General features: G+C 35.4%; 3 protein-coding genes, 1 long non-coding RNA gene and 1 pseudogene across 8 annotated transcripts; 1 reads left to right on the top strand and 4 right to left on the bottom strand.

The window, feature by feature from the left end:
• The first annotated feature begins 11,410 nt into the window (after positions 1–11,410).
• Positions 11,411–42,250, top strand: LOC126725233 (ras-related protein RABA4b-like). Of its 2 annotated transcripts, none has more exons than XM_050429809.1 (2): positions 11,411–12,088; positions 41,626–42,250. In XM_050429809.1, the coding sequence occupies exons 1-2, from the start codon at positions 11,856–11,858 to the stop codon at positions 42,101–42,103; spliced, it is 711 nt and encodes a 236-aa protein (XP_050285766.1). In that variant the 5' UTR covers positions 11,411–11,855; the 3' UTR covers positions 42,104–42,250. The 2 variants fall into 2 exon arrangements, with proteins under 2 accessions (XP_050285766.1, XP_050285763.1); XM_050429806.1 differs by lacking the exon at positions 41,626–42,250 and adding an exon at positions 13,274–14,209 and having other exon boundaries at positions 11,657–12,088.
• On the bottom strand, positions 11,663–13,013 carry LOC126725246 (uncharacterized). The gene is made up of 2 exons (XR_007655376.1): positions 12,632–13,013; positions 11,663–12,550 (listed from the first exon to the last, which is right to left on the bottom strand). It is a non-coding gene; the product is annotated as an uncharacterized LOC126725246 (long non-coding RNA).
• Positions 15,798–55,360, bottom strand: LOC126725205 ((+)-neomenthol dehydrogenase-like; annotated as a pseudogene).
• An 11,841-nt stretch (positions 55,361–67,201) lies between these two features.
• Positions 67,202–85,150, bottom strand: LOC126725192 ((+)-neomenthol dehydrogenase-like). 4 transcript variants are annotated; one of them, XM_050429757.1, is made up of 7 exons: positions 85,047–85,150; positions 75,841–76,003; positions 69,973–70,069; positions 69,636–69,879; positions 68,862–68,939; positions 68,589–68,780; positions 67,202–67,759 (listed from the first exon to the last, which is right to left on the bottom strand). In XM_050429757.1, the coding sequence occupies exons 2-7, from the start codon at positions 75,977–75,979 to the stop codon at positions 67,382–67,384; spliced, it is 1,128 nt and encodes a 375-aa protein (XP_050285714.1). In that variant the 5' UTR covers positions 75,980–76,003; positions 85,047–85,150; the 3' UTR covers positions 67,202–67,381. The 4 variants fall into 4 exon arrangements, with proteins under 4 accessions (XP_050285714.1, XP_050285720.1, XP_050285704.1 ...); XM_050429763.1 differs by lacking the exon at positions 85,047–85,150 and adding an exon at positions 75,602–75,658 and having other exon boundaries at positions 75,841–75,989; XM_050429747.1 differs by lacking the exon at positions 85,047–85,150 and having other exon boundaries at positions 75,841–76,121.
• On the bottom strand, positions 76,667–85,049 carry LOC126725185 (short-chain dehydrogenase/reductase 2b-like). The gene is made up of 6 exons (XM_050429735.1): positions 84,887–85,049; positions 79,361–79,457; positions 79,024–79,267; positions 78,256–78,333; positions 77,984–78,175; positions 76,667–77,231 (listed from the first exon to the last, which is right to left on the bottom strand). The coding sequence occupies exons 1-6, from the start codon at positions 85,023–85,025 to the stop codon at positions 76,854–76,856; spliced, it is 1,128 nt and encodes a 375-aa protein (XP_050285692.1). The 5' UTR covers positions 85,026–85,049; the 3' UTR covers positions 76,667–76,853.
• Positions 85,151–110,417: the final 25,267 nt, after the last annotated feature.

The raw sequence follows: 110,417 nt of genomic DNA, 5'->3' as shown, positions 1-110,417 counted from the left end.
TCTCTTAAGAAAAAAACTTCCACTTCCACACCTCCCTCGAAACATCCGTCCCATCTTTTATCCCCTAGTAGAAGAAAGTTTCTCAAAGCCAAAACTAGAGCCAAGTTTGTTTCTCGTGCTCTTAATTAGAAAAATGGCAAAGGTAGGGTCTCCAAGTCTCATGTTTCTTTTTCTTCTTGTGTTCTTTTGATGGCTGAGGAGGTGGGCCTTATCATGCCCCCCATCTCGCCATAAGGGCTCTAGCTTGGAACTGTCGGAGTGCTGGTAGATCCTCGACAGTTAGGGCCCTAAAGGAGCTAATTCGTGAGTCAAATCCGGATTTAGTTTTCCTTTTAGAAACTAAAATAAAATCTCCAAGAATAGCTAATATTAGTAATAGATTAAATTTTTCCCAGTTTCAATGTGTAGAGGCTGGTGGTAAGTCTAGGGGTCTTGCACTTTTCAAGAGAAAAGGTGTGGATTTAGAAGTTGTTTATTCTGATAAAAATATGTTTGCAGCTCTAGTTTATTCGGATCTCCCTGAGTCTCCATGGATTTTGTTTGCCATATATGGGCCTTATAGGAGGGCGAAAGGAAAGTTTTTTGGGAAATGCTTGAAAATATGGTGAAATCATTCTCAGGGCCTTGGGCTGTGATTGGGGACCTAAATTGTATTAAACGCTTTGAAGAGAAACGTGGGGGTCATGCAGTCTTTGAATGCTTTGTGAATTGTCTTAAGGATTTTATGTCTAATACAAGGGCAATCGATTTGGGCTTCAATGGCCCTTCCTTTACTTGGTCCAATAGAAGAGAAGGTTTAGCAAATATTAAGGAGATGCTGGATCAGTGCTTATGTGATCCGGAATGGAAATCTCTCTTCCTTAAGGCCGGAGTCAGGCATCTATGTAATTCAAACTCTGACCACAACCCAATTTTGTTGGACACTTACTTGGAGCTAGAAAATCCTCTCCGTCCCTTTTGTTTTGAAGCAATGTTGACTAAGGTAGAAGAAAGTAGATTGGTTGTTAAGCATGCTTGGCAAGTTCAGGTGGAGGGTTCTCACGGTTTCAAGCTAGTTAAAAAATTAGCAGTAACCTGCCACGACTTGAAGTACAGGAATAAGAATTCTTTTGGGAATACGAGGGAAAAAATCAATTGCCTCCAAGAAAAATTTCTGAGGTTCAACAATCTGCCCCCACTAGGGAAATTTTGGAGCTAGAGGCTTTTCTTAGCCTAGAGTTAGATGGCTTGTTGGCCAAGGAAGATATGAAATGGAACCAAAAGTCCAAAGAGTTATGGGTCAAGGAAGGAGATAGGAATACCAGGTATTTTCATCTCTCCACAATCATCAGAAGGCATAGGAATTTTATTTCTGAGATTAAGTTGGATGATGGTTCTCGGATTAACTCTAGGGAGGAGATCCAAAATTATTTCATTGATAACTTTAAGGCTTTGTATCAAACTAGCTTTCCTCCCATTCCTGATGACCTTAGTAATCTAATAGAGCCTTGTGTCTCTGATCAGGAAAATGAGAGCTTATGTAGAATCTCATTAGGGAGGAAATAAAAAAGGTTGTGTTTAATATGAAGTCTCTTAACTCCTGGCCCTGACGGTTTTCCAGCCCTATTTTATAAGCACTATTGGGATACAGTTGGTGATCAGGTTGTGTTAGCAACCCAAAGTTTTTTTCGAAATGGTTGGCTCTTAAAGGATTTCAACAAGACCTTCATCTCTCTCATCCCAAAGAAGAATGGAGCCTACAATTTCAACCAATTCCGTCCTATTGGGCTTTGCAATGTTTGTTACAAGGTGATCTCAAAAATAATTGTTGGCAGGTTAAGGCCATTACTAAATAGGATGGTGGATCCGGCTCAAGTTGCTTTTGTTCCTAATAGGTGGATTAATGAAAATGTGGTTTTTGCCCATGAGATTATTCATAGTTTTAAACATACTGGGAAGAAAAAAATGCTTCACAGGAATTAAGCTGGATTTCCAAAAAGCTTATAACAGAATGGAATGGAAGTATTTGATCATAGTCCTTAAAGCTTTTGGATTTAGCAAAAATTTCACTAATCTTATTTACCAATGCCTATCATCAGTGCAATTCACTTTGTTGTTGAATGGGGGTCAATGCCCAAGCTTTAACCCTTTGCGTGGCCTTCGTCTGGGAGATCCTCTATCTCCCTACCTGTTTATCCGGCAGTGAAGTTTTGATGAGAATTATCAACAAAGATGTGGCTGATGGCAATATCTCAGGAGTGAAAGTCTCAAGTACGACCCCTCCTATTTCCAAACTTTGCTTTGTAGATGATGTTATCTTATTCTGTGCATCTGAGCTAGTTTCTCTTAAAGGTTGCGTGGAAAAGTATTGCTCCCGGTCTGGACAGAAAATTAGTGTAGAGAAATTTGGTTTTTTCCCTTCCAAGGGTGACAATCATTAATTCCTTAATCAAGTAAGGTGTACTTGGGGGCTTTGTTCTCTCCCTCAACACACTACCTATCTTGGGGTTCCCCTATTTTTGTCTAGAAGCAGAGGTCAAGATTTCAAATTGGTGAAAGAGAGGTTAGAGAACAAGCTCAGTAGTTGGAAGGGCAAAAATTTATCTTGGTCCGGGAGGGCGACCCTTATTAAATCGGTGGCTCAAGCCATTCCCATTTACACCATGATAGCCTTTCAATTCCCAAAAAATCTTTGTGAGCAGCTTGAGGCTACTGTTCATAGATTCTGGTGAAACCCCAAATCAAAGTCCAGTTCTTATTGGACTCCAATTTCTTGGTCGTCATTATACAAACCCCAAAAGGAGGGAGGTTTGGGCTTTAGGAAATTCTGGGATTTCAACCAATCTCTCCTTTCCAAACTTGCTTGGTGGGTGTTATCTGGGAAAGATTGTCTTTGCATTGAGGTACTGAGAGCTAAGTACAAAGTTCACCACAATTGGCTTAATCAAGCTCCCCATAGTAATGCTTCCCCTATTTGGAAAAGTCTTATTGGCATTAAACACCTATTATCTGAAGCGGCTTGTTTGTTGGTGGGTAATGGTGAGTCCATTAGAACTTGGTCAGACCCGTGGGTCCCAAATTTGCCAGGTTTCATCCCATCTCCCAAGGTTGGTGCAAATCCTGATCTTGCTTTGATTGTTTCTCAACTCTTGAATCAAGATGCAAGTGGTTCGGATATTGCTAAACTTTGGCATTTCTTTGAGGATTCGGTGGTGGACATTATTATGCAGGTACCATTGCCCTCTTTCGCTAGTGTTGATTGTTGGTCTTGGACCCTCACAAATTCAGGGAAATTCACAATCAAATCTGCTTACTGGTTGGGCAGAATTTCTTCTCCTCCTTTGATGATGGACCTCTCCTAGGGCCAAGTGTGGAAGTCTAGGTTGCATGAAAAGCTGAAAATGCACTTATGGAGAATTGCTGCAAATGTTTTACCTACCAAAGATGTCATTAGTCAATTTGCCAATGTTGAGATGGGGTGTCCTCTTTGTAACTTGTCTGATGAAATGCCTCTCCACATATTTGCTCTTTGTCCCATTGCTAAGTCACTTTGGTTTCACAGTCAGTGGGGTGTGAGAACTGACTCACTTGGCCTTGCCTTCATTCCTGACCTTATTAATTTTCTCTTCTCTCCTCCATTTGCCGAGGAGCTTATTGTGTGCCAAAGGGAAGACTTCTTACTTTTTGGAGCTATTTTGTGTGATGTTTTCTGGAAGCAGAGAAATCTTTCTCTTTTTGAAGATGTTGCTATAAAGGTTGAAGAGCTATCCTCTAGAATCTCTAAATTATTTCTTGAACACAAGTCTACTAGGCCCTTTGTCTCAAGCCAAGCCACCTTGGCTCCTTCACATCAGTGGACTCCTCCCTCCATTTCTTCAAACAAGATTAATGCTGATGCTGCTATGGGCCCTCATTATTTTTCCATTGCATTTGTCGCCAGAGACTGGAGAGGGGAGTTGGTTTTTGCTTGTTCTAAGAGAGTAAATACCATCTTCCCTCTTTAGGTAGAAGTTGAAGCTATCAAATGGGCTCTAACCTTGGTAGCTAACTTGGAGTTTGAGGCGATTATCATAGAATCAGACTCCCAAGTTTGTTCCAATCTTCTTTCTGATTTGGAAGCTGCCCCTCTTGGAGAATCAAGTCCACTTGTGATGACTCTCGATTTCTCTTGGCATCTTCTACTAAGGTTTCTGTTTGTTGGGTGCCCAGGTTGTGCAATATGGCTCCTCATTCTCTAGCAAAGTGGTCTTTAGCTTGTAATTTTTTTGGTTCTTTTGATGTTGGTAACAACCCCCCTTCTTTTATTTCCGTTATTCAGGGTGAGGCTTGTTTGTTTGTGTAGTTTGTTTTTTCTCTTAATAAAATTTGTGGTTCATCAAAAAAAATATGGATGAAGTTCGAGATATTTTTTTTTGGTACATAAAAAATGGGTAAAGGGGGTGACTATCCGGTTAGAACTCGAGTTTCTCTCGAGTTTTAAAAACTCAAATTTTGGTGTTTGTCATACCCTTACATGGACAAATTTTCCATGTGGACCAAATTTAGCCACGTAGAAATCGAGTGTATAAGACTTGAAATCTGCCCACTATTTCATACACCTCACTCAAATCTGCCCAGTATACACTCAGTCTCTCAAACACTCTCTCAAAGTTCAAACACTCTCACTCAAACACCCAAATCACGCAAACACTCTCAGTCTCTCAAACACTCTCACTCAAACAATGAAATCACTCACCCTCAACCCTCAAATGCTCTCCTCTTTCCTCACAATTAGCTTCAAACAATCCCCTCACCCATACTTTCAAAATCCCTTTTGTCCCTACCAACGGAAGTTCATATTTTTTCAATTTTGAAGGTATGTTTTCTCATTTGTATGTTCATTTATAGAGAGATGAGGAATAATTTGTGATGTGGTAAAGGTACTTTTTCTTATAAAATTTTGAGCTTTTTAAATAATTATTCCATCTGGGTTTCTTTTTTTTCCCTACAAAATTTGGCCTTTTTTGGTTTATTTTGTGAGATTATAGCTTTTGATATGAGGAATCTGCACTGGAATTAATGACTGTTTCCTACATTTTTAGCTGGGTAGTTTCATTTTTTTTTTTTTTTCATTTTTGAAAATCTTTCCTTTTTCTTTTATTTAATTTGTTCTTTTTGTAATAAATTTTGTAAATTTTAGTTGAAATATTGTTGTCATGTATTTAAATTTTCATATATAATTAAAAGAACAAGTATCTTTGTAGCTACAGTGGTGAATTTGTGTAAAGACCTTATTTGTTCCTTAAAGATGACAACATTTCACATAATTTGCAAATTTGGGTTTGCAAGCATTCATATGCAGGTTTAAATAAGAATCCATTAAGGAATGTGGTGATTTTAATACGTAAAGTTTGCATTTTTTTTTTTGGGTGTTATTTTATTGATATTGTAGCCTACATATTTACAAACATTATGTGCTAAATTACTTTCCATCTGGGTCTGTATAATTAGGTATTAGAAGAAGAAATTGGACAAAAGGGACAAATCTTTAGCTTCATTGTGAAGGAGATTCGGGTTTCAGTTGTTTGGCATGTGTCACTTATTATTGTCTTGAGTTGAAATTAATGGAAGATAGTAGAAGAATGTTTCATCTCAACTTTTTGAGGATATAGTTGTATAGACAATAATTTGGATTTGGATTTTTATTATTTAAAGTTATTTATATCTCCCACTTTCCAAGATTTGCTTGGCAGTGGGATCTTGTTAGGACCAAAAATTGTGGAGAAGGGAATTTGCAACTCAAATAAATTTAATAAAGAAATTTTTGTGAGTCATGGTGCTCACAGATGGTGCATGCCAAACCTCTAGTTAGTTAATAGACTAACAATTTCCTAACTAGGTTATTCATAGAAATTAATTTCTAAGATTATGCTAGGAGGAGTAGTTGGCCTTGTTTTTGCATGTCTCTCCTCTATTGACTTTGCTTGAAGTGTAAACTTGATTCCTTTAACACATATCATATTAGGTTCCTTGTTGATATATATATATATATATATATATATATATATATTGTAGTTCTTGGTCTATGAAGATACGTTGTTAGGTGCTCCGTTTTATTTTCCCATTGAGGCCAAACCTAAACTAGTGCTTGAGAGATAGTTGTCCATATATTGATAAAGGATGTATGGCATCTTGAGAAGAGAGGAGCCATGGTGGTCCCCCCCAGACTGCCTGGATCCCACGATCGAATAAAAGTTGGATCTACATTAGGTCTCACATGTGTTGGTAGCTTTAAATGTTTCATGCTTTCATTTATATTTGGGTTTGTTGCAATGGAAGCTTGCTTATGATTCTCAATTAGTGTCTATTATTATTCCTATTTCCTACAATGACTTATATACTGTCCTTATTTTTTTTTCCTTGTATGTAATGAATTTGGCTTGTCTTGGTCCCTAAATTTCCTCTATTTTGGCATTTATTGTTGTTGTTGTTGTTATTATTATTTTCCTCTTGCTAGAACTTAGAAGTTTGCATTTGGTAGGTACTCCTGTATGTATACAGTATTATGTGTACATATAAAGCCAAGTTTTTTTTCCAGAAAACATAGAGCCAAGTTTTTTTTTTTAATTATTTTTATATTTTATATTTTATTTTTTAGTCTATGACTAGTGTTACATAATGACAACAAGTTATTTGCCCCCACACTATTAATGATCTCACGAGAGCACTCTTTGCACTATGGAGCTTTTGATCGATGAGGAGCTAGAGATCGTGCACCCTGGTCCAGAAAATACTTCATTGCTGACGTAACAAACAAATCATCGATCAACCGACATTTGGAATGGCAAGGTGAAATTTCTAGTTCTAACAACCGCTTTAATTTTTACAAAGTGAGTTTGACTTTTAGCAAGTTCTTTCAAAGTCAAAGACACCATATCCATTGATCAATCCATACCAAATCTTTGACTATGTCTATTCTTAATTTCCAAAAGCAATGAATTTTGAAATACAACATTTTTTTTTACAGCATCAATATGTAGTTTATTATGATTAGTGCATGATAAAGAGGTTAAATAAGTCACAACATGTCATGTCTAACTGTTATGGGGAAAAAAATTCTCAAACATATCTATTTTCATTGGGTTTTAACCCCACTTATTACAGTATTCAATTTACAAATTTCTATTTCATTGTTTGAAGAGTTTATGCCATTTCAATCTTTGGGCCTACATATTAATTATAGAAACAAACTTTGTGAGCGTTTGGATTTGCGTTTTCTCCTCACATTCAGCGTTTGTGTTTTATTAACGTTGGGACCCATGCTACAGTAAAACGAAATAAACGTTTTTTCCTTTTTTTTTTTTTTTTTTGATGCACATGTTTTAGCTTTTAGGAGACAGTGCATTGTTCACGCATTGTTCATGCACTGTTCACGGGACCTACTTTATTCAAAAAAAATATTAAAAATGGGTCCCATGACACTATTCACACATTTGAAAATTATATTGTTACAGTATTTTTAGTTTTCAATAAAATAAGTTGTATCCAAACGGACCCCTTATGTGTTCTTTTGCAGTGTTTGTATTGAAGATATCATGTCAGCCATCATTTTCTTTAGTTTCTCCAATCTCCACCACCATGAAATTTTTTCCCTGCAATTATATTTCATTGTTCAAGGTCAAATTGGCAAATAGTAGTACCTTTGATTTAAAATTTTTATCCTCTTTAATATCAAGATAATTACCTTGCTATTCGAGTTTAGACTTTTCTGATAAACTGTATTGGAAAATCAAGATGCTTAATGAGTAATTTTGGGTTCTCTCCTTGAAAATTGATCTTCTTGTTATATGATATTAAAATCATCATGAAGGTTTTAGAAGTTGATCTTATTCTTATTATTCTTAGGGCCACACTCACAGATAATAAACAATAAATTGTACCAATCATTTCCCAGGTTTACAAGAAAATGGAATAGGAAGATTGAAATTTTGAAGAACGAATGAAATGCTTTACCGTGTGCAAGAAGCAAACAAAACACAAGTCATAGTTTGTTTGGCTTGAAAGCAACATTTAGGCCAAATGAATTTAATAACATTTAGCTGAAATTAAAGAATGACACACACGCACGTAAGTTCTCATCCCCAAGTAAAAATTTGGAAAAAAACACAAACGTGTGGGGTTCAAACTCCTTCACTTTCAACGTTGAAAGCAACTTTATGTAGAAAAAAAAAAAAAGTTTAAAGTCTGTGCTGTGTATTCAAGAGTTAGATCATTTTGGATATACAGAGGCCAATTCTAAGATTTAATATATATACAAATATGTCACCCAATGGGTTTAATAGCGTATAACCTCAATGAAAAATGGTGGGCAATATCATTAACTTATTATATATGTATATGTACATATCTGAAAGAAAACGTAAGCCATAATCATAAATTAGAACTTGTAATTCCATGACTAAATTCAAGAATATACGTAGCTGGCATTGGGTAATCTAACGTAAAAGTGCAAGTTATATTCTAGGAAAATCCATTTTAAACAATCTACACGTCCCTAACGTTTTCCATGATAAAATTCTAAACCTTCAATTCTTTGTTTCTAACAATGAGAAATCATATCTTGAACAATTTGGTTGCCTCTTCAATTGTATGGGAGTAGACAATTTTGTGGTGCTACAAAATAGGTGAGAAAATTAATGTTTTAGTGCATACAATTTAGTGCGGCAGTTAAAATAATAAATAAATAAATAAAAGAGGAAGATGTTTTATAGGCTTCTTGGAGTCTAAAGAGATAAGCTCAAGAGGGTTTTAAACTCCAGCCCACTACCCCATCAAGCCCACATCTTTGATGCGTTAAAATATAGGGTAGAGAAAAAGATAAATTAGGGTTTTCATAAGAAGGGTTTCACCACTAAGGAGGCTAGCAGGTGTATTTTTCACTTGGAGTTTAGAGCACATACGATTGAAGAGGCAACCAAATTGTTCAAGGTATGATTTCTCACTGTTAGAAACAAAGAATTGAAAGTTTAGAATTTTATCATGGAAAACGTTAGGGATGTGTAGATTGTTTAAAAGAGATTTTCCTAGAATATGACTTGCACTTTTACGTTAGATTACCCACTGCCTACTACGTATATTCTTGAATTGAGCCATGGAATTACAAGTTCTAATCTATGATTATGGCGTACACTTTCTTTCGGATATGTGTACACACACACCTCAATGAAAAACAGTGGGCAATATCATTGACTTATTATATATATATATATATATATATATATATATATATATATATATAATAAGTCAATGATATTGCCCACTGTTTTTCATTGAGGTTATATGCTGTTAAACCTAGACATGGCATTTTTTGACCTGACTCGATCCGACCCGAAAAATACATGACTCGAACCTGATTTTTTTGACTTGAAGAAAAAATAGGTTGTCCCGTAACCCGGCCTGATTTTTTACGGGTCAACCTGACCCGAACCGAATAACCCGTGACCTGACCCGTTAAAAAAAAATCGCTAAAAATATATTTAAATTACATCCTGATACTAGGTTCATAAAGCACAAAGTACCAAAACTTATATTCAATATATTATATATTATAAAAAATGACTGTTTAATTCATCAAAAGTCAAAAGCTAGCTAGCCTAGCTTTAGTGCACTGCTTTCCATTAAAAAAAAAAGCCTAGCTTTAGCCTTCACACGTTACACCATTAGACCACACACGTTATACAAGGCAAGGGCCCTTCAGTGATTGCCAATTGCCATGAGACAAGACCATTAGACCACACACGTTACACAAGGCAAGGGCCCTTCAATGAATGCCAATTGCCATGAGACAAGACCATTAGACCACACACGTTACACAAGGCAAGGGCCAAGGCTGTCAAGAGTTAGACAACCATTAATTAAAAAAAAAAAAAAAAAAAAACGCATTCAGCTAAGCCACAATTTGCAAGTATGAATATTTGCAATGCTGAATTTGTTACCAACGTTGAGTAAATTGAGATTGAGATGTGATTCTTATAAAATATTTACTTATTCTTTTTTACTTATTCTTCTTTACTTAATATGTTATGTTTATTTTTAAATCTTTTTTTTGTTTAGTTTATCTTTTTAAGTAATCTAAGTTTACTATTATTTTAAATGCAACAAGAACATGTGCATTTAAGAAGACTGATAACTTGCTTCTTTGCTGACTTACTTATTTTGTTTGTTTTAAAATCTATCTCTTTTTGAAGATGTAAACTTGTAATTATATGCATTTTGACAGTGAACTATTAATATTGAAGACTTTTTCCATCATGAATTTATGACTATAAATAATTTTTGTCATGCTCAAAACTATCAGAATTGGAAGGATATTAACAAGTGGCATTAAGTGCAATTAATTTCTTAATTGATTTTATTCATTCTCTCTAAACAGGTGGTCATTGATTTGTTTTTGTAATTGTAAAAAAAAACTTGTTTGAAAAATACTGGTAAACCCGACCCGCAACCCGATTGACTCATTTAAAAATGACCAGTTTTGACCCGTGACCCGTTTTGACTAGCAAACCCGATTGACCCGACCCGAACCACCCGTTTTGCCACGTCTAGTTAAACCCATTGGGAGACATATTTGAGTGTGTGTGTGTGTGTGTGTATATATATATATTAAATCTTAGAATTGGCCTTTGTGTGTATGGCTTTCACGTTGTCCACTGTGGGTCCTTAGAACAAGTGAATATCGCCATCACGTTTTCTTTCGGATTTGTATATATTAAGTCCTATTAGTTTTGCCACGTCTTCTTTGGTTATATATGTTAGGATGGTTTAACGTTTTCTTTGGGGTTTTACATTAGACCCTAGGGTCCCTACAACTTGTATTCTATAACAAAAGTCAAGATTATAAAGTTTAAATAACGTATAAGGGTTTACTTTCTGTTAGGGCATATATCAAATCCTGAGTTTACAACATATTGGTTACTGCCTCTAGAGTTTAATAAATTCAAGGAAACATTTGTGGGTAGAGATTCCTTGCATTTGTGTTATTAATTAGTTCAACAAAGTATAATCTTTGTGAGTCGATTTGTATAATTTGATAAGATTTATATTTTGTGGAGGATATTAAGTAATTTCCATGATTAATTATAGGTCCTATTTAAGAGTGTTTTGAGACTTTTTGGGGGGTGTTTCGGTTGGACTTTCAGAGTGATTTAAGTGCTATAAGTAAAAGAGGCCAATTCTAAGATTTAATATATATACAAATATGTCTCCCAATGGGTTTAACAACATATAACCTCAATGAAAAACAGTGGGCAATATCATTGACTTGTGGTGTGCCTTTGTGTTAGAACTTCTTTCCCTCTCCCTTGTGTGTGTGTGTTTGTTTCTAAAAAAAAAAAAAAAAAAAAAAAAAAAAAAACCCATTTGGAGACATATTTGTATATATATTAAATCTTAGGATTGGCCTCCTTGTGTATGGCTTTCACGTTGTCCATTGTGGGTCCCTAGAACAAGTGAATATTGTCATCATGTTTTCTTTCGGATTTGTATATATTAAGTCCTATTAGTTTTGCCATGTTTTTCATAAGTCAATGATATTGCCCACCGTTTTTCATTGAGGTTATACGCTGTTAAACGTTTCTTTGCACATTAATAGAAAACAAAGAAGAAAAAGTCAAAAAAAAGAAAAAAAAAAGAAGAAGAATAAGAAGAAGTGAATAACGTTGTAGGGAAATTTTTTTCCAAATAATTGGATCGATCACACTTTGCACAGTTCACACAAATGCATATATATAGCCCTTCCTTTCCGATTCTTGAACTTCCATAAAGTATAGCTTAGACACTCATTACTCTCTCTCTCTCTCTCTCTCTCTCTCAAATTGCTTTTTTATAATAGAAAGAAAATGGCAAGCCAAGGTAAAGAAGGATATGGAGTTTCGGAACAGATGATTGACTATGAATTCAAGGTGGTGCTGATAGGAGATTTTGAGGTTGGGAAGTGTCAGATACTGGAACGTTGCGAACGCAAAGAGTCCAAGACTGATACTGCCGTTACTGTCAAGTACGAGACCCAAACCCTTCACATCGAGAAAAAGAGTGTTAAGGCCCACATTTGGGGCATCATTCGCCAAGAACGGTATGTCTAGCTCTACAAATTTCTCACTTTAATTCACAGTTTTAGTATTTTTTTAGGGTTTGTGTAAAACAATTTGTGTATAAGAAACACTACTCTTTGCATAATTCCTAAGGATTTGGTTTTAAGTTCAATGAGAACAGGGGCTTACAATGATTTTTTGTTGGAGGAATTAAATTGTGACACCAATATAGTAGCGTTTCAAAACGCCGCTATAGCCAACAACCACCAGCCACCCCACCCCACCATTGTCTCTCTCTCTCTCTCTACCCAACAAACCTAGCACATTCAGCCACCCAAACACCAATCACAACCCAAACCCAGCATATCCAGACACCCAAACATGATAAACAGCCCAAACAACATTGTCAGAAACAAAATACCCAAAATTTCAAAATATCTAAAAATTTAAAGAGCAATTTCTTGATCAAAGCCATGGGTTGTCGCTTCAGACCCCTCTGAAACCTACAAAATTTCAAACACAAAATTAATAAAACAAATAAGTAAAAAATGAAAGATGAAATATATGAAGAAAAAAACAAGTACCTTCTACGAGCTCTGGCAGTGAAGAGCTTGACAAGGTCGTCGGTGGACATGTCGAGAAGGGCATCCAAATCAACGCCTTTGAAGCGATCAAAACACCGATTCGGCCACCCAACACCAAACCCAAGACCGTTCCGGCCACCCAACATTGATCTGGGGAAGGGGAAATGCATCGGCGGCCGAGACTTTGCGGATCGGCAGCGAGGATCGGCGTTGGGGTTGGGTCGGTGCCATGGGTCAGCGACATGGATCTGCTGATGGTGGATCGGCAGCAAGCGTGAGAGTGGAGAGTTGTTCGGGTTTCTGCCAAAAAAAGAGAGTTATTCGGGTAGAAAGAGTGAAGTGTTTTTATTTCAAAAACTTTGGCTATTTCAAATTTTTTTTTTTTTTTTTTGGCTGGACTTGTGGTGGTGCTTTCCAAACGCCGCATTACTATATTTGATGAGGTCAGCTTCGATTAACTCACTTTGGTTTTTTTAAAGTTTTAAGAATTCAAGGCCGGAAAGTATGATAGATTTTCTTAACCCTTTTGAATGGGCATCAAGAGGTTGATGTTAATTTTAATAATTGGCTTTAGTATAATTGAATCAATTCTGTAAGTATAATTTATACTCATCTAATCATGTTTTTGGGTGGATTGAGCAGAAACAATGTAGATTCAAATGCAGATTACAAGGATGCTGATGGGGTAATACTGGTTTACGACGTAACTAACCGCAAGAGTTTTGATTGCATGACTCTTTGCCTGGAAGAGTTGCATCGCCATGCAAAGAAGAGACAAGCTATCATTCTGATAGGGAACAAAAGTGATTCTGAGAATGATCGTGAAGTTCTAAGAAAGGAAGCTTGTGGATTTGCTGAGAAGAACGGTTTGATTTTCTGGGAGATCTCGGCATTGGAAGGAGCTGATTTTGATAATGCCTTAAAGGATTTGTTGACAAACATTGTGAACATTAATAGCAATAACACTACCAATAATACCACCAATACCACCAACAGCAATAATACCACCACCAGTACCACCACATATACCACCACCAGCGATAATATCACTGCCACTAGTACCACCACTAGCACCACCGGCAATAATACCACCAATACCACCACCAACAGCTACAATAATAACAACACCAATCAGGCAGCAACAATTGGAATTTGGGCAACATCAATGTTGATAGTTTTTACAGAAGCAATATAAAACAAAATTTATATTTTTATTTAAAGATTGTTGTACCACACAACCATAGGTTCTTAATAAAACAAAACTATGTACCTCTCAAGACGAAATTCATGTATAAAAAAAAATTAAAAAAAAAAAAACGGTGTATGATTGTCTTATTTTCTTACCCAATTCAATGTACTCGGCTGATACCATATGCTTCTACTGCTAGATTCAGTAGTGGTTCTACTAAGACAACATGCTGTGCTTCTAAAAGATTGAGGCCATTGGCTCCATGCTGGATTAGGATCGATAACATCTGAAAATTTTTTGATGGTGGTTACTGGGCATTCACTTTTATATTTTCCATTGAATTGTTCTGTCCTCTAAATTTATGAACATCATGTTTTAGTTATTATCTACTATTGCTCTTAAATTTGGTATATGTTTATATAATGTGAAAAAGTATACTTAGCAAAACATAGAAAATATAAATAAAAATATTTTTAATAATTTTTTAATCGCCGCATTTTGCCGTACTTGCATCTTACTTTTTCAAAAATTGCCGAGTCCCGCACCCACACCCACACCTGCACCCGAATTACAAGAAGTCAGAAATAGCTAAGGAAAGTGGGGAAAATGGAACCACCACGCAGCGCATACCTCTGCTGAAACCGTCAACCAGTCAACCTTTTTTATTTATTTATTTATTTTTGTTTTTAACTTGTATGTTTAGGTCGATACCAGGCCTGCCTTGATTACTGAGTGTGCACGCTTATCAATACATATGGCTGACATATTGTTTTTAGTGGAGCCGAGCACTCCTGATGCTGTTGGACCCTCCAATTTTATTTATTTATTTATTATAATAGTTTTTAGAGCCCGGTTCATGGGTGCTTTTAGAGCACACATTAATAATTAATTTTTAAAAATATTTTATAAAAAATTAAAAAAGTTATAAAAAAAGTTGACAATTTTTTCGTTTTTTTATAAGAAATTTCCTAAAATTAATGTATGTCCTAAGAGTACACATTAGTAAAATCCTAATTTTTAAATCAAATTGGTTACTGTAACTAAAAATCAACCAGGAAAAAAAATCCCACAACAAGATTTTCAATTTTGCACCACGTCCCATTTAATTTTTAATTTTATGCCAAGTGAATTATTGAGTATAAAAATTGAAGAGTCCGAATTCAATTAGATTTAGAGTCCAATTTTCTGCTATATATCCATCTAATTTTTTAATTTTTGTGACAAATGAATTATTTGGTACAAAAATCAAAAAGTCTAAAATCAATTAAATTTTAAATTATATATAATTAAAATGAGAAACCATTACATACTTTAAAAATGTATGGTTTAAAAAAAGTGTAAACTAATACCACGTATAATTTGAATATCTTCTAAAAAATGTACTAATTTAAATCGTATAATTGTAATTATTTTTAATTGTATTCGTGCATATGCACAGGATTAGACACTAGTTTATACAAATAATTGTTCTTCAAATACATTTATTTTAAATCATCTCTCCAAATGTTATAATGGTTTCAGCAAAATTGTCATATTTCCCATTTTTTCATTTCGTTAGTTTCTTTCTTTTCCTTTCTCTATCCTTGTTCATTAATGCTGACAATGGCAGAGTAAGAAAAATCAGCTTGATTCCCAATTGAATAATTCAATAAATTGATTATTCATAGCTTTTAGTCTTCAGTTCAGAGTGTGCATAAAAGAATGAAACACAGTAGGTTGTATAGTTCACTTCAAAATGGGTGAGAATAGCCGGAAGTTCATCAACGCCACCATATCAAAAAAGAAAAAGAAAAAGTATGTCTTGTTTTCCAAAGCTAAAACCAATGCAATCTAATTCTTATCAAATATAAAGATAAAAATCATCTTTATCTTCTGAAGTTTATTAATAACGAAAGAAACATAGTTCTTATCCAAAACTTACAGAATCCAAGCTGCAGAAGTTAAATTTTGACATGCTGCAATGGAAATACAGCTGAATCAAAACTCAGCCACTTCAGTACAAACAAAATAGCAGCCAGTAGGGCTTCCATCAGGTAAAAGAGATGCATAACTAGGCCTCTAGCTCCCTCTTCTACACTCATTGTCCCTGTGTTCCAGTTTATATCTGTCTTGACATAGCCAGGATGAACACAGTTGATACACATTCTAGGGAACTTAATGGCAAGAATTCTAGTGTAGGCATTGAGAGTGGCCTTGGAGATGCTATAAGCAGGCACCATCAATGGCCATCCATTGCCTTCAAGTGCATTTGCTTTCAAGTCATGCAAAAATCTTCTTATAACGGCTTCCAATCTTTCTTCGGCTAGAGTCTCTACATCACTTAGTTCTTTTCTTATATGCTCCCAGGAATTCTCTGCATAAAGTGATGCTTGTATTAGATAATTTGTAATATAACACATTTGTTCCATGTGGTGCTAGTAACTCAATGAAATAATTGATAAAATGTGGCAATGATCAGTGGATAATCCAAGGATGCAATAACTGACAAACAGATTGCTCATTTAACTCCTCTGTTTGATTTAAGCAAAAAATTGATACTGTGAACTGGTCTGAACTCACTCTATCATTGTGTACATAGCAGATAATAATCAGTAAAGCACTGACGCGGCTACAGGGGTGCCACACCTGCGTCCAATGCGGCCCGACGTGGGGTGCGGTGGGTGACGCCTCTGCCCGCGCGTCGGTGTCGCGACCTTTTTTTTTTTTTTTTTTTTCGTTTCCGGATACGCGCCGACTCAGCCCCGACTTTGGCAGATTCGCGCCAAATCAGGCTGATTCGGGTTGAATCGGATAGTATCAGCTGAAATAGCCAAAACAAGCTGATTCAGGCAGAAATCGACTGATTTAGGCCGTACCGGCCGATTCAGGCTGATACCGGCTTTGAATCAGGACAAAATTCAAGTAAAAATTAAAAAAAATAATAATAATAAAAAAAGAAGGTGTACGAGTGTCTTATTTTCCTGCCCAATTCGATGTACCCGGCTAATAGCTTGTGCTTCTACTGCTAGATTTAGTAGCGATTCTACTAAGACAACGTGTTGTGCTTCTAAAAGATTGAGGCCATTGGCTCCATGCTGGATTAGGATCAATAACACCTGAAATTTTTTTGATGGTGGTTGCTGGGCATTCACTTTTATATTTTCCATTGAACTATTCTGTCCTCTAAATTTATGAACATCATGTTTTAGTTATTATCTACTATTACTCTTAAATTTGGTATATGTTTATATAATGTGAAAAAGTATGCTTAGCAATATATAGAAAATATAAACAAAAATATTTTTAATAATTTTTTAATCGCCGCATTTTGCCGTACTTGCACCTTACTTTTTCAAAAATTGCCGAGTCCCGCACCCACACCCACACCTGCACCCGAATCCGGAAACACACCTATGCTTCATAGATGATAATACGTGCCTTCTTTGCATCTAATATATAAGACTCTAATGTGAATGAAAATGAGATCCTCTTATGATGTTGGAGGTAAATCTAAGTAAGAGGCTACTATTCTGGGGAGCATTCATGTCATAATACACTCACGCTTAAAATGTACACCAAAAGAACTTCACTGTCATTTTGTCCTTTTGGAGATTTTTGTTTCTCATTGATTAAAATGCAATTTTCATCTTGCAAATTTGGTCCCAGTTGAATTTTTGTCCCTCAAAATAAAAAAGTTTCAATTAGTTTCTTAAAAATTTTAAGGGATGAGTTTTGTCATTTCTGCCAACATGGGGTTAAAAAATTGATAGGTGTCGGACACAACATTTTTCACAATTGTTGATTGGTGTTTAATAAAAGCAATGTCAATGTTAGACCCAAGTGAAAGTGATGTTGTTCCAATCACAAGCAATATCAACCATTGTGTTAGTTACCTTCATACCTTATACTCTCCTTTTTATTTATTTTTGGATATATGATTGTACGGGGTATGATCCCAGGCCCATTGGGCCTTGGGCCGAACATTCTCAAAAACCAAAATTGGGCCTAAACCTCTTAGTAAGTCCATCTCATTTTAGATGCGTGATAGAGAAGCCTACACCGGTCAAGTATGACTTGACCGGGGATGTGTTTGTCCGGAACAACACATGTCCTCGGCAACTCAGTACTGCCTTGGGGAATATCGTTGCCGAGCAATCTTTTGGAGGCAGGAACCAGTTCCAATGCCATCACCTCTGTTTCGATAGAGCTTATCCCTTGTTAGGAATAATCAAATTGGACCCCACACACACGAGTAAGACTAGAACGCAATCATGAAACCTCCACCAACCTCAAGCTATAAATAGGGGAAGTGAGTGAAGAGAAAGGAGTTGGTGATTCAGGGGAGAAAATAGAGAGTAGAGGAGAGAGAGAGAGCTAGTACCACCAAAAGGGGGAGCAACTTAGAAAGGAAAAGAAGGAGTTTGTGAGAGCTGAGGGGTTTCATTGGGTTGCTTGGCAAGGAACCACCCTTAGTAGGAAACATTAAGCCTACTGTACAAGTAAGTTGTGAGCCCAATTTCAAGCCTTGTCCGTTAAGGGAACTTTGGGTACACACAATGACAATTGGTACAAGGCTAAATGTCAAATATATGTATAGGTAGAGGAAGGTTAGCCTTTTACCTTTAGCTCACTCCTAAGGGAGGACACATTTACTATCCTTGCTCCTGCAGGGGAAAGCTGTAATAGTGGTAGGAGAGTTTCTGTTACTCTTCTCACACCATGGTAATTAGTATTCAAGAATTCTTCTGCTTTCTCATAATTTGTTTCAATCACTCTGTGAAGTTCAATCAACTTGTAAGCCTGCCCTGAGAGCTGCATTGAAGTAGTAGTTATGGATATCGGTCTGAACAAGGCATGCATCAAAATTACTGTCTTTATTTTTATGAACTTACCTATAGTGGCGACTCCAGAAATTTTGTCCAGGGTGTTCCTATTTCACTTTGAAAAAATTTCGAGTCATTTCGGGACGTTTCGGTAAATACTGACTAAAATTCAAGATTTGACCGGTATGAAGTTTGTGCTTAAAAAAAAAATGTTCTTAAAACCAAAATAAATTTACATTCTCTACACCAAAAAATCTCAAAAGGCAAAAAAAAAAAAGAAAAAAAAGAAAAAAAAAAAGAAATGAACAATGTGGTTTATATACCATTAATTGGGTGTCTTTTTTAACAATGTGTTTTTTTTTTTTTTTTTTTTTTTTTTTTTTTTTTTTTTAAACAAGTGGTACTCCTTTTTTTTTTTTTTTGCTAACCTTCAATAGTAATTCATTAAAAAAGATCAAAGCAGAGTGGGAAGTCTGCCTTACAGACTTCAAGTAACTCTACCTTACATACTTCAAGTAACTCTATTGGCAGACTATCCGTAAGAAAAGACATAAAGCAATGGATCCAAAGAGCTAGCTTGGCAGCACTGTGAGCTGCAGAATTACAAACTCTTTAGACCCAAACAAAAGAAACAGTACAAAAGGCCCTGCTTAAAGCAACAATATCACAAACAAGTGGTACTCCTATTTTTAACTGTCAGCTGCCTAAAGGATACTATTTGCCAGAAAAGAAAAAATGTGTCAATATTTGCTTGGGTGCCCATTTAATATTTCACCTACCCCACCTAACCCCACCATTTTTACCCAAATAGAGCCCCTAGTTTTCAAATTCTCTATCTCTGTGTTTTCTACTTCTATCTTACAAGGCACCACACTCTCTCTGCCACCCATTCTCTTTGTGCTGCAAATATGTGAACATTGTGAAGGTCGAAGTTTCATGAGTAATCCACCTTAAGCTCAAAGAATTATCAAAAGTCACCTTCAGTTTTTTACCCGTCTCACTCTTTCACTTTCTCTCTCTTACATTTTTTTTTTTTTTTTTTAAGATTTTAGTTCAAAATTTGTGTGGCATAAAAATTTTGAGGGTGTTCTTGATTTTGCTTGAGAGTGTTCATATATTTTTTTTTAAAGGTAAACAAATAAAAAAAATTTAAACTATTATATATATATTTTTTTTTCTAGGGCAGGGTGTTCCTGGGAACACCCTGCCCTCAACGTGGCGTCGCCACTGCTTACCTAGGATGAGGGGTCTATGTTTAAGGCCTTCCTAATCAACCACAACTCCAGAAGCTCCAGCATTATTAACCTGTAAAAGTCAAAGTAAAGTCATATTACATTTGTTAATTAATGAAAGATGGTTAATGATTCATTACACAAACTAAGGTTTATGTAAATTTTTTTTTTTTTTTTTTGGTACATAGTTAATGGATCACTCACTACACCCAAAGTTGGTGAACTTTTTTAAATATTAGAATTGATAAGAAAGGCATTATAAATTATTGTGTCAAATCACATAATTATAAATTATCAGAATTCATAATGAATGATCTAAGTGGTCAAAGGTTTTCACATCGAGCTAATTTTCAAGCATGCCTATCAGCCTATCATGATTATTCGTGATATCCAATGTCTGTGAAGTAGAGAGTTAATGGCAAGGACAAAAAAAAGCGTGTACAATTTAGGCAACATACTGAATGATTTGAGAAGAAAGTGTTCATACAAATTTCATCAAGGAACTTTTGGAGGCATTAACTGATTGTGAAGTCACTGCATCTCATTTTCATACAAATATATATACACATAAAGTAATGTGCTAAAAGAGATTTCAGCAAAATCCCACGTACCCGTGAAATAACTTGCCTAGCTATACACTTTAATTGAATGGTTGGTATAAGATTCAAATTGGAAAGAATTTCATCCTAAAATCCCACATACACTTAATAATTTGGCAATACATTTTACTTGAATGGTTGGTATAAGGTTCTAATTGGAAAGAATTTATTAAGAGCCTTGTAATTCAGTAACACTATTCTTTCTGAAGAGAATAACGGTTTGAACACCCTCTCCAACTTGATGTAATAATTAGAAATATAAAAAATTAAAAAAAATGGAAAGAATTTCATCCTTACCAAGATATAAAGCCTGACAAATTTTTGATTGATTGTGTGATGTGTGTGGATGTGTGATGAGTCCTACATTGGGTATTTACTGGGTAGATCTGGGCTTTATTAACAACTACAAGAAACCTCAATTGTGACTAGTCCTTTTGAGGTATAGTACAGATGTGGCTAGCGCTTTTCCTTTGGTCATTACATATGCATAATTACTTACATACAATTGGAGTTTAGAGCACAAACAATTGAAGAGGCAACCAAATTGTTCAAGGTATGATTTCTCACTTTTAGAAACAAAGAATTGAAGGTTTAGAATTTTAACAAGGAAAACATTAGAGATGTGTAGATTGTTTAAAAGGGATTTTCCTAGAATATGACTTGCACTTTTACGTTAGATTACCCACTGCCCACTACATATATTCTTGAATTGAACCATGGAATTACAAGTTTTAATCTATGATTATGGCTTACGTTTTCTTTTGGATATGTACATATATATATATATATATATGTATGTATGTATGTATATAAAATAAGTCAATGATATTGCCCACCGTTTTTCATTGAGGTTATATGCTGTTAAACCCATTGGGTGACATATTTGTATATATATTAAATCTTAGAATTGGTCTCTGAGTGATGGCTTTCACGTTGTCCAATGTGGGTCCCTAGAACAAGTGAATATTGCCATCACGTTTTCTTTCGGATTTGTATATATTAAGTCCTATTAGTTTTGCCACGTTTTCTTTGGTTATATATATTAGGATGTTTTAACGTTTTCTTTGGGGTTTTATATTAAGCCCTAGGGTCCCTACAGCTTGTATTCTAGAACAAAAGTCAAGATTATAAAGCTTAAATAATGTATAAGGGTTTACTTTTCGTTGGGGCATATATCAAAGCCTAAGTTTACAACATATTGGTCACTGCCTCTAGAGTTTGATAAATTCAAGGAAACATTTGTGGATAGAGATTCCTTGCATTAGTGTTATTAATTAGTTCAACAAAGTATAATCTTAGTGAGTCAGTTTGTATAATTCGATAAGCTTTATATTTTGTGGAGGATATTGAGTAATTTCCATGATTAATTATAGGTCCTATTTAAGAGTGTTTTGAGACTTTTTGGAGGGTGTTTCGGCTGGACTTTCAGAGTGATTTAAGTGCTGTAAGTAAAAGAGGCCAATTCTAAGATTTAATATATATACAAATATGTCTCCTAATGAGTTTAATAGCATATAACCTCAATGAAAAACGGTGGGCAATATCATTGACTTATTTATATATATATATATATATATATATATATATATATGTACATATCCAAAAGAAAACGTAAGCTATAATCATAGATTAGAACTTGTAATTTCATGGCTCAATTCAAGAATATATGTAGTGGGCAGTGGGTAATCTAACGTAAAAGTGCAAGTCATATTCTAGGAAAATCCCTTTTAAACAATCTACACATCCCTAACGTTTTCCATGATAAAATTCTAAACCTTCAATTCTTTGTTTCTAATAGTTAGAAATCATACCTTGAACAATTTGGTTGCCTCTTCAATTGTATGGGAGTAGACAATTTTGTGGTGCTACAAAATAGGTGAGAAAATTAAAGTTTTAGTGCATACAATTTGGTGCGGCAGTTAAAATAATAAATAAATAAATAAAAGAGGAAGATGTTTTATGGGCTTCTTGGAGTCTAAAGAGATAAGCTCAAGTGTGTTTTAAACTCCAGTCCACTACCCCATCAAGCCCACATCTCTGATGCGTTAAAATAGTGTAGAGGAAAAGATAAATTAGGGTTTTCATAAGAAGGGTTTCACCACTAAGAAGGCTAGGAGGTGTATTTTTCACTTGGAGTTTAGAGCACATACAATTGAAGAGGCAACCAAATTGTTCAAGGTATGATTTCTCACTGTTAGAAACAAAGAATTGAAGGTTTAGAATTTTATCATGGAAAACATTAGGGATGTGTAGATTGTTTAAAAGGGATTTTCCTAGAATATGACTTGCACTTTTACGTTAGATTGCCCACTGCCAACTACGTATATTCTTGAATTGAGCCATGGAATTACAAGTTCTAATATATGATTATGGCTTACGTTTTCTTTCGGATATGTACATATATATATATATATATATATATATATATATAAAATAAGTCAATGATATTGCCCACCGTTTTTCATTGAGGTTATATGCTGTTAAACCCATTGGGAGACATATTTGTTTATATATATATATATATATATTTATATATATATATATTAAATCTTAGAATTGGCCTCTGTGTGTATGGCTTTCACGTTGTCCAGTGTGGGTCCCTAGAACAAGTGAATAATGCCATCACGTTTTCTTTCGGATTTGTATATATTAAGTCCTATTAGTTTTGCCACGTTTTCTTTGGTTATATATATTAGGATGGTTTAATGTTTTCTTTGGGGTTTTATATTAAACCCTAGGGTCCCTACAGCTTGAATTCTAGAACAAAAGTCAAGATTATAAAGCTTAAATAATGTATAAGGGTTTACTTTCCGTTGGGGCATATATCAAATCCTGAGTTTCCAACATATTGGTTATTGCCTCTAGAGTTTGATAAATTCAAGGAAACATTTGTAGGTAGAGATTCCTTGCATTAGTGTTATTAATTAGTTCAACAAAGTATAATCTTAGTGAGTTAGTTTGTATAATTCGATAAGCTTTATATTTTGTGGAGGATATTAAGTAATTTCCATGATTACTTATAGGTCCAATTTAAGAGTGTTTTGAGACTTTTTGGAGGGTGTTTCGACTGGACTTTCAGAGTGATTTAAGTGCTGTAAGTAAAAGAGGTCAATTCTAAGATTTAATATATATACAAATATGTCTCCCAATGGGTTTAACAGCATATAACCTCAATGAAAAATGGTGGGCAATATCATTGATTTATATATATATATATATATGTACATATCCGAAAGAAAACGTAAGCCATAATCATAGATTAGAACTTGTAATTCCATGGCTCAATTCAAGAATATACGTAGTGGGCAGTGGGCAATCTAACGTAAAAGTGCAAGTCATATTCTAGGAAAATCCCTTTTAAACAATCTACACATCCCTAACGTTTTCCATGATAAAATTCTAAACATTCAATTCTTTGTTTCTAACAGTGAGAAATCATACCTTGAACAATTTGGTTGCCTCTTCAATTGTATGGGAGTAGACAATTTTGTGGTGCTACAAAATAGGTGAGAAAATTAATGTTTTAGTGCATACAATTTAGCACGGCAGTTAAAATAATAAATAAATAAATAAAAGAGGAAGATGATTTATGGGCTTCTTGGAGTCTAAACAGATAAGCTCAAGTGGGTTTTAAACTACAGCCCACTACCCCATCAAGCCCATATCTCTGATGCGTTAAAATATAGGGTAGAGGAAAAGATAAATTATGGTTTTCATAAGAAGGGTTTCACCACTAAGGAGGCTAGGAGGTGTATTTTTCACTTGGAGTTTAGAGCACATACAATTGAAGAGGCAACCAAATTGTTCAAGGTATGATTTCTCACTGTTAGAATCAAAGAATTGAAGGTTTAGGATTTTATCATGGAAAACATTAGGGATGTGTAGATTGTTTAAAATGGATTTTCCTAGAATAGGACTTGCACTTTTACATTAGATTACCCATTGCTCACTACGTATATTCTTGAATTGAGCCATGGAATTACAAGTTCTAATATATGATTATGGCTTACGTTTTCTTTCGGATTTGTACATATATATATATATATATATTTTTTTTTTTATATATATAAAATAAGTCAATGATATTGCCCACCGTTTTTCATTGAGTTTATATGTTGTTAAACCCATTGGGAGACATATTTGTATATATATTAAATCTTAGAATTGGCCTCTGTGTGTATGGCTTTCACGTTGTCCATTGTGGGTCCCTAGAACAAGTGAATATTGCCATCATGTTTTTGAAAGTTCAAAAACGTGTACAAAACACCTTTGAACGTTTAGACCCCCAAATTACAACTTAACCAATACAAGCAATATGTCAAACAACTAGTGTGCGGAAACTTAACACATGCTATAATACGAAATTGGTTAAAGACTATCTAAGCCATAACAAAATAAAACCACAGCAGATAATAAAAAGGCAAAGATAGAGAGGAAGGAAGATGCAAACACAAAGACAACACGCGATGTGTTATCGAAGAGGAAACCGAAGTCCTCGGCGAAAAACCTCTCTGCCGCCCTCCAAGCGGTAAACAATCCACTAGAAAATACAGTTGGGATACAATGACAGCAATAGATCCTCCAAGCCTAATCTACCCAGTGCACCTAAGCCCTCCAAGCTTCTTGCTCCAACGAGGTTGCGCCGAACCTTTTTCTTTTCTAGCTTCCCGGATTCCGCTACTAGACCGTAGCATCAACCAATGAAGATTGGTTCCTTCCTAACTGCTTCCCAGAAATCCAAACAACTGTCTCACAGTGATGATGATGGTGAGAACCAGGTTTGGTATAATGCCTCTCAAGGATTTGACAATGGAGAGGAAGAGAGTAGAGGAATTTGAAGAGACTCTAAGGTATAGATTGTGGGTGAAATAATCTTGTTTTTCTTTAGGGTTTCTCTCTCAAAATTCTCTCTGGAAGCCCTCTTTCAATCGTGGGTAAAAGGGGTATTTATACTGGAGTGGGAGAGGAATGTGAAACGTCAGGTTTTACAAAACAGGGGTGGCTCGCGGCTTGACCTCGCGGCTTGACTAAGTCGCGAGATCCAGTCGCGAGTTAACCGTATGGCCAGTTGTCCTGTTTTGTCCTGTAGTGCTCCAGCTAGCATGACTGTTCATCTTCCAGCATGCTTGGCACGTGTGCTGCTTCTGGCGGCTTGCAGCCGCGAGTCACCCGTGAGTCCCAACCGTGAGTCTCTGTTTTCTTGCACACTCTTGAGCAATCTTCACTCTATCTCACTCACTACCCTTACAACAAACCCACCTAATTACAGGGTTACTAAATGCTGAATTACAAGCAAATTTGGCACGGAATAAAGCCAATTAGATGGTTGAATAAATTCAACCTTACAATCTCCCCCTTTGGCTATTCCGTGACAAAACCCTAAAACAGACTCTAGACTTAACATGTGAGTTGGGAACAGTTGAACAAAACTCACTCACACCTAACTCTAGAAGCTGTGAAGCACTTGAATCATATGAACATAATACTCCTGAAACACAACAATACAACATGATCATTGTAAGCAGAAAATTATAAATGCATATGAAACAGGCAATATGTGATCAAGCAAAGATGGAGTTAAGAAACAAATCATGGCTTGATCAACCAAGTGAACACCACAAGGTAGTGATCACAGTGCTCATTCACACTTGGAATGAACACAAGGACATACAAGTTAACAAGCACAAGGCAAGACACTTGTATGCTCAACACTCAACCAATGCATAACACACAAGGTATATGCATCTAGGAACAATCCTACAAGGGCACAAGAGTGACAGTACATAAACCAAAATGCAGAACATTTAGATTAAAGTACTGATTTCAACATAGCATAAAGGCTGCATTAAGCAAGGTACATACCATAAAGCCTACAAACTATGCATAAAACATTAACCCTAAAAGCTTACAAAAGCACATGGGTACAAACACAAAAACATCCTGAATAACAGTTTACAAAACACAATATATCAACTTAAAGAGAAAATTGAAACTGAAGAAGAATGTAAAGACACTCCCCCTTAGGTAATGACACTCCCCCTTAGGTAATATCCTCCCCCTCTGATCATGTCTATCACTCCCCCTTTTTGTCATGGAATAGGCTAGTCATCCTCTTCCAGCTTTCTCTGAATTTGATCCAATTGAGTTTGAAGAGAAGTAAACTTCATATCCCATCGAGTGCTTTGATGGTGTAGAGAAGCTGTGAGTCCAGACAACTTTGTATTCAACTCGTGGACAGAGGATACAATGCGATCAAGTTTCTCATCTAGGGAGAGAGTGCTAAACTGAGAGTCACTGTGAGATGCAGAAGTTTCTGGTTTGGCTCTCTTCCGACTATGTCCAATGCTTGCATTGAATGTACGCATGTTGATTGGACTTGGTTTGGAGATAGGAGATTCATCAGCCGTTGGATAAATTCCCTTGAGCTTCAAGATCCGTGAAATGAGACTGCAGAAAGGAACGCATATCCGAGACTCAGTTCGAAGAACCGTTTTGCGCAGAACATGAAAGATATGAGCACAGATGTCTATTTCCACATCAGAGATTAGATCATGAAGAAACAAAGCACGTCCGAGGTTCATATACCCAGTGCTTGATAAAGGGTACAAATTGTGAAACATCACAATTGTAAGCACTCTCAGTTTTGGAGAAAGAGAGGAAACACTGATGGATTTGCCATTGGGTGAGAACTCCAAGTCTTGACCAAGACTTTCTTTGAGAAGCTCCTCATCAGGACAGAGATCATCATAAACCGGTGAATGTCGGAAAATGGGTCTGTTGATGTGAAGAATTTCTGCCAGATATGTAGGAGAGACAGAAAAGCTCTTTTTCCGAACCCAGCACTTAAGTTCATCTCCTTCCACAATTGCGTTAGCATAAAATTCTTTTACCAACTCTTCATACGCGTCATCCGGATCAGAGAGAAGGTAATTCCAATCCTTGTGAGCAAACCATTTCGGAATGTCAGTGTCATGAAGTGAGGACTGATCCAAAGCTCTTTCTAGTAATGGTTTGGCATGTAGAAAGAAATTCTCATAAGACTGATAGGCTGCATATGATCTGAACTTGTTGGGATCGAATCTTTTTGATGAAGAGCGAGTCCCTTTTGGTTGAGGTGGGTAATCATCAACATCAATTACTGGTTCCTTCCCTTTGGAACTACCTCCTTTCACAGCAGCTTTCTTGAATGGTGACATGACCAGTCTGCATTATGAACAAGGGAAATGACAGAACACAATCCAACAGACTATATTAGCAGTGGGTTAGTGGAAATTTAGGGACAATGAAGAAACCCTAATAGCTGGATGAAAATGGTCAGAAAATAGCAATGAGGGACACAAATGGCCCAAATTGAACTACACAGTAGAGGGAGTCCAAATAGAACCACATAATCAGCTGAAAAAGGACCCACATTCAACAACACATCAACAGGATACCACACAGGATCATAGTGAAACACGACATCAACGGTAGATCAGACAAAAATAGCTAACCCTAGCTAAGCACATGATGAAGAACACAACCACCAAAATAAACTAGCTCAAAAACAGAAACACAAGCTTCCATAAGCTAAGCATGGACAAAGAGTAATAGTTGAGCTAAAAACCCATCACAAAATCACAATCAAATGTGAATAATCCAGAGGGAAAACCATAACAACAAGTAAAATAGAGTTCAAGACAGAAAAACCATACCTGTTAGTCGACGATTTTGAGCTGAAAAGAGGCAAATAATGGAGATCGAAAATGGAGGCACGGTGTGAATGGGTAAGAGCAGATGAGAAAGACAATGAACAGTCACAAAAAGATCGAGGGAAAAACAAAAAGTTTAAAAACTGCCCCTGTATGTCCAAAACACGCGATTTTCGCGACTGAAACGAGTCGCCAAAAAGTCGCCAGATCAAGCCGCCAAAACACTCAAGGACAAAAATTTGAAAATTTTTTCTAAGTGTTTTTCGTGACTGAAAGGTCTACCCGCGAGTGAGTCGCGAGCTGAGCCGCGAAAATCTCTGAGTAAACCACGCGACTGGACCTTCCACTCGCGAACAAGTCGCCAAAAATTACTCGCGAAGACGCGACTGAGGCACGCGACTTGATATACCCGCGACTGAGCCGCCAAAACAGGGCAAAACTGGATTTTTGAAATTTTCAGATTTTTCAAACAAAAGACTTTCCAAAAATACCTAAAACACTCAAAAATCTTTTTGTGCTTGAATTAACAAAGATTGAGCATGTGAAAACACATTTCATCAAGTACAATCACACAAATGAATATGGCATTTATTGAATAAACTTGTGTGTTGTGTGTGGATATCAACAATGAGATAGTCCTTCGTCTAATGTGAAGCTTCAATGATCAATTCAACCAAGGTATACACAATTAGCACTAAATCATGTGACCCATCTCAATTATAGAAATATGTATATATGACCTCCCACACAACTTGATAACATAACTTGGAGCTTATCATTTGACTCCACTTTCAATCATAACATTTGATCTTTTTGATCTTTTGAGGCAATCATCTCTCATTGTGAGAGTGATATATGACATTTCACTTTAAAGAACAGGCCTTTGGCCTTTTTGAATAAACATTCACTTTAATAAAAGGTCGCTTACCCTTTTTCCTGGTCAAATACTAGAATGTGCGACAGGCTTTTGCAGCTCAATATCTCTTTTCATTTGGAGATTTACATTTGGTGAGCTCTTTATAGCAAAACAAAAATAAAGAGTGGGAAGATATATAGACACAAGTCTATGCATGTCTCAAGATCAACAAAACCATTCACTAATCATTCATGACAAGTTTGAAGATCTATTTACAACAATCACAAAGATTTCAAGATTTCTCCCACAGAGATATGAGTGCAAAGAAACAAGCAATGCTCGAAAATGCACAATGCCATTAGCACAAAGGTACAAGGCAAAACAAGTTTTGAAACAAAAACTCAACAATGTCAATCAAGCTTTCTGATTTTCTAATTTTTATGTGATTTTTGGATTTTTGACACAAAAGAAGAAAATGATTGAACAAACATAAAAAGAAACAACAGTATTCACAAATGGACAAACAAACAACAAACATGTTGCACAAAGAGCTAATCAAAGAGGTGTGTACCCCAACACAAACAGACTTATCATATTATAAATATGTGAAGCACACAACACACAAGAGAGTCAAGGAATTGTACCAACACCAATGGTCTTACGGAGTGATTCAAACCGTGGACCATCGAGAGGCTTGGTGAAGATATCCGCCTTTTGATTGTCGGTGTGTATGAACTCAAGACACGCAACTCTTTCCTCTACCAAATCCCGAATGAAATGGTAACGTATCTCTATGTGTTTGGATTTTGAATGCTGGACAGGATTCTTGGAAAGATTGATGGCACTGGTGTTGTCACAGAAGACACACATCGTTTCTTGAGGAATTCCATAGTCATGAAGTAATTTCTTCATCCAAAGAAGCTGAGTGCAGCAACTTCCAGCAGCGATGTATTCTGCTTCTGCAGTAGATAGAGACACTGAATTCTGCTTCTTGCTCATCCACGAGACAAGATTGTTACCAAGATAAAAACAGCCGCCTGAAGTGCTTTTCCGATCGTCTACACTGCCAGCCCAATCAGCATCTGAATACCCAGCAAGACGAGCATTTGAGTCTTTTGAATACCACAGACCATAGTTTGCAGTACCATTCACATATCGAATGATTCGCTTAGCAGCAGTCAGATGAGATTCCTTCGGATTAGCTTGGTACCTGGCACAAACGCCCACACTGAAAGCAATGTCCGGTCTACTGGCTGTAAGGTAGAGCAAACTCCCTATGATGCTCCTATACAATGTAGGACTTACTTCAACTCCCGACGAATCCACATTCAGTTTAGTGGAAGAGCTCATGGGAGTGGAGGCATGTTTTTTGGAGTCTAGTCCAAACTTCTTGACAATGTTTCTGGCATACTTCTCTTGAGATACAAATATACCCTCCTTCTGTTGTTTGACTTGAAGACCCAAGAAGAATGTGAGCTCCCCCACCATACTCATCTCAAACTCCTTCTTCATCTCCTCAGAAAATTCAGTAGCACGATCTTCGATAGTTGCCCCAAACACTATGTCATCAACATAGACTTGTGCCACAAGGAGATAATCTTCATCATTTTTGACAAACAGAGTTCGATCGGCATACCCTCTCTTGAAACCTCTATCTAGAAGATAATGTGTAAGACGATCGTACCAGGCTCTAGGCGCTTGTTTTAAGCCATAAAGGGCTTTCTTCAATCTTAATACATGATCTGGAAAATGAGGATCCTCAAATCCTTTTGGTTGCTCAACAAATACTTCTTCATTTAGATATCCATTCAGAAATGCGCACTTTACATCCATTTGATAAAGTTTGAAATTCAAAGTGCACTCAATGGACATGAGGATTCGAATGGATTCGAGTCTTGCCACCGGAGCGAATGATTCATCAAAATCCACTCCTTCTACTTGAGTGTATCCTTGAGCTACTAACCGAGATTTGTTTCGAATTATCTCTCCATCTTCATCAGTTTTGTTTTTAAAAATCCATTTTGTGCCTATAACATGAACGTTCTCAGGCCGTGGAGCAAGTTCCCACACATCATTCCTCACAAACTGATTCAGCTCTTCATGCATTGACTTAACCCAATTCTCATCTTGAAGAGCCTCTTCAACCCTTTTTGGTTCAAACTGTGCAAGATAACAGTGATATATTACATGATTGGCTAGCAGAATGTTTCCTTTCCTGAGGCGAAGACCGTCATCAAGAGATCCTATGATATTACTTTCCGGATGATTCTTGATAACTCTTGAAGATGGCCTTTTTGAAGTGGAAACTTCATCACTACGAGAGATAGGAGGATGAACTTCTGGAGGAGTAAGAGGACTTGATGTTCTAGACATCGATCTCGTTTCCATTCTTGGGTTGATGGGAGTCGATTCTACTTCTGGTATAGGTTCTTCACCTTCTATATCCAAAGCTTCTACCTCAACATCGGGCTCTTTGGTGCTTGGCCCTTCTACATCATCAATCATTTCCACCTTAGGTAAGGCATCATCAATCTTGACATTTATGGACTCCATCACAGCCTTTGTTCTCTTGTTAAACACTCTATACGCTCGACTTGTAGTAGAGTAGCCAAGAAAAATACCCTCATCACTTCTCGCATCAAACTTCCCAAGATTCTCTCGATCATTTAGGATATAGCATTTACTTCCCAACACCCGGAAATACTTCACCTTAGGCTTCTTCCCATTCCATATCTCATAGGCAGTCTTCTTTGTACCAACTCGAAAGAAAATCCTATTGCCAATGTGACACGAGGTGTTGACAGCTTCTCCCCAAAATTTTTGAGGTATTTGCTTGTTAAGCAACATGACTCTTGCCATCTCCTGAATCACACGATTTTTTCTCTCTACCACTCCATTTTGTTGTGGAGTTTTGGGAGCTGAAAATTCTCTTTTAATTCCATTCTTCTCACAGAAGGAATCGAATCTTGCATTCTCAAATTCCCTCCCATGATCACTTCTAACTTTGGCTATCGGAATCCCTTTTTCGTTTTGTAGTTTCTTGCACAGAATCTCCAACCTCTCACAAGCTTCTGATTTTTCTCTAAGGAATTCAACCCAAGTGTATCTTGAGTAGTCGTCCACAATGACCATAATGTATCTCTTCCCCCCTAGGCTTTCAGTTCTGGTAGGCCCCATTAGATCAACATGAAGTAACTCTAAGCACCGAGAGGTGGCTATCACATTCACCTTGTGATGACTTGCCTTAGTTTGCTTCTCCATTTGACATGCACCACAAACGGTCTTCTTCACTTTTCCAAACTTAGGAAGTCCCTCGACTGCTTCAAGTTTGGAGACTTTTGCTACTTGTTTGAAGTTGGCATGCCCAAATCTGTGATGCCACAGCTCCAACATATCCACACGAGCACTTCTACATGATATGGGTGCCGTGGGAACTATTCCATAACAGTTATCTGTAGTCCGATTTCCTTCCAAAACCTGAATCCCCTCTTCATTGATGATCAAACATCCCTTCTTAGAGAATTGTACCAGGAAATCATCATCACAAATTTGAGTGATGCTCAGCAAATTCGCCTTCAGCCCTTTTATGTATAGCACATCTTTCAACAGAGGCAAACCAGGTATCTCAATGGTTCCTTTGCCTAGAACTTGAGCATGACTTCCATCACCAAAGGTCACATAGTCACCAACATTTTCTTTGAGTGTCTTAAACAGTGACTTATCCCCTGTCATATGGCGAGAACACCCACTGTCAAGATACCACAAACACGCATTAAACACCTTCAATGAGGTATGCACAAATAGGTTCACATGTGACAGACATTCTTGACCTTCAAACACAAACTCATCATCAGTTTTCATGCTTCTTTCAGATTGATTTTTCATTTTCAGATTCTCAATCATCTCACACAACATTCTATTCTTTCTTTTATATTTCTTAATCAATTATTTAGATTCAGATATGCTACTGTGTAAGACATGATTCTGATTTTCAAGATATTCCAGCATGTGAACAAATACTCTAGCATGTTTCTTAGTTTTTAACAACTCTACAAGATCATCAGTAAGACACCTTTCAGACATATGCATAGAGTCATTTTCACAAACACTTAAGCTACAATTCAGCATGGTATATTCCAAAACAACAATCACAACACAGGGGTCTAGGATCACACTTAGGTAATAAAACCACAACAAGTGTACCCGCTCTGATACCAATTGAAAGTTCAAAAACGTGTACAAAACACCTTTGAACGTTTAGACCCCCAAATTACAACTTAACCAATACAAGCAATATGTCAAACAACTAGTGTGCGGAAACTTAACACATGCTATAATACGAAATTGGTTAAAGACTATCTAAGCCATAACAAAATAAAACCACAGCAGATAATAAAAAGGCAAAGATAGAGAGGAAGGAAGATGCAAACACAAAGACAACACGCGATGTGTTATCGAAGAGGAAACCGAAGTCCTCGGCGAAAAACCTCTCCGCCGCCCTCCAAGCGGTAAACAATCCACTAGAAAATACAGTTGGGATACAAGGACAGCAATAGACCTTCCAAGCCTAATCTACCCAGTGCACCTAAGCCCTCCAAGCTTCTTACTCCAACGAGGTTGCGCCGAACCTTTTTCTTTTCTAGCTTCCCGGATTCCGCTACTAGACCGTAGCATCAACCAATGAAGATTGGTTCCTTCCTAACTGCTTCCCAGAAATCCAAACAACTGTCTCACAGTGATGATGATGGTGAGAACCAGGTTTGGTATAATGCCTCTCAAGGATTTGACAATGGAGAGGAAGAGAGTAGAGGAATTTGAAGAGACTCTAAGGTATAGATTGTGGGTGAAACAATCTTGTTTTTCTTTAGGGTTTCTCTCTCAAAATTCTCTCTGGAAGCCCTCTTTCAATCGTGGGTAAAAGGGGTATTTATACTGGAGTAGGAGAGGAATGTGAAACGTCAGGTTTTACAAAACAGGGGTGGCTCGTGGCTTGACCTCGCGGCTTGACTAAGTCGCGAGATCCAGTCGCGAGTTAACCGTATGGCCAGTTGTCCTGTTTTGTCCTGTAGTGCTCCAGCTAGCATGACTGTTCATCTTCCAGCATGCTTGGCATGTGTGCTGCTTCTGGCGGCTTGCAGCCGCGAGTCACCCGCGAGTCCCAGCCACGAGTCTCTGTTTTCTTGCACACTCTTGAGCAATCTTCACTCTATCTCACTCACTACCCTTACAACAAACCCACCTAAATACAGGGTGCTGAATTACAAGCAAATTTGGCACGGAATAAAGCCAATTAGATGGTTGAATAAATTCAACCTTACAGTTTTCTTTCGGATTTGTATATATTAAGTCCTATTAGTTTTGCCACGTTTTCTTTGGTTATATATATTAGGATGGTTTAACGTTTTCTTTGGGGTTTTATATTAAACCCTAGGGTCCCTACAACTTGTATTCTAGAACAAAAGTCAAGATTATAAAGCTTAAATAATGTATAAGGGTTTACTTTCCGTTGGGGCATATATCAAATCTTGAGTTTCCAACATATTGGTTACTACCTCTAGAGTTTGATAAATTCAAGGAAACATTTGTGGGTAGAGATTCTTTGCATTAGTGTTATTAATTAGTTCAACAAAGTATAATCTATAGATCTATATATATATATATATATAAATAAAATTTTATCTTCCACTTTTACTGTTGTACTTTACGTCTTACCAATTATTATATGTTATGTGTCTTTTAAATTTTTTTTTAAAAATGGTTATTTTATAAGAAAATAACAAAAGACATATGGTAAGCTAGATTGCTAGAGTATAAAATGTTACACTTCAAATAAGATAAACGATTTTTATTTTTTAGATACATTAGGTGTCAATAATATATTATGTATGTTCGTGATCATCTATGATTTTGGTTAATAGTAATTAATCTCATAGTAGTCTTGTATGTGGAAAGATGTTATTAGGGCATGTTAGGAATAAATTAGCAAATAAGAGGAGGTGGGATGAATATGGTTCAGGTTTTTTCTTTTTTCTTTTTTCTTTTTATCATTTATTTTAGGTAAGTAAAATTAAAATTAAGAATAAGTGGACAACTGGCTCATCTTTATATGTGAAGCATGGGATGGAATAGAAAGAGCGTGATAAAAAATTTGGATTCATCCATATTCATGTCCTATCCATTTGATATGACTGAATTTGATCATTTTACTATACCATAATTTAAATTGATACTGAAATGGTGATTACCAAAAAAAAAAAAAAAAAAAAAAAAAAAAAAAAAAAAAAAAAAAGAAAAAGAAAGAAGCTCTTTTATCCACTCTTGAACGCGTGTCCACATTGCAACGTAGCTAGTGGCATTGCCCCTGGACACAAGCTCTACCAAATATGATAACTCCGTGAGATGTACATCATCTTTAACAATTGACATTATGTTGTAATTATGAAAGCTATGTTCCTCTACATTTTCAGTGCCCTACTAACAAAAATGAGTGTCAACATTAATTAGACAACTAAGACCTGCCCTACCTCTAGCTACATTATTGCACGATCATTATGAAAGCTAGTAGTCTGTACCTCTCTTCTTTAATTATTTTCCGGTTGTTCCCTACTTACCTAACTGATCCCTTGACTTAATTTTTATTTAAACAAGGAACTATGTTCTAAAGAATATAAAAAATAAATATAAAATTCTTATATCAAGGAATTCAAGTAAGAGATATAATAAAGGAACTATGTACTAAAGAATTTAAAAAAAAGAAAAGAAAATTTCTTATTAGTGATATTGTCAATAGAGTCATCTAGGGTTCAAAATTTCAAATCTCCCACCACCAACTATCAATGTTATATATGTGTGTGTATGTGCGTGTGTGTGTTTTGTGTTCTAAAGAATATAAAAATAAAAAATAAAAATAAAAGGTAAAAGTGACTTAAAATAGTAGGAATGGAGTACAAGCTAGGAGCATTTTATGTTAAGGAGTTCAAGTAATATGCTTTTTTCTATTTTCAATTAAAGTAAGGGATATACTAAAGCAGCTATATATGTTCTAAAGAATTAAAAAAGGAAAAAAATTGTTATATCAAGAAATTCAAGTAAGGGGATATATAATAAAGGAACTATGTATTCTAAAGAATTTAAATAAGGAAAAGAACCACCGCACACTCTTGGTGTGATAGTCACTCCACAAGTATAAGTATTTAGGGGATGTGGGGGGCAAAAGGCCAGGGTTCAAGTCTCCTAGAGGGAGTTTCACACACAAATATACTTAAGATTAGGTTAGTGTAGAATTTCTATGTTGTATAAAAAAAATAAAAAAAATAAGGAAAAGAAAAAGAAAAATTATTATTAGTGACCTCTACAATTAATGTAGACATCTGCGATACAAATCTCCTCACACCAACTATCAACATATTAAAAATATATATGTACTAAAGAATATAAAAAAAATAAAAAGTAAAAGTGACTTAAAATAGTAAGAAGGAAGTACAAGAGTTAAGAACATATTATGTTAAAGAATTCAAGTAAGGGATATAATATTAAGGAATTCAAGTAAGGGATATAATAAATGAATTATATGCTATATAATTTTAAAAAGGAAAAGATAACACTTAGTGCCTGTTTGGATTGGGCTTATTGCGCGTTTGCATTTTGAGTTTCACGTTTTCTTTTTCTTTTTCTTTTTCTTTTTCAACGCGTATGAACAGTAACTACACTGTTCATGCACATGGATTCACTGTGCATGAGACAAAGTGCATTGTTCATGCACTGTTTATGGGACCCAAAACCACTTTATTCAAAAAAAATATTAAAAATAGGTCTCATGATACTATTCACACATTTAAAAATTATTTTACTACAATGTTTTCAGTTTTTAGTAAAATAAGCTGTATTCAAATGGACCTTTATTAGTGTTCTATTGAAGTGACCTAAGAAGAGGGCCGCGGGGGGGGGGGGGGGGTAGGTTAACTCGTGAGGAGTTTTTGTCAAGCCCCTAACCTATTTATGTTAAAGATATCAAGGACATTAGAGGACATAGGCCTAGTCCCTAACCATTTAAACATGACCAACCCAGCTGATCTGATTCAACCCGAAGGGGGGCAAATAGTTTCAAATGATTGGGTCAATCGCTAGTGGGATTTATCTACTTTAAAAAGTAGGTTGTAGGTATCGGCCTTTTAGTAAATCCAGCGGAGTAACCCAATCTAATAAAGAAGGGTACCTTGATCCATTGACATTTGAGAAAAGAATGAAACTACATCAGAGGATTGTTAGTAGGCTCGGCAATGGATTTATCCATGCTTGTGTTTGGTTGAGAGATGAAAAAGTAGAGGGATGAAAAATATAGTTTATATAAATTTACTTGTAGGCCCTTATTAGATAAAAAAAAAGTAATAAACTATATTTTTATAAAATAATTGTGAATGGAATTATGGATGGACATTATATATATATATATATATATATATATATATATATATATATATATATATAAAGAACCCAAAACTGATGAAGTTAAAAACAGAAAACCATTAAAAAAATTGAGGGAAATAAGAAAAAAAAAAGAAAGAAAAAAGAAAGAATGAATAGTCAAAAGTCAAGTTGGTTGGGAATAAATTCAATAGAACGTTGCACAGTTCCTTAAAAAATAAAAAATAAAAAAAAAAATAAAAAAGAAGAAGAAGAAGAAGTGAACAACGTTGTAGGGACATTTTTGTCCAACTCATTGGATCAATCACACTTTAGCATGCACAGTTCACACAAACACATATATATAGCCCTTCCTTTCCAATTGTTGAACTTCCATAAAGTATAGCTCAGACAATCATTACTCTCTCTCTCTCTCAAATTGCTTTTCTATAATAGAAAGAAAATGGCAAGCCAAGGTAAAGAAGGATATGGACTTTCGGAACAGAGGATTGACTGTGAATTCAAGGTGGTGCTGATAGGAGACATTGAGGTTGGGAAGTGTCAGATACTGGCACGTTGTGAACAGTCCAAGACTGGTACCATCGTTACTGTCAAGTACGAGACCCAAACCCTTCACATCGAGAAAAAGAGTGTCAAGGCCCACATCTGGGGCATCATTCGCCAAGAACGGTACCTCTAGCTCTACAAATTTTTGACTTTAATTCACAGTTTTAGTATTTTTTTAGAGTTTGTGTAAAACAATTTGTGTATAAGAGACACTACTTTTTGCGTAATTCCTAAGGACTTGGTTTTAAGTTCAATGAGAACTAGGGGCTTACAATGATTTTTTGTTGGAGGAATCAAATTGTGATACCAATATATTACTCAAAATAAACTGCTACACGTGTGTATATAAGTTTTAATACTATGTAAGTCATAATTCATAATTAATTGTATACAAAATCAAAAACCTTTGATGAACATATTTACAAGATAATTCTTAGGAGAACTTATCATCTTTTAAACTTTAACGACAAAAATTGTCTAGTTAAATGTTTGGTATTAGACTTGTAGAAAAATAATAACAAAAAGAACCTAGTATAAAATTTATGCTAAATAACAAATTTTCATAAAATAAATACTAATGTACAAACTATACCTCTAAAGTTTGGGAATTTTTGGATTTTACACTGTAAAATTTCAAAATTTTAAATTTACCCTCGAAGTTAGATTATGTTTGCATCAATAGTCCATCCGTCCATATTTTATGTTAAGTGTCACATAAACTTGTCATGCATGTTTCGTTCATCCAATAAAATGATGCCACAATATTTTTGTAGCCTAAAAAGACTTTAAATAATTAATAACATGACATAATGAAAATGATGTGGCATTATTTATGCATGGCAAACTTATATGACAATTAACGGAAATATGAATGGAGGGGCTGCTGATGTGAACAAAATATGAGTTTTGGAGAAAAATCCAAAGTCTGAAACTTCATGATGTAAAATCCAAAACTCCTCAAACTTAAAATAAATTTAATCTTTTATCATCTCTATGGGATATAGAAATTTAATAAGGTAATAGTGCCACGTGTCATATTCGAGGCCGATGTAGTTTCGAGGAGACCATACCCTCGGACGGTAAGGCTAGGGAGGCGAGCCTTGGCCACGTCGATGACACATTACCAGAGGAGGTCACACTATAGAAGAAGAGCTTTAGAAAAGGGGTTAATCCTAACATGTCTGAAGGGATGGTAGCTGCCACCACATTTATTGCACCTCACCAAACCCTTTGGCCGCATTTATATGAAGAAGACCCTTGAATAGTGTTGTCTTGATTGCTGCAACTCAGAATATTTGGGAAGGCGTTTGATGGGACAAGCACTCGAGTAGTGGCCTACATGATTAAAAAATGGAAGGTCAAGATCAGTTGAAAGAGGCTATATAATGTAAGAGATCCTTTAGGAAGAAAGGGAGGTTCATCTAAGAATCTGTAGAAAGAAAAAGACTGTAGCACTAAAAACTGTAATTATAATCAAGTCTAAGAGAAATATATCTAGGAACTACTCTCCTCGGACTTTGTTGAGGAAGGATTTCTTCGCACAAAACTTGTTTTCCTTTGCTTTACTTCAATCTTTAATCCATTGTGAGCGTTGTCCAACTCATTGAAACCTAGTTTTCAACCCACTCTCTACAAATTCTTTGTATTGGGCTCTTTGGGCCTGAATCCTTTTACCTTTTGGGCCTAGGATCTAAAAAACAGCCCTTACAATCTCCATAGTGAAATTAGTAAAATCTTCATTTTCAATAAGAATTACACAATTGTCTACCAAAGTAAGAAATTTTAATAGATACAAAACTTTAATAGATACAAGTACAAATTCTACATTAAAAAAAAAATGAAATTTAGAAACAAAAACTACATTGTCTTTATAATTAATAGACCAATTGAGAAATTATTTCATATTTTTAAGAGCACCATTGAATTAACTCAAATATTTGGTGGGGTTAATTCCTATTTTATAGGCTATAACTTTAAAGTTTTTGATAATTCTATATACTATAAAAGAAATTTTAATTTTTTTTAGGGGGGGGGGGGGGTGGGGGTGGAGCAACCATGTATAGCTATGCCCCTAATGAGAGCAATATTGCATTCAAGATTTTCAAAACGCTGCTATAGGTTCATTTGGGCTATAGCGTCGTTTTCTATAGCGGCACCACAAAACACTACTTTTGTCCCATGACTATAGGTCTATAGCAGCATTTTCCAAAACACTACTATAGGTCCATCCCCTATAGTGGTATTTTAAAAATGCTACTATAGGCGATTTTTTTTTAATTAGTTATAGTAGCATTTCAAAACGCCGCTATAGCCAACAACCATTAAAAAAAACCAGCAACCCCAACCCACCATTGTCTCTCTCTATCCAACAAACCTAGCACATTTAGCCACCCAAACACCAATCACAACCTAAACTCGACATATCCAGACACCCAAACATGAAAAACAACCTAAACAACACTGTTAAAAACAAAATACCCAGATTTTCAAAATACCCAAAATTTCAAAATATCTAAAAATTTAAAGAGAGAGAGATGGTTACAGCTTAGCGCAATTTCTTGATTAAAGCCATGGGCTTTCGCTTCAAACCCCTCTAAAACCTACAAAATTTCAAACACAAAATTAATAAAACAATTATAAAAAAAAATTAGTAAAAAATGAAAGATGACATATATGAAGAAAAAAACAAGTACCTTTTACAAGCTCTGGTAGTGAAGAGCTTAACAAGGTCATTGGTGGACATGTTGAGAAGGGCATCCAAATCAATGCCTCTGAAGTGATCCAAACACCGACCCGGACACCCAACACCAAACCCAAGACCGTTTTGGCCACCCAACATTGATTTGGGGAAGGGGAAATGCATTGGCGGCTGAGGCTTTGCAGATCAACAGCGAGGATCGCCGTTGGGGTTGGGACGGTGGCGTGGATCAACGATGTGGATCTGCTGATGGTGGATCGGTAGTAAGAGTGAGAGAGTGAGAGAGTGGAGAGTTATTTAGGTTTCAGCAAAAAAAAGAGAGAGTTATTCGGGTAGAAAGAGTCAAGTATTTTTATTTCAAAAACTTTGGCTATTTCATTTTTTTTTTTTTTGGCTGGACTTGTGGTGGCGCTTTCCAAATGCCGCTATGGGTTCCTCAAAACATATATATATATATATATATATATATATTTTTTTTTTTTCAAGTTCGGCTATGGTGGCGCTTTCCAAATGCCATTATAGGCCCTTAAGACCAGGACTAATTGCGGCGTTTGAAAAATGCCGCTAAAGGCACTTCAAAATGCTACTATAGGCCCGGTTTTTAGAAACGCCACTCTAGACCTTTCGAAATGCGGCTATAAAATACCTATAGGAGCTTTTTTTCAAAAACATCGCTATATTGTACCTATAGCGGCATTTTTTAGAAATGCTGCTATAGCCAGTGTTTTTTGTAGTGAATATTACTATATTTGATGAGGTTAGCTTTGGTTAAATCACTTTGGTTTTTTTTATAGTTTTACGAATTCGAGGACAAAAAGTATGATAGAGTTTCTTAACCCTTTTGAATGTGCATCAAGAGGTTGATATCAATTTTAATAATTGGCTTTAGTATAATTGAATCAATTTTGTTAGTATAATTTATACTCATCTGATCATATTTTTTGGTGGATTGAGCAGAAACAATGTAGATTCAAATGCAGATTACAAGGATGCTAATGGGGTAATACTGGTTTACGACATAACTAACCGCAAGAGTTTTGATTGCATGACTCTTTGCCTGGAAGAGTTGCATCACCATGCAAAGAAGAGACAAGCTATCATTTTGATAGGGAACAAAAGTGATTCCGAGAATGATCGTGAAGTTCTAAGAAAGGAAGCTCGTGGATTTGCTGAGAAGAATGATTTGATTTTCCGGGAGATCTCGGCATTGGAAGGAACTAATTTTGATAATGCCTTAAAGGATTTGTTGACAAAGCTTGTGTACAGTAACTGCAATAATACCACCAATAATACTAGCAACAACAATAATACCACCACCACCACCAGCGGCAATAATACCACCACCACCACCAGTGGCGATAATTCCCCCACCACCACCACCACCACCACCAGTAATACCATCACCACCAACATCAATATTATCAACATCAATTAGGGTACAGGCAACAACAATCTGAATTTGGGTAGGGTCAACGGTAATGTAAACATAGGGAAATAAGTCAGTTCAATTTTGTGAATGCGCATGTGAGGAGTTTCAAGATTATGGGGGAGTTTGTGAAATAAATGCATGGGGAAGTTCTTAAATGTTATGTAATAAATAGAATGAATGTTTTGATAATGCAGTCTAAATAAAGCCATGCATCTATCCTTTCCGGGAGCAAGAGTGAAAGAAGAGAAACACAATTACAAAGTGTTCTGCTTCTCTTCCACTCTCCATTCTATCTTTCTCTATGTGCTTTGTGACTGTGAGTCTTTCTTTGAGTGGTTTGAGTGTTTGGAAGTGTGAGTGTGTGTGCTAGGATTAGTTTCCTAAAATCACAATGTATGACTTTATCTTTCTAATAAATATATATATATATATATATATATATATATTTTTTATATATATGAGATTATTTGTGTTTGAAAATTGGACATTATGTGTTATAGTCCATGAGATGTATTATATGTGATTTAGGTATGGGTTTGAGATTTGCATATAGAAGATCGAGATCAAAATTCCTTGTAAGCTCATAAATTTTAGTTCGTGGTGTTGGAAAATTGTTTATATGTAATACAAAACATATACATTGAAAGACAAAACCAGATCTACTTCCATGATGCTAGAAACATGCTATCTTTGAATATGGCTTTTGGTTTGGGGGAATCCATATTACCCTTGGTATCCAGATTTCAAGAAATGTGATTAGAGATGCCTAGGATTGCCTAAAAATGTAACTATTTCCATATTTAGTTTGATTAGAGATCTAATAAGAATCCTAAAAATATGAGATTTACATTTTTAGGGTCATAGTCAATTTGGTCCCTACATTTTTGTAACAATTAATATGGTCTTTGTTATTTTCAATTTGCAATCAATTTGATCTCTACCGTTAACTTACTAACAAAAAACGCCTACGTGGCAAATAGTGTGCACTGTTGGCACACTTTAAGCTTATGTAGCAACTAAAATAATAATATTACACGCCACATCATCTGGAAGAAATTTAATTTATTAGTTTTAAAGAAAAAAAAAAAAGAAAGAAATTTAGATCTAGGAAGAACGTGAACCCAGAAAAAATCCAACCCAAATCCACTTCCAGAATATTCTTTAAGCAAATCCAAAAATAAGATCAAACAAGTATCAAATGGTTAACCTCATAGAAGATTTGGCTTTGTGGTTTCAACTTCACAAACGTTCACAGTGGGATTGAGATAAGTGGGTTAATACAATGGGTAATTTATCGAGCACTTGGCAGTTGGCACTTGGTTAAGAAGCAAAGGCTTAGAAAGAAGAGATGAGATTTTTCTGTATCGCTCAAGCACACAACTCTCTCAGTTGTTCAAAGAGCCAAGAACAAAAGAAATGAGAGAGGTTTTTCGACCTACATGGGTTCCCTCTATTTTGCTATCACTAACCTGTCAACTGTGTGTTTTTCGTTTTGGCTAAGGTGCTGCAAGGAAGAAAACTATCTCAGTACTCTAATGTTAACCATTTGATATTTGTTTGATTTTATTTTTGGATTTGCTTAAAGAATATGTTGAAAGTGGATTTTAGTTGGATTTTTTTTGGGTTCACGTTCTTCCTAGATCTGATTTTTTTTTTTTTTTTTGTTTCTTTAAAACTGATATATTAAATTTTTTTCCGGATGATGTGGCATGTAATATTATTATTTTAGTTTTTGTTAGGACATATGTGGAACATGTTATGAACATGTCATATAGAATTGGCTAATCCTTGACAAAACGCACTTTACTTGTAATTGGGTAGATCTAGGATGGTTTAAGTCTTCAAGAAACATGTTGTTCAAGTTAAGAGTTAAAACCATGCAAATTTGGTCAAGAAACAACTAAAGAAGTGCTATATTTTAAAGTTCAACAGATATCCCAACAAATTGTATCTATCGAGGTTTAAAAGGCAATTTTAGCCTGATGCTTGACAGCTGCTTGACAGATACCCTATCTATCGAGAAATACGAAATTCAGATTTTGAGATCTGTTTTTCACGCATATCCAAGCTATGTGTTTAGGTTTTCTTTTTTCACAACCCTAGACATATATAAGGATTATTTTAAGGGCCGTCATTAGGTTGTTGCACTTGTTGTTACATGCATATTGTGACCGGAGACAATTTGCCCTAGTTCATCTTTCTTTTAAAGAAGCTGCTGCGTTTGTACGCCGTAGGGTTTTGTAATTAAGGAGCTTCTTGATCTTCATCGGGTGGATGAATTGAAGAACTTTGCAACCAATATATTTCTCAAGTTAATGTGTTAGTCACGTACTGGGATCCGTGCATATATTGGTTAGTCATGTACTTGGAGCCGTGCATTGAAAGGAGAGGTTATCACTACATTACAAGTCCAATTGTGTATTGGGGTAAGGGTTCAACTGTAGGTTGATATGAGGTACTAAGATTCCTTTACTTGTAACCACTTGTTTTGAAAATAGTGGATTCTCAAGAGTGGTGACCTTAAATTCACCCGGTGGGGTTCTGCCTTAATGGTTTTCCCCATTCGAAAACTAATTACCTGTGTCAAATTTATTTTCCGCTGCATTTAACTTAGTTGGTGATTTGTTTGTGCTACCACGCTTATTGCATGTAATTGAATCTAATTAATTAACTTGGCTAAATTAATTGATTAATTTACCAAAGGGATTAATACATTCTTGGCCTATCAAGTGGTATCAGAGCAGGCACACTCTGATTAGGGTTAATCTTAGCTGTGTGATCCATTGACCCCAGTTGTCATGGCTGCAACCAATATGAAAAGATCTTTTGTTTCAAATACATTTTGTTTTTCTAATCTCTATTTGATTAAGTGTCTCAGAAAATGCAAGTCTAAAAGTTATTTGAAATCTATCTTGATGATTATTGGAAAAGATCTTAGCATGACAAAAAAGAATCTAGATTGTCTTAGAATGAAAATGTGCAGAGGAGTTCGTCTGAGAAGAGTGAAATTTAAAAGCTTTGTTCGTAAATGGAAAATGAGAGAAAACATCATTCTTACTGATTTGTCATCTAGCATGAGGTGTGCTTCATGATGAAGTTTGCATTTAAGGTAATGGACACATGTTTGTGGTACCTTGACAATGGTTACTCAAGACACATGACTGGAGACTGCTTTCTCTTTAAGGTTTTCGAGTCTAAGAAAGGTAGTAATGTCACTTTCGGTGATGGGAGCAAATCACAGATTAAAGGGAAGGGAATCATTTCTCTACCTGGACTGCCAAACATTGCAAATGTGCTATATGTAGAAGGTCTAAGAGTGAACTTGTTAAGCATGAGTCATATATGTGATCAAGACTTTATGGTGCTGTTCTCAAAAGGGAAAAGTATTGTATTGAATGAGCCTGTGAAGAAACTCATAAGTGGTGTACGCACTTTAAATAATTGTTATGAATTGGAACCTGATGCTGATATTGTGTGCAATAGCATTCGTTTGCCAAATGAAGATCTATGGCACCAAAGGATGGGGTATGCTAGCTACAAACATCTTTCAATTGTATTTAAGCATGAATCGGTTTTGGGGATGCCAAAGCTCAATAGTGTAAACAATGTTGTGTGTGGATCGTGTCAGGTTGGAAAACAGACAAAAGCTAAACATCTAGGCACTCAGACATCAGCTACATCTAGACCATTGGAACTACTACATCTGGATCTCATGGGTCCAACTAGAACCGAGTCTCTTGGAGGAAAGAGATACATCATGGTTATGGTAGATGATTTCACCAGGTACACTTGGGTCATTCTTCTAAGATCCAAGTCAAATGCTCCTGAGCACATTGAAGCCTTGCGTACAAGATTGCAAAATGAGAAGAGCTTGAAGATTGATCAAATTCGAAGTGATCATGGTAAAGAATTTGAGAACTCATACATGGAATCCTTTTGCACTAGATCAGGTATATCTCAAGAATTCTTTGCTCCTATTACTCCTTAGCAAAATGGTGTAGTAGAAAGAAAGAATGGAGTCATTCAGGAGATGGCTAGAGCCATGTTGCACAATAAGGATGTGGCTAGAAATTTGTGGGGAGAAGCTGTCAACACTGCATGTCATACGGTTAATAGGGTGTATTTTAGACCCGGTTTCAAGAAAACTCCCTATAAGTAATGGAAGGGAAGAAAGCCAAATGTGAAGTATTTCAAAATCTTTGAAAGTACTTGTTTCATTCTTAAGGATAGAGAGAATGTGAGAAAATTTGATTCCTGAAGCGATGAAGGAATATTTTTGGGATACTCCTCTACTAGCAAGGCTTATCGAGAATACAACAAGAGAACCAAAAAGGTGATAGAAATAGTCAATATTGTTATTGATGAAGCTTCAGAGTCTGGCTCTGAGAAAATTAGTGAGGAGATCCCCAAGGAAATTCTTCCTCCCGAGCCTAAGGGTGTTCAAGAAATTGTTGAACAAAAGCCCGCATCTCCAAGTACTCCAAGTGCTGTAGAAGGTTTAGCAGACATACCTATCTCACCTGATTCTGAATCTCATGAAGAGAAAGGACCTTCCTCAAGAATCAAGTTGAATCATCCTCCTAAAGTTATTGTGGGAAATATGGATCAACTTACACTAAGGAAGCGTATAGTTGATAAATGTGTTGCTAACTTTGTATCTTATTCTTGCTATTTGTCTTAGGTTGAATCCACCAAGGTTGAGGAAGCTTTCCAGGATGAAAGCTGGGTTGAGGCAATGCATGATGAACTACTTCAATTTCAAAGGAATGATGTATGGACCCTAGTACTTAGACTGGAAGGTGAGCACATCATTAGTACAAAGTGGATATTCCGCAATAAGACTGATAAGGAGGGAAATGTGATCCGGAACAAGGCTCGTCTTGTGGCTGAAGGATACTCCCAAATGGAAGGAGTAGACTATGATGAGACATTTGCTCCTGTAACTCGTATGGAATCTATTAGGATTCTCCTAGCCCTGGCACGTCACTTGAAGTTCAAGTTTTACCAAATGGATGTAAAGACTGCATTCTTAAATGGGTTTCTTAAAGAAGATGTCTATGTGGCTCAGCCTAAAAGATTCATTGATCCACACTTTCCGGATCATGTGTTGTACCTCAAGAAGGCACTCTATGGATTAAAGCAAGCACTTAGAGCTTGGTATGATTGGCTTACACAATATCTAGTCTCACATGGTTTCATAAGAGGAAAAGCTGATCAAACACTCTTCATCAAGAGGGAAGATGGAGAGTTGATAGTTGCTCAAGTATATGTTGATGATATCATCTTCGAGTCTACAAAGGATGAACTTGCTCATAATTTCTCCAAACTCATGCAAGCCGAGTTTGAGATGAGCATGATTGCAGAGTTGAATCACTTCCTTGGGTTGCAGATCCGTCAGCAAGAATCAAGTATATTCCTATCTCAATCTAAATATGCTAAAAATCTTGTGAAAAAGTTTGGTTTGGAATCTGCTAGTTCTGTTAGGACCCCCATGAGCCCAAATGTTAAACTTACTATTGATTTGTTGGGAAAAAGTTGTTAGGACATATGTGGAACATGTTTAGAACATATGTCATTTACAAATGACTATTCTTTTGACAAAATGCACTTTACTTGTAATTAGGTAGATCTAGGATGTGTTTAATACTTCAAGGAACAAGAGTTCAAGTCCAAGTGTTGTATTTTAAAGCTCAACAGATAGCTCGACAGATTGTATTTATCGAGGTTTAAAAGGAGATTTTAGCCGGATGCTTGACAGCTGCTCAACAGATACCCTATCTATCGACGATTACAAAAATCAAATTTTCAGATTTGTTTTTTATGCATATCCAAGCTCTGTTTTAGGTTTTCTTTTCTCACAACCCTAGACATATATAAGGATTATTTTAAGAGCCATCTCAGTTGATAAAACTTGATGCAAAGGTTTTATTCATGCATATTGTGACCGGAGACAATTTGCCCTAGTTCATCTTTCTCTTGAAGAAGCTGTTGCGTTTGTATGTCGTAGGGTTTTATAACTAAGGAGCTTCTTGATCTTCATCGTGTGGATGAACTAAAGAATTTTGCAGCCAACATCTTTCTCAAGCTAGTGTGTTAGTCACATACTGGGATCCGTGCATCGATTGGTTGTCACGTACTTGGAGCCGTGCATTGAAATGAGAGATTGTCACTACATTACAAGTCCAATTGGGTATTGGGGTAAGGGTTCAATTGTAGGTTGATATAAGGTACTGATTCCTTTACTTATAACCGCTTGTTTTGATAATAGTGGATTTTCGGGAGTGGTGACCTTAAATTCACCCGGTGGGGTTTTGCCTCGATGGTTTTCCCCATTCGTAAACAAATCACCTGTATCAAATTTATTTTCTGCTGCATTTAACTTAGTTGGTGATTTGTTTGTGCTACCACGCTTATTGCATGTAATTGAATCTAATTAATTTCACTTGGCTAAATTAATTGATTAAGTTACCAAAGGGGTCAATACATTCTTGGCCTATCAAATATGTTATTTGAATCTTTGATTGGGTAACATACTTGATTGCATTCATGTCTGTGTTTTTCTCTTCATTGAAAAATTGTTTTTGCCCATCTCGACAGCTCTCGACAAATAGCTATATATCGAGACCTTTGGACTACTTTTCTTGACAAATCTTATCACATTTTCGATCCATCAAAACTTCTGGAATTTGTCTTAATAGTTTCTCGACAGATTCTCGATCCATCGAGATAGTTTCTGTTTGCTCGATAGCTGTTCGATCCATTGAGGTTTCTTTGCCTTTGACAGATGCTTGATAGCACCTCGACAGATATATCTGTCGAGAATTAGTGCTCAACAGCTCTTGACAGCTCCTCGATCCATCGAGATTCGTTTTTGTATATATTGCTTCAGCGCGATTTTTTTTCATTTCTCTTCGATCTCTCTCGACAAAAACTCTTTCTTTTCTCTCCCAAGCACTTTTCCCTCAACCCTTCACCTTCCCCACTTGATTTTCAGTCTAAAGCTTAGTTTCTACCTCTGGTATGATCTCTTTTCTCTCTTTTATCATGCATTCATACATTTAAACCTAGGTTTTTTTTTTTTTGGAAAATTTTTAGGGTTTTTCAAAATTGTTGAGTTATTTGTGAAATTTTTGGATTGGGCTATGTATAAATGATCCTATATGCTCATGCATTGCATCACATTTGCATTTTCACAATGTTTCATGCATTTAGATGTGTGTTTTATATGTTGAAACCTTGTGTGCTGGTAGGTTTGGATTAGGCTGAGCCATAATGTTTTTACTATTGCATGTCACATGTTCATGCATTTTTCATGCATATGTACCATTCTTTTCTTTCTTTTTGATATTACTGTTGATTGGTACTTTTCTACTTATCTCTCTCTCTTTCTTTCTTTTGGATAGTCTGCGCATGGCACCCAAGCACAAATCAGCTCCATCCCAGAACCCTCTTCGTTCCAGGGCATCTTCTTCTTCTGATCCTACACCCTCTCATGTCAAGTTCCGTGATGATAAATCCCGTCAAAACTTTTCAGAGAACTTTTCTAAACATGGCATTCATTCAGAATGCCATATTATCTTATCAGACTTCTCTGATACTGATCTACCGACTGTCATACACAGGTGGGGATGGGAGTCTCTTTGTGAGATCCCAGTGAGTTGTCCCTTTGTGATCATACAAGAGTTTTACTCCAATATGCATGGATTTGATTATTTCATACCTCGTTTTCTCACTTCTGTTCAAGGTATACGTATTGTAGTCACACCGGAGCTTATCTCCGATGTGCTACACTTCTCGAGGGTATCGCATCCTGATTACCCTAGCTGTCATCGTCTACGGACTATGTCCAAAGACGAACTCTTGTCTCTTTTTTGTGAGACACCTTCATCATGGGGTGATCGTCAAAACACGTCATGCTCGGGCTTTGCAAAAGGTCCAAGGTTCCTGAATATGGTGATGACATTTGTTTTACATCTCTTATCTCACTATAATTCTATTACTGAGCCTCGTGCTCGATTTTTGTTATCCCTCATCGAGGACCTTACCATTGACTTTCCCTTTCATTTCATACTCTCCCTTATAGATGTCTATAGGGATACAGCGACTCGTGTTAAGCTTATCTTTCCTTCTACTATCACGAGGATCATTTGCTGCGCCTCTATGTCCTATCTTGAGTCTACTCATTTCACCATCATGGGTGCCATTAGCGGCACGCCCGTTAGTCGGAGCGAGGCCCAACTTTGACCAAAGTGGCCACGGACCAAGATGGCGACTCCTTTAGCTTCTTCCACTCCATCCACCTCCGCTCCTTGTTCTTCCACGGGTGGTGTGACTCTCAAGGCCATCATGGCACAGCTTGAGCGCATGGATGCTCGCCTTGACAAATCAGTGATGAGTTGTGTCAAGTGAACACCCGTGTTGGTCGTATCGCATGACGACGGGCTGTCATGGGTGGTTTCACCACGTCTCCATCTCCATCTCCACAAGCTTCAAAGGATGAGGGCGATGATGATGGCTCCAGTGATGATGAACATGATGAGAATGAGGATACTAGCTCTTCCAGTGACGAGGAGATGATTGCTTCTCAGTGACTTGCCATTTGTCATTCGTGACAAAAAGGGGGAGTATTTTTAGGTATGAGAGTAGTCACATACTTAGGGGGAGAGTTAGCATAGGACTTTTTGCTAGGGGGTGTGCTTTTTTTTTTTAGGGATGTAGTGAGGACTTTTGTATCTTTTCTTTTCCTTATCCTTTAGATACTTTATTTCTTGTACATTGGTCTTGTGACCACTTAGTGATAGCAAACCTTTTATTCATTTGATTTATATATATTTGATGAGGTTGTTATTACATTTTTCACCTATATCTATGTGTTGTTTCTTTTCTCTCTTTATGCACATATTTCTTATTAATTGTATGCAATCTTTTCTATTTCCGTTTCACACTAAGATGCCGTTGTAAACACAAAATTTCCCAATTGCAGAAAATCAAACAATTGACAAGAAATATGGTTTGCAAATATGAATTTGTATTGATGAATAATGAGTACAATCTCTATTTCAATTCTTTTACAAAAGAATTCCCCCTGATTCTATCTTCTTTAAACTTAACTCGAACAAGAAATCTTCTAAACTTTAATTGGAAGATGGATTGATCAGTCTTCACAATAAATCTCTAGCTTTGAGCTTATTAGAGATTTATTATCCTTCAAGTTCTTCAAGCCCTTCGAATGTTCTTTAAGTTCTTCAAAGATTCTTGAGACAGAATTTCTCCAAAGCTTGGGCCTCTTGAAAACTTGGTCCCCAAAATGAGAGGGGATGTCCTCTATTTATAATGATTTCAGAGAATAAGTTCCACTTTGAATTGATATGCTTGAAAGTATGTAGTAGACTTTTGATTGGCCCAAATTCTTCTTAGAGATAATTATCTCTATTTATCTATTTTGATAAAGATCACATTTTGATAAAGATAATAATCAACAAAGATAAATAATTATCTCTATTTAATTTATTTATTTTAATAAAGATAATTATCTATCAATTTTGAATAGAAAATTTATCTTTATTTTAATAAAGATAATTATCCATAAATTTTGAATAGGAAATTTATCTTTATTTTGTGGAACAAATGACACGTGGCAAATTTTGATATACCAATGTGATGTCAATTTGGATGACACATGTCATCATCTAATTTGATTAATTTAATGACATTAATTTAGAATTTACCACTAAATTTTGATGTGGCATTTTATAATTGGCTTAAAATTTTGCCTCCTACAGCCGTGATGAGTTTTGTTTAAAGTGTTTCAAATATACAGGTTGTCAAAGTCTTTCTTGCCATGAACTCTCTTCTTACAAATTTTTTCAAGAGTTTGTGTTAGGATTAGATTTTATTGTATTCAATAAGTGAGTATGAGTTGAGTGATTTATGACTTCTTTCATGTGATAATTTGTTTGTTGTGGTTTTGTCATGGATTGCCAAAGGGGGAGATTGTTAGGACATATGTGAATCATGTTAGGAACATATGTCATTTCTAATCCTTTGACAAAACGCACATTACTTGTAATTGGGTAGATCTAGGATGTGTTTAATACTTTAAGGAACAAGGTTTCAAGTCCAAGTGTTAAAGCCATGTAAATCTATCCAAGAATCAAGTGAAGAAGTGCTTGATTTTAAAGCTTGACAGATAGAATCTATCAAGGTTTAAAAGGCTATCTAAGCCCGGTGCTCGACAGCTGCTCGATAGATAAGCTATCTATCGAGATTTACGAAAATCAGATTTTCAGTTTTGATTTCACTCCAATCCGTGTATATTTGTTTAGGCTTTCTTTTCTCACAATCCTAAACATATATAAGGATTATTTTAAGGGCCGTCACAGATGATGCAACCTAATGCAAAAGTTTTTCACAAGCATATTGTGACTGGAGACATATGCCCTAGTTCATCTTTCTCTTTAAGAAACTGCTGCATTTGTATGCCGTAGGGTTTTGTAACTAAAGAGCTTCATGATCTTCATCGTGTTGATGAACTAAAGAACTTTGCAACCAACATCCTTCTCAAGTTGGTGGTCAGTCACGGACTTGGATCCATGTATCGATTGGTTAGTCACGTATTGGGAGCCGTGCATTCAAAGGAGAGATTATCACTACAGAACAAGTCAAATTGGGTATTGGGGTAAGGGTTCAATTGTAGGTTGGTTTAAGGTACTGGGATTCCTTTACTTGTAACTGCTTGTTGTGATAATAGTGGATTCTCAGGAGTGGAGTTTAATAATTTTTTAATCACTGCATCCCGCTATACCCGCACCCTACTTTTTCAAAAATTGCCGAGTCCCGCACCCACACCCGCACCAGCACCCGAATCCGGAAATGCACTCGTGCTTCATAGATGATAATACATGCCTTCTTTGCATCTAATATAGAAGACTCTAATGTGAATGAAAATGATATCCTCTTATGATGTTGGAGGTAAATCTAAGTAAGAGGCTAGTATTCTGGGGAGCATTCATGTCATAACACACTCATGCTTAAAATGTAGACCAAAAGAACTTCACTGTCATTTTGTCCTTTTGGAGATTTTTGTTTCTCATGGATTAAAATGCAAATTTTATCTTGCAAATTTGGTCCCAGTTCAATTTTTGTCCCTCAAAATAAAAAAAGTTTCAATTAGTATCTTAAAAATTTCAAGGGATGAGTTTTGTCATTTCTGCCAACATAGGGTTAAAAAATTAATAGGTCTTGGACACAACATTTTTCACAATTGTTGATCGGTGTTTAATAAAAGCAATGTCAATGTTAGACCCAAGTGAAAGTGATGTTATTCCAATCACAACCAATATCAACCACTGTGTTAGTTACCTTCATACCTTATACTCTCCTTTTTATTTATTTTTGGATATATGACTGTACGGGGTATGATCCCAGGCCCATTGGGCCTTGGGCCAAACATTCTCAAAAAACAAAATTGGGCCCAAACCTCTTAGTAAGTCCATCTCGTTTTGGATTTGTGATAAAGAAGCCCACACCGGTCAAGAATGACTTGACCGGGGATGTGTTTGTCCGGAACAGCCCATGTCCTTGGCAACTCGGTATTGCCTTGGGGAATATCACTGCCGAGCAATCTTTTGGAGGCAGGAGCTAGTTCCAATGCCATCACCTCTATTTCGATAGAGCTTATCCCTTGTCAGGAATAATCAAATTGGACCCCACACACACGAGTAAGACCAGAATGCAATCATGAAACCTCCACCAACCTCAAGGTATAAATAAGGGAAGTGAGTGAAGAGAAAGGGGTTGGAAATTCTGGGGAGAAAATAGAGACTAGAGGAGAGAGAGAGAGAGCTACTACCACCAAAAGGGGGAGCAACTTAGAAATGAAAAGGAGCTTGTGAGAGCTAAGGGGTGTCATTGGGTCGCTTGGCAAGGAACCACCCTTAGTAGGAAACACTAAGCCTACTATACAAGTAAGTTGTGAGCCCAATTTCAAGCCTTGTCTGTTAAGGGAACTTTGGGTACATACAATGACAATTGGTACAAGGCTAAATGTTGAATATATGTATAGGTAAAGGAAGGTTAACCTTTTACCTTTAGCTCACTCCTGAGGGAGGACACATTTACTATCCTTGCTCCTGCAGGGGAAAGCTATAATAGTGGCAGTAGAGCCTCTGTTACTCTTTTCACACCATAGTAATTAATATTCAAGCATTCTTCTGCTTTCTCATAATTTGTTTTAATCACTCCGTGAAGTTCAATCAACTTGTAAGCCTCCCCTGAGAGCTGCATTGAAGTAGTTAGTTATGGAAACAGTATTCGTGATATCCAATGTCTATGAGGTAGAGAGTTAATGGCAAGGACAAAAAAAAGTGTATGCAATTTAGGCAACATACTGAATGATTTGAGAAGAAAGTATTCGTACAAATTTCATCAAGGAACTTTTGGAGGCATTAACTGATTGTGAAGTCACTGCATCTCATTTTCATACAAATATATATACACATAAAGTAATGTGCTAAAAGAGATTTCAGCAAAATCCCACGTACCCTTGAAATAACTTGCCTAGCTATACACTTTAATTGAATGGTTGGTATAAGATTCCAATTGGAAAGAATTTCATCCTAAAATCCCACATAAGCTTAATAATTTGGCAATACATTTTACTTGAATGGTTGGTATAAGGTTCCAATTGTAAAGAATTTATTAAGAGCCTTGTAATTCAGTAACACTATTCTTTATGAAGAGAATAACGGTTTAAACACCCTCTCCAACTTGATGTAACAATTAGAAATATAAAAAAAAAAAATTTAAAAAATGGAAAGAATTTCATCCTTATCAAGATATCAAGCCTGCCAAATTTTTCCTGGATGAGATTGGCCAAGGACTTGATGCTAACTGGGTTCAAAACATCGAGCTGATGAAAGACTATATTTGACAAACCCAACTCCTGGAGCTTCAGCAAAGCCTCCATCCCCCTCTTCTCATTTCGAGCTGTCAAAACAACTGTCACACCTTGAGATGCAAGTTGCCGAACAGTTTCAAGACCAATGCCCTTGTTTGCCCCTGTAAGCTGTAACCACTGCGTACCTATAACCAACAATGCGGTTCTTGTCAAGAAAAGGTAGGCTGCTATAGTGCTGTGTGAAAAGAAACTGAAAAAGATAATAATGTGCCTTTCTGCTGCATGTTTTCCATTGCTTCCCATTTCTGCAATGCTTGGATGCCTTGATGAACTTCTCTCTTGGTTTCTTATGGCTTTTATATATGCTCAACCTGTTGGTCTCTCAGTTAGCTCAATAACTTTCCATTATTCTTGAAAACATCAAAAGGTAACAACCAGCATATGCAAACAGTGTTATTAATTACTTGCAGCCAAACCACATAAATGTTCCATTAAAATACTAGTATCGATCCAACTTTTAGTTAAAGAAAAGACAAGGGCAATCATACTTGCAAGTTACAGCTAGGAAAGGAAACAATATTAGTCTTGAGTGGAGCAAATATATATTGAGGTGCTGGTGATCCAAGAGTGACGAGATATGAAAAGAGAGGATATTACACCCTCACTATTTAAAGAAGGGGAAGTAACTTGAGCCTAGTTGGTGTTTGCATTGCATGCAATGCATAGTGAAAGACAGAAAGTGGGGTGTGCATGGTTTTCTTTCTCTCTTGAAAATGCCAAAGAGCATATGGTAGATGCCTGGTATTATTCCTAGATAATATCTAGTAGATATGCCGCATCACAGCCTTATATGATGTGGAGAGATTGTTATTATAACTACTAGTATTTTTTGAGAAGACAAATGGTGAAGATTGCACTCCTCTTATTTGCGGGTGCCGTCTTGGGGAAAGTGGATGAAAATGACAAACTTTTATATATATAAAATTTGGGTAGCTAATAATATTATTGGGGCCACATAGTTTTTTTTTTTTTTTTAGAATACTAAGTATTTTAACACACACACAAGGAGAGAGTGGAGAAGGTTTTAAAGAAACTAACAGTGGCCACATAGTTTAATTATTAGTTCACAAGCAGGAAACTTCTCTACACATACCATTTAAAAATGGCCACATTCCCCTATTAGTCTAAATTTCACTTCTTGTCCTAATGTCTTGACTCAAGAGGTAGATGGATGTGATTGGAATAAGTCCTACTTCCAATCTTGCTAAGCACCAAAAAAAAAAAAAAAAAAAAAAATCTATATATAAATATATATATATATATATATATAAAATTTTATGTTCCACTTTTAGTGTTGTACTTTACATTTCATTAATTATAATATGTTATGTGTCCTAAAAAAAAAAAAAAAAAAAAAAAAAACTTTGGTTATGTTATAAGAAAATAACAAAAGACATGTGATAGGCTAGATTGCTAGAGTATAAAATGGAAGACTTCAAATAAGATAAATGATTTTTATTTTTTAGATACATTAGGTGTAAATAATATATTATGTTTGTTCATGATCATCTATGATTTTGGTTAATAGTAATTAATCTCATAGTAGTCTCGTATGTGGAAAGATGTTATTAGGACATGTTAGGAATAAATTAGCAAATAAGAGGAGGTGGGATGAATATGGTTCAGGTTTTCTTCTTTTTATTTTTATCATTTATTTTAGGTAAGTAAAATTAAAATTAAGAATAAGTGGAAAACTGGCTCATCTTCATATGTGAAGCATGGGATGGAATAGAAAGAGCGTGACAAAAGATTTTGATTCATCCATATTCATGTCCTATCCATTTTGATATGATTGAGTTTGATCATTTTACTATACCATAATTTAAAGGCAAAAAGCACATTTTAGTCCCTACATTTTCAGACGATTCCCATTTTAGTCCCTACATTTTATTTTTACCGCTTTTAATCCCTATCCTGAAAAATGCTTTCCGTTTTGGTCCCTGCCGTTACATCAAAGACGGAAAATGCACACGTGGCAAACGGCAGAATTAAAAAATATTAAAAATATTTTATTTTATTTTAAAATAAAATAAAATTTTAGTTATCAATAATTTTAAAATAAAAATATTAAAAATTTTAGTTAAAAATATTTGTTCTTCAGGTTCTTCCCCCAAGAACATGATTGCCCAGAAATTCAAGATTTTCTTCTCTTTTATTTCATTTTCTTAGCATCCAAACAAACAAAAACATATACAAAACCATGATCAAACTCAGATACTCTGACACAATCAACTAACAACGATCCGAAAAAAAAAAGAAAAGAAAAAAAAGAAGAACAACTGACAACGCCATCAGCCAAATGCATATCAATATTGCTCAACGAAAAAAAAAATTAGCTTCCAAAATCCACACCATAAACCCCCAAATCACTTCACACTAAACCATGAACACAAAAAATTCCAGAAACCCAATTCATTTGAATGACACAAGCCTCCTTCCATATCACCCACCCAACAAACTCAAAAACCGATCCACTTAACCATGAACATCCAAATCCAAATGCTACTTGGGCCAAATTCAGACACAAACCCATCGCGATTCACCAAACCCACACCCAATTCAACTATCTGTTTCGTTGGTGGCTAGATCTGAAACATCACACCGAGATAGCTCGATCTGGGTTCATTCACTGATGACATCACACCGATGATAGACAGAAATGAGGAGCTGCTTGTGGGTTCATTCGCTGTCACTGGACACTTCACCGGCTGTATGTTCCACTTCTCGATGAGAATCGCCCTCGCTTGATCGCAAAACGTTTTCACCTCTGCCTCCTGGAACGGCTTGCACTCCATCAGATGCTCGATCTGACGGTCCAGATCCGCATGCGACGGCATCATTTCGTGTCTTTTTCAGTCACTGACTCACTCTCCCTCTCTCTGCGATCAGATCTACACCACCGAGATCGCCGATTTCTCATAATTGTGTTTTGGTGTATTTTATTGCCTTGCTCTCCATCATCACCATCGTTGCTCTAGTCCTCACCGATGTTTGTCTCAATGTCCTCGTTTCGCTAACGGGTCGATAATAATATGTGGGACTGCTTAAGTGTTTTGGGTTTTGTTAGTTGATTGTGTCATGGTATCTGAGTTTGATGATGGTTTTGTATATGTTTTTGCTTATTTGGATGCTAAGAAAATGAAATAAAAGAGAAGAAAATCTTGAATTTCTGGGCAATCATGTTCTTGGGGGAAGAACAAATATTTTTAACTAAAATTTTTAATATTTTTATTTTAAAATTATTGATAACTAAAATTTTAATTTTATTTTAAAATAAAATAAAATAAAATATTTTATATATTTTTTAATTCTGTTGTTTGTCACGTGTGTATTTTCCGTCTCTGATGTAACGACAAGGACCAAAACGGGAAGCGTTTTTCAGGATAGCGACTAAAAGCGGTAAAAATAAAATGTAGGGACTAAAATGGGAATCGCCTGAAAATGTAGGGACTAAAATGTGCTTTTCGCCTAATTTAAATTGATATTGAAATGGTAATTACACTACCAAAAAAAAAAAAAATCTTTTGCAACAAAGTTAATGCAACAAAAAGACATTATAGTGGCAATAAGCATAAATATGCATGTATATTACTTTTTGTTGCAATAAGAACTTAAAATGCTAACATATTGCATCAGTATTTTATTTGTTGCAATAACTTACTATTGCAATAGACTAATAGCGTTTATTTTCTCCAATTTCAAAGAGATTTGTTGCAATAAGTTTCCAGAGGTACTTTATTGCAACAAAAATTACTGTTGCAGTAACCTATCGTGACAAAAATTTTGTTGCAATAAGTTATAGCAATAATATTTTTTGTTGCAATAAATTTTTTTTAATAATAATAAAAATCTTTTATTGCAACAAACTTATTGCAACAAAAATCTATTGCAACAAAATTTTTGTTGCAATAGTCTATTGCCACAAACTTTATCGCAACAGTGGGCAACGAAAAAATTTCGTTGCAATAGAGGTTTATTGCAACAATATGAAGGTTCTTGCAACAAAAAATTTTGTTGCAATAAGGCTAATTTCTTGTAGTGGAACCTCAAGTTTTTGGACTTTTTGGGTTATGTTTAGTCCGAGCCAATATCATGTATCACTTGTTATAGCGTTTGAGTACCCTATTTGATCAAATCTTAGGTCTAAATTGTCAACTTATCCAAACTGAGCTACATGAATGAAATATTAAAAATGTTGCATTTATTTATGGTTAAACATTAGACTAGACCTAGTTTGGGTACATTGTTCAATGGCCTCATCCAGGCAAAGTGAGTGAGCCAGCCATGCTAACACTGGTCCCTTGAGGTTGCAATTTACTTATATAGGTGTCTTTCTTGAACCTAGAAAGTGAAACAACCGAGGCTCTTTTGTGGTGTGTTTGGGCTTCTTGTCAACAAATTGCAAAGACAACCAAGCAGAGACAAACCCAATCCCAACACCAGCAGCCTAATGCTCGTTGTTTGGGAAAAAGTTTGTACAGCTAAGAGCTATATATATAGCTCTTGTATCCCTTTGCTTTTGCGCCTCATATAAGCTTTTCAACATAGATTTGCTCTATTACATGCAAAAACTACTCCTCACTCTCCCTCACTTCCATAGCCTAGTTTCTTTTTCTTCTTCTTCCCAAAACATGCTTTTCTCAATCTCTACCTCCAACAGCTCTCACCCTATACCAATTGTTCCCCCGACTCTATCAACACAATTTGTGCCCTCTGATGATCTTTCCCTAAAGGAGATCACCATCTTCATCATATGGGTTGCCCTTCTCTTCATTGCTCTTGTGTGTTTTCTCTACCATTGGGTGACACAAAATGAAGAGCAATCGGGCTAGACATGTAGTCGTCAAAGTCCCACCACCACCACCAGAGAATGAAATAACTAAGGAGGTGTTTGGACTTTGAGCTCAGTAGGGAGTCTTTTCATACAAGATTCTAAACTATATATATTGGGAATTTCAGTTGTTTGTCTACTTTATAATGTAACATGGGAGTAGTTGCTTCTCACTCACTCGCACTTTCTCTTTTAGACTCTGGGTGTGAGGATTTCTATTGCCCCTCAACTTATATTACATGGCATCTTAAATAAATGAGAAACATTTATTTTTAGTTACATGACTTATTTAATAGTCATTTGATTTGTTTTAATTATTTAATGATCATGTTATTTAATGCACATAAACGAGTTTTTTATTTTGTTTTGTTTTTTATATTTTATATATACTGATAGTGAGAGCCCAACTCTAGCTCTTGGCTATGGAAAGGAGTTTTTGAGTTCCATGAAACTCATAATTAAAGAAATGTGCTGGTTTGCAAATTTCCAAGAATGTGATCCATTAGTGAAAAATGTGGAATCTAAGAAGTGTGAGTTTGGAAAATGTTGCTGTTTTAAAATTTTAGCCCAAGTACCATCCAGATTTAATCAAAGTCTCCAAGCTTAGTTATTAAGTTTAATGTCTCTAAATGACTATTTCACAAAGGGGATTTAAAAATTAAGTTCATTTCCTATAGGGGTAGTAACTTCAGTAGGCCCTGTCATATGGACCAAGTGTTAATTATGAAGATGATCTACAAAATTAAGCACTAATAGTAGGGAAACTTCAATAAACCTTGTTACCTTAGCTTTAGTGTAGCAACTTACAAGGGTATCCATTAGTTAATCCAGAATACTATTTCAAAAAAAAAAAAAAAAATGTTACGACGAAATAATCACATTATTATACCAATGCTCACATTATTATGCCAATGCTCTTGCAAGGAGTGGGGTTAATCTTACCCAGGATTTTGTTATTTTTGTAGAACCTCCTACTGATGTTTTGTTATTGCTTAATTTAAATGTTTTTGGAGTGATGATCGTTCTATTTCTTCTGTTATTTCTGCTATTTAGTTTTATCTAATTCCCATGTTTACCAAAATAATAATAATAATCACATTAATGTTTCATAGAATAAAATTCATGCAAACCACACAATTATATCCTCCTAGAGAGTGATCTTGGGTATGTAGCAGAAAGAGTAAATCAGTTAGTCAAAAGTGAGTGAAATTAGAAGATAGAGACAAAAGTCTAGTGGGTAATGACTTATCTCATCTAAGATCAGCAAAAAAGTGGTTAAATCCCACTAAAACTAAACTATCAACATAGCAGGTTGAACGCTATTATCACTACAAGAAAAAAGCTCTTTTGCAACAAAGTTATTGCAACAAAAAGACATTATAGTGGCAATAAGCATAAATATGTGTGTATATTACTTTTTGTTGCAATAAGAACTTAAAATACTAATATATTGCATCAATATTTTATTTGTTGCAATAACTTACTATTGCAATAGACTAATAGTGTTTATTTTCTCCAATTTTAAGTGACCCTCCCCTTCTATCATGCGCACAAAATATCTGAGTCGACCTTAGCATTTAGATTGGAGAGTGAGTTTCGGGTTTGGAGAGAGTGAGATTCCGAGAGTTAGAAGCCACCTCGAGATGGCGGTAGTTGATCACCACAGCAGAGCAAGGAGGCCATGGTGGTTCGATTCAAAGGGAGAGGGTTGATGAGGTTGAGGAGCAAACTACCGCTATTGATAGCGGCAATGAGCTTGAGTATATCAACCATGGTGGTCCGATGTGGAGAGAGATAGGGCAAGCTCGAAGAGAGGAGAAGAGAAGTTCTAGAGAGAGACATTTTTGGTGATGAACGGAGGGGCTTAGAGCTCCGGCCATGGTGGCCATGGAGGTTCAAAGAGCAAGTATTATCTCAATCCACTGACTCACTCACTAATTGCAATTTATTTTGTAATTTAGGGCTTCAAATCATCAATAGTTTATTGCAACAAAAATTACTGTTGCAATTAGCTATTGCAACAAAGAGTTTTGATGCAATAATTTTCTAGAGGTACTTTATTGCAACAAAAATTATTGTTACAATAACCTACCGCAACAAAAATTACTGTTACAGTAATTTACCACAACAAAAATTTTGTTGCAATAAATTATAGCAACAATATTTTTTGTTGTAATAAAGTTTTTTTAATAATAATAAAAATCTTTATTGCAACAAACTTATTAAAACAAAAATCTATCGCAACAAAATTTTTGTTGCAATAGTCTATTGCCACATACTTTATCACAACAGTGGGCAATGAAAAATTTTAGTTGCAATAGAGGTTTATTGCAACAATATGAAGCTTATTGCAACAAAAAAATTTGTTGCAATAAGGCTATATTCTTGTAGTGTTATCAATATTTATTTAAATGCTAATAATGTAGTAACATCAACTCATTCCAAAAATGGATATATAAGATTTTAAGAATAAATTTCTCATAAGAACTTTAGATGATCATAAATTCTACTTATAACTAATATACTGAAACCTAAAAAAAATACTCTGAAAAGATTTTACATAGGAGAGAATATCCTTAATCAAGTGACCATGCATTGAGCCGAGATTTGTACCAAACTTCAGGGAGTTGTTGACAAACTCAGAATCACCCTCAAGTACCATATGGTGAAGACCAATTTCCTGAGCAAAAGGGGCAGCTCGTCTGGTTGCCAGCAGCTCCAGGGCAATCACTGAGGTGGGTTTCTGAATCTTCTCAACAAGGCAAGGGAGGCCATGACTTCACCATGTGCATTGCAAATAACAACCTCAATACCAGCCTCATCTATGTCTTCAAACATTGCACCATCAAAATTCACTTTGACACAGTTATCATTCGATGGCTTCCATTTGATGTCGTGGGGTATAGAAGTATGTTTTCTTTGCTTAAACACCTTCTGGTAGTCTAAGTTGTATGCCAAGCAGAATCTGCCTTTGTCTCAATAGGGATCACTGCCTCACCCACTTTGGTCTTGTTTCTGCAATTCCAAAGTTTCCAAGCTGTCACAACAAAAATATTCAACAAATGTGGTTTAGTTTTCACCATATCTAGCAAGTATGAAAAGGAACACATAGCACCAATGCCCTTGTCCATCCATCCTAAAAATTTTGTCCACACCATCTGCACATCTTCACAAGACAAGAGAGCATGCATCATAGTCTCAGGTTCCTTAGAACAACGAGAACACAGAGCATTAGGCATGATTTTACGCTTGTGGAGATTACTCTTAATGTAGCGTTTGGTACGGGGTAATGTTTTAAGATTCTCAAGACTGTTTAAAGATTCTCATGTTTGGTTGCAAATCACACTAGGGAAACAGATGCCAAGGGAATTTAGATTCCCCCTTTAACCCCCTTTCAGTAGGAATATGGACTCCCTTTAAAACAGGTAAGTATCCAGATTCCCAAGCTTAACACTATGTTTGGTTGGGGTGAATTTAGAAAGGATGGAAAACATAGGAAGGAAAATAGGGTGGAAAACAGTATTTTCCACTGTTTGGTAAAAGAAGGAAAATAAGGAGGAAGGAAAACCCGGGAGAAAATTTTCTCTCTCGGGCCCACAAAATTCATCCTCCCAAATCGGGAGGAAATGCTGGAGAGAAAAGTGCTCTCACAATACTTTTACGAAAATACCCCGTTCTAGAAGCAAGTTAAAAAAAAAAAAAAAAAAAAATAGAGAGAGCGCTAGAGAAAATGGTAGAAAGAATGAGAGCTGGAGTTGCGTCTGGAACTTTCTTGAATGAGGAAGACAAAGAAAATAAAAGAAGGGGGATAGAGATAAGGACAACATGTGTGGAGGAAAAAAAAAAAACGTATGGATGAAATGATGGCTAAGAAAGGAGAAATAATATAATATATAAAAAATCCTAATTGAGAAATATTACCACAATATTTTCACAATAAATTTTAAGTAACAGATTGTTGTTAGTTAATATTGGTGAGTAAAAAAATAATTTCAGTGATGGGTTCAAATTAGAACTAGTAATAACTTTCTACATAAATTTTGTTGCAAAAGTATTGCGAAAAATGTTGTGGACGTAACACTTCTCATTAAAAAATATAATTGTTGGTAAATTTTATATTATTTAATGAGTACAAATAAATCTATTTCTTACCGATTATGTAACAAGGGTATAATAGTCAATTTATATAAACTATATTTTCTATCCTCCCACTTTTCTTTTCAACCAAATAAAAGAGTTTTCCACCCTCCCACTTTTCCATCTCTCCAACCAAACACACACGAGGGAAAACTAAATATTTTTTATCCTCCCACTAATTTTCCATCCTCCCACTTTTCTACTCTTTCAACCAAACAGACCCTAAAAGAAATTGTATTTTTTATAAATTGACAATTTTAATTGTAAGGACACAATTTGTGACGGCCCATAATAATGTTGGGTTCGCACGTAAAAATGCCCAAACAATTTCATTTATAGAGTGTGGGTTTGAAAGGCTAGGCCTTGGTCACCAGACGGTGATTTTTTTGTGGTGTTCATACATAATTAAATCGTGTTCGCTCTAGGAGTCTTTCTCCTGGAGACGGGCTGGGAGGCTCTGGTTTTTGGCCATTTTTCCCAGCCTGTGGCCGATGCAAAATTAAAGAAGTAGAAACCCCGGCCAAGCTTCGTATTTGTTTTTAGTTTAGTGATTAACTAATGGCCGGGGTTTCTACTTCTTTAATTTTGCATCGGCCACATCCTGGGAAAAATGGCCAAAAACCAGAGCCTCCCAACCCATCTCCAGGAGAAAGACTCCTAGAACGAACACGATTTAATTATGTATGAACACCACAAAAAAACCACTGTCTGGTGACCAAGGCCTACCTTTCAAACCCACGCTCTATAAATGAAATTGTTTAGGCCTTTTTACGTGCGAACCCAACATTATTATGGGCCGTCACAAATTGTGTCCTTACAATTGGCGCCGTCTGTGGGAAAGGCTTGTGTCTTGGCACAAGCGGTGGGTTGAGACAGTCCCACACATCGTTTCCAACAGCCGGATATAGTGTTCTAGCGTAAAGTTCCACTAGGGGCTACGTTTCTTCACTAGGGGCTACGCTTCATAGCGTCAGTAGCGTGGATGGTTCTAGGGGCTTGGCCGAGGAGCTAATCCCCCTAAACCAAGGTCCCACGCCACAGTCGAGGGGTTAATTCCCCCCAACTACTTATATATCAAGTTTTGGACAGAACCAAGGTATTGCATAGTCCTCGGACTCAAACCTATGGGGAAACCAACTACTTAAAAATCAAGTTTTGGACAGAACCAAGGTATTGCATGGTCCTCGGACTCAAACCTATGGGGAAACCAACTACTTAAAAATCAAGTTTTGGACAGAACCAAGGTATTGCATGGTCCTCGAACTCAAAACCTGTGGGGAAACCAACTACTTAGAAATCAAGTTTTGGACCAATTACTTAAAAACTGAGTTTTGGAAGGAACCAAGGTATTGCATAGTCCTCGGACTCAAACCTATGGGGAAGCCAACTACTTCAAAGAAATCTGGATACTAAGCAGGACCTAAAACTACACGTGACATCTCGGATGATGCCTATATCTCCATTGAATGAGGGTCAGACATGAGTCCAAGGCTCTACAGGTGCGGGTAAGCTAACGTTCTGAAACGTGATTCTAAATATATCGCATGCACAGCTATTCATACGTGTTAGGATAATTAGTTCATAACTCATAAACAATAGTAAGTATCGACAATGGCAACTAACAAGTAACCAAAAGGAAAGAGGAAGAAAAGAATTTCATATACGCGTTCAACAGGTTCAAATTACCAACAGACTACAAAGTTTTGTCAAAAAAAAAAAGAAAAACTAGTTAATCACTAAACTAAAAACAAATACGAAGCCTAGCCGGGGTTTCTACTTCTTTAATTTTGCATCGGCCACATCCTGGGAAAAATGGCCAAAAACCAGAGCCTCCCAGCCCGTCTCCAGGAGAAAAACTCCTAGAGCGAACATGATTTAATTATGTATGAACACCACAAAAAAAAAACCGTCTGGTAACCAAGGCCTAACCTTTCAAACCCACGCTCTATAAATGAAATTGTTTGGGCCTTTTTACGTGCGAACCCAACATTATTATGGGCCGTCACAAATTGTGTCCTTACATTAATCATTTTTCCTTGTCATTTAAGTAATTGAGATAAAATATAAAACAAATTATCAATATCTTTTCCTTTATCTTAATATTCTCCCGCCAAAACAACATTATCTCTTCCCGCCAAAACAATATAAATAGGACAGACAACGCTGTTGATATATTCATTAACAAAGTTTTATTTAGGTTTCACGTGTGAAAAAAAAAAAACAAAAAACAAAAAACAAAAAAGTTTGAAGGGGACCCTCCATTATAGCCAAGTATTTACTTTTATTGTTGTGTGTATGTTACTCAACAAATTATTAATGGATCTATTTTCATGGAAATTTGTTAATGTATCTAATAGACATATGGCCACCATTGCATCTTGCTTCAATATGTAATAGATTGCATTTGTTTCATTGTTGATGAACTACTTTTATTTTTATTGCTACTTCTATGGTCTTATAGACCTAAACGTTGTCAGGTTGTTTTGTTATGGATCAAGTTCTTTTAAAAATTATTATTAAGAATAAAGCATTTGAGAATTTAAATAGTTATTTTTGTATTATACTTGTCATTTTGAAATGTTAGATTATAGTTTTAATTAATTTGTCATAGTTTTATAGTCTTTTTTTTTCATTATTTATTTAGAGGAAGATTAAAAAAAAAAAAAAACCTTATATTGGATTTACAAATCTAAAGATAAAACGGAAAAAATAAATAATTTAATTAAGATTCCTAAGAATAAACCAAACATTACAATCTCATATGCCTAGGAATCTTATTAGATTCTTAATTAAACCAAACATAGGAATAGTTATATTCCTAAGCATTCAGATTGCAAGACATTGCATTCTCAATAATCTGGATGCTAGAAGTAACGTGGATTCCTCCGTACCAAATGCCACCTTAGTTGGCAGCACATCAGAGCAAACTCTCCGCAGAAAGTGTTTTATCTTTCTTGGGACATCTTGTGGAGGTGGAGCCCAACGCTCATTTTGGACTCCCCAAAATTTTTTTAAATTAAAAAAAAATTAAAAAATTGAGGGTCTAAACAATTACCTATATTGGATTAGGAAATTCTCACAATAAGTTGATTATTCGTAGCTTTTAGTCTTCAGTTCAGACTCTTCAGAGTGTGAGTAAAAGAATGGAACACAACAGGTTGTAAAGTTCAATTCAAAATAGTAAGAAAATGAGTGATATGCATTTCTTGTTTTTCAATGATAAAACCAAAGCAATCTCATTCTTTACCAACATAAAGAAAAAATGAAGGTAGTTCTTATGCAAAATCTTTACTTTGAAGCATAAAGTTGTAGTTCCATAGAACAAGTAGCAGAAGTTAAATCTTGACTGTCAGCTGAATCAAAACTCAGCCACTTCAGTACGATCAAAATAGCAGCCATTAGGTCCTCCATCAGGTAAAAGAGCCAGCATAACTGGACCTCTAGCTCCTTCTTCTACAGTCATTATCCCTGTATTCCAGTTTATATCTGTCTTGACATAGCCAGGATGAACACAGTTGATACACATGTTAGGGAACTTCTTGGCCAGAATTCTAGTGTAGGCATTGAGGGTGACCTTGGAGATGCTATAAGCAGGTAGCATCAATGTCCATCCATTGTCCTCAAGTGCATTTTCTTTCAAGTCATGCAAAAATCTTGTTAAAACCACTTCCACTCTTTCTTCGGTTAGAGACTCCATGTCGCTTAGTTCTTTTCTTATATGCTCACCAGGTATCCTCTGTATAAAGTGATGCTTGTAGTTGTGTTAAATAATTTTTATTAATATGACACATTTTTTCTCCATGTGGTACTAGGACCTCAATGAAATAATTGATAAAATGTTGCAGTGATTAGTGGATTATCCAAGGATTAGATAGCTGCCATACAGATTGTTCATGCAACTCCTTTTATTGATTTAAGCAAATACTGTGAACTGGTCTAAATACACTCTTATCATTGTGTTCATAGCAGATGATAATACATGCCTTGTTTGTATCTAATCTATAATACTCTTATGTGAATGAAAACGGGTTCCTCTTATGATGCTGGAGGTAAATCTAAGTAATAGGCTATTATTCTGTGGCTCATACATCTCGTAACACACACTTGCTTATAGAGCACACCACAAGAACTTCACTGTCATTTGGGCTTTTGAAGATTTTTTTTTTTTTCTCATGTGGTCCAAGTTCAATTTTTGTCCTTAAAATTTAAAAAAGTTTCAATTTAATTTCTTAAAAATTTAAAAGGTATGGATTTTTTCATTTCTGCCTAGAAGGGGTTAAAGAAATTAATTAATAAGTCAAGGGACATAACATTTTTCACAATTGTTGATATGGGTGTATAATAAAAATGATATTAATGTTAGACATGTATGAAAGTGATGTTGCTCTGATCATAATAAGCAATATCAGCCACTGTGATATTTACCTTCTAAGCTTGTTCTCTTTTTGTTTTGGCTGCCAAAGAAGCATATTATGCAGAATAGGGTTTATGCAGCAAACCCTATGACAATTTGTACAAGGATAAATGTTGAATAAATTTGTAGGTGTAGGAGATTAGCTTTTTACCTTTAGCTCACTCCTGAGAGAGGAAACATTTACTATCCTTGCACCAGCAGGGGAAAGCTGTAATAGTGGCAGTAGAGCCTCTGTTACTCTTTTCACACCATAGTAATTAATATTCAAGCATTCTTCTGCTTTCTCATAATTTGTTTTAATCACTCCGTGAAGTTCAATCAACTTGTAAGCCTCCCCTGAGAGCTGCATTGAAGTAGTTAGTTATGGGTATCAATCTGAACAAGGCATGCATCAAAATTACTGTCTTTATTTTTATGAACTTACCCAGGCTGAGGGGTCTATGTTTAAGGCCTTTAGGCCTTCTTCATCAACCACAACCCCAGAAACACCAGCATTATTAACCTGTAAAAGTCAAACGAAGGTCATATTACATTTGTTAATTAATGAAAGATGGTTAGTGAGTCATTACACAAACTGAAGTTCATGTAAACTTTTTTAAATTTTATAATTCTATATCTTGTACTTACAGCTGAGAAAAACAAATCATAAAATATTGTAATTTTTAAAATTAAAATCGGCAAATTGTAATTACTTATACAAGAATAAAATTTCTCTCTATTACTTTTTGTATTCCACTTTATGTTCCACTATTTACATAATTCTAACATATATAGTGAGTGATCTATATGGTCGAAGGTCTTCACATCTTGAGCTATTTTTCAGTATGCCTATCCCGATTGTTCATGATATTTGATTCCCATGAGGGATAGAGTTAATGGCAAGGACAGAAAAATATAACAACTGAGGCAACATACTGAATGATCTATGAAGAAAATGTTGGTACAATCCGACGTGCATCTCATTTTCATTGATTGTGAAGTCACTGCATCTCATTTTCATTTTAGCAAAATCCGACGTACCCTTATCATAATTTGGCTATACATTTTAATTGAATGGTTGGTATAAGAGTCAAATTGGAAAGAATTTCATCCTTAAAGAATTTCAGTGACACTACTCTTTATTAAGAGAATTAAGGTTCGCATCCCTCTCCCTTACTTGATGTATAAAAAAATAAAAATAAAAAGGTTTCATCCTTACCAAGATATCAAGCCTGCCAAATTTTTCCTGGATGAAATTGGCCAAGGAGTTGATGCTAACTGGGTCCAAAACATCGAGCTGATGGAAGACTACATTCGTCAAACCCGACTCATGGAGCGACTGCAAAGCCTCCATCCCCCTCTTCTCATTTCGAGCTGTCAAAACAACTTTCACACCTTGAGATGCAAGTTGCCGCACAGTTTCAAGACCAATGCCCCTGTTTGACCCTGTAACCACCGCATACCTACAAAAAAAGAAGTGTGGTTCTTGTCAAGAAAAGGTTAGGTAGCAGCCTAACTGCTATGTGAAAGCAACTGAAAAATATATTAATGTGTACCTTTCTGCTGCATGCTTTCCACTGCTTTCCATTTCTGCAATGCTCGGATGCCTTGATGAACTTCTCTCTTGGTTTCTAATGGCTTTTAAGTTCAAACCTGTTGGGTTCTCAGCAGGGCCGGCTCTATGGTGGAGCAAAAAATGCAACCGCCTAAGGCCCCAAGTAAAAAAAAGGCCCCTAAATTTTAACCAAAAGGATTATTTATAATCAATAAATAAAATAATTTTTTTTATTAGATGAAAAACAAATAAAAAAATAGAGAAAAATGCAACGTCGTCCACAATATTTTTCACAACACTTTTACAACTAATGCTAAGTAGCAAGTTATTACAGCCTATTGTTGATGGCAAAAAAATAATTATAGTGATATTTTCAAATAAAAAACAAAAAGCAGTTTAAAATCTAGAATTTGTTGTAAAAAATATTGTGAATGTTGCACTTCTAAAAAAAAAAAGAATAATAATAAGAGTTTAATTAGCAAACTTTTACTAGTTTTCATCTAAATCTACCACTAACACCGTTGTTTTACTTACCACTATCAATCTACCATATCAACAAGTATGAAAAATTTTGTCAAATTTTTTTTGTCTTAAAAATTCAAAAAAAAAAAAAAAAATTCTATGTAGTTCATGTTAATTAGTAGTAATTTTGCATCTAAATAAGATGATCAATTTCCGCTTTAGGCCCCCAAATGCATCAAGCCGCCCCTGGTTCTCAGTAAGCTCAATAAATTTCCACGGTTTCTTTATACACAAATTAACTTTCAGTTCGGTTTTCTATTCACATACTTATTTGTCATTTCATGTTATGAGTGGAAAACGAGAAGTTTTACTAAAGGGGTTATCGGATATATTCTCATTGTGTTCACAGCATGGTAGCTTCATGTTTTCTCTCGGTCGATGCAGAGCATTAACCGCTATCATGGAAAGAAAAAATCCATTATCAAAGCTGACAAAGTGACAAGAATGGGAAATATAATATATTCGAGTGATGTTAAACTGATTTATTGAACCGAATAAAACCCACCACCTTAAAAATATTCCTTTTATTTTAATCATGGTGACCTCAAATTTGAATTATACACAAGGCACCGTATACCACTAAACTATAAGAGCTAATTTAGTAAGACATGCTATCTTTTTCTTCTTCTTTTTTTTTCTTATTTTGAATATATATATATATATATATAGACACACACGCACACATATACACATGCATACATATAAGGTTGGGTTCAAGTTATTTTATTTTTTATGGATACAAGATAGAAATTCTACTCCAGCTTAATCTGTGTATATGTGTGTGAAACTCCTTCCTAAAGACTTAAATCCCGGACCTTACCCCCCACGCCCCACAAGCACTTATACTTGTGGAGTGACTATCACGCCAAGGGAGCACGGTAGTGGGTTCAAGTTATTACACTTGATGTAACCCTAAATAATGTTATACCACTTAATAACTTTTTCTCAGATTAATTTTTTTATATATTTTTAAATACCACCATTAGATTACATATTCTTTATGTTCTTAACGCATAGCAAATTTAGTGCCAACCGGATATTATTTTCCATTCGATCTAGAAACCCATCTTTTATGCACAATTTTAAAAACAAAAACTTGAAATTTTTACATTTGATCAATGACATATTATCTTGAAATTTTGCAAGCATGTAGATTATAAGAAAAAAATTTAATCCAATGGTGGATGTATTAAAATCACATTCAATTAAAAGTTATTAGAATCTGTAATATTGCTTAGAGTTACATCAAGAGAGAGAGAGAGAGAGAGAGAGAGAGAGAGAACAATACATGCATGTGATGAATTTAATTAATCGAAAAATCTAAGTTACAACATTATGAAACTGTACATAAGTTTTGTTCCGAATGAGAGAGAGAAATTCTACTCTAGCTTAATCTGTGTATATATGTGTGAAATTCCTTCCTAAAGACTTAAACCCCGGACCTTACCCCCCATGCCCCACAAGCACTTATACTTGTGGAGTGACTATCACGCCAAGGGAGCACGGTAGTAGGTTCAAGTTATTACACTTGATGTAACCCTAAATAATGTTATACCACCTAATAACTTTTTCTCGGATTAATTTTTTTATATATTTTTAAATACCACCGTTAGATTACATATTCTTTATGTTCTTAATGCATAGCAAATTTAGTGCCAATCGGATATTATTTTCCATTCGATCTAGAAACCCATCTTTTATGCACAATTTTAAAAACAAAAACTTGAAATTTTTACATTTGATCAATGACATATTATCTTGAAATTTTGCAAGCATGTAGATTATAAGAAAAAAAATTTAATCCAATGGTGGATGTATTAAAATCACATTCAATTAAAAGTTATTAGAATCTGTAATATTGCTTAGAGTTACATCAAAAGAGAGAGAGAGAGAGAGAGAGAGAGAGAGAGAGAGAGAGAGAACAATACATGCATGTGATGAATTTAATTAATCGAAAAATCTAAGTTACAACATTATGAAACTGTACATAAGTTTTGTTCCGAATGAGGTTATCAACACAATTGTTTTACATAGTTTGTATGCATATTTTGTTTGTATCATAATCAAAAAGAGTAGTAATTGACCATAGAGGTGAAGATTATATAAGTGCACAAATTATGTTAATAAAGTATATGCACAACCCCACTATTTGGAAAAATTACACTTTACCCTCCTAAACTATACCCCTTTTACACTTACTCCCTTAAACTATCTAAATGCACACATAACCCCCATAAACTATTACTTGTGTAACACTTTTCCCCCCTAATTAACTATGATAATGCACACTTACACCCCTAAATTATTACCTATGTGACACTTTGCTCCCTATCCCATAAGTAATTGTTTAGGGAAGTAAGTGTGTACTCTCATAGTTGAGAAGGGTAAGTGCAAAAGGGATATAGATCAGAGGGAAGAGTAAAAGAGGGTATAGTTTAGGAGGAAAAAATGTACATTCTCATAGTTTAGGGGGGTAAGTGTGAAAGAGTGTATAGTTTAGGGGGGTAAATATGCATTTGGGTAGTTTAAGAGGATAAGTGTAAAAGAAGATATAGTTAAAAGAAGTGTAATTGCCCTTCACTATTTAAAGAAGGAAGTTGAAGTTGGCAAATAACTTGATCCTAGGTTGGTGCTTGCATTGCATGAATATAGTGAAAGACTGAAAGTGGGGTGTGCATGGTTTTCTTTCTCTTGGAAATGCCAAAAAGGACATGGTAGATGCCTGGTATTATACCTAGATATGCTGCATCACAATCGAATTGAATTTGATATGGAGATTAATTGTTTTTTAAAGAAGACAAATGGTGAAGATTGCACTCCTCTTATTTTGCGGATGCCAGCTTGGGGGAGAGGGTTGAAAATGACAAACTTGATATAATCTGGCTGGCTAATGGGGCAGAGAGTTTATTGGCTCTCGTGCATGTTGGAAACTACTCTGCACATACCATTTTAAAATCACCACATTCACCTATTATAGTCTAAATTTTACTTATTTTCCTTCTTATGTCTAGAGGTAGATGATATATATATATACACACACAAGTAAAAATCTTATGTTGCACTTTCAGTATTCTACTTTATGTTTTACTAATTATTATATATCACGAGTCTATTTTTTATTTCAAAAACTTAGGTTATCTTATAAGGAAAGAGAAAAGAACATGTGATAGGTTGCGATTAGTAGAGTATAAAATGAAATGTTAAGAATGAGACAATTGATTTTTATAGAGATTAAATTCTACAAGGATATGATGTAAAACCCAAGTTTTACACTCTCAAATCCCAATATGCCACATCATCTTATCACATATTAATAAATAAACACAATCACACTCAAATTGGGAGTTTATTAAGATGTTATTTGGTGTGGTAATATGCATTGAGTTTTAAGTAAGAAACTGATGAGGCGATCTCTTATTAAATAGTGTAAAACATGTGTTTTAGACCCCATCCTTACCGAATTTGAACTCATTTTTATATTATATAAATTAGGAGTAGATATAGTATGATTGGTGTTGGGTCATGCGTATGTCATGTGTAAGTTTGTGGTCAGTGGCAGAGCTAAGATTTTAGATTAAGGGGCCAAGTTTGAAAGACAATATTAAAAATAAAAAAAGAATCAAAAAAATATTCATCGATATCAAAAACAATATAACTAAACAATTGTAAAGTGTAAACAACTATAATTGTCATATTCATCATTTAGAACTCAATTTGAACCTCGTTATTATGCACAAGATTCTCTATAGTTTCAATAAGTATATTTCATATCATTAAAATAAAGAAACAAAAATAACCAATTCATAGTTACTAAAAATCAAATTAAGTGATTAATCTTAATATATAAAATTCAAGCATCTAATTTGGTTCCATAAATTAAATTGAGAAAATAAGTATTAAGAGTATAGCAATATTCCTTCAAAATTGTATACATTTCACTCTACCTTGTTTGCTTAAAAAAAAAAATGTAGAATTCAACCTCTCATTTTCTATAATTGATTTAGTACAGTATAATAAGGACATTAGGTAGGATTTAAAATATCTTTTCAAAAAAAAAAAAAAGTAGGATTTAAAATATATATAGTGAAAAATAGGGCTCATAAACTGAAATGCCGAAAAAAAAACGACAACAACAATAAATAGGTGCCGCAAAAAGTGCCATGATTCATTTTCTTTACTAAACAGGTGCCATAATTCCGTGAATAGTGAAAATGCTGAACATAAAACACTAGGCTTTGACTCTGGTGTTTTATTGTGTCAAGGAACTCTTTTTCTCCTTATTTTCGATGATGGGGAAATTCTCTACTAACTGCGGACTTCTTTTTATTTTCCTAGGCCGAGAGGGAGCAAAGCATTTGAGTTTTAAGAAAGTTCCTAAATACTAGCATATTTGAGGATTTTTAGGAGGCGTAGGGAGGGCATTTGCCCCCTCTCCCCCTCCCCCCTGTTTGTGGTAAACTATGATTTTGGTTAATAGTAATCAAAAATTAATATCATAGTTGTGTTGTGAGTGAAAGACATCTTTTCTTTTCTTTTTTGTTGTTGTTGTTGTTGTTGTTGTGGTGGTGTAGAAAGCGGGGAAAGACATCATTATCTTATGTTATCTTCTAGAGTTATTGATGGAGTTGCCCAAAATCATGTCCCATTCATTTTGATACGATTATACTGGATTTGTTATGCCATCAATAATTTAAATCGATATAAAAATAGTGATAGCTAATATATATCTTTGGATACAAAATAGAAATTCTACTCTAGCCTAATCTAAGTATATGCGTATGAAACGTCCTCATGAAAACTTAAACATTTGCCCTCTACAACTCACAAAGCACTTATGATTGTGAAGCGATGTCGCACGTGTGCACTGGTGATAGCCGATATATATTTAATATGAATAATGTGGTAAAATTCAAACAACTCATTTTAAAATAGGCATATATAAAATTCCTAAGAAACTCATGATAAATTTCTCGTAAGAACTTTAAATGAATTCAATTCGCAAACCGAAAGAAAAAGGAAAATATTGATATTAAATCTGTTTTCAAAATGAAAAGAAAACACACAATGTGATGAATTAAGATTTTTTTTTGTTTTTTTAGAGATCTTACTGTAACTCCACCGTGAAGATCCGATTTTTTCTCACACAAATGATAACTGCTTAAGATCTGTGACAAGAGTTTAAAGTCACTCTCATAAGTTGATTTTTTTAAAAAAAGGGTACAAGAATCCATAGTAAGTTGAGATTTCCTAATAAGATAGTAAACCCACAAGACAACCTCAATAATAATAAGTATGATGATAATGTGATGTGAGAGAATGAAAGTGAAAGATGGTTAATTTTAATTACCTCTTGAAGGGTAGTGAGAAGAATAATCAGTGATGATCTCCACTATCTGCAGGGGGCTCACAGCAGCTTTCAGATTAGATATTAATGGTAGTGAGTTTGTGAGATAAGTGGTAGTGGGAGTCGCAATCACAGAGAACATTGGAGGGGAAGAAGGACAGAGGAGCCTCAGAAGTACAAGAAGAAGTCAGACAGAAAAGTGGGGAATCTCGAATCTGGATTCACCGCACATAGGGTACAATGAATCAACCATTCTACCTTTTCTTCTTCTTCTTCTTTTTTTTTTCCTTTTTTTGCCCCTTTTTAGTTGTTTGTCAGTGCCACGTACTGAGTGCAGCACGCCTATCAAGCATCAACACATATGGGAAATGGCAGACATGTTGTATTGTGGAGCCAAGCACCCATGTCATATTGGATTCTCCAATTTGGTTTTTTTTATTTTTTATTTTATTTATTTATTTAATTTATATATATATATATATATATATATATATATATATATATATATCAAAGTTGGCCACTACTGTAACTAGAAATCTTCAGTGATGAATCTAATGCCTGAACCACTCTTAACTAATTGCAGGCACTTGATAAAAACCTTCCCTAATTACTAGCTCAGTAGCGCATGTGTTTAGGGAAGCAAATAGCTATGTTGACAGGTTAGCTAGGATGGGAGCAGAGTTTAATTTTGATTTCCAAATTTTGCATAACCCACTGGATGTGGTGGTTGATCTATTGGCTAGCGAGAAAGCCGGCATCATTTGTTGTAATAGACTTATTGTTCAATAATGTTATTTCCAAGCGTAGTTAACCAAAAAAAAAATAGAAATCACCACAACTTTTGTAATAATAATTAATAATGACTAGTCTCATCACACGATCACATGCGTGTGATGAAAATTTTTTTATCCAAAATGAAGGTAGTTCTTATCCAAAATCTTTACTTTGAAGCATAATGTTGTAGTTTCTGTAGGTCAAGTAGCAGAAGTAAAAACTTGATTTGACATACAGCTGAATCAAAACTCAGCCACTTCAGTACGATCAAAATAGCAGCCATTAGGTCCTCCATCAGGTAAAAGAGCCAGCATAACTGGACCTCTAGCTCCTTCTTCTACAGTCAATATCCCTGTATTCCAGTTTATATCTGTCTTGACATAGCCAGGATGAACACAGTTGATACACATGTTAGGGAACTTCCTGGCCAGAATTCTAGTGTAGGCATTGAGGGTGACCTTGGAGATGCTATAAGCAGGTAGCATCAATGACCATCCATTGGCTTCAAGTGCATTTTCTTTCAAGTCATGCAAAAATCTTCTTAAAACCACTTCCACTCTTTCTTCGGTTAGAGACTCTATGTCGCTTAGTTCTTTTCTTATATGCTCACCAGGTATCCTCTGTATAAAGTGATGCTTGTAGTTGTGTTAGATCATTTTTATTAATATGACACGTTTTTTCTCCATGTGGTGCTAGGACCTCAATGAAATATTTGATAAAATGTGGCAGTGATTAGTGGATTATCCAAGGATTAGATAGCTGCCAAACAGATTGTTCATGCAACTTCTTTTATTGATTTAAGCAAATACTGTGAATTGGTCTAAATACACTCTATTATTGTGTTCATAGCAGATGATAATACATGCCTTGTTTGTATCTAATATATAATACTCTTATGTGAATGAAAACGGGCTCCTCTTATGATGCAGGAGGTAAATCTAAGTAATAGGCTATTATTCTGGGGCTCATACATCTTGTAACACACGCTTATAGAGCACACCACAAGAACTTCATTGTCATTTTGGGCTTTTGAAGTTTTTTTTTTTCTCATGTGGTACAAGTTTAATTTTTGTCCTAAAAATTTAAATAAGTTAAGGGACACAACATTTTTCACAATTGTTGATATGAATAGTTGTAATTAGTGTATAATAAAAATGATATTAATGTTAGACACGTATGAAAGTGATGTTGCCCTGATCATAATAAGCAATATCAGCCAGTGTGATATTTACCTTCTAAGCTTGTTCTCTTTTTGTTTTGGCTGCCAAAGAAGCATATTATGCAGAATAGGGTTTATGCAGCAAACCCTATGACAATTTGTACAAGGATAAATGTTGAATAAATTTGTAGTTATAGGAGATTAGCTTTTTACCTTTAGCTCACTCCTGAGAGAGGAAACATTTACTATCCTTGCACCAGCAGGGGAAAGCTGTAATAGTGGCAGTAGAGCCTCTGTTACTCTTTTCACACCATAGTAATTAATATTCAAGCATTCTTCTGCTTTCTCATAATTTGTTTTAATCACTCCGTGAAGTTCAATCAACTTGTAAGCCTCCCCTGAGAGCTGCATTGAAGTAGTTAGTTATGGAAACAGTCTGAACATGGCATGCATCAAAATTACTGTCTTTATTTTTATGAACTTACCCAGGCTGAGGGGTCTATGTTTAAGGCCTTTAGGCCTTCCTCATCAACCACAACCCCAGAAGCTCCAGCATTATTAACCTGTAAAAGTCCAACAAAGGTCGTATTACATTTGTTAATTAATGAAAGATGGTTAGTGAGTCATTACACAAACTGAAGTTCATGTAAACTTTTTTAAATTTTATAATTCTACATCTTGTACTTACAGCTGAGAAAAACAAATCATAAAATATTGTAATTTTAAAATTAAAATCAGCAAATTGTAAGTACTTATATAAGAATACAATTTCTTTTTACTACTTTTTGTATTCCACTAATTACATAATTCTAACATATATAGTGAGTGATCTATATGGTCGAAGGTCCTCACATCTTGAGCTATTTTTCAGAATGCCTATCCCGATTGATCATGATATTTGATTTCCATGAGGGATAGAGTTAATGGCAAGGACAAAAAAAAGATAACAACTGAGGCAACATACTGAATGATCTATGAAGAAAATGTTGGTACAAATTTCATCGCGTAGCTTTTGGTGGCAATAATTGATTGTGAAGTCACTGCATGTCATTTTCATTTTAGCAAAATCCAACGTACCCTTATCATAATTTGGCTATACATTTTAATTGAATGGTTGGTATAAGAGTCAAATTGGAAAGAATTTCATCCTTAAAGAATCAGTGACACTACTCTTTATGAAGAGAATTAAGGTTTGCATCCTTCTCCCTTACTTGATGTATAAAAAAATAAAAATAAAAAGGTTTCATCCTTACCAAGATATCAAGCCTGCCAAATTTTTCCTGGATGAAATTGGCCAAGGAGTTGATGCTAACTGGGTCCAAAACATCGAGCTGATGGAAGACTACATTCGTCAAACCCGACTCATGGAGCGACTGCAAAGCCTCCATACCCCTCTTCTCATTTCGAGCTGTCAAAACAACTTTCACACCTTGAGATGCAAGTTGCCGCACAGTTTCAAGACCAATGCCCCTGTTTGACCCTGTAACCACTGCATACCTACAAAAAAAGAAGTGTGGTTCTTGTCAAGAAAAGGTTAGGTAGCAGCCTAGCTGCTATGTGAAAGCAACTGAAAAATATATTAATGTGTACCTTTCTGCTGCATGCTTTCCACTGCTTTCCATTTCTGCAATGCTCGGATGCCTTGATGAACTTCTCTCTTGGTTTCTTATGGCTTTTAAGTTCAAACCTGTTGGGTTCTCAGTAAGCTCAATAAATTTCCACGGTTTCTTTATACACAAATTAACTTTCAGTTCGGTTTTTTATTCACATACTTATTTGTCATTTCATGTCATGAGTGGAAAACGAGAAGTTTTACTAAAGGGGTTATCGTATATATTGTCATTGTGTTCACAGCATGGTAGCTTCATGTTTTCTTTCGGTAGCATCAGCCGCTATCATGGAAAGAAAAAATCCATTATCAAAGCTGACAAAGTGACAAGAATGGGAAATATAATATTTTCGAGTGATGTTAAACTGATTTATTGAACCGAATAAAACCCACCACCCTAAAAATATTCCTTTTATTTTAATCATGGTGACCTCAAATTTGAATGATACACAAGGCACCATATACCACTAAACTATAAGAGCGACTTTAATAAGACATGCTATCATTTTTTTTTCCTTCTTTTTTTTAATATATATATATATATAGACACACGCACACATATACACATGCATACATGTAAGGTTGGGTTCAAGTTATTTTATTTTATTTTATATGGATATAAGATAGAAATTCTACTCCAACTTAATCTGTATATATGTATGTGAAACTCCTTCCTAAAGACTTAAACCCTGGCCCTTACCCCGCACACCTCACAAGCACTTATACTTGTAGAGTGACTATCACGCCAAGGGAGCGTGGTAGTGGGTTCAAGTTATTACACTTAATCATGTAACCCTAAATAATGTTATACCACCTAATAACTTTTTCTCGGATTATTTTTTTTTTTTATTTTTTTTTTTTGATAGGTAAGAAAAATATATTCAAAAAACTGCTAGATGCCAAAAAAACACCAGCAAAACAAAAGTACAAAGAAGAAAAGAAACTAAAAGAAAAACAAAAAAGCATTAATTACAGAGAAAAAGAGAGCTAAGGAAAAAAGGAATAGAGTCACTAGAAGTGAGTCCCCAAGCCCTAGTCCAATCAAAAAGGGAACCAGCGAAGAGAGCAAGTAGCTGGTCTTCAGATCTATCCAGATCCTCAAACGTCCGCCGATTGCGTTCCCTCCAAATGCACCACATCAAACAAAGCGGAACTAGATTCCAAATGTTAGATGAATGCTTTCCCAACCAATTCCACCAACCAAATAGACAATCTTGCACCGTACGCGAGGGAACCCAAGAAATCCCAAAAGTCCTAAAGACAAAACACCATAGCCGATAAGCCTTTCCACAATGTAACAACAAATGATCCACTGTCTCACCGCAACAACGACACATAATGCACCAGTCAACAAAATCAAAGCCCCTGAGACTTAAGATATCTCCTGTGAGGATCCTATTCCAAGCGGCTGTCCAAACAAAGAAAGAGACACGCCGAGGAGCCTTTACCTTCCAAATACCTTTCCAAGGAAAAGCAATGGAAGAAGAGCCATGTAACTTATGATAATATGAGCGGATAGTGAAATCTCCATTTTTTGTCAAGATCCATCTCAAACGATCACCATCAGTCACAGAAGGAACATAGGAAGCCAAGAATCGAAAGAAATCATCCACCACATCTGCCTCCCAATCATTAGGATCCCGAATGAAACGAACATCCCAAGTTCTCCTATCCCCTGCTCCTTGACATATCAGAGATGATTCTACGGATGCCTCTTTGTTTGCAGCAAAATTGTACAAGGTTGGAAAAGCCGAAAGGAGAGGGAGATCTCCGCACCACCTATCTGACCAAAATTTCACTCTATCCCCCACCCCCACCTTATACTGGACATATTTGTTAAAAACTTCCCAACCCATCCGGATACTTCTCCACAAACCACCCCATTTTTAAATACCACCGTTAGATTACATATTCTCTATGTTCTTAACGCATAGCAAATTTAGTGTCAATCGGATACTATTTTCCATTCGATCTAGAAAACCATCTTTTATGCACAATTTTAAAAACAAAAACTTGAAATTTTTACATTTGATCAATGACATATTATCTTGAAATTTTGCAAGCATGTAGATTATAAGAAAAAAATTTAATCCAACGGTGGATGTATTAAAATCACATTCAATTAAAAGTTATTAGAATCTGTAATATTGCTTAGAGTTACATCAAGAGAGAGAGAGAGAGAACAATACATGCATGTGATGAATTTAATTAATCGAAAAATCTAAGTTACAACATTATGAAACTATACATAAGTTTTGTTCCGAATGAGGTTATCAACACAATTGTTTTACATAGTTTGTATGCATATTTTGTCTGTATCAGAATCAAAAAGAGTAGTAATTGACCATAGAGGTGAAGATTATCTAGGTGCACAAATTATGTTAATAGAGTATATGCACAACCCCACTATTTGGAAAAATTACATTTTACCCTCCTAAACTATACCCCTTTTACACTTACTCCCTTAAACTATCCAAATGCACTCTTAACCCCCATAAACTATTACTTGTGTAACACTTGCCCCCCTAATTAACTATGATAATGCACACTTACACCCCTAAATTATTACCTATGTAACACTTTACTCCCTAACCCATAAGTAATTGTTTAGGGAAGTAAGTGTGTACTCTCATAGTTGAGGAGGGTAAGTGTAAAAGGGATATAGATCAGGGGGAAGTGTAAAAGAGGGTATAGTTTAGGAGGAAAAAATGTATTAAGAGGATAAGTGTAAAAGAAGATATAGTTTAAAGAAGTGTAATTGCCCTTCACTATTTAAAGAAGGAAGTTGAAGTTGGCAAATAACTTAATCCTAGGTTGGTGCTTGCATTGCATGAATATAGTGAAAGACTGAAAGTGGGGTGTGCATTTTCTTTCTCTTGGAAATGCCAAAAAGGACATGGTAGATGCCTGGTATTATACCTAGACATGCTGCATCACAATCGAATTGAATTTGATATGGAGATTAATTGTTTTTTAAAGAAGACAAATGGTGAGAATTGCACTCCTCTTATTTGGCTGATACCAGCTTGGGGGAGAGGGTTGAAAATGACAAACTTGATATAATCTGGCTGGCTAATGGGGCCAGAGAGTTTATCGGCTCTCATGCATGTTGGAAACTACTCTGCACATACCATTTTAAAATCGCCACATTCACCTATTATAGTCTAAATTTTACTTATTTTCCTTCTTATGTCTAGAGGTAGATGATATATATATACACACGCGCGAGTAAAAATCTTATGTTGTACTTTCAGTGTTCTACTTTATGTTTTACTAATTATTATATGTCATGAGTCTATTTTCTTTTTCAAAAACTTAGGTTATCTTATAAGGAAAGAGAAAAGAACGTGTGATAGGTTGCGATTAGTAGAGTATAAAATGAAATGTTAAGAATGAGACAAAAGATTTTTATAGAGATTAAATTCTATAAGGATATGATGTAAAACCCAAGTTTTACACTCTCAAATCCCAATCACATATTAAAAAATAAACACAATCACACTCAAATTGGGAGTTTATTAAGATGTTATTTGGTGTGGTAATATGCATTGAGTTTTAAGTAAGAAACTGATGAGGCAATCTCTTATTAGATAGTGTAAAACATGTGTTTTAGACCCCATCCTTACCGAATTTGAACTCATTTTTATATTATATAAATTAGGAGTAGATATAGTATGATTGGTGTTGGGTCATGCATATGTCATGTGTAAGTTTTTAGTCAGTGGCAGAGCTGAGATTTTAGACTAAGGGGCCAAGATTGAAAGACAATATTAAAAAAAAAAAAAAGAATCAAAAAAAATATTCATCAATATCAAAAACAATATAACTAAACAATTGTAAAGTACAAACAACTATAATTGTCATATTCATCATTTAGAACTCAATTTGAACCTCGTTATTATGCACAAGATTCTCTATAGTTTCAATAAGTATATTTCATATCATTAAAATAAAGAAACAAAAATAACCAATTCATAGTTACTAAAAATCAAATTAACTAATTAATCTTAATATACAAAATTCAAGCATCTAATTTGGTTCCATAAATTAAATTGAGAAAATAAGTGTTAAGAGTATAGCAATATTCCTTCAAAATTGTATACATTTCACTCTACCTTGTTTGTTTAAAAAAAAAAAAAATGTAGAATTCAACCTTTCATTTTCTATAATTGATTTAGTACAGTATAATAAGGACATTAGGTAGGATTTAAAATATCTTTTCAAAAAAAAAAAAAAAGAAGTAGGATTTAAAAAATATATATATAGTGAAAAATAAGGCTCATAAACTGAAATGCCGAAAAAAAACGACAACAACAATAAATAGGTGCCGCAAAAAGTGCCATGATTCATTTTCTTTACTAAACAGGTGCCATAATTCCGTGAATAGTGAAAATGCTGAACATAAACACTAGGCTTTGACTCTGGTGTTTTATTGTGTCAAGGAACTCTTTTTCTCCTTATTTTCGATAATGGGGAAATTCTCTACTAACTGCGGACTTCTTTTTATTTTCCTAGGCCGAGAGGGAGCAAAGCATTTGAGTTTTAAGAAAGTTCCAAAATAATAGCATATTTGAGGATTTTTAGGAAGAGTAGGGAGGGCATTTGCCCCATCTCCCCCTCCCCCCTGTTTGTGGTAAACTATGATTTTGGTTAATAGTAATCAAAAATTAATATCATAGTTGTGTAGTGAGTGGAAAGACATCTTTTCTTTTCTTTTTGTTGTTGTTGTTGTGTGTGTGTAGAAAGCGGGGAAAGACATCATTATCTTATGTTATCTTCTAGAGTTATTAATCATGTCCCATTCATTTTGATACGATTATACTAGATTTGTTATGTCATCAATAATTTATATATCTTTGGATACAAAATAGAAATTCTACTCTAACCTAATCTAGTGTATATGTGTGTGAAACTTCCTCTTGAAAACTTGAACTCCGACCTTTGCCCTCTATACCTCACAAAACACTTATAATTGTGAAGCGACGTCGCATGCGTGCACTGGTGATAGCCAATATATATTTAATATGAATAACGAGGCAAAATTCAATCACCTCATTTTAAAATAGGCATATATAAAATTCCTAAGAAACTCATGATAAATTTCTCGAAAGAACTTTAAATGATTTCAATTCGCAAACCTAAAGAAAAAGGAAAATATTGATATTAAATCTGTTTTCAAAATGAAAAGAAAACACACAATGTGATGAATTAAGATTTTTTTTTTTTTTTTTTAGAGATCTTACTGTAACTCCACCGTGAAGATCCGATTTTTTCTCACACAAATGATAACTGCTTTAGATCTGTGACAAGAGTTTAAAGTCACTCTCATAAGTTGATTTAAAAAAAAAAAAAAAAAAAAAAAAAAAAAAAAAAAAAGGTACAAGAATCCATAGTAAGTTGAGATTTCCTAATAAGATATTAAACCCACAAGACAACCTCAATAATAATAAGTATGATGATAATGTGATGTGAGAGAATGAAAGTGAAAGATGGTTAATTTTAATTACCTCTTGAAGGGTAGTGAGAAGAATAATCAGTGATGATCTCCACTATCTGCAGGGGGCTCACAGCAGCTTTCAGATTAGATATTAATGGTAGTGAGTTTGTGAGATAAGTGGTAGTGGGAGTCGCAATCACAGAGAACATTGGAGGGGAAGAAGGACAGAGGAGCCTCAGAAGTACAAGAAGAAGTCAGACAGAAAAGTGGGGAATCTCGAATCTGGATTCACCGCACATAGGGTACAATGAATCAACCATTCTACCTTTTCTTCTTCTTCTTCTTTTTTTTTTCCTTTTTTTGCCCCTTTTTAGTTGTTTGTCAGTGCCACGTACTGAGTGCAGCACGCCTATCAAGAATCAACACATATGGGATATGGCAGACATGTTATATTGTGGAGCCAAGCACTCACGTCATATTGGATTCTCCAATTTGGTCTTTTTATTTTTTATTTTTTATTTTATATATATATATATATATATATATATATATCAAAGTTGGCTCTTCAATGATCAATCTAATGCTTGAACCCCTTTTAACTTATTGCAAGCAATTGATAAAAACCTTCCCTAATTACTAGCTCAATAGCACATGTGTTTGGGGGAAGCTAATAGTTGTGCTGACAGGTTAGCTAGGATGGGAGTAGAGTTTAATTCTGATTTCCAAATTTTGCTTAATCCATCGGATGTGGTGGTTGATCTGCTGGCTAGAGAAAAAGCCAATATCGTTTGTTGTAACAGACTTATTGTTCAGTAATGTTATTTCCAAGTGTTGTTAACCAAAAAAAATAATAATCACCACAAAAAAAAAAAAAAGAGAAAAAAAAATTCTACGTCTAGATTTGCATTACAACTTTTGTAATAATTTATATCTATATATATCTAAAAGCTTAAACGTATTATTTATTGTTGCTACGCTCCAGTTGAGCCACATCATCCACTCATTTCCATTTTCCTCTCTCTTATTTTTCACTTAATTTTTTTCTTATTAATTCTCAACTTATTATTACACTTTTTCTAACCTTTCCCTTCCCTTTACCTTTTCATCTCCCCAATCCTAATATCAGTCTTCCTCTATCTCTTTATCTTCTTTTTATTTTTGGCTTTTCTTATTCCCATCTTCTTATTATAAATTTGCAATTCTTTCTCCCATTTTATGCATAGTTTTCCTATACAAAAGGTTATCTCTCTCTCTCTCTCTCTCTCTCTCTCTCTCTCTTAATTTTTTTTCTTCATATTTTGGTAGATTGTTTTTCTTGCATCTCTACTATAGATTCATTAATATTTGTGTTCTTAAGAACTCTACTTTTGGTTGATGTGATTTAGTTTTTGTGTATTTTAAGTTGTTATATTTTTTTTTTCTTTTCTTTGATTTTATATATATTATCAAATTGCATTATAAAGATAATATATAAAGATATAATGTTATTCTATTACATAGTATGACATAGATAATTTGGTGTTTATTACTATATCTCTAATTTTTACTCTTTTTCGTTGAGAATTTTATGAGGTACATTATCTTTTAAAATTTGAGCAAAAAAAGATTGACTACAGAGTTAAAACTCAAAAATAACAACAGTAGACAACTTACATTGAAAATTTTCAATATATATCATGCATTGCAAAATAGAGTAAGCAGACAACTCACATCAAATCCTCATCATTTGTAGAATCACAGATTAATTATACGAGCAGTACCCATCTAAAATGTTGCTAAGTTTGTTCTCTCTCTCTCTCTCTCTCTCTATATATATATATATATATATATATTCGTGTGAGATTTCCCTGCCTATTTCAGCATCTCTCTAGAGCAGCTACTTTCTTCCTCCCAGATGGAGCATCCAGTTATGACAACACCACTCTTTTCACTCATCTTCAGTGCCATCTTTCTTCTGTTCCACCCCATATCAATCTTAAAATTTTCCTTAGCTACCACACTTTCAAATGAGACTAATAAACTTGCACTGCTCGAATTCAAGTCCCACATAGATAAGCCTCTCAGTGTCCTAGCTTCTTGGAATGAATCTTTCCATTTCTACCAGTGGGTTAAGGGTCACCTGTGGCAACAAACACCAAAGAGCCATTTGTTTGGACTAGCAAAACAAAATATGGTAGGCACCATATCACCCCACATTGGAAATCTTTCTTTCCTTCAATCCCTTGACTTTTCAAGTAACTCTTTCCATGGTGGAATTCCCTCAGAAATCGGTTATTTTAAGATGACATATTTTAGTAAAATATTAACATCTAAATTTCTAATGATGACTTTACACATTCTAAAATAATAATTAAATACATGTAACTTACCAACTATAATAATTCTATTATCATTATCACTGACAACATGTAGTCATAAAATACGCTATATATCAACAAAAAAGAAGAAGTAGGAATTCTTCAATAGACATATCATCCTCTCTTTTTCTTTTTTTCTTTTTTTTTTTTTTGGTTAACCCTTCTCATAAGCATTTTATCAAACATTTGACATAGAGCTACAAATTGTGGGATTATCCTCAACATACCACTTTGCTGGCGGCAAACCATATTAAAACTCCAATATATTTACCATTATATATATAGACATTGAACTTATTAAATACTTTAACCGTTTCTCTGTTGATTGGAAAGTTGGGTTCCCCATCTTATCCTAGACAGTAGAATTGCCGTCCCTGTTAGGAGGTGTTGTAGTCCCTTAGTGTAACACGGTTACTCTAAGGCTAGTAGGGTTTTTTACTTCGGGGTTTTGGGAAACACATACTCTACCTCCGATGGAAGATATCACGAAGCGATGGACTGGTTTGTCCATTTCGAACAGAGAAGGACCAAAATTCAGATTGCATAATGAGTTGGCTGCTCCAGTTTTTATCATTGCTGCCAAGTTTCTTACGAAGAGAGTGTTGAATATTAACGCCATTGCTGCAACGTTTACACCCTTGTGGCGCTCAAAAAATGGATTTAAAATCAAGAACCTCGGAAACCATATTGTCCTATTCACATTTGAGAGTAAGACTGAGGTAGATAATATACTCGCTAATGAACCAGGGAGTTTTGATAAACACCTCATGGTTTTGCAGCGGTATGATGGAGTTCGTGAGGTCCATGAACTAGAATTTACCCATACTCCTTTCTGGGTTCAAGTGCATGGAATACCTGCAAAATTCATGACCACAGTAGTTGCAGAGAGCTTATGCAAAACAGTTGGACAAGTGCAGAAACAACCACAGACGGAGGAGTGTGGAGGGTTTATGCGAGTGCGAGTTTTGGTGGATGTGACTCAGCCCCTAAGCAGAGGAAGAGTGATATCGCTGGATGATGATAAAGAACTATGGGTGTCTTTCAAATATGAGAGGCTCCCTACTATATGCTACTGGTGTGGGCGCCTCAACCATAACGATCGGGACTGTGAGACATGGATTGATAGTGAAGGAACTTTAACTGAGGCGGACAGAGAATATGGAGCATGGTTACGAGCACCCCCTATGCTAGGCAACCGTAAATCAGTAGTTTCGGTGCCAGGTTTCTACACCAAAAAGGGAGGTATCTCGGCAGAACAGGGGAAGTCCGGTGACCAAGGAAGAGCGCCGACCACCAGGGCTGATACAGTTCAACGGAGAACAAATATGGTAAGCACTAATCATGGAAACGTTACAAATCTTTCAAATCCTGCAGTTACTTCCCATAATGATCACCACACAGTTGACCCAAATCATCAATGTCCGAAAATAACGCCCACCTTTATGTCCGAGAATCAGTTTGCTAGCCATATTGAAGAGATTGATCGTGAGTTACAGAAATTTGACTTACCCATACTTAATAAGGAAGCCACGTCATCCTCAGAGAACCACACCCTTCCTAAACCAAAAACACACCTTCCCAATTGTCCTATGTCCTCTAACGCAGTTCAAAATTCACCCTTCAATAATCAACCGAACCATAACTTGGCCACATCATCCCCTAGTCTCACTCAAAACTCTAACCCGTCCCCACCTTCACCATCCAATACTCAAACTACCCTTAACTTGGCTACTACACCACTAAACCCCACTCACAATCCTAACCCGACCCCATCTCAAACTACCCTTAACTTGACCACATCACCACTCAATCCCACTCAAAATTCCAACCCGACCCTATCTCCATCCCCCAATATTCACACTATCATAAAATTGGCCACATCATCACCCACCCCTAAACCCTCACCTACTTGGAAACGTATTCCTAGGGCTGCCGTGGAACATACACCAACAGAAAAAGTAGTGAAGGGCACGAAAAGGGCTTTACCAAGTACACAGCAACAATCTGAGTTACCTAAAAAAAGACATGTGGTTTCCCAGACTGATGAAGAAAACATCCAGATATTGGCGGAGGCTGGTGTTCAGCCCCGCCAAGAGCAATGAGTTTGATAGTGTGGAACTGTCGTGGGCTTGGGAACCTACGTACAGAAGATCAGCTTGCAGACTTGGTGTGGGCAAAAGATCCCTCTGTCGTGTTTTTAGCCGAAACATGGACAGATAAAGCTAGGCTAGAACAAGTACAAAGATGGATCCAATTTAAGAATTTGTTTGAAGTTCCAAGGAAGAATAAAGCAGGGGGGTTGGCGATTTTTTGGAAGGAAGGGTTTCCCTTGGACATTGAGACTTTCTCTATAAATCACATTGACACCACGATTAACAAAAATAAGGAGAATGAGTGGCGTTTCACTGGATTCTATGGTGAACCCGAGACACACAAGAGACATGAATCATGGGCAAAGTTACGTTCTCTAAAAAACCGTGGATCATCTCCGTGGTTATGTGCCGGTGACTTCAACGAGATCACACGCCAATCAGAAAAACAGGGAGGGCGTTCCCGTCCACACAACCAGATGCAACCTTTCAGGGATGTGGTGGACGAATATGGATTCATAGACTTAAAATTTGTGGGCTTCCCTTTTACTTGGCATAAACACTACTCAGATTTCACTGTGTGGGAGAGACTCGATCGGTCTTTAGCTACCAATGAATGGTTCCTAATGTTTCCGGGTACAAAGGTTCACCACCTTGATGTTACAACATCTGATCATAAGGCCCTTTGGATCTCTATGGAAGGTATGGATTGCAGCTTTCAAAAACCCTTTAGATTCGAATAAATGTGGATGACAGACAAAGGGTGCACTGAAACTATAGAGGCTGTGTGGAGTGCGAGAAATTCTGAACCATGGGACTCAAGGGTGATAACAAAAATTGATAAATGTGGACAGGAATTATCTCGGTGGAGCAAGAAGTGTTTTGGCAACGTTCAAAAACAGCTTGAAATAAAACGTAAACAATTACAGAGGGCTGAACAGGTAGCACTTCGAACTGGGGACTCAAGCCGGATGAAGTTCTTGGAGGATGAGGTAAATTTGCTAATTGATAAAGAAGCTATTATGTGGAGGCAGCGAGCAAAAAAATTATGGCTCTCTAATGGTGATAAAAATACCCGATTCTTCCACACTAAAGCGTCCCAACGACGCCGAAGAAACTATATCACAAAATTATATGATGCAGAAGGGAGATGGTGCTCTAGCCAAGATCAAATATGTGATACAATTGTTAGCTTCTATGAGACACTTTTCACTTCGGAAGAACCAAGCAATTTTGAGGAAGTAATTGATACAATCCCACATGTGGTGACAAATGAAATGAATGTGAAACTTGAGGCAGATTTCACCATTGAGGAAGTAGAGGTTGCCTTGAAACAAATGGCCCCCTTGAAAGCACCTGGCCCGGACGGGATGCCTCCTTTGTTCTACCAGAGCTATTGGTCCTTGGTTGGGTCAGATGTCTCAACTACTATTTTGCACTACCTTAATTCTAGTATTTTACCTCAAACTCTTTGTCATTCTTTTATTACATTGATTCCCAAGGTAAAAGATCCAGAATTTGTAACAGAATTTAGACCTATTAGCTTGAGCAATGTTTTGTATAGAATTTTTGCTAAAGTTCTAACCAATCGTTTGCAAGATATAATGCCTCAGCTCATTTCAGATCATCAGAGTTCCTTTATGTCAGATAGGTTGATCTCAGACAATATCTTGGTAGCCTTTGAAACTTTACATTACATGAGGAATCACAATACGGGAAATTCGGGTTTTATGGCCTTGAAACTTGACATGACCAAGGCCTATGATAGGGTTGAATGGTCATACATGGAGAGAGTTTTGATTAAAATGGGCTTCCAAGATAGGTGGGTGCACCTCATGATGGCTTGCATCACCACTGCCTCATACTCTGTGTTGATTAATGGGCAACCCTACGAGCACATCACTCCCATAAAAGGTTTAAGGCAAGGGGATCCTCTCTCACCTTACCTCTTCCTCATGTGCACCGAAGGTCTTCATGGATTAATTAATAAGGCAGCCACAGAAGGTGCTATTCGTGGAGTTTCCCTTTGTCGTTATGGGCCTAAACTAACACACCTCCTGTTTGCAGATGATAGCTTAATTTTTTGCAGGGCTAAGGAAGATGAATGTCAAACTTTGCTTGAGATATTGGCCAAATATGAGCGCGCTTCGGGGCAGCAAATTAATAGAGCTAAAACCACTCTATTTTTTAGCAAGTCCACTTCTGAAGAGGTGCAAGGGGTGATCAAGGACATGCTTGGTGTCAATGTTGTTCGTCAATACGAGAAGTATTTAGGCCTTCCCTCTCTTGTGGGCCGGAGAAAAAAGGAGAGTTTTACACATATTAAACAACAAGTGTGGAAGAAGATTCAAGGGTGGGAAGCTAAATTGCTTAGCCAAGCGGGAAGAGAAATTTTAATAAAGGCAGTAGCACAGGCTCTCCCCACATACACCATGGCTTGTTTCAAATTGCCTATTTCACTGTGTAATGAGATTGAAGGCTTGATCCGCAGGTTCTTTTGGGGACAACGTGGGGAAAATCGCAAAATTCATTGGGTGAAGTGGCTAGATTTGTGCAAGCCAAAAACTCAAGGAGGCTTGGGGTTTAAAGATCTCTCCCTTTTCAATGAAGCACTCTTGGCCAAGCAAACATGGAGACTTCTTCATGACACGAACTCCCTGTTTTACAAAGTTTTTAAAGCTAAATTTTTCCCTAATACATCTGTGATGGAAGCCAAAGTGCTAGCCAATGCTTCATATGCTTGGAAGAGTCTTATAAAGGGGCGTGATGTGATCAAGCGTGGTGCAAGGCGGAGAATAGGTTCGGGCAGATCAGTATATATCTGGGGGGACAATTGGTTGCCTTCCAAAGCTTCACCAAAGGTTGTCTCACCAAAGGTGGAGGGGAGTGGCCTAACTATGGTTAGTGATTTGATTGACCCGGTATATAAGGTGTGGAATGAGGATGCAATTGACAGAAATTTCTTGGCTTTTGAGGTGGCCACTATAAAAAATATGCCGATCTGTAGGTCCATTCAAGAGGATGTACTGCTGTGGCCCTTCAATCCGGATGGGGTGTATACGGTCAAATCCGGATATAGATTCTTGTATGATGAACAATGCAGGAAACAGCCAAGCTCGTCTAAAGTGGAAGTTTTGAAGCCGTTGTGGAAGAGGATTTGGGGCCTTCATGTTCCCAATAAAATCAAACACCTCGCATGGAAGGCATGCAAAAATGCTCTGCCCACTAAATTGAACCTGGTCCGCTGTAAAATCATCACGGATGGTGGCTGTGATGCTTGTAAAACACAACAGGAGGATGCAGTCCATGCTTTATTCCTATGTCCTAACCTACGGCCCCTATGGAGTTCAATGCCAGAGTGGAATCACGGCACGCTCAGGGCGTGCACCTCTTTTATTGATATCTTTGATTGTATTTTTGTAGGTAATAAGAACCCGGACTTGTTTGCGACGGTGATCTGGACGTTGTGGAATCGGCGCAATAACTTACGACTGGGTAAACCTGCATTACCTCTCAATAAGGTAATTGAGTTTGCTCGGGAAAGGTTGACTGAAGCTGCCACGAGTACCACTCTGTTTTCGTACTCTAAAACAGGGGCACAAAGGCACAACTTGAATCCCAATATTGATGACGATGCCGAACGGCCTTTGCCCCCTGCACAATGCATAGCAGCTACGTGGATTACGCCTGGGGCACACAGCTACAAAATGAATTTTGATGGAGCAACCTTTGCCGAGGACGGTACTGCTGGAATAGGGGTGGTGATTCGCAATGAAGCTGGATTGGTCATGGCCTCACTCTCCCAACGGATTCCTCTGCCCGCATCAGTCATTGAGGTAGAGGCCCTTGCAGCAAGAAGAGCCATGGAGTTTGCTTTAGAGCTTGGTTTTGACGATGTGATACTTGAAGGAGACTCTGAAGTACTTGTGAAGACCCTAAAAGATGGTAGAAACTCACTCACACACTACGGCAACTTGATAGCTGATATCTTTTTCCTTACTTCCCACTTCTCTAGGGTTCAATTTTCTTTTGTAAGGAGACAGTGTAATAGGCTAGCACATTCATTAGCTAGACGTGCATCCATTATTCAACAAATGTCCGTCTGGATGGAAGAAGTACCACCAGACCTTACACCTGTATTCTTGGCTGATCTGCACAGCCTTCCTTAATGAAATGCTTCAGTTTTGGATTCTCAAAAAAAAAAAAAAAAAAAAAAACTTATTAAATATTAAAATAGTCAATATTGGACATAAAAAAATTCAATATTGCATTATGAGTTTATGACCATGTTTTAGTACATAATCTCTTGCCTCCCATTTGTTTCTTTTCTTTTATGAATGGTTTTGTTATTTTTTAAACTAAGTACTACATAAATTCTTGCTAAAATCCTTTAATCTCATCTACATCTATGCTAATTTATAATTTCTTTCTTAGGATACCTTGGAAGAAAAAACAAAGTATTATGATTGATAGGTATGGTGCTTCTCTTTTTTTTTGTAGTAGGGATTATATCTTTTATATATATATATATATGGTTTTTTCATTAATTTTTCCACAAATTACAATGTAAATAACATTATGGTGAGTTAGACATACTAAAGGTTTATTTATTTATTATTTTAAGATCTAATCTCTAATTTTTACCATTTATAATTTTTAAGGAAATAGCTTTGGGACACTTACAATTTTTAACTATTGCATCCATTTTATGACTATGGACATGCATACAATATTGCTTTATGTTTTCCACGGTAATACTAATCTCCATTACTTTGGAATTAAAAATTCTCTTAACTGAAGCATATAACTTGATGTAATCTCATTCTTAGGAAATCCTGCAACCTAATTCAAATCATGCTAGACAAATAGATAACACACACACACACACACACATATATATATATATATATATATATATATATATTAAAATAGAAAATAATGGTCCAAGATGAATTAAATCATATTACTTCACCTCAGTTAGCTTAAACATATCTCATTCTCAAGGGGAAAAAAGAGCTTAAAATTAATTATCTCTTATTTTGAGTTCAATATGTTCTTTGTAATTATTAAAATAGAGCTTAATGACTGTAACATTCTACATGAATTAAATCATCATACCTTATTTAGCTTAAATTTATCTCTTATGATGAGTTCAATTTAGTTGTGATTTGTTGCTCTTCAATATATAATACTCCTTAAATATACAAAAATATAATAGATAAATAAATTAGAAAAGCAACTAAGCCATGTTGTTCGATTTTATAAAATGATTGACCTGCTCAATGTAATATATATTTCTTTTGTACTTTTTCTTATATTCGTCTACATAAACTGTACAAGTTCTTGAATTGATTAGAATCTCAGAGAACCAAATCCATTAAATATAGAATTACTACCGTAACATTTTTTTCTTTAGGATAATAAGTGATAAATGGCTGTTGGGTTTTCGAATTGATTAGAATCTCAGAGAACCAAATCCATTAAATATAGAATTACTACCATAACATTTTTTTTCTTTAGGACAATAAGTGATAAATGGCTGTTGGGTTTTCGAATTGATTAGAATCTCAGAGAACCAAATCCATTAAATGTAGAATTACTACATAACATTTTTTTCCTTTAGGATAATAAGTGATAAATGGCTGTTGGGTTTTCTATTTCTCTTTGTAAATAGTTGTTTCTGGTCATTTTGGGTGATGACTATCACTAATTAAATTCTCTTACATTATTTTATTTTTTGGTCACTAAAATTCTGTTTACTTTCACATATGTCACACTTTTTAGCAAGTGTTCTGACTATATATATATATATATATATATAATTTCCTTGGCAATTCTACAATCAGCAATGCATTACTCTTTTAGTAAAATTTGTAATTTAATGCATTTATTGTTCACACGCGATAGTTTATTATTCATGATGTTTCTCTCTTCCTTCTTAATCACTAGGACATATTTAACAATTATTATCATATTTTACACCACAATATGAATTGGATTTGCAATTAAACTTTTTTTTTTTTTTTTGGTTTAGGCTTGGTGCTTCACAAACAAGTGTGCGATTTTTTGTAGTTTTCTTTAGAAATTCTGCATGGCTTAATCTCGCTAGGTTCACTTTTCATGATCATTAGTTTATATGTTGTGATTTGGGCTAAAGTTGAAGACCTGGAAGAGATCAAACAAGATACAGTTATAGAGCAACTAAAAGAATCTTTTAGAGAACAAGAATATTAAATGTCTGAATCTATCAATAACTCAACAAAATGTAATGATTTCATGGTATTCAGAAACAAATATGAACATGTATAAACAATTATATCACGAATACATTTGCTTTCCTCTACCCCTTTTGTGTTATTTGCTGATTGACTAAGATTTACTGAATATTTAGCTTCAGTTTTTCATGTTTATTAAATTGGGGAGAAAAAATTCTGTAATAGTTGATTCTCATATATGAGTTTAGTGACTATCAAAATATAAATTGTTATATGTTGGTTAAATAAACAAAGTGTGTATAAATTGCTCATTAATTTCTTCAAAAATGCAAAATAATGTTAGCTTTGATCTGAAATAATTATGATTTATTTTCATGTTCTAATTATGATTTATTTGATGCATATCTCACTATATTATATTATAACGTGTTACAAAATATCTTACCATATATAATAATTGAAAGTAAAATGCAACATGTTTCCTTGCAATATATATATATATATATATATATATCAAAATACAGACTTCTTTACTTACTGTTGATTCTTAAATAAAAAAAATTAAAAAAAAAAAAAACTTGCTGAATATATATTATTTATAACAATATAATCACATTATTTTGAGATGGATTTGGGACTATTACTTATAAGTCTCTACTACTATTCTCATTTTATACTTCACAAAATAAATAAAAATAAAAATTACAACATTAAATTTTCCCGCACAACGCTCGGGTTTGCAACTAGTAATTAATAATGACTAGTCTCATCACATGATCACCTGTGTGATGAAATTTTTTTTTCCTAGTAATGTTATAGACACATAAAAAGCCATAATTTTGTGTCACAACTTGCCACGTAACGAGTTGTAAGTGATAAAAGTGTGTCCCCACATAACCTACCATCACATCTCTATCACTCACAACTAATCACGTGACGAGTTGTGGCACAAAGTTATAGCCTTTTATGTGTCTATAACAAAGTTGAGGCTTTTTATGTGTCCATAGCATTACTTTTTTTTTTCTTTTTCTTTTTTATATAGATTTAATCTCATAACATTACATTCATAACCAAATTTTCTACAGATGTTATAGAGTTATCAATTCACAATATATATAGTTGAGAAAGTAGAATATAAATTTTGTTAAAATGCTTACCAATTATGACAGGAAATCACTAAAGATTGAGAAGAATTCAGTATATGAAATAGAGTGCAGAAGAAATAAAATAGTTTATGTTAGAAATAGGATGAAAGAATGAAGAAGAAACTAAAGGAATATTGTGGATGTGCAGTATGAGGGACCACAACTTTAGAAAGGAGAAGAGAGGAACAAATGAAAGACAGTTTTTTTTTTTTTAAGGAAGTTGCAATTGGTTTTTTAGTGGGTTATTATTATTATTTTTTATATGTGATATGGGGTTTTTTATTTTTATTTTTTTTTAAGAACTTGGGATAGGTTGTTTTTAATAGAAAGCGTGGGGTGGGCGGGGTAGGTTTTTCTTTTACAGAAATTGGGATAGGTTTTTTAATTTTAATAGAAAATGTGTGGTGTTTTTTTTTTTTTTTAAATAAATTTTTTAATAGAAGGTGAGGTTAGTTTTTCAGTTTTTTTAGTTTTTTTTAGTTTTTTATTTTAATTTTTAAAGGAAAAGGTGGGGTAGTTTTGGCTGTGTATGAGGTAGTGATAACTTTTTTCTTTTCTTTAATAAACAATGGGTAGGAACTTTGTATTTATCTACTATCTAGTGGAGAGTTTTTACCCTTTAGATTTTTCACTTTTTTGTTTTTAATTTTTTTTTCTATTTATGGTTTTAACCCAATTTCATATGTTTTGGGAATAAGGATAAGTTAGTTAAATTAGAGGTATTTTTGTAAGTAAAAAAATGTAATAACTAACTTTATGAATCCTCTTAACATATAAAGATAACTTTCTTAATCCTCTTGATATATAGAAATAATAATAATAGTGGTAGGTAATAATGATGAATGCTGTAATTTTTTTTAGTATGATTTTAAATAATTAACTTTAGATCTATATATCTATCAAAAAACTTTAGACTACATGTACTATGCATGTATCAAACCTTAATTTGATTTTGAACTGTATGCCAGCTTTGGTTTGGGCTTCTGGTAAGAAACGCTCTTCATGTTTCATCATTTATTGTCATGGTATGAATTTCTTAGGAATTCCTTGAGGTATTTCAATGATTTCAATTTACTGATATGTTGTTTTAATTCTTATTTCATTGATCAATATTGAATGTAAATGATAGTTGTAGGGACACGTTTTGCAGCCCAAGCCCAAGATGTATGGGATCTTGGACCAGTGAGCCTGGTACAATAAATTTGTAGAGAGTGGGTCAAAGAGCTAGGCTTTAGTGCATGGATAACAGTTAATATGGTGTTCATGGCAATCAAGCAAAGATGAACTGAATTTATCAAAGAAGGTTGGTCCTCGGCATAATCCGAGAAGCTTTTTTTCTAGTACGTCTTGAGTGGTAGTGGTCACCGACCTCTTTTAGATTGCCTCCCGCCCCCTATTTTATACTAGCTTCCTTCCTCCCCCCAACGTCCACGTGTAGATTTAGATTCATAATGCTGATACTTGTCCCATCAGCCCCTCCCCAAAGTCGTTGGGAGTGGTTGTAAAGGCTAAAAAGCATGGCTTTGTTAGGTACAAAGCACTTAATGCAATAATGGCAACTTTCTCTTAGATATTTCCATTCCTTCTGTTGTCCTTTTTTATCTTAGTACTTATCATATTCCATGGAATGACCCGGAGTGTCACTCCCAGTGGTAGGTCGTTCCCTTTGTCTTCGGCCATACTTGGCCGAGAAGGGGTTCTTCCCATGGCCGAGGAGGGGTTCTTCCTTGTACTAGTCCCTTAGCCCAACGTATATATTGGTATGGACTCCCTGGTCCGTTGCCTCCACAATAGCCCCTCGGGATTCTTCTTTTCTTCCCTATGGGAGGAAAGGAGGATCTCGATATGATGATAGTTCTTTCATGCCCATTTTACACTATGTCTGATTGTAAGATATTCTTTTAGTTTATCCAAGTCGCGTTCCTGCCGTTTCGGTACATGAGGCGCGCTTTCATTAAGGTCTTTACGAAGTGACACAAATCCAACGGTTGAAGACTACTTTGGAAATTGAGCGAAATTTATGTCGCTTGTAATTCTTTCTTTGAGATTCGGGTGAATTAATTGCCACCGGGTTTGCCTCCTATATAAGACACATGGGGGGGTCGTTCTTCCTCATTTACAGATCCTTGAGTTCTGTGGGAGTTTTGAGCTCTTAACTCTTCAGATGTTCCCAAGGGCCTCGCCAAGGTGGTGATTGAGGTCTAGGGAATGAAGGGGGCCAAGGATAAAGGTGAGGGTGAGGGAACCAAGCCCTCTTTAGAAGCCAAGGACGTCGCCAAGATTCAGGATGACACAGTTAAGGCAAGGGAAGCAGAGGCCAAAGACATTTCTTCCTTTCAACCGAGCAAGAAAGAAGTCTCTCTTCCTTCAGCCAAAACCCGAAGCAGGTGTAGATCGCATCAGATTTTTGGTACGACAAAATTTGGGTTTCACCCGGCGCCATGTGTCATGTGTGTGCAAATGTGGAGACAGACTAAGGTTGATCAAGCAAACCAACAAGAACGTGGGTAGGCAGGTGTTCTGTCTCTCAGCCTTGATAGCAGAACATCTCGTAGTTAGGAGAAGAGGGGTCCATCAAACGCTCCCGCCTCTTCTTCTTTTTCATCGCTGATACCATCCATACTGGCTCGATTGCTGCTAGAACAAGATTGTGGATCTGGCGTCTCTGCTTCTTCTTCTTTCTCATCGCCGGTATCATCCGTACTGGCTCGATTGCTGCTAGAACAAGATTGTGAATTTACCGTTCCTATGGACTGCTTTTTATAGTTAGCTTTTGAAATAGGCTTGCTTAAGCCCTTTTGTATACGATGTATTTTCCCTTTATTTAATAAAAAGATAACTGCATTTTACTTTACGAACCTTTCCTTTTCTGCAATAATTGTTTCATGAATGGGTGTGTTGGTATTTTTCTTTCAAATAGTACTTAGAATTGATGTTGTTGATGGTAATGAAAAGTTGTCACCTTGAGTTTATCAAAACTGACGGGCACCCGATTGCTAACTTTAAATAAGTTAACTATGTAAGACTAATTAGGAAAATAACCGAGTGCTCTATACCGTGAACAGTGCAACCATCAAAGAACGTGTAATATAAAGTAAGCGGTCTGAGGGGACCACCGGGTACTAAGGTTCTTTTCAACATTTACAATGATGTTATAGTGTTAACTTCCCTTAAGCGTCTAGTCCGAGGACTCAAGCATGCGCTAGGTTCTGTTTAAGCACTTTATAGAGATGTCCTAGTGTTGATTTCCCCCAAGCATTTGGTCCGACAACTCCGGCATGCGTTAGGTTCTGTTTCAGCAATTTAAAAGTTGTCATGGAGTGTTAACCTTCCCACATCATCTGGTTTGAGGACCGAGGCATAATTGAGTTTAGCTTAAACACTTAGAAAGTTGCCAGTGCGTGTTAATTTCCACAAAGCAGGAGGTTCGAGGACCCGGCATAGCTAAGGTTTTGTTTAACCACTTCAAAAGATTAGAAGATATCAATATATTCCTTCCAAAATAGAAGTTTTTGCAGGGAAATTATGCCAACCGATTTTCCATCCATGCTTTGATTCTCGGCTTCTTTCTCCAATGGGAATTCGGTGAACCGGGCCACTAGACCCACAAGAACTAGCCCCTTAACAAGTGTACGAGGCATATACTTGATGTCAGAAGCCCCTAGAACTGTGCCCCATTTAGCAGTCCTCCCCATGTAATCAGTACTTCGAAGCGTAGACCTGAGCGAAAGTTGAGTTATGACAACAACTGTGTGTTCTTGGAAATAATGGGGAAGCTTTCGTGCAACATGCACAACCGCCAAAATGGTCTTCTCAAGGGACTCTTGCTGATAGGAGCTTGATCCTACCATGATTAACCGTTGCACTCACTAACACACAAGCTCTTCCCACAGACGGCGCCAATTGTAAGGACACATTTTGCAGTCTAAGCCCAAGATGTATGGGATCTTGGACCAGTAAGCCCGGTACAATAAATTTGTAGAAAGTGGGTCAAAGAACTAGGCTTTAGTGCATGGATAACAGTTAATATGGTGTTCACGGCAATCAAGCAAAGATGAACTGAATTTATCAAAGAAGGTTGGTCCAAGGAGCTTTTTTTCTAGTACGTCTTGAGTGGTAGTGGTCACCGGCCTCTTTCAGATTGCCTCCCGCTCCCCATTTTATACTAGCTTCCTTTCTCCCCCCAACGTCCACGTGTAGATTTAGATTCATAGTGCTGATACTTGTCCCATCAGCCCCTCCCCAAAGTCGTTGGGAGTGGTTGTAAATGCTGAAAAGCATGGCTTTGGTAGGTATAGAGCACTTAATGCAATAATGGTAGTTTTCCCTTAGATATTTCCATTCCTTCCGTTGTCCTTTTTTATCTTAGTACTTATCATATTCCATGGAATGACCCGGAGTGTCACTCCCAGTGGTAGGTTGTTCCCTTTGTCCTCGGCCAGGAGGGATTCTTCCCATGGCCGAGGAGGGGTTCTTCCTTGGACTGGGCCCTTGGCCCAACGTATATATTGGTATGGGCTCCCTGGCCCAATGTATATACAAGGTCCTTTTGTTTCTAATACTTGGAAAAACGCTTTAACTTCTTAGTATTAAACCTATTGAGTATCTTGAGTTGTGGTAAAGTAAGTTCTTGTACTATGTCATGTTAATGACTCCTGGTGACACCTTTTGCACAAGTTGTGTTGGCCATGCCTTAAGGTTTCATTGGTCTAAACTAATTTGTCACTTCATGTTAGGCACTTTGTGGAGCTTAATTATGTTGGTTTATCTCTTGAGGTAGTTCTAAATTGTGTCAATGTGTCTTAAGCGCAATAATTTGGTGCAAGTACCCTTAAGAAACCATCTTGAAATTATGGTTGAGTTTGGATTGCACTGAAAAATGAAAAGAGTCTGCGTTTGGCATTTTTCTGTGGATCCCGCACACTGTTCACGGGATGCGTAAGTATGGAAAAACACAAAAGTTAAGTTAAAACTGGGTCTTACGACAGTATTCACACATTTAAAAATTATTTTGTTACAGTGTTTTCAGTTTTCAGCAATAAGCAGTATCTAAACAGACCCTAAATGGTAATTCTTGATCATAGTTGCTATGTTATGACTATTTCATTGTTGTTTTGTGTTAGTTCAAGCATGAAACTCAAGAAAAAGGCTCCTTATAGCCAAGTGACTTTGCCTTTGTTAAAATTTTTATTTTTTAAGTATGATTCATTTATGCATGCATTTGATAGATAACTTGTAAATCCTAGCGGTATTGGATGCTTGGACGTCCTAGACTTGAACATATTTTCCATTGCGTCCTTTGGATTCTAAGTATGTTACTTTCTACTCATGCACAGTTGATTCTAGCTAATTTTAAGCATTCACAGCTACTTGTTTTACATCTATGTTTGTTGTTTATGTTTCATGCTATAAAAGCACATTTGCACTTTACTTCATTAAGAGAAGTTGTTAAGCTAGTACCCTTTTTGGTTTGTCTTAGATTTGCAGATGTTTATGCTTTAATTTGCTTGTGTAAGTGAATGCTAAGTTCGTACATTCTAAACTCCTCTAATTTGATCTATGTTTCTTGTTATCACCTTTGTAATCTAAACATCTTGGGAATATACTTGGCTCATTCGGTTTAACGATGAGCTATTTTGCTACATTTGTGATATGGTTATGAACTTTGACCTCATTTAAATTGATGGTGACGATTATGTTTGGAACCCTGGCCAGCAGTATTTGGGTTGGAATCCACTTGATAATGAATCGTGGGTATTTCAGTATTTGGCTATGTGAACTTTGGACCTTGCCTTTGCCTTTTAATGAGAGATAAGTAGTATATTTGAGCCATTTCCAAGATTGCTAATGAGAATTTGTATAATTGTGAATATATTGCTCATTGTTTGTTACGTACGTTATAATATGAATTGTATATTGATGTTGCGGAAGCCTGAAGAAAGCACACACGATACTTTTTTTTTATGAACAAAAATTAAACTGTTAGTTTCTGAACTAAATTAAAGAAAACACACACGATCTTCTTTTTGATGGACAGAAACTAAACTGTTAGTTTCCACGAGAGGTTCCATAAGGTGATAAACTGAAATTCACTGAAGAAAGAACTTGACAAAATGTCTGTATTTTATTGATAATAATCTCTGAAAACCGTTTACAGACTTAGAGGCCTTTTTAAGGGCTCCTAAAAACTTGTCAAATAAGAAAATATATTCTAAAATAACTCCTAATTAATATTTAACCAAGGAACCAAATTTGACAAAAAAAACATTAAAAGCACCTAAAAATAAAGAAATAAATGTCCTAAACCTAAAAGAACGAAAATTACATAAAAATAGCAAATATAACAAATTACATAAATTAATTTGAAGATTCTGTCCTACATCATATATGTTACATTTGGGCCATTTCAGTATGAAATTTTGAGCTTTGAGAGGAATTCAAGGTATATGAAACCCTATTGGTTCTTGAGCCATATAATCTCTATAATCTTTAAAATTTAGTTCTATTTGGAATGTGAGTTACCCTGACATTTGGTACCTTTGAAGTCTGTTATTATTCAATTTTGTTATGAATATGAACTTAAATCTATGATAGCTAAATAAGCTTTGTACGTTGTCTATTCCAATGAACTCTTTCTTTCCTCAAAGCCTCGCCATCCTCCTTGCTCTCGCTTTCCTTTGCTTTCTCCTGTGATATATAGCTAGCGTTAGTGCCCAATACGGATCGGTCCAGGGGCGGAGCTACTTGTATGAGTGGGGGGCCAAAAATTTTAAAAATACTTTAATACTATATATAAATATTTAACATTTTAATCATTAGCCTACAAAAATGGGACTCGGCCTCCCCAAATATTTGAGCTAGTCCAATGATGTTCTTAAAAAAGTTTTCCAATTAATTGATCTAGTAGTTATAGAGAATTTTTTTTTTCCCTCACATTTATTTTTTATTGTAAAATGTGTTTTTGTGTCTATTAAAGTCTTGGATCTTTCATATCTTTGAATACTTCATTAGTTCAATTGAAATTTTTTTCTCACTTTGGTAAACAATTTGGTAACTTATATTAAAATTGAAAATTTTAAGGATTCACTATGAAAGATACTAAATTATATGTGTGTATAGATGTATGTGTTTATGCGTGTTTATGAAAGTTTGTATAAACTAATAAATTAGTATCATAAGTTGGCCCCCCCAAACAAAAATTTCTGGCTACGCCCCTGGATCGGTCACTTCACTCCCTGTTAAGTGTATTCACAAGTCTACCTTAATAAGCTTTGTATGTTGATCTCTTCTGATCTTCTTTCAACTAGATCTTGGACAGGTCATATTTTGGAAAATCATAAATCACTCTTTATGATGTTTCATTCATATCGGACTATGTTGTTATGTTTCAGTTTTCTTCGTTCATTTGTAGTGCCTGATTCATTCTGAGTTTGCAAATTTTTGTAACCATGTCTTGTGAATTCAGTATTTGTTAAGAAACCTTGTTTCCTTATCATTCAGATAATGGAATTATTTGCTTACTAAGATGTGGTAGCTCACCCAAATATCACCTAACGATTTTTAAGTTAGAGGCATGAAGTACATAGATGAGTTTGGTGGCTGAAGTGGAGCTATTTGAAGTTGAGAGTTCATTCATGTTGTGATCTAATATTATGTATGATCAGATTGAAAATAATTTTAGAAAGGCCACCGAATAGAAACTTACCTATTTTGGGTTGTAATATGCCTTTCGATATTTCTCCTTGATGTGAACAGACTTGAAATGGCTTTAATTTTTGCTGTGTGTGAGAATCTGATGTAACTTTAGTTGTTAGTTGCTTTGGATGATTGATATGATTTGGTGCAATTTCAAACTAACAGAAGCATGGCCAAATTTGTGATTCTTTCGGCTGCTAAATGATGTCTAACACAATCCTTAAGGTGCCTGGTCAATAGAACTCTTTTGAATGTTTGATTTATTCACCATTAGACATGGCAAATGAGTATGGTTGGGTCAAGTTAATCGGGTTCAGTTCAAAAAGTATTATCTGAAATGTTTCGAATCAATCAAGTTACAAGTTGATCCGTATTTTTTCACATGAAAAAAAAAAAAAAAAAAAAAAAAAAAAAAAAAAAAAAAATGAACAACACAATACTAAATGTAAAAAATAAAAGTTAAATAATACTTAGATTTTTAAGTTTGAACAATTCAAAGATTACTATTTATTAATGATATCATCATGATAAAATAAAATAAAATAAAATAAAAACTAAATGTCATGATGTCTCATTATTCATGGGGGATGTCTCAATCGGTGGTTGAAGATAAGATTGCACGGGTTATGGGTCATATATTACAAAATTGAGAAGAATTTTCATCACCTTTATGTTTCTTTCATCTATGCCAAATTTGACAGTCTATGATATCATCATTGATCCTATTATTTCATATATCTACCTTGCCCTATTTCACTAGTATAACATATATCACATGTAGACACACTTGCCGCAACAGTAAACATTTTCAAAAAAGGCAACCTTTTCTTTTTTTTTCCTTTTTGTTTGAATCCAAAACAGTTGACTTTCACTAATGTAAAAACCTCGAGCATGGTCTAGGTTTACATCAGCCAATACTATTGGTCAAAGAAAGAAACGGTGGGGTATCATCTACCCATCCACATTTACAGTATGACGAGCAAGACAATGTGCCGCTAAATTAGCATCCCTTCGAACTGCATTAAGTGTACAGCTGTGAAGTTTTGTCACCATGTTTTTAGTCTTCTCCATAAAGTGACCCCACGAAGCTAATGACTGGTCTGTGCTTCTCAAGCATTCATGTGCTAGGATGCACGAATACCTTATTTGGGGTTCTGTGTCTATGTCGATCTTGTGTCGTAACAGTATCCTATTAGCCATATCATGTTATCATTTTTTAAAAATTGTTTGTGTCGCCATGTTGTACCTATACATGTGTCCATGTCGTTGCATCATTTTTCATATGCATTCATGTGCCAATGGTTTTAAATACTAAAAATCTAAGGTCCGTCTCATATTTAAAAAATTAAAAATGGGTTGGGCCTAGTGTCGAACAAGTTGACCCAACTCGAGAAAAATAGATCGGATCACTAGTCACTCTATTTTACTTTTTGTAAAAAATTTTGAGTTTAGGTCAAATATTTTCTTTTGAATTGATGTGATCACTAGTGTGGGCAGATGCGATGACTAACATGGGCAGATCTCAGTTGTGGTTTGTTTTATTTTCTGGTACTTGGAATCAGTATGGGGGTTTGTTGCATTGGATAATTAGATGGTGTCATGTATTTTGCACTCTTCCTGGCTTAATGCATCTTCTATTTTACCCCAAAAAAAAAGAAGTTATAGACACTTGCATCAACACAACCTCACGGGGACATGACAAAATTGAAGAGACCAGGTACAGATTCATTACCCTTGATTCCTTGAAGCTCTAAGCGTATAAAGCTTTTTTTAAAGAAAAACCACACGACAGCAATTAGTACTAAATGGGTAAATCACCCTTGAAGTCCATCGACAATTTACTGTACTCATTTTTGTTTGGTCATATATATACAAACTTTTTAACTTAATATCTCTTTTGAGATTTTGCTTTGCTGAACCCAAAGTTAAACCGGCCCCACCTAAATAGAATTGCTTTCAACAAACTAGTATAATTCATTAATTCTTTCCCATAACTCGTGGTCAATGCTTCCGCGTTTATTAAAAGGCATCAACCTCTAACCTCCTTTTCTTTCTTTTTTTCTTTTTTTCTTTCTTTTTTTAATGAATAAAAAAAATTAAGATCATGGATGTAATTCGCATCCTACTTGGCAAGATATAGTGTAGGATTCCCTCATTGGCCGGCAACTCAAAATGTGTCCCTTACTATTCAAACCTAATCATTGATAGCAAGTTTAATGTACGAGTGCTTGTTCACTAGAACCCATACTGAAGTTTCCAACCTGCTGTAAGAAACTTGGAAAACATAATAAATAATATTATTTAGAATTCTTAGGTTAATTTTACTCCGGTTTCTCAAAAAAAAAAAAAAAAAAAAGGGTTAATTTTACTACAAAATTCCTAAAATTTCTATCATTGAGTGAATTAGATTTAACCACATCATCAATATTTAAAAGGGCATTGATTATCTCATTATTTTGAAATTTATTTAAATTATTGATAATATGACAAAATCTAATTCATATGTTTCAAAGTAAATTGATAAAATTTTACATAAGGCATTTGTTAATAGACTATTTGGGAAATTTTTAATACCACTTTCATAATAGATAAAAAAATTTTTTAAAAAAATAGTTGTTCTTTTCATAAAAATTTTCAAAAAATAGTTTTTAAAGCAATGCACTTAGAGTTTCGTTAACTTTTTCCAAAATTAATGCCACGATGCAGAGTTATCCCAAGATTTGTAGAAATCATAGAGAGGATACTAATCCAACACACAGCCACCACATGCACCCAGGACATTATGGAGGGCCCCTTCTCAACTCAAGCACGTGATAAATCAGCTTCCATCAGCATCTTTTGTCTCCCAAGGCTTTTGCCAAAAGAAAACAAAGCAAAGAAAGTGTGAAACTGTGACTTGCGTGTGAGAATTTCGATCCATATATATATATATAACCATGTGTTTTGACAAACATGGTGGAGAAGTTAGGTTTTCTTGTGACATGAGTACATGTATTTTTGTGATCTTCTAATCAATTTATCTTGTTGGGGGTGTTGCCAGCCTGTATGTTATTACTTCTACTCTAGCTACCAAGCTGTGTCCTGTGGGGACTAAAATAGTTTTCTTTATCTTTTGATCAATGAATAGAAAAAAAATGAAGTTGCTTTAAACACGGTAAAGTACTAGTAATACAGTATGGGCCAGTTGTCATTCCTCTTTGTGATCTTGTATTTTGGGGTTTTTATTTTCTCTCCTACATACATGATACATAACATAACTAACTGGCAATTTTTTTTTTTAATATAAAAAAGTATGCCTTTCTTAATGTTGGAACCAGATGAAATTGAGGCTTTGTTATAAGCACACGACTTAGAGCATTTGCATCGCAAAATAGGAAAATATATCAATTTTACACATTTAATTTTCAAAATCATCCACATCAATCAAGCTAAAAATGTGTAAATTTAAAAAGTTGTTACAGTAGTAATTGTGTAAATTACAATGACACTATTCATTTTGCATATATTTTTTTTTTCCTTCTTTACATATTCCAAGACTGAAAAAAAAAAAAAAAAAAAAAAAAAAAAAAAAAAAATTGAATGGTGGTTATTATATGTCAAGAACGATAAACAATTAAAAAAATTAAGAAAATTTGATATTTTAATATAATGCAGAGTAAAATAAATAATATGATGTGAGGTGTTTTGAAAAATGAGTATGTAAAATAGAACTAGTATGTTCTTATGCTAAAATAGATGGAATTTTTTACAAAATTATGTGAATGCTCTTAGTTTGTGTGTGTGTGTGTATAGTTAGCAAGTATTTGTGTTTTTTTTTTTTTTTTTTTTTATAGAGAATTTCAATTTATGGTATCTGCTCCTAATGATGCTCTTTATCATCAGACCGAGACACTAATTGGTTTTTAGTGTAGGCAGGGATTGAACTCCAGATCACTTATTCAATCATCAGAGACTTTACCAGTTGAGCTAACTAAAACCTACAGTATTTGTGGTTCTTGATTGTGGTTCTTGATCCCACCTTTACTATGGACTTAAGTAAAGCACATAAAAACACAACTCAAAAAAGATTGCACTTGTCACTTACCGACAGCTTTGAGTGTTCTAAGCTATCTTATTAATGTTGATTATAAGATATGTCATTTATGCCTATGATACACATGAAACTCATAAACCTCACCAAATACAAAACACTCTCAATCACTCGCAAACACAAAGACAAATACAAACACAAACACAAGCTCTCACCAATAAATCAAAATCATAAACTTCACTTCTCTCACAAGCCAAAAACCCATTGTACCGTTTTTTACAACCCAAAAAACTACGTAGTACAAGAGATCTTCCAATTTAAAAAATAACTATAATCAAACATCGTTGGTTATGGATATTTGAACCCATGAATTTTTTAGTTAGATATTATTTTACAATTATAAGGTAGTAAATCACATTAAACTGATCATAACTTTACATACAACGATTGTAACTTGATATTGGCTCATTCAATAAATATAGCCAGAAAACTCAAACATCACGTATAGAGGATTCGAGAGTATCATAGGATTTTTTGTGCTCTATAATAAGACATCACGTATATTTTTTTTTCTTTCTTTACGTATCCGGAGACTGAAGGAAAAAAGTAAATGGTGGTTATTATATGTCAAGAAAGATAAACAATTAAAAAAATAAAAAATAAAAAATTGATATTTTAATGTAATGCAGAGTAAAATAGATAATATGATGTGAAGTGTTTTGAAAAATGAGTATGTAAAATAGAAATAGTAGGTTCTTATGCTAAAATAAATGTAATTTTTTACAAAATGATGTGAATGCTCTTAGGCTGTGTTTGGTTAAATGTAAAATATTTTCCGAGGGTAAAATATTTTCAGGTGAAAATATTTTCGTGTTTGGTTGCATTCCAAAAAATGCTTTGGAAAATATTTTTTAGTGTTTGGTTGTGTTTCTGAAAATGCTATAGAAAACCCATTTTTATCATGTTTCTCACATTTTCTTAGAATCCAAACAAATATTATTACAGAGAATCAAAATATATAAACAACACAAGAAACAAAAATCAAAACAAAAAAATCAAAATTACAAGACCAATCGTGAGAGAGGGACAAAGAGAGATCGGTTCGTGGGTGCGACTCGCCAGTGGACGAGGTGGGTCGATCTGAAGGTGGTGGCTCGATCTAGGAGTGGGTCACTCACTAGGTGGGTCGATGGTGGGTTCATGGCGTGATCTCGCCGGTGGACGAGGTGGGTCGATCGGTGGGTGGGTTCGTGGCGCGATCTCGCCGGTGCTGGGGTGCGACTCGCCAGTGCTTGGATGTGCGATCGGAGCTCTCACTGGTGCTTGGATGTGCGATCGAAGAGGAGTGCATGTGAGAGAAGCTCGGAGAGAGTGTTGTGTGAGGAGTGGAAAATGTTTGAAGTGAAAATAAAACCTAAAAATATTTTACGCCTTCTTGCCCTTATTTTACAGTCAACACAAAAAACATTTTTAGTTTGACCCAATTTTCAGTAACTACCAAACACCCACTTTTACGGAAAAGCATTTCCGGAAGTGGTTTGAAACCAAAACAAACGCACCCTTAGTGTGTGTGTGTGTGTGTGTGTGTGTGTGTAGTTAGCAAGTATTTGTGTTTTTTTTTTTTTTTTAATAGAGAATTTCAACCTATGGCGTCCACTCTTGATGATACTCTTTATCATAAGACCAAGATACCAATTGGTTTTTGGTGTAGGCAGGGATTGAACCCCAGATCTCTTATTCAACTATCAGAGACTTTACCAGTTGAACTAACTAGAACCTACAAGTTCTTGATTGTAGTTCTTGATCCCACCTTTACTATGGACTTAAGCGCGTAAAAACAGAACTCGAAAAAGATTGCACTTGTCACTTACCGACAGCTTTGAGTGTTCTAAGCTATCTTATTAATGTTGATTATACGATATGTCATTTATGCCTATGATACACACGAAACTCTGATAAGAGGAGTCTGATAGTTTAGTGGAAGAAAGGGAAGAAGGAATTAAGAATTGGAACAAGGAACAAGGTAGAGAGGAAGAATAGGGAAGTAAACAAGGAAATTCTTATCTGCA

This window comes from Quercus robur, chromosome 1, assembly GCF_932294415.1.
Source record: "Quercus robur chromosome 1, dhQueRobu3.1, whole genome shotgun sequence".
In the NCBI taxonomy this organism is placed as follows: domain Eukaryota; kingdom Viridiplantae; phylum Streptophyta; class Magnoliopsida; order Fagales; family Fagaceae; genus Quercus; species Quercus robur.
Note: the sequence above shows the minus strand (reverse complement) of the source record. Positions and strands in the feature narration are given on the sequence as shown.

Excerpts from the sequence above, each read along its gene's own strand:
- LOC126725233 (XM_050429806.1), top strand. The coding sequence starts at position 11,856 with ATGGCAAGCCAAGGTAAAGAAGGATATGGAGTTTCGGAACAGATGATT. Across the intron at positions 12,089-13,273 it reads GGCATCATTCGCCAAGAACG|AAACAATGTAGATTCAAATG; the intron begins GTATGTCTAGCT and ends TGGATTGAGCAG.
- LOC126725192 (XM_050429757.1), bottom strand. The coding sequence starts at position 75,979 with ATGTTCTCTGTGATTGCGACTCCCACTACCACTTATCTCACAAACTCA. Across the intron at positions 70,070-75,840 it reads TTCTCACTACCCTTCAAGAG|GTTTGAACTTAAAAGCCATT; the intron begins GTAATTAAAATT and ends AGAACCCAACAG. Across the intron at positions 67,760-68,588 it reads CTCTCAGGAGTGAGCTAAAG|AGGATACCTGGTGAGCATAT; the intron begins GTAAAAAGCTAA and ends CACTTTATACAG.
- LOC126725185 (XM_050429735.1), bottom strand. The coding sequence starts at position 85,025 with ATGTTCTCTGTGATTGCGACTCCCACTACCACTTATCTCACAAACTCA. Across the intron at positions 79,268-79,360 it reads GGAAAGCATGCAGCAGAAAG|GTATGCAGTGGTTACAGGGT; the intron begins GTACACATTAAT and ends CTTTTTTTGTAG. Across the intron at positions 77,232-77,983 it reads CTCTCAGGAGTGAGCTAAAG|AGGATACCTGGTGAGCATAT; the intron begins GTAAAAAGCTAA and ends CACTTTATACAG.